Here is a 134,759-nt window from a genome sequence, read left to right on the forward strand (position 1 = left end):
CACTTGTGGCGATTAGCTCGTAGCCCATATTCCTTTAATCTGGCGAGCACCTTCTCCAAGTTAGCGAGGTGATCACCATCATTTTCGACCGTGACCAAGATGTCGTCCAAATAACACTGGGTCCCTGGAATCCCTTGCAGGACCTGATCCATCGCCCTTTGCCAGATAGCCGGAGCCGAGGCTACTCCAAACACCAGCCGGTTGTATTGATAGAGACCTTTATGAGTGTTGATCGTAAGGTAATGTTTCGAAGCTTCTTCTACCTCCATTTGCAAGTACGCCTGGGCTAGATCAATTTTGGTGAAGTGTTTACCACCAGATAGCGAGGCGAAAATATCCTCAATTTGTGGAAGCGGATATTGCACCGTGTGAAGGACTGGGTTCACTGTCACCTTAAAATCCCCACAGATGCGGACCTTCTTTGGTTCCCCAGGTGTATTACTCAACGACCTCTTCATTACAGGAACGATGGGTGTAGCCCACTCGCTCCAGTCCACTTTGGACAGTACTCCTGAACGTTCCAACCCTTCCAGCTCTGCTTCAACCGCTGGTCTGATCGCATAAGGCGCTGGTCTGGCCTTCAGAAACTTTGGGCTTGCATTTTCCTCTATTTTAATTGTTGCTGTTATTCTTTTTAGTGTTCCTAGTCCCTCCTGGAACACTTCTTTTGCATCAGTTAGCATTTTTGACAGTCATCCAGGTGTGACGTCGTCATCCTTTTTGGCCTCAACCTTCTGTGTCTGTATGGAATGCCAATCTAATTGTATCTTCCGGATCCATTCACGTCCTAGCAGTGGTGGTCCTCCATTTGGCAATACATATATATCCATTTTAGGTAGTTCCTGACCTTTATATGTTACTTTCACCCTTATTTTTCCTTTGGGGTAGACTTTTTGCCGCGTATACGTCTTCAAGACAATCTCTGTAGCTTTCAAGGGTATGTGTGAAAATAGCCGCTTGTAGTCTCTTTGATTTATGACTGTTAGAGCTGACCCTGTGTCCAATTCCATTTTCACTTGGACTCCGTCTATCTTGAGTGTAACCCAGATAGTCTGGTGATCCTCCATTTCGGTTACATTATGTAGTTTCAGACAACCCAGCTCCTTGCTTCCGGAGTCTGTGTCACTTTTCTGTTCGTCTGAACCACTGTCCATCACCTGGTGAACCTTTTTGTACTTCTCCTGTGGAGATTTCTTACTGTTGGTTTTCTTCCCAGACCTGCAGACTCTTGCTATGTGTCCTGCTTTTCCACACTGTCTGCACACTTGGTCCTTGAGCCAACAATCTTTCTGGTCATGTGTTGTTCTGCCGCAGCGATAGCACTTCCCTGTTCCATAGGTCATTTCGTTCGTGCCATATTCTTGCGGTCTCCGGTGTACCTCTGCAGCGCCCCTTGCGGCTGCTTCGTGTGATATTGACATACTGAAAGCTTTGTCCAGCATAAGGTCCTTTTCTGATAGAAGCCGTTTCTGGGTTCCTTCACTTTGTAGCCCACACACAAACTTGTCCCTTAACATGTCTGCTAGTCCCGCTCCAAACTGGCAGTATTTCGATAGCTTGCGCAGTTCCGTTAGGTACTCAGCATTGCTTTCGTCTTTGTGTTGGTTCCGTTTATGGAACTTAAATCGTTCTGCTATCAGCAGCGGTGTGGGGTTTAAGTGGTCCTGTAGGATTTCTACTATGCTTTCAAGATTCTTGTTCACCGGCTTCTCTGGGGTTATTAGATTTCGCAGTAACCCATAAGTTTTTGCACCCATGGAATTTAACAGAACCAGTGCTTTATTAGCATCTGGCACTTCATTCGCCCTGCAGTACACCTCAATACATTCCACATATGTCGCCCAATCTTCGACTTCATTGTCGAACGTAGAGATACTGCCACTCTTCGGCATCCTTGGTTGTGCGTTAACTGTCACCAATGGTGCCTCCCGCGCTTCCCCTTCTTCTCTGCTGGCACAAAATGGCATCTCCCGGCTTTCCTTCCTTCCCGCGCTTGCCCGTCTTCTCCGTTGCGGCTTCGCAAAATGGCGTCTCCCGCGCTCTTCCTTCTTCTCCGCGGCTCAATGGCGCCTCCCGCGCTCTCCCTGCTTCTCCGCGGCTCAATGGCGTCTCCCGCGCTCTCCCTGCTTCTCCGCAGCTCAATGGCGTCTCCCCTTGCTTTGCCCCGCGGACCCTGATCAGCCCGTGATCCCTGGCTGTGCTCTGCGCGTTCTTCTCTTGATATTTGTCGACGCCGCTCAGTCTAGAACCCGGCTGTTTCTTACCCTCTCTCTCTCCGGTTTGCAGTATTTTTCCTCGACGCCGCTCGGTGATCAACCCCCGGCTGCGCCCTGCTCTCTTCACCCTCTTTCTTACCCCGTCGACACTGCCCGGCTCTCTCTCTCTGCCGTCGGTCGGCTTCAGCCGCCGCTGCTCGGGAAGGGTCTGCTCTGGACTTGTCGTCGGTCTCTTACTGCTCGTTGTGGCTGGGGAACCAAGCCCGGCTCTCCACAGCCTCCCCAGCGAAGTTGGATCTCTGCCTGACTGCTGGGCGGTTGCTCGCATTCGACGCCCGTGTTCCTGGACTCGACTATTTTTTTTTTTTTGTTGCAGGTAGATTCGAATCGACACTCGTCGCCACTGTTAGATCCGTGGTTCAGTGGATAAATAATCACACGGATGCTGTACATTAACAAATAACAGGTCTTTACTGGAGAAGGGTAATCTCTAGACTGGGGTACAGAGGCATGCGCACAGCTTATATACCGGTGTGGTCACTGCCGGTACTACAGTATACAGGAGCTGTAAAAGTAGTTCTGACTTAAAGGCACATACACTACAGGAATCTCTCTTTATTGCAGTGGCTGCGCGGAGCCGCGGCCTAGCAGCGCGGGAAGCCTGGGCCTCGAGTTCAGCGGATTCCCGGCACGCCCGGAACCTGTCGAGCCTGCTGAAGGCCCTCGGTGTCTCACTCTCCCCCCCCCACCCCCAGTCTCACTCTCTCTTCCCCGCGCAGCCCGAAAGCCCGGGGGAAGAGGGAAGCGAGCAGCTGAGCGGCGGCGTCTCTCTCTCCCGGAACCTGTCGAACCTGCTGAAGGCCCTCGGCGTCTCACTCTCCCCCCCCGCCCAGTCTCTCTGTCTCTCTTCCCCGCGCAGCCCGAAAGCCCGGGGGAAGAGAGCAGGTGAGCGGCGGCGTCTCTCTGTCCCCCCCCACCGCAGCGAAAGGCGTTCGTCTGCCGCCCGGCCAACCGGTTCCAAAGGCCCGCCGCGTTCACGATGAGCAACCCCGAGCTCGCTTTGGAGCGATGGGCACCAGCCTCCCGATGTCATACTGACTCCGTTCTGGTACTGGAGAGGAGAGGAGAGGAGAGGGGAGGGAGGGAGAGAGAGCGGGGAGGGAGGGAGAGGGGGAGGGAGGGAGGGAGAGAGAGAGAGTGAGGTGGGGGAGGGGGTGAAGAGGGAGGAGCAGGGGGTGAAGAGGGAGGAGCAGGGGGTGAAGAGGGAGGAGGGGGAGGGGGAGAAAAAAAAGGGAAAAAAAGCAGAGCAGGCTCGAAGGGCCGAATGGCCTACTGCTGCTCCTATCTTCTATGTCAGAGGGATTCCAAGAAACGCCGTTAACACAGCTTGCATTTATCTAGCGCCTTCAACTTCTAACTTTCCCCCCCTTTCCCCCACCCCCTTTCCCCACCCCTTTCCTCCCCACCCCCATTTTCCCCACCCCCCTTTTCCCCCCACCCTCCCTTTCCCCCCACCCCCCTTTCCCCCCACACCCCTTTACCCCCCACACCCCACCTTTCCCCCCCACACCCCCCCTTTCCCCCCCACACCCCACCTTTCCCCCCAAAACCCTTCCCCCACCCCTTTCTCTCCTTCCCTCTCTCTCTGTCTCTCTCTCCTTCCCTCTCCGTCTCTCAATTCAATTCAATTCAATTCAAATCGCTTTATTGGCATGACAAGTTACATCTTATGTTGCCAAAGCATCGGAAAACATTCATGTTTGTTCACAAAAATACAGATCTATCCATACAGTGTATAAACAGATATATCCCTGAGTGTATAAATATACATTCATATAATTTGTATATACTCTTTTCTTATATTTAGTGGTTGTCCCTCTGTTTATGGCAAGCTGTAACATAGTGTGCCGCTAGTGTTACGCAATTTCTCTCTTCCCCTAGTAGGTATGGGAGTTTTTGGTCGTCATTCAAATTTCTGAATTCCGGGCATATTTTTGTGAATTTTGGGTAGAAATTCTCCCTTATGCCCTGATATTTTCTACAAGCTGTGAGGAAGTGCATCTCTGTCTCCACCACTCCCTGACTGCAGTGAGAGCATATCCTGTCCGCTCTTGGTAGCCGGGTCTGCCTGTGTCTACCTTTTTCGATCGCCAGGCTATGTTCACTAAGTCTGTACATTGTCAAGGTTTTTCTCAGTTTGCTATCCTTTACCATGGTCAGGTAATCAGCTATGTTGTATTGTCTGTTTAGGGCCAAGTAGCAATTGAGTTTGCTTTGGGTTTTTGTTGTTTCTGCCCAATATGACAGATATTTTTCCTTTTGCTTAGCGACGACTGTGTTGGGTCGAATTCTTTGTGTTACGCTGTCACTGTCCTGGGGCTGGTTATTGTTAGTAGTTACTTCACTGAGTCCCAGGACTAGTTGACTGAGGGTATTCTTCTTTATGGTCCTCTCTTGGCATTTCAGGGCTTCGTAATGATAGCATTGGGGGTTGCTCATTTCTAGGTGTTTCCAAAATTTGGTGGCTCTTTTTTGGATAGTGATTATTAATGGATATTGGCCTAGTTCTGCCCTGCATGCATTGTTTACGGTTTTCCTTTGAGTCCGGAGGATGCTTTTACAGAATTCTGCATGTAGGATCTCAATTGGGTGTTTGTCCCATTTTGCAAATTCTTGTTGTGTTAGCGGTCCCCACACCTCACTGCCATAGAGTGCAATTGGTTCAATTACTGATTTGAAAATTTTGAGCCAAATGCTAATTGGGATTTCTATTTGGATTGATTTTTTAATGGCATAGAAAGCCCTTCTTGCTTTCTCTTTCAGTTCATTCACAGCCAGTTTGAAATTTCCCGTAGAACTGATTTTTAAGCCCAAGTATGTGTAGTTAGTGGTTTGTTCAATTTTGGTTGTTCCTAGTGTGAAATTTATTTTGGGTCCCTGATGTCTGGATCTTTGCTGGAACACAAGGACTTTGGTTTTTTTGGGATTTATTGTCAGGGCCCAAGTCTGGCAGTACGACTCCAGCAGATCCAGGTTCTGCTGTAGACCCTCCTTAGTTGGTGACAGCAGAACCAGGTCGTCTGCATAGAGGAGGAATTTAACCTTGGATTCATATAGAGTGAGGCCGGGTGCTGTAGATTGTTCAAGTAGTTTTGCCAATTCATTTATGTAAATATTAAAAAGTGTCGGTGAGATGGGCGAGCCCTGCGTCACCCCCCGCCCCTGTGGGAAGTATTTTGTTTGTTTGTCTCCAATTTTAACTGCACATTTGTTGTTTGTATACATTGATTTAATTGCATCATATGTTTTTCCCCCTACCCCGCTTTCGATAAGTTTCAGGAATAAACCGCCATGCCAGATGGAGTCGAAAGCCTTCTGGAAATCTATAAAGCATGCGTAGATTTTGCTTTTGTTTTGATGAACGTGTTTGTCAATTAGGGTCTGAAGGGTGAAGATATGATCTGATGTTCTATAGTTTGGCAGGAATCCAATTTGGCTTTTACTCAAGACATTGTGCTCCTCAAGGAAGTTTATAAGTCTTTTGTTTATGATGCTACAGAATACCTTCCCCACGTTACTGTTTACACAGATGCCTCGATAGTTATTTGGGTCGATTTTGTCCCCACTTTTGTATATGGGCGTTATGAGTCCTTTGTTCCAGATGTCAGGGAAGTAACCGACACTCAGAACCAAGTTGAAGAGTTTTAGGATAGCCAGTTTCATTTTATCATCTGTGTGTTTAATCATCTCGCTTAGTATGCCGTCTGCCCCGCAAGCTTTTCTGGTCGCAGGTCCTTGAGTTTTTCAAAAAGTTATTTTTCTGTTATTATGGAGTCTAGCGGGTTTTCGTTATCCTTCCCTCTCTCTGTCTCTCTCCTTCCCTCTCTCTGTCTCTCTCCTTCCCTCTCTCTCTCTCCTTCCCTCTCTCTCTCTCTCTCCTTCCCTCTCTCTCTCTCCTTCCCTCTCTCTCTCGCTCTCCTTCCCTCCCTCTCTCTCCCCTTCCCTCTCCCTCTCCTTCACTCTCTCTCTCCTTCCCTCTCTCTCTCCTTCCCTCTCTCTCCTTCCCTCTCTCTCCTTCCCTCTCTCTCCTTCCCTCTCTCTCTCCTTCTCTCCTTCCCTCTCTCTCTCCTTCTCTCTCCTTCCCTCTCTCTCTCTCTGTCTCTCTCTGCTTCCCTCTCTCTCACACACTCCCAGTCTCTCTCTCTCTCTCTCTCTCCCCCAGTCTCTCTCTCTCTCTCTCCCCCAGTCTCTCTCTCTCTCTCACACTCCCAGTCTCTCTCTCTCTCCCCCAGTCTCTCTCTCCCACAGTCTCACTCTCTCCCCCAGTCTCTCTCTCCCCCAGTCTCTCTCTCCCCCAGTCTCTCTCTCTCCCCCAGTCTCTCTCTACCCCAGTCTCTCTCTCTCCCCCAGTCTCTCTCTCTCCCCCAGTCTCTCTCTCTCCCCAGTCTCTCTCCCCCAGTCTCTATCTCTCCCCAGTCTCTCTCTCCCCAAGTCTCTCTCTCTCTCCCCCAGTCTCTCTCTCTCCCCCAGTCTCTCTCTGCCCCCAGTCTCTCTCTGCCCCCCAGTCTCTCTCTGCCCCCCAGTCTCTCTCAGCCCCCAGTCTCTCTCTGCCCCCCAGTCTCTCTCTGCCCCCCAGTCTCTCTGCCCCCAGTCTCTCTCTGCCCCCAGTCTCTCTCTGCCCCCCATCTCTTTCTCTTCTCCCCCCAATCTCACTCTCTTTCTCTTCTCCCCCAGTCTCTCTCTCTCTCTCTCTTCTCCCCCCAGTCGCTCTCTCTTCCCCCCAGTCGCTCTCTCTCTTCCCCCCAGTCGCTCTCTCTCTTCCCCCCAGTCGCTCTCTCTCTTCCCCCCAGTCGCCCTCTGTGATGAAATATTCCATTCATCACTGCCTGTGACTGAGATCGGTTTCTGTGTCATTTCCCTTCCCCCAGACCTCATTGTATTGTGTACTGGAATGTGCTGTATTGTATACTGAAATGTGCTGGAATGTGCTGTGTGTAGGGCTCCGCCCATACCTGGCCCCGTTTGTAAGCTAGCTTCAGTCTGGCCTCAGTCTCCAGAAGGAAGACATCTCTCTCTCTTACGTGTTACTTTCCAAGTTAATAAAAGCCTTGTTTTTGTTCTGCTAACTTCGAGTCTCGGAATTATTGAGGCACATCAATTTTATTAACTTATTTTTCAACACTATGGATCAACTCCTGAAACCCGAACGTTTGGATTTGGATCAACATGCTCCGGACACATCAGCACGCTTCGGACACTGGTTTGAGTGTATGGAATTCTTCCTGGACAATTCCGCAGCCGTCAAAGACGCTACGGACGCTGCGAGGATGAGACTCGGAATTCTGCGGAATTGGGTAAGCCACCGGGTTTACCCCCTCATCCAAGACGCCGAGACATACCTGGCCGCCTGCGACATCTTAAAGGCGCATTCCCAGCAGCCTACGAATGAGGTGTATGCTAGGCACCTGCTCGCTACCCGCGCACAGCGACCTGGGGAATTGGTGGAGGAGTTCCTAAGCACCCTGAAAATGCTTGGCAAAGACTGCAAGTGCCAAGATGTAAAAGCCGCAGTGTACACTGACGAGCTTGTTCGCGATGCCTTCATCACAGGCCTCAGCTCCACTTACATCCGGCAAAGACTGCTGGAAAAAATGGGGTTGGACCTGAAACAGGCTGCGGACACCGCGCGATCCCTGGATGTGGCCCAGAGAAACTCGGACGCCTACTCTTCAGCCCGCGCCATCCACGCCGCCACGTGTGCACCGAGGGCGCCGCCATCTTGGAAGGCATCTTCCCCGCCCGACAGCCCGACACCCGCTCTCCCCCCAGAAGCCCTACGACAGCCGCGACGCGTCAGGGACCCAACTGCTACTTCTGCGGGCAGCCAAAGCACACCAGAAACCTGTGCCCGGCGAAAGGCACCACCTGCTTTAAGTGCGGTAAGAAGGGGCACTTCGGGAAGGTGTGCAGAGGGAACCCCGCCGGAAAACCAACCGCCGGAAAACCCGCCACCGCCGCGTGTGCGCCGTGGGAGCGGCCATCTTGGACGCCATCTTGCCCGACCTCGTGGGGTCCGCCATCTTGTGAGCAGACAGCGTGGACGCCATCTTGTATCGATCAGGGCCCTACAGTGGCATCGATCACAGTGGACCAGACCAGGCCGCACCCGCTATCCAGATCAATGGTGGACATCGAGGTAAACGGGTGCCGGGTTAAATGCTTAATTGACAGTGGAAGCACGGAGAGCTTTATCCACCCAGAACTGGCACAACAACTCTCCCTAAAGGTGGTCCCTACTCAGGGTACCATCTCTATGGCTGATAAAACCCAGACATCGACCATTCTGGGTTACTGCACGGTACAATTGTGCGTTAACGGAACTGTATATGATAATTTTAAAGTATTAATCATGAAGAACCTATGTGCGAGCGTGATCTTGGGCCTGGATTTCCAGTGCAACCACCAAAGCATCACGCTCAAGTACGGTGGGTCCCAGCCGCCCCTCACAGTGTGCGGTCTGGCTACCCTGAAGGTAAAGCTGCCTTCGCTATTCGCGAACCTTACCCCTAACTGCCGGCCAATAGCGACCAAAAGCAGGAGGTACAGCTGGGAGGACAGGCGGTTTATCGCGACCGAGGTAGACAGGCTCCTGAAAGAGCGCATTATTGAACGCAGCAACAGCCCGTGGCGCGCTCAAGTGGTAGTGGTAAGGGGTAGCGAGAAGAAACGGATGGTGATCGACTATAGTCAAACGATCAACAGGTACACCCTACTAGACGCCTACCCGCTACCCCGCATATCGGAAATGGTGAACCAAATCGCCCAATACCGGGTGTTCTCCACCATCGACCTCAAGTCAGCGTACCACCAGCTCCCTATCAGACCAGAGGACCGCCCGTACACCGCCTTCGAGGCGAACGGACGCCTCTACCAATTCCTCAGAGTCCCCTTTGGGGTGACGAATGGGGTCTCGGTCTTCCAGAGGGAGATGGACCGCATGGTCGATGACCACCACTTGCAGGCAACCTTCCCCTACCTCGACAACGTCACCATCTGCGGTCACAACCAGCAGGATCACGACTCGAACCTCGAGAGGTTCCTGAAAACCGCACAAAAACTCAACCTCACCTACAACGAGGACAAGTGCGTTTACAACACCACGCGCCTCTGCATACTAGGCAGCGTGGTGGAGAATGGGGAAATCGGGCCAGACCCCGACCGATTGCGCCCCCTACGGGAGCTGCCCCTGCCCAACACTCCCAAAGCCCTGAAAAGGTGCCTGGGGTTATTTTCTTATTATTCCCAATGGGTCCCCAACTACTCCGACAAAGCCCGCCCCCTCTTGAAAGCATCCTCTTTCCCGCTCTCTGCTGAGGCCCACGCCGCCTTCAAAAGCATTAAGCAGGATATTGACCGGGCCACGCTACAGGCAGTGGACGAGAACACTCCATTTCAAGTGGAAAGTGATGCGTCTGACTTCGCCTTGGCGGCCACCCTCAACCAGGCGGGGTGGCCCGTAGCTTTCTTCTCGAGGACCCTCCAAGGGCCCGAGATCAGACACTCCTCCGTGGAAAAGGAGGCCCAAGCCATCGTGGAGGCAGTGCGCCACTGGCGCCACTACCTAGCCGGCAAACGCTTCACCCTACTTACCGACCAGCGGTCGGTAGCGTTTATGTTCAATAATAAACAGAGGGGGAAGATTAAAAATGATAAGATTCTTAGGTGGCGGATCGAGCTCTCCACCTTCGAGTACGACATCATTTACCGGCCAGGGGCCCTTAACGAATCCCCTGACGCCCTCTCACGAGGGATGTGTGCCAGTGCCACCGGGGATCGGCTACAGACCCTCCACAATGACCTCTGCTACCCAGGGGTCACGCGGTTGTTCCACTTCATAAAGTCCCGTAACTTACCCTACTCGATTGAGGAAGTTCGGTCCCTGACCAGGAACTGCCGCACTTGCGCTGAGTGCAAGCCTCGGTTCTACCGCCCAGATAGAGCCCACTTAATCAAAGCTACACGGCCCTTTGAGCGGCTCAGCTTAGATTTCAAGGGCCCCCTCCCGTCCGTCGACCGCAATGTTTACTTCCTGAACATTGTGGACGAATACTCCCGGTTCCCATTCGCCTTCCCCTGCCCAGACATGAGCAGCGCCACGGTCATTAAATGCCTCAACAGCCTGTTCTGCCTGTTCGGTATGCCGAGCTACATCCATACGGATAGGGGGGCGTCCTTCATGAGTGAAGAGCTACGCCAGTACATGCTGTCCAAGGGGATCGCCACGAGCCGTACCACCAGCTACAACCCCCGGGGTAACGGCCAAGTGGAGCGAGAGAACAGGACAGTATGGAAAGCAGTCACTCTAGCTCTAAGGACCAAGGGCCTCCCTATCTCCCGCTGGCAGGAAGTCCTCTCGGATGTGCTCCATTCGATAAGGTCGCTATTGTGTACGGCCACTAATACCACGCCTCATGAACGAATGTTTGTCTTTCCCCGGAAATCCACCTCAGGCGTATCCATGCCGTCATGGCTCTCCACCCCAGGTCCGGTACTCGTGCGAAGGCATGTGAGGGGCCACAAGACGGACCCTCTCGTGGAGCCAGTACACCTACTCCACGCCAACCCCCAATACGCATATGTCCGGCACGCCGACGGAAGGGAGGACACCGTGTCCATAAAAGACGTCGCCCCAGCCGGCATCGACAACAACCACGGCAATAGCGGCAACGACGATCACAGCAACTCTTACCCACCCACTACTCTTTCATCACCCCCGGAAGAACACCGACCAACGGCACCCCCACCAACTACCCCTCCAACAACCCTGGCGGCACCCCCGGCAGAGACCCAGGAGGCTACCGGGGACACCCAGCCGACACCCGCGGCACCGCAACAGCCACGTCGGTCGCAGAGGACTATCAAACCCCCGAACAGACTAAATCTATAGAAGGGGTGAATGTGATGAAATATTCCATTCATCACTGCCTGTGACTGAGATCGGTTTCAGTGTCATTTCCCTTCCCCCAGACCTCATTGTATTGTGTACTGGAATGTGCTGTATTGTATACTGGAATGTGCTGGAATGTGCTGTGTGTAGGGCTCCGCCCATACCTGGCCCCGTTTGTAAGCTAGCTTCAGTCTGGCCTCAGTCTCCAGAAGGAAGACATCTCTCTCTCTTACGTGTTACTTTCTAAGTTAATAAAAGCCTTGTTTTTGTTCTGCTAACTTCGAGTCTCGGAATTATTGAGGCACATCACCCTCTCTTCCTCCCAGTCGCTCTCTCTATTCCCCCCAGTCGCTCTCTCTATTCCCCCCAGTCGCTCTCGCTCTTCCCCCCCAGCCACTCTCTCTCTTCCCCCCAGTCGCTCTCTCTTCCCCCCAGTCGCTCTCTCTCTTCCCCCCAGTCGCTCTCTCTTCCCCCCAGTTGCTCTCTCTCTTCCCCCCAGTCGCTCTGTTTTCCCCCCGTGACTCTCTCTCTTCCCCCCAGTCGCTTTCTCTCTTCCCCCCAGTCGCTCTCTCTCTTCCCCCCAGTTGCTCTCTCTCTTCCCCCCAGTCGCTCTCTCTCTTCCCCCCAGTCGCTCTCTCTCTTCCCCCCGTCACTCTCTCTCTTCCCCCCGTCACTCTCTCTCTTCCCCCCAGTCGCTCTCTCTCTTCCCCCAGTCGCTCTCTCTCTTCCCCCCAGTCGCTCTCTCTTCCCCCCAGTCGCTCTTTCTCTTCCCCCCAGTCGCTCTTTCTCTTCCCCCCAGTCGCTCTCTCTTCCCCCCAGTCGCTCTCTCTCTTCCCCCCAGTCGCTCTCTCTCTTCCCCCCAGTCACTCTCTCTCATCCCCCCAGTCGCTCTCTCTCTTCCCCCGTCGCTCTCTCTTCCCCGTCGCTCTCTCTTCCCCCCAGTCGCTCTCTCTCTCCCCCCAGTCGCTCTCTCTTCCCCCCAGTCGCTCTCTCTTCCCCCTAGTCGCTCTCTTTCTTCCCCCAGTCGCTCTCTCTCTTCCCCCGTCGCTCTCTCTCTTCCCCCCAGTCGCTCTCTCTCTTCCCCCAGTCGCTCTCTTCCCCCCAGTCGCTCTCTCTCTTCCCCCCAGTCGCTCTCTCTTCCCCCCAGTTGCTCTCTCTCTTCCCCCCAGTCGCTCTCTCTCTCTCTTCCAACAACAACATGCCCTCAAAAAAGCCTCGGCACTGCCGGGCACTCCAGCTAGTATATATATATAAATAGATATTGACCTCAGAAAGTAACATTTATCATTGGAGTGCAGTGAAAGTATGTTTTAAAGATCCATGCTGTAAAGATGCGTGTTATCTGCAACATGATGTGTGCTGCCCGGGGTGTCTGAACTGCCTGGTAAACGAATCACTTCTCACACCATTCCTTTAACCATTGAGCTTAGAGTTGGATCGCAAAATACTGCAGATGCTGGAAATCCAAAATAACAACAGAAAATGCTGGAAAAACTCAGCAGGTCAGGCAACATGTGGAGAGAAATTAGAGTCGACGTTTCGGGTCAAACCCTTTTTCAAAACTGGAAAGGAAATGAAATAAATCGAAAGGCAGGGCTGGGGAGGGAACATAAGTGAATAGACATTAAGAGGTATTCAAAACGAGACGAGATGGTGATAGGACGAGTAAAGAGACAAAAGACAGCTCAGATTAGGTGTGAAATGCACTGGCAGAATGAGAGACAGCTGCACTTTGTTAACTGAGTTTGAACCCAGTCAGTGTCCGCACGGTTCAGGAGCGGCTGCAGTTGTGAACTGTGGGAAAGGATTTGTTTTACAAAAGTCAGATTTTGATTTTAAATAAAAAGCAGTTCAGCAATAAGTTTCCTGTTCGAGGTTTCTGTCTTGTTGGGGAAATATACGTTTTGTTGCTTCTGCAGAATTGAGAAATGAAAGGGGCGCTCGTTTGAAGCGGGTTTAATGCTGGGAGTTTGGGAGATGCAGTCTGAGTTTAGTTTGGGAGTTTGGGAGATGCAGTCTGAGTTTAGTTTGGGAGTTTGGGAGATGCAGTCTGAGTTTAGTTTGGGAGTTTGGAAGATGCAGTCTGAGTTTAGTTTGGGAGTTTGGGAGATGCAGTCTGAGTTTAGTTTGGGAGTTTGGGAGATGCAGTCTTGAGTTTAGTTTGGGAGTTTGGGAGATGCAGTCTGACTTTAGTTTGGGAGTTTGGGAGATGCAGTCTGAGTTTAGTTTGGGAGTTTGGGAGATGCAGTCTGAATTTAGTTTGGGAGTTTGGGAGATGCAGTCTGAGTTTAGTTTGGGAGTTTGGGGGATGCAGTCTGAGTTTAGTTTGGGAGTTTGGGGGATAGAGTCTGAGTTTAGTTCGGGAGTTTGGGAGATGCAGTCTGAGTTTAGTTTGGGAGTTTGGGAGATGCAGTCTGAGTTTAGTTCCGGAGTTTGGGAGATGCAGTCTGAGTTTAGTTTGGGAGTTTGGGAGATGCAGTCTGAGTTTAGTTTGGGAGTTTGGGAGATGCAGTCTGAGTTTAGTTTGGGAGTTTGGGAGATAGAGTCTGAGTTTAATTTGGGAGTTTGGGAGATGCAGTCTGAGTTTAGTTCCGGAGTTTGGGAGATGCAGTCTGAGTTGAGTTTGGGAGTTTGGGAGATGCAGTCTGAGTTTAGTTTGGGAGTTTGGGAGATGCAGTCTGAGTTTAGTTTTTGGGAGTTTGGGAGATGCAGTCTGAGTTTAGTTTTTGGGAGTTTGGGAGATGCACTGAGTTTAATTTTTGGGAGTTTGGGAGATGCAGTCTGAGTTTTGTTTGGGAATTTGGGAGATGCAGTCTGAGTTTTGTTTGGGAATTTGGGAGATGCAGTCTGAGTTTAGTTTTTGGGAGTTTGGGAGATGCACTGAGTTTAATTTTTGGGAGTTTGGGAGATGCAGTCTGAGTTTAGTTTGGGAGTTTGGGAGATGCAGTCTTGAGTTTAGTTTGGGAGTTTGGGAGATGCAGTCTGACTTTAGTTTGGGAGTTTGGGAGATGCAGTCTGAGTTTAGTTTGGGAGTTTGGGAGATGCAGTCTGACTTTAGTTTGGGAGTTTGGGAGATGCAGTCTGAGTTTAGTTTGGGAGTTTGGGGGATGCAGTCTGAGTTTAGTTTGGGAGTTTGGGGGATAGAGTCTGAGTTTAGTTCGGGAGTTTGGGAGATGCAGTCTGAGTTTAGTTTGGGAGTTTGGGAGATGCAGTCTGAGTTTAGTTCCGGAGTTTGGGAGATGCAGTCTGAGTTTAGTTTGGGAGTTTGGGAGATGCAGTCTGAGTTTAGTTTGGGAGTTTGGGAGATGCAGTCTGAGTTTAGTTCCGGAGTTTGGGAGATGCAGTCTGAGTTGAGTTTGGGAGTTTGGGAGATGCAGTCTGAGCTTAGTTTGGGAGTTTGGGAGATGCAGTCTGAGTTTAGTTTTTGGGAGTTTGGGAGATGCAGCCTGAGTTTAGTTTTTGGGAGTTTGGGAGATGCACTGAGTTTAATTTTTGGGAGTTTGGGAGATGCAGTCTGAGTTTAGTTTGGGAGATGCAGTCTTGAGTTTAGTTTGGGAGTTTGGGAGATGCAGTCTGACTTTAGTTTGGGAGTTTGGGAGATGCAGTCTGAGTTTAGTTTGGGAGTTTGGGAGATGCAGTCTGAGTTTAGTTTGGGAGTTTGGGGGATGCAGTCTGAGCTTAGTTTGGGAGTTTGGGAGTTGCAGTCTGAGTTTAGTTTGCGAGTTTGGGAGATGCAGTCTGAGTTTAGTTTGGGAGTTTGGGAGATGCAGTCTGAGTTTAGTTTGGGAGTTTGGGAGATGCAGTCTGAGTTTAGTTTGGGAGTTTGGGAGATGCAGTCTGAGTTTAGTTTGCGAGTTTGGGAGATGCAGTCTGAGTTTAGTTTGGGAGTTTGGGAGATGCAGTCTGAGCTTAGTTTGGGAGTTTGGGAGATGCAGTCTGAGTTTAGTTTGGGAGTTTGGGGGATGCAGTCTGAGTTTACTTTGGGAGATGCAGTCTGAGTTTAGTTTGGGAGTTTGGGAGATGCAGTCTGAGTTTAGTTTGGGAGTTTGGGAGATGCAGTCTGAGTTTAGTTTGGGAGATGCAGTCTGAGTTTAGTTTGGGCATTTGGGAGATGCAGTCTGAGTTTAGTTTTTGGGAGATGCACTGAGTTTAGTTTTTGGGAGTTTGGGAGATGCAGTCTGAGTTTAGTTTGGGAGTTTGGGAGATGCAGTCTGAGTTTAGTTTTTGGGAGTTTGGGAGATGCAGTCTGAGTTGAGTTTGGGAGATGCAGTCTGAGTTTAGTTTGGGAGTTTGGGAGATGCAGTCTGAGTTTAGTTTGGGAGATGCAATCTGAGTTTAGTTTGGGAGTTGGGGAGATGCAGTCTGAGTTTAGTTTGGGAGTTTGGGAGATGCAGTCTGAGTTTAGTTTGCGAGTTTGGGAGATGCAGTCTGAGTTGAGTTTGGGCGATGCAGTCTGAGTTTAGTTTGCGAGTTTGGGAGATGCAGTCTGAGTTTAGTTTGGGAGTTTGGGAGATGCAGTCTGAGTTTAGTTTTTGGGAGTTTGGGAGATGCACTGAGTTTAGTTTTTGGGTGTTTGGGAGATGCAGTCTGAGTTTAGTTTTTGGGAGTTTGGGAGATGCAGTCTGAGTTGAGTTTGGGAGATACAGTCTGAGTTTAGAGTCCTAGGGCTAGATTTTCAGTATAGACAGTTTTGGGGCGCTACCCTTAGTGCCCGCCCGAAGTTAGCGCCCGCCCCAAAGTAGCGCCCCGTTGCCGGAAATTCAGTGGCTTCGCCCTAAGAGGTTGGTGGAGCGCTAAAAGAGGCGTTCCACTACTATCTTTAGGCGCTAAGCCGGCGGTGCAGAGCGCAACACCCGAGCTCGGGTGCAGCACACGGCAGACACTCTGGTGCCAGTGAGCTCTTAAAGGGGAAGGGTGCATGTGTTTTTTTCAAATGCAGAGTCTGGGGGGGAAGAGAGGAGGAGGAGGAGGAGGAGGAGGAGGAGGTGGCGGTGGTGGTGGTGGTGGTGCCGGAAACATAAATACACCGTTCACAACAACACACTGGATCCTTCCACACAACACATGCAGACCGCCTTTTATAGTGCAGGAGGAGTGCCCTTTACTTTGCGCTCCCCAGGGTGTGTTGCGTTCCATTTTACAAACGCTCTGGACGCCAGCCGCACAATGGGGCGGTCCGACTGAAGTTTGTATTCGGGGCGGCCAAAGGGCGTTGCACGAGGATGTGACGTCATTTTCTGCGCGCGCATCCGGGCGGCCGCTAAACTTTGCGCCGGTGCTAACGGGCAACTTAATTTGGGGCGGGGCGCAAACTGCGCTGCGCCCGGGCGCTACACGCAAAGCGCCCGAAAATCACTTCTCTTAAGGCGCTAACTGCTGGCGCAAGCAACTGAAAATCTAGCCCATAGAGTCATAGAGTTATACAGCACGGATAGAGGCCCTTCGGCCCATCGTGTCCGCACCGGTCATCAAGCCCTGTCTAATCTAATCCCATATTCCAGCATTTGGTCCGTAGCCTTGTATGCTATGGCATTTCAAGTGCTCATCCAAATGCTTCTTGAATGTTGTGAGGGTTCCTGCCTCCACAACCCTTTCAGGCAGTGAGTTCCAGACTCCAACCACCCTCTGGGTGAAAAAGTTCTTTCTCAAATCCCCTCTAAACCTCCCGCCCTTTACCTTGAATCTATGCCCCCTAGTTATTGACCCCTCTACTAAGGGAAAAAGCTCCTCAGTATCCATCCTATCTATGCCTCTCATAATTTTGTACACCTCAATCATGTCCCCCCTCAGCCTCCTCTGCTCCAAGGAAAACAAACCCAATCTGCCCAGTCTCTCTTCATAGCTGAAGCGCTCCAGCCCTGGTAACATCCTGGTGAATCTCCTCTGCACCCTCTCCAACGCGATCACATCCTTCCTGTAGTGTGGCGACCAGAACTGCACACAGTATTCCAGCTGTGGCCTAACCAGTGTTTTATACAGCTCCATCATAACCTCCTTGCTCTTATATTTAATGCCTCGGCTAATGAAGGCAAGTATCCCATATGCCTTTTTTACCACCTTATCCACCTGTTCCGCCGCCTTCAGGGATCTGTGTACTTGCACACCCAGATCCCTCTGACCCTCCGTCTTGCCTAGGGTCTTTCCATTCATTGTGTATTCCCTTGCCTTGTTAGTCCCCCCAAAGTGCATCACCTCGCACTTTTCCGGGTTAAATTCCATTTGCCACTGTTCCGCCCATCTGACCAACCCATCTATATCGTCCTGCAGACTGAGGCTACCCTCCTCGCTATTTACCACCCTACCAATTTTTGTATCATCCGCGAACTTACTGATCATACCTTTTACATTCATATCCAAGTCATTAATGTAGACCACAAACAGCAAGGGACCCAGCACCGATCCCTGTGGTACCCCACTGGCCACAGGCTTCCAGTCACAAAAACAACCTTCGACCATCACCCTCTGCCTTCTGCCACTAAGCCAGTTTTGTATCCAATGTGCCAAGGCACCCTGGATTCCATGGGCTCTTACCTTCTTGACCAGTCTCCTGTGCGGGACTTTATCGAAGGCCTTACTGAAATCCATGTATACCACATCCACTGCGTTACCCTCATCCACACACCTAGTCACCCCCTCAAAAAATTCAATCAAATTAGTCAGACATGATCTTCCCTTGACAAAGCCATGTTGACTATCCCTGATTAATCCTTGCCTCTCCAAGTGGAGACAAATTTTGTCCCTCAGAATTTTTTCCAATAATTTTCCTACCACTGATGTTAGGCTCACTGGCCTGTAGTTCCCCGGTTTTTCCCTACTTCCCTTCTTGAATAATGGTACTACATTAGCGGTTCTCCAGTCCTCTGGCACATCCCCTGTGGCCAGAGAGGTCCTGAATATATGTGTTAGAGCCCCCGCAATCTCTTCCTTTGCCTCACACAGCCGCCTGGGATACATTTCATCTGGGCCTGGGGATTTATCCATTTTTAGGCCAGCTAAAACCGCCAATACCTCCTCCCTCTCGATGTTAATATGTTCGAGCATATCACAGTCCCCCCGCCCTATTTCTATGTCTACATCGTCCTTCTCCATAGTGAAAACAGATGCAAAAAATTCATTTAGAACCCCTCCTACATCTTCCGGCTCCACACACAGATTGCCACTTTTGTCCCTAATGGGCCCTATTTTTTCCCAAGTTATCCTCTTACCCTTAATATACTTATAAAACATCTTAGGATTTTCATTTATTTTGCTCGCCAGTGTTATTTCATGGCCCCTCCTTGATCTCCTAATTTCTTTTTTAAGTATCCCCCTGCACTTTTTGTACTCCTCTAGGGCTTCCTCCGTCTTTAGCCTTTTGTATCTGCCAAAAGCCCTCCTTTTTTTCCTAATCCATTCTCGTATATCCCCTGACATCCAAGGTTCCCTGTGGTTTTTGGAACCACCCTTGACCTTTACGGGAACATGTTGCCATTGTATGATCTCAATCTCCCTTCTGAAAGCCTCCCATTGCGCCGATGCGGATTTTCCTACAAGTAGCTGATCCCAGTCCATTTTGGCCAGATCCTGCCTTATCCTATTAAAATCGGCCTTCCCCCAATTTAGAACCTTTATTTCCGGCCCATCCCTGTCCTTTTCCATGACCACCTTAAATCTCACCATATTATGGTCACTGTCACCAAAGTGCTCACCTACTAGCACTTTTTCCACTTGGCCAGCCACATTCCCTAGAATTAGGTCCAGTACCGCCCCCTCTCTTGTAGGACTTTCTACATGCTGGCTCAAAAAGCTCTCCTGGATGCACTTTAAGAATTCTACACCCTCTGAGCCTTTCACACTCTGACTATCCCAGTTAATATTGGGGAAGTTGAAATCCCCCATTATTATTACCCTATTATTTGCACATTTCTCTGAGATTTGCCTACATACCTGTTCCTCTATCTCCCCCTTACTGTTTGGAGGCCTATAGTACACTCCCAGCAAAGTGCTTGCCCCCTTTTTGTTTTTAAGCTCCACCCATATGGCCTCATTAGAGGAACCTGCTAATATATCATCCCTCCTTACTGCAGTAATTGACTCCTTAATTAATATTGCGACACCCCCTCCTCTTATACCTCCCCCTCTGTCTCGCCTGAAGATTCTGTACCCCGGAATATTGAGCTGCCAGTCTTGCCCCTCCCTCAACCATGTCTCCGTGATAGCAACAATATCATACTCCCATGTGTTTATCAACACCTTCAGTTCATCCACCTTATTTGCAAGACTCCTTGCATTAAAATAGATGCCATCCAGCCTTGCCCTTATATATTTGCCCTGTCTACCAAGCTGACTTGTTTTTTTCTCTATAATTGGCAGCACATCACCCCCTATTTCAGCTCCCCTCTGTATCCCATCCCCCTGCCAAGTTAGTTTAAACCCCCCCCCAACAGTGCTAGCAAACCTCCCCGCAAGGATATTTGTCCCGCTCTGGTTCAGGTGCAACCCGTCCGACTTGTACAAGTCCCACCTTTCCCAGAAGCAGGCCCAGTGATCCAGGAAAGTAAAACCCTCCCCCCTACACCAACTCTTTAGCCACGCATTCATCTGCTCTATCCTCCCATTCCTATACTCACTAGCACGTGGCACTGGGAGTAATCCAGAGATTACAACCTTTGAGGTCCTGCTCTTTAATCTGTTACCTAGCTCCCTAAATTCTTGATGCAGGACCTCATCCCCCTTCCTACCTATGTCGTTGGTCCCAATGTGGACCACGACCTCTGCCTGTTCACCCTCCCCCTTAAGAATGCCCTGTAGCCGCACAGTGACATCCATGACCCTGGCCCCAGGGAGGCAACAAACCATCCTGGAGTCACGTTTGTGGCCACAGAAACGCCTATCTGTTCCCCTTACGATAGAATCCCCTACCACTATTGGTTTCCCACTCTTTTTCCTCCCTTTCTGAGCAGCAGAAGCGTCCCTGGTGGCAAGAAGCTGGCTGCTGCTGCCTTCCCCTGGTGAGTCATCCCCCTCAACAGTATCCAACTTGGTATACCTGTTTGAAAGGGGGATGTCCGCAGGGGTTCCCTGCACTTCCTGCCTGCCTCTGTTGCTCCGCCTGATGGTCACCCACTTTCTTTCTGCCTGTGCAGCCCTACCCTGAGGCGTGAACAACTCGCTAAACGTGCTATCCACGACCCTCTCAGCATCGCGCATGCTCCAAAATTCATCCACCCGCAGCTCGAGCGCCGCAATGCGGTCTACAAGTAGCTGCAGCTGGATGCATTTCCCGCACACATGGTCGTCAGTTTGGGAGTTTGGGAGATGTAGTCTGAGTTTAGTTTGGGAGTTTGGGAGATGCAGTCTGAGTTTAGTTTTTGGGAGTTTGAGAGATGTAGTCCGAGTTTTGTTCGGGAATTTGGGAGATGCAGTCTGAGTTTAGTTTGGGAGTTTGGGGGATGCAGTCTGAGTTTAGTTTTTGGGAGTTTGGGAGATGCACTGAATTCAGTTTTTGGGAGTTTGGGAGATGCAGTCTGAGTTTAGTTTGGGAGTTTGGGAGATGCAGTCTGAGTTTTGTTCGGGAATTTGGGAGATGCAGTCTGAGTTTAGTTTGGGAGTTTGGGAGATGCAGTCTGAGTTTAGTTTGGGAGTTTGGGAAATGCAGTTTGAGTTTAGTTTGGGAGATGCAGTCTGAGTTTCGTTTGGGAGTTTGGGGGATGCAGTCTGAGTTTAGTTTGGGAGATGCAGTCTGAGTTTTGTTTGGGAATTTGGGAGATGCAGTCTGAGTTTTGTTTGGGAATTTGGGGGATGCAGTCTGAGTTTAGTTTTTGGGAGTTGGGGAGATGCAGTCTGAGTTTAGTTTGGGAGTTTGGGAGATGGAGTCTGAGTTTAGTTTGGGAGTTTGGGAGATGCAGTCTGAGTTTAGTTTGGGAGTTTGGGAGATGGAGTCTGAGTTTAGTTTTTGGGAGTTTGGGAGATGCAGTCTGAGTTTAGTTTGGGAGATGCAGTGTGAGTTTAGTTTTTGGGAGTTTGGGAGATGCAGTCTGAGTTTAGTTTGGGAGTTTGGGAGATGCAGTCTGAGTTTAGTTTTTGGGATTTTGGGAGATGCAGTCTGAGTTTAGTTTGGGAGTTTGGGAGATGCAGTCTGAGTTTAGTTTGGGAGTTTGGGAGATGCAGTCTGAGTTTAGTTTGGGAATTTGGGAGATGCAGTCTGAGTTTAGTTTGGGAGTTTGGGAGATGCAGTCTGAGTTTAGTTTGGGAGTTTGGGAGATGCAGTCTGAGTTTAGTTTGGGAGTTTGGGAGATGCAGTCTGAGTTTAGTTTGGGAGTTTGGGAGATGCAGTCTGAGTTTAGTTTTTGGGAGTTTGGGAGATGGAGTCTGAGTTTATTTTGGGAGTTTGGGAGATGGAGTCTGAGTTTAGTTTGGGAGTTTGGGAGATGCAGTCTGAGTTTAGCTTGGGAGTTTGGGGGATGCAGTCTGAGTTTAGTTTGGGAGATGCAGTCTGAGTTTAGTTTGGGAGTTTGGGCGATGGAGTCTGAGTTTAGTTTGGGAGATGCAGTCTGAGTTTAGTTTGGGAGTTTGGGAGATGCAGTCTGAGTTTAGTTTGGGAGTTTGGGAGATGCAGTCTGAGTTTAGTTTTTGGGAGTTTGGGAGATGCAGTCTGAGTTTAGTTTGGGAGATGCAGTCTGAGTTTAGTTTGGGAGATGCAGTCTGAGTTTAGTTTGGGAGTTTGGGAGATGCAGTCTGAGTTTAGTTTGGGAGTTTGGGAGCTGCAGTCTGAGTTTAGTTTGGGAGTTTGGGAGATGCAGTCTGAGTTTAGTTTGGGTGTTTGGAAGATGCAGTCTGAGTTTAGTTTGGGAATTTGGGGGATGCAGTCTGAGTTTAGTTTGGGAGTTTGGGGGATGCAGTCTGAGTTTAGTTTGGGTGTTTGGGAGATGCAGTCTGAGTTTAGTTTGGGAATTTGGGAGATGCAGTCTGAGTTTAGTTTGGGAATTTGGGGGATGCAGTCTGAGTTTAGTTTGGGAGTTTGGAAGATGCAGTCTGAGTTTAGTTTGGGAATTTGGGGGATGCAGTCTGAGTTTAGTTTGGGAGTTTGGGAGATGCAGTCTGAGTTTAGTTTGGGTGTTTGGGAGATGCAGTCTGAGTTTAGTTTGGGAATTTGGGGGATGCAGTCTGAGTTTAGTTTGGGAGTTTGGGGGATGCAGTCTGAGTTTAGTTTGGGTGTTTGGGAGATGCAGTCTGAGTTTAGTTTGGGAGTTTGGGAGATGCAGTCTGAGTTTAGTTTGGGAATTTGGGAGATGCAGTCTGAGTTTAGTTTGGGAATTTGGGAGATGGAGTCTGAGTTTAGTTTTTGGGAGTTTGGGAGATGCAGTCTGAGTTTAGTTTGGGTGTTTGGAAGATGCAGTCTGAGTTTAGTTTTTGGGAGTTTGGTGGATGCAGTCTGAGTTTAGTTTGGGAGTTTGGGGGGTGCAGTCTGAGTTTAGTTTGGGAGATGCAGTCTGAGTTTAGTTTGGGAGTTTGGGAGATGCAGTCTGAGTTTAGTTTGGGAGTTTGGGAGATGCAGTCTGAGTTTAGTTTTTGGGAGTTTGGGAGATGCAGTCTGAGTTTAGTTTGGGAGTTTGGGAGATGCAGTCTGAGTTTAGTTTTTGGGAGTTTGGGAGATGCAGTCTGAGTTTAGTTTTTGGGAGTTTGGAAGATGCAGTCTGAGTTTAGTTTGGGAGTTTGGGAGCTGCAGTCTGAGTTTAGTTTGGGAGTTTGGGAGATGCAGTCAGAGTTTAGTTTGGGAGATGCAGTGTGAGTTTAGTTTGGGAATTTGGGAGATGCAGTCTGAGTTTAGTTTTTGGGAGTTGGGGAGATGCAGTCTGAGTTTAGTTTGGGAGTTTGGGAGATGCAGCCTGAGTTTAGTTTTTGGGAGTTTGGGAGATGCAGTCTGAGTTTAGTTTGGGAGTTTGGGGGATGCAGTCTGAGTTTAGTTTTTGGGAGTTTGGGAGATGCAGGCTGAGTTTAGTTTGGGAGTTTGGGAGATGCAGCCTGAGTTTATTTTTTGGGAGTTTGGGAGATGCAGTCTGAGTTTAGTTTGGGAGTTTGGGGGATGCAGTCTGAGTTTAGTTTTTGGGTGTTTGGGAGATGCAGTCTGTGTTTAGTTTGGGAGTTTGGGAGATGCAGTCTGAGTTTAGTTTTTGGGAGTTTGGGAGATGCAGTCTGTGTTTAGTTTGGGAGTTTGGGAGATGCAGTCTCAGTTTAGTTTGGAAGTTTGGGAGATGCAGTCTGAGTTTAGTTTGGGAGTTTGGGAGATGCAGTCTGTGTTTAGTTTGGGAGTTTGGGAGATGCAGTCTCAGTTTAGTTTGGGAGTTTGGGAGATGCAGTCTGAGTTTAGTTTGGGAGTTTGGGGGATGCAGTCTGAGTTTAGTTTTTGGGAGTTTGGGAGATGCAGTCTGAGTTTAGTTTGGGTGTTTGGGAGATGCAGTCTGAGTTCAGTTTTTGGGACTTTGGGAGATGCAGTCTGAGTTTAGTTTGGGAGTTTGGAAGATGCAGTCTGAGTTTAGTTTGGGAGTTTGGGAGATGGAGTCTGAGTTTTGTTTTTGGGAGTTTGGGAGATGCAGTCTGAGTTTAGTTTGGGAGTTTAGGGGATGCAGTCTGAGTTTAGTTTGAGAGTTCGGAAGATGCAGTCTGAGTTTAGTTTGAGAGTTCGGAAGATGCAGTCTGAGTTTAGTTTGGGAGTTTGGGAGATGGAGTCTGAGTTTTGTTTTTGGGCGTTTGGGAGATGCAGTCTGAGTTTAGTTTGGGAGTTTGGGGGATGCAGTCTGAGTTTAGTTTGGGAGTTTGGGAGATGCAGTCTGAGTTTAGTTTGGGAGTTTGGGAGATGCAGTCTGAGTTTAGTTTGGGAGTTTGGGAGATGCAGTCTGAGTTTAGTTTGGGAGTTTCGGAGATGCAGTCTGAGTTTAGTTTGGGAGTTTGGGAGATGCAGTCTGAGTTTAGTTTGGGAATTTGGGAGATGCAGTCTGAGTTTAGTTTGGGAGTTTGGGGGATGCAGTCTGAGTTTAGTTTTTGGGAGTTGGGGAGTTGCAGTCTGAGTTTAGTTTGGGAGTTTGGGAGATGCAGTCTGAGTTTAGTTTGGGAGTTTGGGAGAAGCAGTCTGAGTTTAGTTTGAGAGTTTGGGAGATGGAGTCTGAGTTTAGTTTTTGGGAGTTTGGGAGATGCAGTCTGAGTTTAGTTTGGGAGATGCAGTGTGAGTTTAGTTTTTGGGAGTTTGGGAGATGCAGTCTGAGTTTAGTTTGGGAGTTTGGGAGATGCAGTCTGAGTTTAGTTTGGGAGTTTGGGAGATGCAGTCTGAGTTTAGTTTGGGAGTTTGGGAGATGCAGTCTGAGTTTAGTTTGGGAGTTTGGGAGATGCAGCCTGAGTTTAGTTTGGGAATTTGGAAGATGCAGTCTGAGTTTAGTTTGGGAGTTTGGGAGATGCAGTCTGAGTTTAGTTTGGGAGTTTGGGAGATGCAGTCTGAGTTTAGATTGGGAGTTTGGGAGATGCAGTCTGAGTTTAGTTTGGGAGTTTGGGAGATGCAGTCTGAGTTTAGTTTGGGAGTTTCGGAGATGCAGTCTGAGTTTAGTTTGGGAGTTGGGGAGATGCAGTCTGAGTTTAGTTTGGGAATTTGGGAGATGCAGTCTGAGTTTAGTTTGGGAGTTTGGGGGATGCAGTCTGAGTTTAGTTTTTGGGAGTTTGGGAGATGCAGTCTGAGTTTAGTTTGGGAGTTTGGGAGATGGAGTCTGAGTTTAGTTTTTGGGAGTTTGGGAGATGCAGTCTGAGTTTAGTTTGGGAGATGCAGTGTGAGTTTAGTTTTTGGGAGTTTGGGAGATGCAGTCTGAGTTTAGTTTGGGAGTTTGGGAGATGCAGTCTGAGTTTAGTTTGGGAGTTTGGGAGATGCAGTCTGAGTTTAGTTTGGGAGATGCAGTGTGAGTTTAGTTTGGGAGTTTGGGAGATGCAGTCTGAGTTTAGTTTTTGGGAGTTGGGGAGTTGCAGTCTGAGTTTAGTTTGGGAGATGCAGTCTGAGTTTAGTTTGGGAGTTTGGGAGATGCAGTCTGAGTTTAGTTTGAGAGTTTGGGAGATGGAGTCTGAGTTTAGTTTTTGGGAGTTTGGGAGATGCAGTCTGAGTTTAGTTTGGGAGATGCAGTGTGAGTTTAGTTTTTGGGAGTTTGGGAGATGCAGTCTGAGTTTAGTTTGGGAGTTTGGGAGATGCAGTCTGAGTTTAGTTTGGGAGTTTGGGAGATGCAGTCTGAGTTTAGTTTGGGAGTTTGGGAGATGCAGTCTGAGTTTAGTTTGGGAGTTTGGGAGATGCAGCCTGAGTTTAGTTTGGGAATTTGGGAGATGCAGTCTTGAGTTTAGTTTGGGAGTTTGGGAGATGCAGTCTGAGTTTAGATTGGGAGTTTGGGAGATGCAGTCTGAGTTTAGTTTGGGAGTTTCGGAGATGCAGTCTGAGTTTAGTTTGGGAGTTGGGGAGATGCAGTCTGAGTTTAGTTTGGGAATTTGGGAGATGCAGTCTGAGTTTAGTTTGGGAGTTTGGGGAGATGCAGTCTGAGTTTAGTTTGGGAGTTTGGGAGATGCAGTCTGAGTTTAGTTTGGGAGTTTGGGAGATGCAGTCTGAGTTTAGTTTGGGAGTTTGGGAGATGGAGTCTGAGTTTAGTTTTTGGGAGTTTGGGAGATGCAGTCTGAGTTTAGTTTGGGAGTTGGGGAGATGCAGTCTGAGTTTAGTTTGGGAATTTGGGAGATGCAGTCTGAGTTTAGTTTGGGAGTTTGGGGAGATGCAGTCTGAGTTTAGTTTGGGAGTTTGGGAGATGCAGTCTGAGTTTAGTTTGGGAGTTTGGGAGATGCAGTCTGAGTTTAGTTTGGGAGTTTGGGAGATGGAGTCTGAGTTTAGTTTTTGGGAGTTTGGGAGATGCAGTCTGAGTTTAGTTTTTGGGAGTTTGGGAGATGCAGTCTCAGTTTAGTTTTTGGGAGTTTGGGAGATGCAGTCTGAGTTTAGTTTGGGAGTTTGGGAGATGCAGTCTGAGTTTAGTTTGGGAGTTTGGGAGATGCAGTCTGAGTTTAGTTTGGGAGTTTGGGAGATGCAGTCTGAGTTTAGTTTGGGAGTTTGGGAGATGCAGCCTGAGTTTAGATTGGGAGTTTGGGAGATGCAGTCTGAGTTTAGTTTTTGGGAGTTGGGGAGATGCAGTCTGAGTTTAGTTTGGGAGTTTGGGAGATGCAGTCTGAGTTTAGTTTGGGAGTTTGGGAGATGCAGTCTGAGTTTAGTTTGGGAGTTTGGGAGATGGAGTCTGAGTTTAGTTTTTGTGAGTTTGGGAGATGCAGTCTGAGTTTAGTTTGGGAGATGCAGTGTGAGTTTAGTTTTTGGGAGTTTGGGAGATGCAGTCTCAGTTTAGTTTTTGGGAGTTTGGGAGATGCAGTCTGAGTTTAGTTTGGGAGTTTGGGAGATGCAGTCTGAGTTTAGTTTGGGAGTTTGGGAGATGCAGTCTGAGTTTAGTTTGGGAGTTTGGGAGATGCAGTCTGAGTTTAGTTTGGGAGTTTGGGAGATGCAGCCTGAGTTTAGATTGGGAGTGTGGGAGATGCAGTCTGAGTTTAGTTTAGGAGTTTGGGAGCTGCAGTCTGAGTTTAGTTTGGGAGTTTGGGAGATGCAGTCTGAGTTTAGTTTGGCAGTTTGGGAGATGCAGTCTGAGTTTAGCTTGGGAGTTTGGGGGATGCAGTCTGAGTTTAGTTTGGGAGATGCAGTCTGAGTTTAGTTTGGGAGTTTGGGCGATGGAGTCTGAGTTTAGTTTGGGAGATGCAGTCTGAGTTTAGTTTGGGAGTTTGGGAGATGCAGTCTGAGTTTAGTTTGGGAGTTTGGGAGATGCAGTCTGAGTTTAGTTTTTGGGAGTTTGGGAGATGCAGTCTGAGTTTAGTTTGGGAGATGCAGTCTGAGTTTAGTTTGGGAGTTTGGGAGATGCAGTCTGAGTTTAGTTTGGGAGTTTGGGAGATGGAGTCTGAGTTTAGTTTTTGGGAGTTTGGGAGATGCAGTCTGAGTTTAGTTTGGGAGTTTGGGAGATGCAGTCTGAGTTCAGTTTTTGGGACTTTGGGAGATGCAGTCTGAGTTTAGTTTGGGAGTTTGGAAGATGCAGTCTGAGTTTAGTTTGGGAGTTTGGGAGATGCAGTCTGAGTTTTGTTTTTGGGAGTTTGGGAGATGCAGTCTGAGTTTAGTTTGGGAGTTTAGGGGATGCAGTCTGAGTTTTGTTTTTGGGCGTTTGGGAGATGCAGTCTGAGTTTAGTTTGGGAGTTTGGGGGCTGCAGTCTGAGTTTAGTTTGGGAGTTTGGGAGATGCAGTCTGAGTTTAGTTTGGGAGTTTGGGAGATGCAGTCTGAGTTTAGTTTGGGACTTTGGGAGATGCAGTCTGAGTTTAGTTTGGGAGTTTCGGAGATGCAGTCTGAGTTTAGTTTGGGAGTTTGGGAGATGCAGTCTGAGTTTAGTTTGGGAATTTGGGAGATGCAGTCTGAGTTTAGTTTGGGAGTTTGGGGGATGCAGTCTGAGTTTAGTTTTTGGGAGTTGGGGAGTTGCAGTCTGAGTTTAGTTTGGGAGTTTGGGAGATGCAGTCTGAGTTTAGTTTGGGAGTTTGGGAGATGCAGTCTGAGTTTAGTTTGAGAGTTTGGGAGATGGAGTCTGAGTTTAGTTTTTGGGAGTTTGGGAGATGCAGTCTGAGTTTAGTTTGGGAGATGCAGTGTGAGTTTAGTTTTTGGGAGTTTGGGAGATGCAGTCTGAGTTTAGTTTGGGAGTTTGGGAGATGCAGTCTGAGTTTAGTTTGGGAGTTTGGGAGATGCAGTCTGAGTTTAGTTTGGGAGATGCAGTGTGAGTTTAGTTTGGGAGTTTGGGAGATGCAATCTGAGTTTAGTTTTTGGGAGTTCGGGAGTTGCAGTCTGAGTTTAGTTTGGGAGTTTGGGAGATGCAGTCTGAGTTTAGTTTGGGAGTTTGGGAGATGCAGTCTGAGTTTAGTTTGAGAGTTTGGGAGATGGAGTCTGAGTTTAGTTTTTGGGAGTTTGGGAGATGCAGTCTGAGTTTAGTTTGGGAGATGCAGTGTGAGTTTAGTTTTTGGGAGTTTGGGAGATGCAGTCTGAGTTTAGTTTGGGAGTTTGGGAGATGCAGTCTGAGTTTAGTTTGGGAGTTTGGGAGATGCAGTCTGAGTTTAGTTTGGGAGTTTGGGAGATGCAGTCTGAGTTTAGTTTGGGAGTTTGGGAGATGCAGCCTGAGTTTAGTTTGGGAATTTGGGAGATGCAGTCTGAGTTTAGTTTGGGAGTTTGGGAGATGCAGTCTGAGTTTAGATTGGGAGTTTGGGAGATGCAGTCTGAGTTTAGTTTGGGAGTTTGGGAGATGCAGTCTGAGTTTAGTTTGGGAGTTTCGGAGATGCAGTCTGAGTTTAGTTTGGGAGTTGGGGAGATGCAGTCTGAGTTTAGTTTGGGAATTTGGGAGATGCAGTCTGAGTTTAGTTTGGGAGTTTGGGGAGATGCAGTCTGAGTTTAGTTTGGGAGTTTGGGAGATGCAGTCTGAGTTTAGTTTGGGAGTTTGGGAGATGCAGTCTGAGTTTAGTTTGGGAGTTTGGGAGATGGAGTCTGAGTTTAGTTTTTGGGAGTTTGGGAGATGCAGTCTGAGTTTAGTTTTTGGGAGTTTGGGAGATGCAGTCTGAGTTTAGTTTTTGGGAGTTTGGGAGATGCAGTCTGAGTTTAGTTTGGTAGTTTGGGAGATGCAGTCTGAGTTTAGTTTGGGAGTTTGGGAGATGCAGTCTGAGTTTAGTTTGGGAGATGCAGTCTGAGTTTAGTTTGGGAGTTTGGGAGATGCAGCCTGAGTTTAGATTGGGAGTTTGGGAGATGCAGTCTGAGTTTAGTTTTTGGGAGTTGGGGAGATGCAGTCTGAGTTTAGTTTGGGAGATGCAGTCTGGGTTTAGTTTGGGAGTATGGGAGATGCAGTCTGAGTTTAGTTTGGGAGTTTGGGAGATGGAGTCTGAGTTTAGTTTTTGGGAGTTTGGGAGATGCAGTCTGAGTTTAGTTTGGGAGATGCAGTGTGAGTTTAGTTTTTGGGAGTTTGGGAGATGCAGTCTCAGTTTAGTTTTTGGGAGTTTGGGAGATGCAGTCTGAGTTTAGTTTGGGAGTTTGGGAGATGCAGTCTGAGTTTAGTTTGGGAGTTTGGGAGATGCAGTCTGAGTTTAGTTTGGGAGTTTGGGAGATGCAGTCTGAGTTTAGTTTGGGAGTTTGGGAGATGCAGCCTGAGTTTAGATTGGGAGTTTGGGAGATGCAGTCTGAGTTTAGTTTGGGAGTTTGGGAGCTGCAGTCTGAGTTTAGTTTGGGAGTTTGGGAGATGCAGTCTGAGTTTAGTTTGGGAGTTTGGGAGATGCAGTCTGAGTTTAGCTTGGGAGTTTGGGGGATGCAGTCTGAGTTTAGTTTGGGAGATGCAGTCTGAGTTTAGTTTGGGAGTTTGGGCGATGGAGTCTGAGTTTAGTTTGGGAGATGCAGTCTGTTTAGTTTGGGAGTTTGGGAGATGCAGTCTGAGTTTAGTTTGGGAGTTTGGGAGATGCAGTCTGAGTTTAGTTTTTGGGAGTTTGGGAGATGCAGTCTGAGTTTAGTTTGGGAGATGCAGTCTGAGTTTAGTTTGGGAGTTTGGGAGATGCAGTCTGAGTTTAGTTTGGGAGTTTGGGAGATGCAGTCTGAGTTTAGTTTGGGAGTTTGGGAGCTGCAGTCTGAGTTTAGTTTGGGAGTTTGGGAGATGAAGTCTGAGTTTAGTTTGGGTGTTTGGAAGATGCAGTCTGAGTTTAGTTTGGGAATTTGGGGGATGCAGTCTGAGTTTAGTTTGGGAGTTTGGGGGATGCAGTCTGAGTTTAGTTTGGGTGTTTGGGAGATGCAGTCTGAGTTTAGTTTGGGAATTTGGGAGATGCAGTCTGAGTTTAGTTTGGGAATTTGGGGGATGCAGTCTGAGTTTAGTTTGGGAGATTGGAAGATGCAGTCTGAGTTTAGTTTGGGAATTTGGTGGATGCAGTCTGAGTTTAGTTTGGGAGTTTGGGGGATGCAGTCTGAGTTTAGTTTGGGTGTTTGGGAGATGCAGTCTGAGTTTAGTTTGGGAGTTTGGGAGATGCAGTCTGAGTTTAGTTTGGGAATTTGGGAGATGCAGTCTGAGTTTAGTTTGGGAATTTGGGAGATGAAGTCTGAGTTTCGTTTGGGTGTTTGGAAGATGCAGTCTGAGTTTAGTTTGGGAATTTGGGGGATGCAGTCTGAGTTTAGTTTGGGTGTTTGGGAGATGCAGTCTGAGTTTAGTTTGGGAATTTGGGAGATGCAGTCTGAGTTTAGTTTGGGAGATGCAGTGTGAGTTTAGTTTTTGGGAGTTTGGGAGATGCAGTCTGAGTTTAGTTTGGGAGTTTGGGAGATGCAGTCTGAGTTTAGTTTGGGAGTTTGGGAGATGCAGTCTGAGTTTAGTTTGGGAGTTTGGGAGATGCAGTCTGAGTTTAGTTTGGGAGTTTGGGAGATGCAGCCTGATTTTAGTTTGGGAATTTGGAAGATGCAGTCTGAGTTTAGTTTGGGAGTTTGGGAGATGCAGTCTGAGTTTAGTTTGGGAGTTTGGGAGATGCAGTCTGAGTTTAGATTGGGAGTTTGGGAGATGCAGTCTGAGTTTAGTTTGGGAGTTTGGGAGATGCAGTCTGAGTTTAGTTTGGGAGTTTCGGAGATGCAGTCTGAGTTTAGTTTGGGAGTTGGGGAGATGCAGTCTGAGTTTAGTTTGGGAATTTGGGAGATGCAGTCTGAGTTTAGTTTGGGAGTTTGGGGAGATGCAGTCTGAGTTTAGTTTGGGAGTTTGGGAGATGCAGTCTGAGTTTAGTTTGGGAGTTTGGGAGATGCAGTCTGAGTTTAGTTTGGGAGTTTGGGAGATGGAGTCTGAGTTTAGTTTTTGGGAGTTTGGGAGATGCAGTCTGAGTTTAGTTTTTGGGAGTTTGGGAGATGCAGTCTGAGTTTAGTTTTTGGGAGTTTGGGAGATGCAGTCTGAGTTTAGTTTGGGAGTTTGGGAGATGCAGTCTGAGTTTAGTTTGGGAGTTTGGGAGATGCAGTCTGAGTTTAGTTTGGGAGATGCAGTCTGAGTTTAGTTTGGGAGTTTGGGAGATGCAGCCTGAGTTTAGATTGGGAGTTTGGGAGATGCAGTCTGAGTTTAGTTTTTGGGAGTTGGGGAGATGCAGTCTGAGTTTAGTTTGGGAGATGCAGTCTGGGTTTAGTTTGGGAGTATGGGAGATGCAGTCTGAGTTTAGTTTGGGAGTTTGGGAGATGGAGTCTGAGTTTAGTTTTTGGGAGTTTGGGAGATGCAGTCTGAGTTTAGTTTGGGAGATGCAGTGTGAGTTTAGTTTTTGGGAGTTTGGGAGATGCAGTCTCAGTTTAGTTTTTGGGAGTTTGGGAGATGCAGTCTGAGTTTAGTTTGGGAGTTTGGGAGATGCAGTCTGAGTTTAGTTTGGGAGTTTGGGAGATGCAGTCTGAGTTTAGTTTGGGAGTTTGGGAGATGCAGTCTGAGTTTAGTTTGGGAGTTTGGGAGATGCAGCCTGAGTTTAGATTGGGAGTTTGGGAGATGCAGTCTGAGTTTAGTTTTTGGGAGTTGGGGAGATGCAGTCTGAGTTTAGTTTGGGAGATGCAGTCTGGGTTTAGTTTGGGAGTATGGGAGATGCAGTCTGAGTTTAGTTTGGGAGTTTGGGAGATGGAGTCTGAGTTTAGTTTTTGGGAGTTTGGGAGATGCAGTCTGAGTTTAGTTTGGGAGATGCAGTGTGAGTTTAGTTTTTGGGAGTTTGGGAGATGCAGTCTCAGTTTAGTTTTTGGGAGTTTGGGAGATGCAGTCTGAGTTTAGTTTGGGAGTTTGGGAGATGCAGTCTGAGTTTAGTTTGGGAGTTTGGGAGATGCAGTCTGAGTTTAGTTTGGGAGTTTGGGAGATGCAGTCTGAGTTTAGTTTGGGAGTTTGGGAGATGCAGCCTGAGTTTAGATTGGGAGTTTGGGAGATGCAGTCTGAGTTTAGTTTGGGAGTTTGGGAGCTGCAGTCTGAGTTTAGTTTGGGAGTTTGGGAGATGCAGTCTGAGTTTAGTTTGGGAGTTTGGGAGATGCAGTCTGAGTTTAGCTTGGGAGTTTGGGGGATGCAGTCTGAGTTTAGTTTGGGAGATGCAGTCTGAGTTTAGTTTGGGAGTTTGGGCGATGAAGTCTGAGTTTAGTTTGGGAGATGCAGTCTGTTTAGTTTGGGAGTTTGAGAGATGCAGTCTGAGTTTAGTTTGGGAGTTTGGGAGATGCAGTCTGAGTTTAGTTTTTGGGAGTTTGGGAGATGCAGTCTGAGTTTAGTTTGGGAGATGCAGTCTGAGTTTAGTTTGGGAGTTTGGGAGATGCAGTCTGAGTTTAGTTTGGGAGTTTGGTAGATGCAGTCTGAGTTTAGTTTGGGAGTTTGGGAGCTGCAGTCTGAGTTTAGTTTGGGAGTTTGGGAGATGAAGTCTGAGTTTAGTTTGGGTGTTTGGAAGATGCAGTCTGAGTTTAGTTTGGGAATTTGGGGGATGCAGTCTGAGTTTAGTTTGGGAGTTTGGGGGATGCAGTCTGAGTTTAGTTTGGGTGTTTGGGAGATGCAGTCTGAGTTTAGTTTGGGAATTTGGGAGATGCAGTCTAAGTTTAGTTTGGGAATTTGGGGGATGCAGTCTGAGTTTAGTTTGGGAGTTTGGAAGATGCAGTCTGAGTTTAGTTTGGGAATTTGGTGGATGCAGTCTGAGTTTAGTTTGGGAGTTTGGGGGATGCAGTCTGAGTTTAGTTTGGGTGTTTGGGAGATGCAGTCTGAGTTTAGTTTGGGAGTTTGGGAGATGCAGTCTGAGTTTAGTTTGGGAATTTGGGAGATGCAGTCTGAGTTTAGCTTGGGAATTTGGGAGATGCAGTCTGAGTTTAGTTTGGGAATTTGGGGGATGCAGTCTGAGTTTAGTTTGGGTGTTTGGGAGATGCAGTCTGAGTTTAGTTTGGGAATTTGGGAGATGCAGTCTGAGTTTAGTTTGGGAGATGCAGTGTGAGTTTAGTTTTTGGGAGTTTGGGAGATGCAGTCTGAGTTTAGTTTGGAAGTTTGGGAGATGCAGTCTGAGTTTAGTTTGGGAGTTTGGGAGATGCAGTCTGAGTTTAGTTTGGGAGTTTGGGAGATGCAGTCTGAGTTTAGTTTGGGAGTTTGGGAGATGCAGCCTGATTTTAGTTTGGGAATTTGGAAGATGCAGTCTGAGTTTAGTTTGGGAGTTTGGGAGATGCAGTCTGAGTTTAGTTTGGGAGTTTGGGAGATGCAGTCTGAGTTTAGATTGGGAGTTTGGGAGATGCAGTCTGAGTTTAGTTTGGGAGTTTGGGAGATGCAGTCTGAGTTTAGTTTGGGAGTTTGGGAGATGCAGTCTGAGTTTAGTTTGGAAGTTTCGGAGATGCAGTCTGAGTTTAGATTGGGAGTTGGGGAGATGCAGTCTGAGTTTACTTTGGGAATTTGGGAGATGCAGTCTGAGTTTAGTTTGGGAGTTTGGGGGATGCAGTCTGAGTTTAGTTTTTGGGAGTTGGGGAGATGCAGTCTGAGTTTAGTTTGGGAGTTTGGGAGATGCATTCTGAGTTTAGTTTGGGAGTTTGGGAGATGCAGTCTGAGTTTAGTTTGGGAGTTTGGGAGATGGAGTCTGAGTTTAGTTTTTGGGAGTTTGGGAGATGCAGTCTGAGTTTAGTTTGGGAGATGCAGTGTGAGTTTAGTTTTTGGGAGTTTGGGAGATGCAGTCTGAGTTTAGTTTGGGAGTTTGGGAGATGCAGTCTGAGTTTAGTTTGGGAGTTTGGGAGATGCAGTCTGAGTTTAGTTTTTGGGAGTTGGGGAGTTGCAGTCTGAGTTTAGTTTGGGAGTTTGGGAGATGCAGTCTGAGTTTAGTTTGGGAGTTTGGGAGATGCAGTCTGAGTTTAGTTTGAGAGTTTGGGAGATGGAGTCTGAGTTTAGTTTTTGGGAGTTTGGGAGATGCAGTCTGAGTTTAGTTTGGGAGATGCAGTGTGAGTTTAGATTTTGGGAGTTTGGGAGATGCAGTCTGAGTTTAGTTTGGGAGTTTGGGAGATGCAGTCTGAGTTTAGTTTGGGAGTTTGGGAGATGCAGTCTGAGTTTAGTTTGGGAGTTTGGGAGATGCAGTCTGAGTTTAGTTTGGGAGTTTGGGAGATGCAGCCTGAGTTTAGTTTGGGAATTTGGGACATGCAGTCTGAGTTTAGTTTGGGAGTTTGGGAGATGCAGTCTGAGTTTAGATTGGGAGTTTGGGAGATGCAGTCTGAGTTTAGTTTGGGAGTTTCGGAGATGCAGTCTGAGTTTAGTTTGGGAGTTGGGGAGATGCAGTCTGAGTTTAGTTTGGGAATTTGGGAGATGCAGTCTGAGTTTAGTTTGGGAGTTTGGGGAGATGCAGTCTGAGTTTAGTTTGGGAGTTTGGGAGATGCAGTCTGAGTTTAGTTTGGGAGTTTGGGAGATGCAGTCTGAGTTTAGTTTGGGAGTTTGGGAGATGGAGTCTGAGTTTAGTTTTTGGGAGTTTGGGAGATGCAGTCTGAGTTTAGTTTTTGGGAGTTTGGGAGATGCAGTCTCAGTTTAGTTTTTGGGAGTTTGGGAGATGCAGTCTGAGTTTAGTTTGGGAGTTTGGGAGATGCAGTCTGAGTTTAGTTTGGGAGTTTGGGAGATGCAGTCTGAGTTTAGTTTGGGAGTTTGGGAGATGCAGTCTGAGTTTACTTTGGGAGTTTGGGAGATGCAGCCTGAGTTTAGATTGGGAGTTTGGGAGATGCAGTCTGAGTTTAGTTTTTGGGAGTTGGGGAGATGCAGTCTGAGTTTAGTTTGGGAGTTTGGGAGATGCAGTCTGAGTTTAGTTTGGGAGTTTGGGAGATGCAGTCTGAGTTTAGTTTGGGAGTTTGGGAGATGGAGTCTGAGTTTAGTTTTTGGGAGTTTGGGAGATGCAGTCTGAGTTTAGTTTGGGAGATGCAGTGTGAGTTTAGTTTTTGGGAGTTTGGGAGATGCAGTTTCAGTTTAGTTTTTGGGAGTTTGGGAGATGCAGTCTGAGTTTAGTTTGGGAGTTTGGGAGATGCAGTCTGAGTTTAGTTTGGGAGTTTGGGAGATGCAGTCTGAGTTTAGTTTGGGAGTTTGGGAGATGCAGTCTGAGTTTAGTTTGGGAGTTTGGGAGATGCAGCCTGAGTTTAGATTGGGAGTTTGGGAGATGCAGTCTGAGTTTAGTTTGGGAGTTTGGGAGCTGCAGTCTGAGTTTGGTTTGGGAGTTTGGGAGATGCAGTCTGAGTTTAGTTTGGGAGTTTGGGAGATGCAGTCTGAGTTTAGCTTGGGAGTTTGGGGGATGCAGTCTGAGTTTAGTTTGGGAGATGCAGTCTGAGTTTAGTTTGGGAGTTTGGGCGATGGAGTCTGAGTTTAGTTTGGGAGATGCAGTCTGAGTTTAGTTTGGGAGTTTGGGAGATGCAGTCTGAGTTTAGTTTGGGAGTTTGGGAGATGCAGTCTGAGTTTAGTTTGGGAGTTTGGGAGATGCAGCCTGAGTTTAGTTTGGGAATTTGGGACATGCAGTCTGAGTTTAGTTTGGGAGTTTGGGAGATGCAGTCTGAGTTTAGATTGGGAGTTTGGGAGATGCAGTCGGAGTTTAGTTTGGGAGTTTGGGAGATGCAGTCTGAGTTTAGTTTGGGAGTTTCGGAGATGCAGTCTGAGTTTAGTTTGGGAGTTGGGGAGATGCAGTCTGAGTTTAGTTTGGGAATTTGGGAGATGCAGTCTGAGTTTAGTTTGGGAGTTTGGGGAGATGCAGTCTGAGTTTAGTTTGGGAGTTTGGGAGATGCAGTCTGAGTTTAGTTTGGGAGTTTGGGAGATGCAGTCTGAGTTTAGTTTGGGAGTTTGGGAGATGGAGTCTGAGTTTAGTTTTTGGGAGTTTGGGAGATGCAGTCTGAGTTTAGTTTTTGGGAGTTTGGGAGATGCAGTCTCAGTTTAGTTTTTGGGAGTTTGGGAGATGCAGTCTGAGTTTAGTTTGGGAGTTTGGGAGATGCAGTCTGAGTTTAGTTTGGGAGTTTGGGAGATGCAGTCTGAGTTTAGTTTGGGAGTTTGGGAGATGCAGTCTGAGTTTACTTTGGGAGTTTGGGAGATGCAGCCTGAGTTTAGATTGGGAGTTTGGGAGATGCAGTCTGAGTTTAGTTTTTGGGAGTTGGGGAGATGCAGTCTGAGTTTAGTTTGGGAGTTTGGGAGATGCAGTCTGAGTTTAGTTTGGGAGTTTGGGAGATGCAGTCTGAGTTTAGTTTGGGAGTTTGGGAGATGGAGTCTGAGTTTAGTTTTTGGGAGTTTGGGAGATGCAGTCTGAGTTTAGTTTGGGAGATGCAGTGTGAGTTTAGTTTTTGGGAGTTTGGGAGATGCAGTTTCAGTTTAGTTTTTGGGAGTTTGGGAGATGCAGTCTGAGTTTAGTTTGGGAGTTTGGGAGATGCAGTCTGAGTTTAGTTTGGGAGTTTGGGAGATGCAGTCTGAGTTTAGTTTGGGAGTTTGGGAGATGCAGTCTGAGTTTAGTTTGGGAGTTTGGGAGATGCAGCCTGAGTTTAGATTGGGAGTTTGGGAGATGCAGTCTGAGTTTAGTTTGGGAGTTTGGGAGCTGCAGTCTGAGTTTGGTTTGGGAGTTTGGGAGATGCAGTCTGAGTTTAGTTTGGGAGTTTGGGAGATGCAGTCTGAGTTTAGCTTGGGAGTTTGGGGGATGCAGTCTGAGTTTAGTTTGGGAGATGCAGTCTGAGTTTAGTTTGGGAGTTTGGGCGATGGAGTCTGAGTTTAGTTTGGGAGATGCAGTCTGAGTTTAGTTTGGGAGTTTGGGAGATGCAGTCTGAGTTTAGTTTGGGAGTTTGGGAGATGCAGTCTGAGTTTAGTTTTTGGGAGTTTGGGAGATGCAGTCTGAGTTTAGTTTGGGAGATGCAGTCTGAGTTTAGTTTGGGAGTTTGGGAGATGCAGTCTGAGTTTAGTTTGGGAGTTTGGGAGATGCAGTCTGAGTTTAGTTTGGGAGTTTGGGAGCTGCAGTCTGAGTTTAGTTTGGGAGTTTGGGAGATGAAGTCTGAGTTTAGTTTGGGTGTTTGGAAGATGCAGTCTGAGTTTAGTTTGGGAATTTGGGAGATGCAGTCTGAGTTTAGTTTGGGAGTTTAGGGGATGCAGTCTTTAGGTTGGGAGTTTGGAAGATGCAGTCTGAGTTTAGTTTGGGAGTTTGGAAGATGCAGTCTGAGTTTAGTTTGGGAGTTTGGGAGATGGAGTCTGAGTTTAGTTTGGGAATTTGGGAGATGCAGTCTGAGTTTAGTTTGGGAGATGCAGTCTGAGTTTAGTTTTTGGGAGTTTGGGAGATGCAGTCTGAGTTTAGTTTTTGGGAGTTTGGGAGATGCAGTCTGAGTTTAGTTTTTGGGAGTTTGGGAGATGCAGTCTGAGTTTAGTTTTTGGGAGTTTGGGAGATGCAGTCTGAGTTTAGTTTGGGAGTTTGGGAGATGCAGTCTGAGTTTAGTTTGGGAGATGCAGTCTGTGTTTAGTTTGGGAGTTTGGGAGATGCAGTCTGAGTTTAGTTTCTGGGAGTTTGGGAGATGCAGTCTGAGTTTAGTTTTTGGGAGTTTGGGAGATGCAGTCTGAGTTTAGTTTGGGAGTTTGGGAGATGCAGCCTGAGTTTAGTTTTTGGGAGTTTGGGAGATGCAGTCTGAGTTTAGTTTGGGAGTTTGGGAGATGCAGTCTGAGTTTAGTTTTTGGGAGTTTGTGAGATGCAGTCTGAGTTTAGTTTGGGAGTTTGGGAGATGCAGTCTGAGTTTAGTTTTTGGGAGTTTGTGAGATGCAGTCTGAGTTTAGTTTGGGAGTTTGGAAGATGCAGTCTGAGTTTAGTTTGGGAGTTTGGGAGATGCAGTCCGAGTTTAGTTTTTGGGAGTTTGGGAGATGCAGTCTGAGTTTAGTTTTTGGGAGATGCACTGAGTTTAGTTTTTGGGATTTTGGGAGATGCAGTCTGAGTTCAGTTTTTGGGAGTTTGGGAGATGCAGTCTGAGTTTAGTTCGGGAGTTTGGAAGAGGCAGTCTGAGTTTAGTTTGGGAGATAGAGTCTGAGTTTTGTTTTTGGGAGTTTGGGAGATGCAGTCTGAGTTTAGTTTGGGAGTTTAGGGGATGCAGTCTGAGTTTAGGTTGGGAGTTTGGAAGATGCAGTCTGAGTTTAGTTTGGGAGTTTGGAAGATGCAGTCTGAGTTTAGTTTGGGAGTTTGGGAGATGGAGTCTGAGTTTTGTTTTTGGGCCTTTGGGAGATGCAGTCTGAGTTTCGTTTGGGAGTTTGGGGGATGCAGTCTGAGTTTAGTTTGGGAGTTTGGGAGATGCAGTCTGAGTTTAGTTTGGGAGTTTGGGAGATGCAGTCTGAGTTTAGTTTGGGAGTTTGGGAGATGCAGTCTGAGTTTAGTTTGGGTGATGCAGTCTGAGTTTAGTTTGGGAGTTTCGGAGATGCAGTCTGAGGTTAGTTTGGGAGTTGGGGAGATGCAGTCTGAGTTTAGTTTGGGAGTTTGGGGGATGCAGTCTGAGTTTAGATTTTGGGAGTTGGGGAGATGCAGTCTGAGTTTAGTTTGGGAGTTTGGGAGATGCAGTCTGAGTTTAGTTTGGGAGTTTGGGAGATGGAGTCTGAGTTGAGTTTGGGAGATGCAGTCTGAGTTTAGTTTGGGAGTTTGGGGGATGCAGTCTGAGCTTAGTTTGGGAGATGCAGTCTGAGTTTAGTTTGGGAGTTTGGGAGATGGAGTCTGAGTTTAGTTTGGGAGTTTGGGAGATGCAGTCTGAGTTTAGTTTTTGGGAGTTTGGGAGATGCAGTCTGAGTTTAGTTTGGGAGTTTGGGAGATGCAGTCTGAGTTTAGTTTGGGAGTTTGGGAGATGCAGTCTGAGTTTAGTTTGGGAGTTTGGGAGAAGCAGTCTGAGTTTAGTTTTTGGGAGTTTGGGAGATGCAGTCTGAGTTTAGTTTGGGAGTTTGGGAGATGCAGTCTGAGTTTAGTTTGGGAGTTTGGGAGATGCAGTCTGAGTTTAGTTTGGGAGATGCAGTCTGAGTTTAGTTTGGGAGTTTGGGAGATGCAGCCTGAGTTTAGATTGGGAGTTTGGGAGATGCAGTCTGAGTTTAGTTTTTGGGAGTTGGGGAGATGCAGTCTGAGTTTAGTTTGGGAGATGCAGTCTGGGTTTAGTTTGGGAGTATGGGAGATGCAGTCTGAGTTTAGTTTGGGAGTTTGGGAGATGGAGTCTGAGTTTAGTTTTTGGGAGTTTGGGAGATGCAGTCTGAGTTTAGTTTGGGAGATGCAGTGTGAGTTTAGTTTTTGGGAGTTTGGGAGATGCAGTCTCAGTTTAGTTTTTGGGAGTTTGGGAGATGCAGTCTGAGTTTAGTTTGGGAGTTTGGGAGATGCAGTCTGAGTTTAGTTTGGGAGTTTGGGAGATGCAGTCTGAGTTTAGTTTGGGAGTTTGGGAGATGCAGTCTGAGTTTAGTTTGGGAGTTTGGGAGATGCAGCCTGAGTTTAGATTGGGAGTTTGGGAGATGCAGTCTGAGTTTAGTTTGGGAGTTTGGGAGCTGCAGTCTGAGTTTAGTTTGGGAGTTTGGGAGATGCAGTCTGAGTTTAGTTTGGGAGTTTGGGAGATGCAGTCTGAGTTTAGCTTGGGAGTTTGGGGGATGCAGTCTGAGTTTAGTTTGGGAGATGCAGTCTGAGTTTAGTTTGGGAGTTTGGGCGATGGAGTCTGAGTTTAGTTTGGGAGATGCAGTCTGTTTAGTTTGGGAGTTTGGGAGATGCAGTCTGAGTTTAGTTTGGGAGTTTGGGAGATGCAGTCTGAGTTTAGTTTTTGGGAGTTTGGGAGATGCAGTCTGAGTTTAGTTTGGGAGATGCAGTCTGAGTTTAGTTTGGGAGTTTGGGAGATGCAGTCTGAGTTTAGTTTGGGAGTTTGGGAGATGCAGTCTGAGTTTAGTTTGGGAGTTTGGGAGCTGCAGTCTGAGTTTAGTTTGGGAGTTTGGGAGATGAAGTCTGAGTTTAGTTTGGGTGTTTGGAAGATGCAGTCTGAGTTTAGTTTGGGAATTTGGGGGATGCAGTCTGAGTTTAGTTTGGGAGTTTGGGGGATGCAGTCTGAGTTTAGTTTGGGTGTTTGGGAGATGCAGTCTGAGTTTAGTTTGGGAATTTGGGAGATGCAGTCTGAGTTTAGTTTGGGAATTTGGGGGATGCAGTCTGAGTTTAGTTTGGGAGATTGGAAGATGCAGTCTGAGTTTAGTTTGGGAATTTGGTGGATGCAGTCTGAGTTTAGTTTGGGAGTTTGGGGGATGCAGTCTGAGTTTAGTTTGGGTGTTTGGGAGATGCAGTCTGAGTTTAGTTTGGGAGTTTGGGAGATGCAGTCTGAGTTTAGTTTGGGAATTTGGGAGATGCAGTCTGAGTTTAGTTTGGGAATTTGGGAGATGAAGTCTGAGTTTCGTTTGGGTGTTTGGAAGATGCAGTCTGAGTTTAGTTTGGGAATTTGGGGGATGCAGTCTGAGTTTAGTTTGGGTGTTTGGGAGATGCAGTCTGAGTTTAGTTTGGGAATTTGGGAGATGCAGTCTGAGTTTAGTTTGGGAGATGCAGTGTGAGTTTAGTTTTTGGGAGTTTGGGAGATGCAGTCTGAGTTTAGTTTGGGAGTTTGGGAGATGCAGTCTGAGTTTAGTTTGGGAGTTTGGGAGATGCAGTCTGAGTTTAGTTTGGGAGTTTGGGAGATGCAGTCTGAGTTTAGTTTGGGAGTTTGGGAGATGCAGCCTGATTTTAGTTTGGGAATTTGGAAGATGCAGTCTGAGTTTAGTTTGGGAGTTTGGGAGATGCAGTCTGAGTTTAGTTTGGGAGTTTGGGAGATGCAGTCTGAGTTTAGATTGGGAGTTTGGGAGATGCAGTCTGAGTTTAGTTTGGGAGTTTGGGAGATGCAGTCTGAGTTTAGTTTGGGAGTTTCGGAGATGCAGTCTGAGTTTAGTTTGGGAGTTGGGGAGATGCAGTCTGAGTTTAGTTTGGGAATTTGGGAGATGCAGTCTGAGTTTAGTTTGGGAGTTTGGGGAGATGCAGTCTGAGTTTAGTTTGGGAGTTTGGGAGATGCAGTCTGAGTTTAGTTTGGGAGTTTGGGAGATGCAGTCTGAGTTTAGTTTGGGAGTTTGGGAGATGGAGTCTGAGTTTAGTTTTTGGGAGTTTGGGAGATGCAGTCTGAGTTTAGTTTTTGGGAGTTTGGGAGATGCAGTCTGAGTTTAGTTTTTGGGAGTTTGGGAGATGCAGTCTGAGTTTAGTTTGGGAGTTTGGGAGATGCAGTCTGAGTTTAGTTTGGGAGTTTGGGAGATGCAGTCTGAGTTTAGTTTGGGAGATGCAGTCTGAGTTTAGTTTGGGAGTTTGGGAGATGCAGCCTGAGTTTAGATTGGGAGTTTGGGAGATGCAGTCTGAGTTTAGTTTTTGGGAGTTGGGGAGATGCAGTCTGAGTTTAGTTTGGGAGATGCAGTCTGGGTTTAGTTTGGGAGTATGGGAGATGCAGTCTGAGTTTAGTTTGGGAGTTTGGGAGATGGAGTCTGAGTTTAGTTTTTGGGAGTTTGGGAGATGCAGTCTGAGTTTAGTTTGGGAGATGCAGTGTGAGTTTAGTTTTTGGGAGTTTGGGAGATGCAGTCTCAGTTTAGTTTTTGGGAGTTTGGGAGATGCAGTCTGAGTTTAGTTTGGGAGTTTGGGAGATGCAGTCTGAGTTTAGTTTGGGAGTTTGGGAGATGCAGTCTGAGTTTAGTTTGGGAGTTTGGGAGATGCAGTCTGAGTTTAGTTTGGGAGTTTGGGAGATGCAGCCTGAGTTTAGATTGGGAGTTTGGGAGATGCAGTATGAGTTTAGTTTTTGGGAGTTGGGGAGATGCAGTCTGAGTTTAGTTTGGGAGATGCAGTCTGGGTTTAGTTTGGGAGTATGGGAGATGCAGTCTGAGTTTAGTTTGGGAGTTTGGGAGATGGAGTCTGAGTTTAGTTTTTGGGAGTTTGGGAGATGCAGTCTGAGTTTAGTTTGGGAGATGCAGTGTGAGTTTAGTTTTTGGGAGTTTGGGAGATGCAGTCTCAGTTTAGTTTTTGGGAGTTTGGGAGATGCAGTCTGAGTTTAGTTTGGGAGTTTGGGAGATGCAGTCTGAGTTTAGTTTGGGAGTTTGGGAGATGCAGTCTGAGTTTAGTTTGGGAGTTTGGGAGATGCAGTCTGAGTTTAGTTTGGGAGTTTGGGAGATGCAGCCTGAGTTTAGATTGGGAGTTTGGGAGATGCAGTCTGAGTTTAGTTTGGGAGTTTGGGAGCTGCAGTCTGAGTTTAGTTTGGGAGTTTGGGAGATGCAGTCTGAGTTTAGTTTGGGAGTTTGGGAGATGCAGTCTGAGTTTAGCTTGGGAGTTTGGGGGATGCAGTCTGAGTTTAGTTTGGGAGATGCAGTCTGAGTTTAGTTTGGGAGTTTGGGCGATGGAGTCTGAGTTTAGTTTGGGAGATGCAGTCTGTTTAGTTTGGGAGTTTGAGAGATGCAGTCTGAGTTTAGTTTGGGAGTTTGGGAGATGCAGTCTGAGTTTAGTTTTTGGGAGTTTGGGAGATGCAGTCTGAGTTTAGTTTGGGAGATGCAGTCTGAGTTTAGTTTGGGAGTTTGGGAGATGCAGTCTGAGTTTAGTTTGGGAGTTTGGTAGATGCAGTCTGAGTTTAGTTTGGGAGTTTGGGAGCTGCAGTCTGAGTTTAGTTTGGGAGTTTGGGAGATGAAGTCTGAGTTTAGTTTGGGTGTTTGGAAGATGCAGTCTGAGTTTAGTTTGGGAATTTGGGGGATGCAGTCTGAGTTTAGTTTGGGAGTTTGGGGGATGCAGTCTGAGTTTAGTTTGGGTGTTTGGGAGATGCAGTCTGAGTTTAGTTTGGGAATTTGGGAGATGCAGTCTAAGTTTAGTTTGGGAATTTGGGGGATGCAGTCTGAGTTTAGTTTGGGAGTTTGGAAGATGCAGTCTGAGTTTAGTTTGGGAATTTGGTGGATGCAGTCTGAGTTTAGTTTGGGAGTTTGGGGGATGCAGTCTGAGTTTAGTTTGGGTGTTTGGGAGATGCAGTCTGAGTTTAGTTTGGGAGTTTGGGAGATGCAGTCTGAGTTTAGTTTGGGAATTTGGGAGATGCAGTCTGAGTTTAGTTTGGGAATTTGGGAGATGCAGTCTGAGTTTAGTTTGGGAATTTGGGGGATGCAGTCTGAGTTTAGTTTGGGTGTTTGGGAGATGCAGTCTGAGTTTAGTTTGGGAATTTGGGAGATGCAGTCTGAGTTTAGTTTGGGAGATGCAGTGTGAGTTTAGTTTTTGGGAGTTTGGGAGATGCAGTCTGAGTTTAGTTTGGAAGTTTGGGAGATGCAGTCTGAGTTTAGTTTGGGAGTTTGGGAGATGCAGTCTGAGTTTAGTTTGGGAGTTTGGGAGATGCAGTCTGAGTTTAGTTTGGGAGTTTGGGAGATGCAGCCTGATTTTAGTTTGGGAATTTGGAAGATGCAGTCTGAGTTTAGTTTGGGAGTTTGGGAGATGCAGTCTGAGTTTAGTTTGGGAGTTTGGGAGATGCAGTCTGAGTTTAGATTGGGAGTTTGGGAGATGCAGTCTGAGTTTAGTTTGGGAGTTTGGGAGATGCAGTCTGAGTTTAGTTTGGGAGTTTGGGAGATGCAGTCTGAGTTTAGTTTGGAAGTTTCGGAGATGCAGTCTGAGTTTAGATTGGGAGTTGGGGAGATGCAGTCTGAGTTTACTTTGGGAATTTGGGAGATGCAGTCTGAGTTTAGTTTGGGAGTTTGGGGGATGCAGTCTGAGTTTAGTTTTTGGGAGTTGGGGAGATGCAGTCTGAGTTTAGTTTGGGAGTTTGGGAGATGCATTCTGAGTTTAGTTTGGGAGTTTGGGAGATGCAGTCTGAGTTTAGTTTGGGAGTTTGGGAGATGGAGTCTGAGTTTAGTTTTTGGGAGTTTGGGAGATGCAGTCTGAGTTTAGTTTGGGAGATGCAGTGTGAGTTTAGTTTTTGGGAGTTTGGGAGATGCAGTCTGAGTTTAGTTTGGGAGTTTGGGAGATGCAGTCTGAGTTTAGTTTGGGAGTTTGGGAGATGCAGTCTGAGTTTAGTTTTTGGGAGTTGGGGAGTTGCAGTCTGAGTTTAGTTTGGGAGTTTGGGAGATGCAGTCTGAGTTTAGTTTGGGAGTTTGGGAGATGCAGTCTGAGTTTAGTTTGAGAGTTTGGGAGATGGAGTCTGAGTTTAGTTTTTGGGAGTTTGGGAGATGCAGTCTGAGTTTAGTTTGGGAGATGCAGTGTGAGTTTAGATTTTGGGAGTTTGGGAGATGCAGTCTGAGTTTAGTTTGGGAGTTTGGGAGATGCAGTCTGAGTTTAGTTTGGGAGTTTGGGAGATGCAGTCTGAGTTTAGTTTGGGAGTTTGGGAGATGCAGTCTGAGTTTAGTTTGGGAGTTTGGGAGATGCAGCCTGAGTTTAGTTTGGGAATTTGGGACATGCAGTCTGAGTTTAGTTTGGGAGTTTGGGAGATGCAGTCTGAGTTTAGATTGGGAGTTTGGGAGATGCAGTCTGAGTTTAGTTTGGGAGTTTCGGAGATGCAGTCTGAGTTTAGTTTGGGAGTTGGGGAGATGCAGTCTGAGTTTAGTTTGGGAATTTGGGAGATGCAGTCTGAGTTTAGTTTGGGAGTTTGGGGAGATGCAGTCTGAGTTTAGTTTGGGAGTTTGGGAGATGCAGTCTGAGTTTAGTTTGGGAGTTTGGGAGATGCAGTCTGAGTTTAGTTTGGGAGTTTGGGAGATGGAGTCTGAGTTTAGTTTTTGGGAGTTTGGGAGATGCAGTCTGAGTTTAGTTTTTGGGAGTTTGGGAGATGCAGTCTCAGTTTAGTTTTTGGGAGTTTGGGAGATGCAGTCTGAGTTTAGTTTGGGAGTTTGGGAGATGCAGTCTGAGTTTAGTTTGGGAGTTTGGGAGATGCAGTCTGAGTTTAGTTTGGGAGTTTGGGAGATGCAGTCTGAGTTTACTTTGGGAGTTTGGGAGATGCAGCCTGAGTTTAGATTGGGAGTTTGGGAGATGCAGTCTGAGTTTAGTTTTTGGGAGTTGGGGAGATGCAGTCTGAGTTTAGTTTGGGAGTTTGGGAGATGCAGTCTGAGTTTAGTTTGGGAGTTTGGGAGATGCAGTCTGAGTTTAGTTTGGGAGTTTGGGAGATGGAGTCTGAGTTTAGTTTTTGGGAGTTTGGGAGATGCAGTCTGAGTTTAGTTTGGGAGATGCAGTGTGAGTTTAGTTTTTGGGAGTTTGGGAGATGCAGTTTCAGTTTAGTTTTTGGGAGTTTGGGAGATGCAGTCTGAGTTTAGTTTGGGAGTTTGGGAGATGCAGTCTGAGTTTAGTTTGGGAGTTTGGGAGATGCAGTCTGAGTTTAGTTTGGGAGTTTGGGAGATGCAGTCTGAGTTTAGTTTGGGAGTTTGGGAGATGCAGCCTGAGTTTAGATTGGGAGTTTGGGAGATGCAGTCTGAGTTTAGTTTGGGAGTTTGGGAGCTGCAGTCTGAGTTTGGTTTGGGAGTTTGGGAGATGCAGTCTGAGTTTAGTTTGGGAGTTTGGGAGATGCAGTCTGAGTTTAGCTTGGGAGTTTGGGGGATGCAGTCTGAGTTTAGTTTGGGAGATGCAGTCTGAGTTTAGTTTGGGAGTTTGGGCGATGGAGTCTGAGTTTAGTTTGGGAGATGCAGTCTGAGTTTAGTTTGGGAGTTTGGGAGATGCAGTCTGAGTTTAGTTTGGGAGTTTGGGAGATGCAGTCTGAGTTTAGTTTGGGAGTTTGGGAGATGCAGCCTGAGTTTAGTTTGGGAATTTGGGACATGCAGTCTGAGTTTAGTTTGGGAGTTTGGGAGATGCAGTCTGAGTTTAGATTGGGAGTTTGGGAGATGCAGTCGGAGTTTAGTTTGGGAGTTTGGGAGATGCAGTCTGAGTTTAGTTTGGGAGTTTCGGAGATGCAGTCTGAGTTTAGTTTGGGAGTTGGGGAGATGCAGTCTGAGTTTAGTTTGGGAATTTGGGAGATGCAGTCTGAGTTTAGTTTGGGAGTTTGGGGAGATGCAGTCTGAGTTTAGTTTGGGAGTTTGGGAGATGCAGTCTGAGTTTAGTTTGGGAGTTTGGGAGATGCAGTCTGAGTTTAGTTTGGGAGTTTGGGAGATGGAGTCTGAGTTTAGTTTTTGGGAGTTTGGGAGATGCAGTCTGAGTTTAGTTTTTGGGAGTTTGGGAGATGCAGTCTCAGTTTAGTTTTTGGGAGTTTGGGAGATGCAGTCTGAGTTTAGTTTGGGAGTTTGGGAGATGCAGTCTGAGTTTAGTTTGGGAGTTTGGGAGATGCAGTCTGAGTTTAGTTTGGGAGTTTGGGAGATGCAGTCTGAGTTTACTTTGGGAGTTTGGGAGATGCAGCCTGAGTTTAGATTGGGAGTTTGGGAGATGCAGTCTGAGTTTAGTTTTTGGGAGTTGGGGAGATGCAGTCTGAGTTTAGTTTGGGAGTTTGGGAGATGCAGTCTGAGTTTAGTTTGGGAGTTTGGGAGATGCAGTCTGAGTTTAGTTTGGGAGTTTGGGAGATGGAGTCTGAGTTTAGTTTTTGGGAGTTTGGGAGATGCAGTCTGAGTTTAGTTTGGGAGATGCAGTGTGAGTTTAGTTTTTGGGAGTTTGGGAGATGCAGTTTCAGTTTAGTTTTTGGGAGTTTGGGAGATGCAGTCTGAGTTTAGTTTGGGAGTTTGGGAGATGCAGTCTGAGTTTAGTTTGGGAGTTTGGGAGATGCAGTCTGAGTTTAGTTTGGGAGTTTGGGAGATGCAGTCTGAGTTTAGTTTGGGAGTTTGGGAGATGCAGCCTGAGTTTAGATTGGGAGTTTGGGAGATGCAGTCTGAGTTTAGTTTGGGAGTTTGGGAGCTGCAGTCTGAGTTTGGTTTGGGAGTTTGGGAGATGCAGTCTGAGTTTAGTTTGGGAGTTTGGGAGATGCAGTCTGAGTTTAGCTTGGGAGTTTGGGGGATGCAGTCTGAGTTTAGTTTGGGAGATGCAGTCTGAGTTTAGTTTGGGAGTTTGGGCGATGGAGTCTGAGTTTAGTTTGGGAGATGCAGTCTGAGTTTAGTTTGGGAGTTTGGGAGATGCAGTCTGAGTTTAGTTTGGGAGTTTGGGAGATGCAGTCTGAGTTTAGTTTTTGGGAGTTTGGGAGATGCAGTCTGAGTTTAGTTTGGGAGATGCAGTCTGAGTTTAGTTTGGGAGTTTGGGAGATGCAGTCTGAGTTTAGTTTGGGAGATGCAGTCTGAGTTTAGTTTGGGAGTTTGGGAGCTGCAGTCTGAGTTTAGTTTGGGAGTTTGGGAGATGAAGTCTGAGTTTAGTTTGGGTGTTTGGAAGATGCAGTCTGAGTTTAGTTTGGGAATTTGGGAGATGCAGTCTGAGTTTAGTTTGGGAGTTTAGGGGATGCAGTCTTTAGGTTGGGAGTTTGGAAGATGCAGTCTGAGTTTAGTTTGGGAGTTTGGAAGATGCAGTCTGAGTTTAGTTTGGGAGTTTGGGAGATGGAGTCTGAGTTTAGTTTGGGAATTTGGGAGATGCAGTCTGAGTTTAGTTTGGGAGATGCAGTCTGAGTTTAGTTTTTGGGAGTTTGGGAGATGCAGTCTGAGTTTAGTTTTTGGGAGTTTGGGAGATGCAGTCTGAGTTTAGTTTTTGGGAGTTTGGGAGATGCAGTCTGAGTTTAGTTTTTGGGAGTTTGGGAGATGCAGTCTGAGTTTAGTTTGGGAGTTTGGGAGATGCAGTCTGAGTTTAGTTTGGGAGATGCAGTCTGTGTTTAGTTTGGGAGTTTGGGAGATGCAGTCTGAGTTTAGTTTCTGGGAGTTTGGGAGATGCAGTCTGAGTTTAGTTTTTGGGAGTTTGGGAGATGCAGTCTGAGTTTAGTTTGGGAGTTTGGGAGATGCAGCCTGAGTTTAGTTTGGGAGATGCAGTGTGAGTTTAGTTTGGGAATTTGGGAGATGCAGTCTGAGTTTAGTTTTTGGGAGTTTGGGAGATGCAGTCTGCGTTTAGTTTGGGAGTTTGGGAGATGCAGTCTGAGTTTAGTTTTTGGGAGTTTGTGAGATGCAGTCTGAGTTTAGTTTGGGAGTTTGGAAGATGCAGTCTGAGTTTAGTTTTGGAGTTTGGGAGATGCAGTCTGAGTTTAGTTTTTGGGAGTTTGGGAGATGCAGTCTGAGTTTAGTTTTTGGGAGATGCACTGAGTTTAGTTTTTGGGATTTTGGGAGATGCAGTCTGAGTTCAGTTTTTGGGAGTTTGGGAGATGCAGTCTGAGTTTAGTTCGGGAGTTTGGAAGAGGCAGTCTGAGTTTAGTTTGGGAGATAGAGTCTGAGTTTTGTTTTTGGGAGTTTGGGAGATGCAGTCTGAGTTTAGTTTGGGAGTTTAGGGGATGCAGTCTGAGTTTAGGTTGGGAGTTTGGAAGATGCAGTCTGAGTTTAGTTTGGGAGTTTGGAAGATGCAGTCTGAGTTTAGTTTGGGAGTTTGGGAGATGGAGTCTGAGTTTTGTTTTTGGGCCTTTGGGAGATGCAGTCTGAGTTTCGTTTGGGAGTTTGGGGGATGCAGTCTGAGTTTAGTTTGGGAGTTTGGGAGATGCAGTCTGAGTTTAGTTTGGGAGTTTGGGAGATGCAGTCTGAGTTTAGTTTGGGAGTTTGGGAGATGCAGTCTGAGTTTAGTTTGGGTGATGCAGTCTGAGTTTAGTTTGGGAGTTTCGGAGATGCAGTCTGAGGTTAGTTTGGGAGTTGGGGAGATGCAGTCTGAGTTAAGTTTGGGAGTTTGGGGGATGCAGTCTGAGTTTAGATTTTGGGAGTTGGGGAGATGCAGTCTGAGTTTAGTTTGGGAGTTTGGGAGATGCAGTCTGAGTTTAGTTTGGGAGTTTGGGAGATGGAGTCTGAGTTGAGTTTGGGAGATGCAGTCTGAGTTTAGTTTGGGAGTTTGGGGGATGCAGTCTGAGCTTAGTTTGGGAGATGCAGTCTGAGTTTAGTTTGGGAGTTTGGGAGATGGAGTCTGAGTTTAGTTTGGGAGTTTGGGAGATGCAGTCTGAGTTTAGTTTTTGGGAGTTTGGGAGATGCAGTCCGAGTTTAGTTTGGGAGTTTGGGAGATGCAGTCTGAGTTTAGTTTGGGAGTTTGGGAGATGCAGTCTGAGTTTAGTTTGGGAGTTTGGGAGAAGCAGTCTGAGTTTAGTTTTTGGGAGTTTGGGAGATGCAGTCTGAGTTTAGTTTGGGAGCTGCAGTCTGAGTTTAGTTTGGGAGATGCAGTCTGAGTTTAGTTTGGGAGTTTGGAAGATGCAGTCTGAGTTTAGTTTGGGAATTTGGGAGATGCAGTCTGAGTTTAGTTTTTGGGAGTTGGGGAGATGCAGTCTGAGTTTAGTTTGGGAGTTTGGGAGATGCAGGCTGAGTATAGTTTGGGAGTTTGGGAGATGCAGCCTGAGTTTAGTTTGGGAGTTTGGGAGATGCAGTCTGAGTTTAGTTTGGGAGTTTGGGGGATGCAGTCTGAGTTTAGTTTGGGAGATGCAGTCTGAGTTTAGTTTGGGAGTTTGGGAGATGCAGTCTGAGTTCAGTTTGGGAGTTTGGGAGATGCAGTCTGAGTTTAGTTTGGGAGTTTGGGAGATGCAGTCTGAGTTTTGTTTTTGGGAGATGCAGTCTGAGTTTAGTTTTTGGGAGTTTGGGAGATGCAGTCTGAGTTTAGTTTGGGAGTTTGGGAGATGCAGTCTGAGTTTAGTTTTTGGGAGTTTGGAAGATGCAGTCTGAGTTTAGTTTGGGAGTTTGGGAGATGGAGTCTGAGTTTTGTTTTTGGGCCTTTGGGAGATGCAGTCTGAGTTTAGTTTGGGAGTTTGGGGGATGCAGTCTGAGTTTAGTTTGGGAGTTTGGGAGATGCAGTCTGAGTTTAGTTTGGGAGATGCAGTCTGAGTTTAGTTTGGGAGTTTGGGAGATGCAGTCTGAGGTTAGTTTGGGAGATGCAGTCTGAGTTTAGTTTGGGAGTTTCGGAGATGCAGTCTGAGTTTAGTTTGGGAGTAGGGGAGATGCAGTCTGAGTTTAGTTTGGGAGTTTGGGGGATGCAGTCTGAGTTTAGTTTTTGGGAGTTGGGGAGATGCAATCTGAGTTTAGTTTGGGAGTTTGGGAGATGCAGTCTGAGTTTAGTTTGGGAGTTTGGGAGATGCAGTCTGAGTTTAGTTTGGGAGTTTGGGAGATGCAGTCTGAGTTTAGTTTGGGAGATGGAGTCTGAGTTTAGTTTTTGGGAGTTTGGGAGATGCAGTCTGAGTTTAGTTTGGGAGATGCAGTCTGAGTTTAGTTTGGGAGATGCAGTCTGAGTTTAGTTTTTGGGAGTTTGGGAGATGCAGTCTGAGTTTAGTTTGGGAGTTTGGGAGATGCAGTCTGAGTTTAGTTTTTGGGAGTTTGGGAGATGCAGTCTGAGTTTAGTTTGGGAGTTTGGGAGATGCAGTCTGAGTTTAGTTTGGGAGTTTGGGAGATGCAATCTGAGTTTAGTTTTTGGGAGTTTGGGAGATGCAGTCTGAGTTTAGTTTGGGAATTTGGGAGATGCAGTCTGAGTTTAGTTTGGGAGTTTGTGAGATGCAGTCTGAGTTTAGTTTGGGAATTTGGGAGATGCAGTCTGAGTTTGGTTTGGGAGATGCAGTCTGAGTTTAGTTTTTGGGAGTTTGGGAGATGCAGTCTGAGTTTAGTTTTTGGGAGTTTGGGAGATGCAGTCTGAGTTTAGTTTTTGGGAGTTTGGGAGATGCAGTCTGAGTTTAGTTTGGGAGATGCAGTCTGAGTTTAGTTTGGGAGATGCAGTCTGTGTTTAGTTTGGGAGTTTGGGAGATGCAGTCTGAGTTTAGTTTCTGGGAGTTTGGGAGATGCAGTCTGAGTTTAGTTTCTGGGAGTTTGGGAGATGCAGTCTGAGTTTAGTTTTTGGGAGTTTGGGAGATGCAGTCTGAGTTTAGTTTGGGAGTTTGGGAGCTGCAGTCTGAGTTTAGTTTGGGAGTTTGGGAGATGCAGTCTGAGTTTAGTTTGGGAGATGCAGTGTGAGTTTAGTTTGGGAATTTGGGAGATGCAGTCTGAGTTTAGTTTTTGGGAGTTGGGGAGATGCAGTCTGAGTTTAGTTTGGGAGTTTGGGAGATGCAGCCTGAGTTTAGTTTTTGGGAGTTTGGGAGATGCAGTCTGAGTTTAGTTTGGGAGTTTGGGGGATGCAGTCTGAGTTTAGTTTTTGGGAGTTTGTGAGATGCAGTCAGAGTTTAGTTTGGGAGTTTGGAAGATGCAGTCTGAGTTTAGTTTGGGAGTTTGGGAGATGCAGTCTGAGTTTAGTTTTTGGGAGTTTGGGAGATGCACTGAGTTTAGTTTTTGGGATTTTGGGAGATGCAGTCTGAGTTCAGTTTTTGGGAGTTTGGGAGATGCAGTCTGAGTTTAGTTTGGGAGTTTGGAAGATGCAGTCTGAGTTTAGTTTGGGAGATGGAGTCTGAGTTTTGTTTTTGGGAGTTTGGGAGATGCAGTCTGAGTTTAGTTTGGGAGTTTAGGGGATGCAGTCTGAGTTTAGGTTGGGAGTTTGGAAGATGCAGTCTGAGTTTAGTTTGGGAGTTTGGAAGATGCAGTCTGAGTTTTGTTTTTGGGCCTTTGGGAGATGCAGTCTGAGTTTAGTTTGGGAGTATGGGAGATGCAGTCTGAATTTGGTTTGGGAGTTTGGGAGCTGCAGTCTGAGTTTAGTTTGGGAGTTGGGGAGATGCAGTCTGAGTTTAGTTTGGGAATTTGGGAGATGCAGTCTGAGTTTAGTTTGGGAGTTTGGGGGATGCAGTCTGAGTTTAGATTTTGGGAGTTGGGGAGATGCAGTCTGAGTTTAGTTTGGGAGTTTGGGAGATGGAGTCTGAGTTTAGTTTGGGAGTTTGGGAGATGCAGTCTGAGTTTAGTTTGGGAGTTTGGGAGATGGAGTCTGAGTTTAGTTATTGGGAGTTTGGGAGATGCAGTCTGAGTTTAGTTTGGGAGTTTGGGAGATGGAGTCTGAGTTTAGTTTTTGGGAGTTTGGGAGATGCAGTCTGAGTTTAGTTTTGGAGTTTGGGAGCTGCAGTCTGAGTTTAGTTTGGGAGTTTGGGAGATGCAGTCTGAGTTTAGTTTGCGAGTTTGGAAGATGCAGTCTGAGTTTAGTTTGGGAATTTGGGAGATGCAGTCTGAGTTTAGTTTTTGGGAGTTGGGGAGATGCAGTCTGAGTTTAGTTTGGGAGTTTGGGAGATGCAGCCTGAGTTTAGTTTGGGAGTTTGGGAGATGCAGTCTGAGTTTAGTTTGGGAGTTTGGGGGATGCAGTCTGAGTTTAGTTTGGGAGATGCAGTCTGAGTTTAGTTTGGGAGTTTGGGAGATGCAGTCTGAGTTTAGTTTGGGAGTTTGGGAGATGCAGTCTGAGTTTAGTTTTTGGGAGTTTGGGAGATGCAGTCTGAGTTTAGTTTGGGAGTTTGGGAGATGCAGTCTGAGTTTAGTTTGGGAGATGCAGTGTGAGTTTAGTTTGGGAGTTGGGGAGATGCAGTCTGAGTTTAGTTTGGGAGTTTGGGAGATGCAGTCTGAGTTTAGTTTGGGTGTTTGGGAGATGCAGTCTAAGTTTAGTTTGGGAGTTTGGGAGATGCAGTCTGAGTTTAGTTTTTGGGAGTTTGGGAGATGCAGTCTGAGTTTAGTTTGGGAGTTTGGGAGATGCAGTCTGAGTTTAGTTTTTGGGAGTTTGGGAGATGCAGTCTGAGTTTAGTTTGGGAGTTTGGAAGATGCAGTCTGAGTTTAGTTTGGGAGATGGAGTCTGAGTTTTGTTTTTGGGCCTTTGGGAGATGCAGTCTTAGTTTAGTTTGGGAGTTTGGGGGATGCAGTCTGAGTTTAGTTTGGGAGTTTGGGAGATGCAGTCTGAGTTTAGTTTGGGAGATGCAGTCTGAGTTTAGTTTGGGAGTTTCGGAGATGAAGTCTGAGTTTAGTTTGGGAGATGCAGCATGAGTTTAGTTTGGGAGTTTCGGAGATGCAGTCTGAGTTTAGTTTTTGGGAGTTGGGGAGATGCAGTCTGAGTTTAGTTTGGGAGTTTGGGGGATGCAGTCTGAGTTTAGTTTTTGGGAGTTGGGGAGATGCAGTCTGAGTTTAGTTTGGGAGTTTGGGAGATGCAGTCTGAGTTTAGTTTGGGAGTTTGGGAGATGCAGTCTGAGTTTAGTTTGGGAGTTTGGGAGATGCAGTCTGAGTTTAGTTTGGGAGATGGAGTCTGAGTTTAGTTTTTGGGAGTTTGGGGGATGCAGTCTGAGTTTAGTTTGGGAGATGCAGTCTGAGTTTAGTTTTTGGGAGTTTGGGAGATGCAGTCTGAGTTTAGTTTGGGAGTTTGGGAGATGCAGTCTGAGTTTAGTTTTTGGGAGTTTGGGAGATGCAGTCTGAGTTTAGTTTGGGAGTTTGGAAGATGCAGTCTGAGTTTAGTTTGGGAGATGGAGTCTGAGTTTTGTTTTTGGGCCTTTGGGAGATGCAGTCTTAGTTTAGTTTGGGAGTTTGGGGGATGCAGTCTGAGTTTAGTTTGGGAGTTTGTGAGATGCAGTCTGAGTTTAGTTTGGGAGATGCAGTCTGAGTTTAGTTTGGGAGTTTCGGAGATGAAGTCTGAGTTTAGTTTGGGAGATGCAGCATGAGTTTAGTTTGGGAGTTTCGGAGATGCAGTCTGAGTTTAGTTTTTGGGAGTTGGGGAGATGCAGTCTGAGTTTAGTTTGGGAGTTTGGGGGATGCAGTCTGAGTTTAGTTTTTGGGAGTTGGGGAGATGCAGTCTGAGTTTAGTTTGGGAGTTTGGGAGATGCAGTCTGAGTTTAGTTTGGGAGTTTGGGAGATGCAGTCTGAGTTTAGTTTGGGAGTTTGGGAGATGCAGTCTGAGTTTAGTTTGGGAGATGGAGTCTGAGTTTAGTTTTTGGGAGTTTGGGGGATGCAGTCTGAGTTTAGTTTGGGAGATGCAGTCTGAGTTTAGTTTTTGGGAGTTTGGGAGATGCAGTCTGAGTTTAGTTTGGGAGTTTGGGAGATGCAGTCTGAGTTTAGTTTGGGAGATGCAGTGTGAGTTTAGTTTGGGAGTTTGGGAGATGCAGTCTGAGTTTAGTTTTTGGGAGTTGGGGAGTTGCAGTCTGAGTTTAGTTTGGGAGTTTGGGAGATGCAGTCTGAATTTAGTTTGGGAGTTTGGGAGATGCAGTCTGAGTTTAGTTTGAGAGTTTGGGAGATGGAGTCTGAGTTTAGTTTTTGGGAGTTTGGGAGATGCAGTCTGAGTTTAGTTTGGGAGATGCAGTGTGAGTTTAGTTTTTGGGAGTTTGGGAGATGCAGTCTGAGTTTAGTTTGGGAGTTTGGGAGATGCAGTCTGAGTTTAGTTTGGGAGTTTGGGAGATGCAGTCTGAGTTTAGTTTGGGAGTTTGGGAGATGCAGTCTGAGTTTAGTTTGGGAGTTTGGGAGATGCAGCCTGAGTTTAGTTTGGGAATTTGGGACATGCAGTCTGAGTTTAGTTTGGGAGTTTGGGAGATGCAGTCTGAGTTTAGATTGGGAGTTTGGGAGATGCAGTCGGAGTTTAGTTTGGGAGTTTGGGAGATGCAGTCTGAGTTTAGTTTGGGAGTTTCGGAGATGCAGTCTGAGTTTAGTTTGGGAGTTGGGGAGATGCAGTCTGAGTTTAGTTTGGGAATTTGGGAGATGCAGTCTGAGTTTAGTTTGGGAGTTTGGGGAGATGCAGTCTGAGTTTAGTTTGGGAGTTTGGGAGATGCAGTCTGAGTTTAGTTTGGGAGTTTGGGAGATGCAGTCTGAGTTTAGTTTGGGAGTTTGGGAGATGGAGTCTGAGTTTAGTTTTTGGGAGTTTGGGAGATGCAGTCTGAGTTTAGTTTTTGGGAGTTTGGGAGATGCAGTCTCAGTTTAGTTTTTGGGAGTTTGGGAGATGCAGTCTGAGTTTAGTTTGGGAGTTTGGGAGATGCAGTCTGAGTTTAGTTTGGGAGTTTGGGAGATGCAGTCTGAGTTTAGTTTGGGAGTTTGGGAGATGCAGTCTGAGTTTACTTTGGGAGTTTGGGAGATGCAGCCTGAGTTTAGATTGGGAGTTTGGGAGATGCAGTCTGAGTTTAGTTTTTGGGAGTTGGGGAGATGCAGTCTGAGTTTAGTTTGGGAGTTTGGGAGATGCACTCTGAGTTTAGTTTGGGAGTTTGGGAGATGCAGTCTGAGTTTAGTTTGGGAGTTTGGGAGATGGAGTCTGAGTTTAGTTTTTGGGAGTTTGGGAGATGCAGTCTGAGTTTAGTTTGGGAGATGCAGTGTGAGTTTAGTTTTTGGGAGTTTGGGAGATGCAGTTTCAGTTTAGTTTTTGGGAGTTTGGGAGATGCAGTCTGAGTTTAGTTTGGGAGTTTGGGAGATGCAGTCTGAGTTTAGTTTGGGAGTTTGGGAGATGCAGTCTGAGTTTAGTTTGGGAGTTTGGGAGATGCAGTCTGAGTTTAGTTTGGGAGTTTGGGAGATGCAGCCTGAGTTTAGATTGGGAGTTTGGGAGATGCAGTCTGAGTTTAGTTTGGGAGTTTGGGAGCTGCAGTCTGAGTTTGGTTTGGGAGTTTGGGAGATGCAGTCTGAGTTTAGTTTGGGAGTTTGGGAGATGCAGTCTGAGTTTAGCTTGGGAGTTTGGGGGATGCAGTCTGAGTTTAGTTTGGGAGATGCAGTCTGAGTTTAGTTTGGGAGTTTGGGCGATGGAGTCTGAGTTTAGTTTGGGAGATGCAGTCTGAGTTTAGTTTGGGAGTTTGGGAGATGCAGTCTGAGTTTAGTTTGGGAGTTTGGGAGATGCAGTCTGAGTTTAGTTTTTGGGAGTTTGGGAGATGCAGTCTGAGTTTAGTTTGGGAGATGCAGTCTGAGTTTAGTTTGGGAGTTTGGGAGATGCAGTCTGAGTTTAGTTTGGGAGTTTGGGAGATGCAGTCTGAGTTTAGTTTGGGAGTTTGGGAGCTGCAGTCTGAGTTTAGTTTGGCAGTTTGGGAGATGAAGTCTGAGTTTAGTTTGGGAGTTTAGGGGATGCAGTCTTTAGGTTGGGAGTTTGGAAGATGCAGTCTGAGTTTAGTTTGGGAGTTTGGAAGATGCAGTCTGAGTTTAGTTTGGGAGTTTGGGAGATGGAGTCTGAGTTTAGTTTGGGAATTTGGGAGATGCAGTCTGAGTTTAGTTTGGGAGATGCAGTCTGAGTTTAGTTTTTGGGAGTTTGGGAGATGCAGTCTGAGTTTAGTTTTTGGGAGTTTGCGAGATGCAGTCTGAGTTTAGTTTTTGGGAGTTTGGGAGATGCAGTCTGAGTTTAGTTTTTGGGAGTTTGGGAGATGCAGTCTGAGTTTAGTTTGGGAGTTTGGGAGATGCAGTCTGAGTTTAGTTTGGGAGATGCAGTCTGTGTTTAGTTTGGGAGTTTGGGAGATGCAGTCTGAGTTTAGTTTCTGGGAGTTTGGGAGATGCAGTCTGAGTTTAGTTTTTGGGAGTTTGGGAGATGCAGTCTGAGTTTAGTTTGGGAGTTTGGGAGATGCAGCCTGAGTTTAGTTTGGGAGATGCAGTGTGAGTTTAGTTTGGGAATTTGGGAGATGCAGTCTGAGTTTAGTTTTTGGGAGTTTGGGAGATGCAGTCTGAGTTTAGTTTGGGAGTTTGGGAGATGCAGTCTGAGTTTAGTTTTTGGGAGTTTGTGAGATGCAGTCTGAGTTTAGTTTGGGAGTTTGGAAGATGCAGTCTGAGTTTAGTTTTGGAGTTTGGGAGATGCAGTCTGAGTTTAGTTTTTGGGAGTTTGGGAGATGCAGTCTGAGTTTAGTTTTTGGGAGATGCACTGAGTTTAGTTTTTGGGATTTTGGGAGATGCAGTCTGAGTTCAGTTTTTGGGAGTTTGGGAGATGCAGTCTGAGTTTAGTTCGGGAGTTTGGAAGAGGCAGTCTGAGTTTAGTTTGGGAGATGGAGTCTGAGTTTTGTTTTTGGGAGTTTGGGAGATGCAGTCTGAGTTTAGTTTGGGAGTTTAGGGGATGCAGTCTGAGTTTAGGTTGGGAGTTTGGAAGATGCAGTCTGAGTTTAGTTTGGGAGTTTGGAAGATGCAGTCTGAGTTTAGTTTGGGAGTTTGGGAGATGGAGTCTGAGTTTTGTTTTTGGGCCTTTGGGAGATGCAGTCTGAGTTTAGTTTGGGAGTTTGGGGGATGCAGTCTGAGTTTAGTTTGGGAGTTTGGGAGATGCAGTCTGAGTTTAGTTTGGGAGTTTGGGAGATGCAGTCTGAGTTTAGTTTGGGAGTTTGGGAGATGCAGTCTGAGTTTAGTTTGGGTGATGCAGTCTGAGTTTAGTTTGGGAGTTTCGGAGATGCAGTCTGAGGTTAGTTTGGGAGTTTGGGAGATGCAGTCTGAGTTTAGTTTGGGAGTTTGGGGGATGCAGTCTGAGTTTAGATTTTGGGAGTTGGGGAGATGCAGTCTGAGTTTAGTTTGGGAGTTTGGGAGATGCAGTCTGAGTTTAGTTTGGGAGTTTGGGAGATGGAGTCTGAGTTTAGTTTGGGAGTTTGGGAGATGCAGTCTGAGTTTAGTTTGGGAGTTTGGGGGATGCAGTCTGAGCTTAGTTTGGGAGATGCAGTCTGAGTTTAGTTTGGGAGTTTGGGAGATGGAGTCTGAGTTTAGTTTGGGAGTTTGGGAGATGCAGTCTGAGTTTAGTTTTTGGGAGTTTGGGAGATGCAGTCTGAGTTTAGTTTGGGAGTTTGGGAGATGCAGTCTGAGTTTAGTTTGGGAGTTTGGGAGATGCAGTCTGAGTTTAGTTTGGGAGTTTGGGAGAAGCAGTCTGAGTTTAGTTTTTGGGAGTTTGGGAGATGCAGTCTGAGTTTAGTTTGGGAGCTGCAGTCTGAGTTTAGTTTGGGAGATGCAGTCTGAGTTTAGTTTGGGAGTTTGGAAGATGCAGTCTGAGTTTAGTTTGGGAATTTGGGAGATGCAGTCTGAGTTTAGTTTTTGGGAGTTGGGGAGATGCAGTCTGAGTTTAGTTTGGGAGTTTGGGGGATGCAGTCTGAGTTTAGTTTGGGAGATGCAGTCTGAGTTTAGTTTGGGAGTTTGGGAGATGCAGTCTGAGTTTAGTTTGGGAGTTTGGGAGATGCAGTCTGGGTTTAGTTTTTGGGAGTTTGGGAGATGCAGTCTGAGTTTAGTTTGGGAGTTTGGGAGATGCAGTCTGAGTTTTGTTTTTGGGAGATGCAGTCTGAGTTTAGTTTTTGGGAGTTTGGGAGATACAGTCTGAGTTTAGTTTGGGAGTTTGGGAGATGCAGTCTGAGTTTAGTTTTTGGGAGTTTGGGAGATGCAGTCTGAGTTTAGTTTGGGAGTTTGGAAGATGCAGTCTGAGTTTAGTTTGGGAGTTTGGGAGATGGAGTCTGAGTTTTGTTTTTGGGCCTTTGGGAGATGCAGTCTGAGTTTAGTTTGGGAGTTTGGGGGATGCAGTCTGAGTTTAGTTTGGGAGTTTGGGAGATGCAGTCTGAGTTTAGTTTGGGAGATGCAGTCTGAGTTTAGTTTGGGAGTTTGGGAGATGCAGTCTGAGGTTAGTTTGGGAGATGCAGTCTGAGTTTAGTTTGGGAGTTTCGGAGATGCAGTCTGAGTTTAGTTTGGGAGTAGGGGTGATGCAGTCTGAGTTTAGTTTGGGAGTTTGGGGGATGCAGTCTGAGTTTAGTTTTTGGGAGTTGGGGAGATGCAATCTGAGTTTAGTTTGGGAGTTTGGGAGATGCAGTCTGAGTTTAGTTTGGGAGTTTGGGAGATGCAGTCTGAGTTTAGTTTGGGAGTTTGGGAGATGCAGTCTGAGTTTAGTTTGGGAGATGGAGTCTGAGTTTAGTTTTTGGGAGTTTGGGAGATGCAGTCTGAGTTTAGTTTGGGAGATGCAGTCTGAGTTTAGTTTGGGAGATGCAGTCTGAGTTTAGTTTTTGGGAGTTTGGGAGATGCAGTCTGAGTTTAGTTTGGGAGTTTGGGAGATGCAGTCTGAGTTTTGTTTTTGGGAGATGCAGTCTGAGTTTAGTTTTTGGGAGTTTGGGAGATACAGTCTGAGTTTAGTTTGGGAGTTTGGGAGATGCAGTCTGAGTTTAGTTTTTGGGAGTTTGGGAGATGCAGTCTGAGTTTAGTTTGGGAGTTTGGAAGATGCAGTCTGAGTTTAGTTTGGGAGTTTGGGAGATGGAGTCTGAGTTTTGTTTTTGGGCCTTTGGGAGATGCAGTCTGAGTTTAGTTTGGGAGTTTGGGGGATGCAGTCTGAGTTTAGTTTGGGAGTTTGGGAGATGCAGTCTGAGTTTAGTTTGGGAGATGCAGTCTGAGTTTAGTTTGGGAGTTTGGGAGATGCAGTCTGAGGTTAGTTTGGGAGATGCAGTCTGAGTTTAGTTTGGGAGTTTCGGAGATGCAGTCTGAGTTTAGTTTGGGAGTAGGGGAGATGCAGTCTGAGTTTAGTTTGGGAGTTTGGGGGATGCAGTCTGAGTTTAGTTTTTGGGAGTTGGGGAGATGCAATCTGAGTTTAGTTTGGGAGTTTGGGAGATGCAGTCTGAGTTTAGTTTGGGAGTTTGGGAGATGCAGTCTGAGTTTAGTTTGGGAGTTTGGGAGATGCAGTCTGAGTTTAGTTTGGGAGATGGAGTCTGAGTTTAGTTTTTGGGAGTTTGGGAGATGCAGTCTGAGTTTAGTTTGGGAGTTTGGGAGATGCAGTCTGAGTTTAGTTTTTGGGAGTTTGGGAGATGCAGTCTGAGTTTAGTTTGGGAGTTTGGGAGATGCAGTCTGAGTTTAGTTTGGGAGTTTGGGAGATGCAGTCTGAGTTTAGTTTTTGGGAGTTTGGGAGATGCAGTCTGAGTTTAGTTTGGGAATTTGGGAGATGCAGTCTGAGTTTAGTTTGGGAGTTTGTGAGATGCAGTCTGAGTTTAGTTTGGGAATTTGGGAGATGCAGTCTGAGATTGGTTTGGGAGATGCAGTCTGAGTTTAGTTTTTGGGAGTTTGGGAGATGCAGTCTGAGTTTAGTTTTTGGGAGTTTGGGAGATGCAGTCTGAGTTTAGTTTTTGGGAGTTTGGGAGATGCAGTCTGAGTTTAGTTTGGGAGATGCAGTCTGAGTTTAGTTTGGGAGATGCAGTCTGTGTTTAGTTTGGGAGTTTGGGAGATGCAGTCTGAGTTTAGTTTCTGGGAGTTTGGGAGATGCAGTCTGAGTTTAGTTTCTGGGAGTTTGGGAGATGCAGTCTGAGTTTAGTTTTTGGGAGTTTGGGAGATGCAGTCTGAGTTTAGTTTGGGAGTTTGGGAGCTGCAGTCTGAGTTTAGTTTGGGAGTTTGGGAGATGCAGTCTGAGTTTAGTTTGGGAGATGCAGTGTGAGTTTAGTTTGGGAATTTGGGAGATGCAGTCTGAGTTTAGTTTTTGGGAGATGGGGAGATGCAGTCTGAGTTTAGTTTGGGAGTTTGGGAGATGCAGCCTGAGTTTAGTTTTTGGGAGTTTGGGAGCAGTCTGAGTTTAGTTTGGGAGTTTGGGGGATGCAGTCTGAGTTTAGTTTTTGGGAGTTTGTGAGATGCAGTCTGAGTTTAGTTTGGGAGTTTGGAAGATGCAGTCTGAGTTTAGTTTGGGAGTTTGGGAGATGCAGTCTGAGTTTAGTTTGGGAGTTTGGGAGATGCAGTCTGAGTTTAGTTTTTGGGAGTTTGGGAGATGCAGTCTGAGTTTAGTTTGGGAGTTTGGAAGATGCAGTCTGAGTTTAGTTTGGGAGTTTGGGAGATGGAGTCTGAGTTTTGTTTTTGGGCCTTTGGGAGATGCAGTCTGAGTTTAGTTTGGGAGTTTGGGGGATGCAGTCTGAGTTTAGTTTGGGAGTTTGGGAGATGCAGTCTGAGTTTAGTTTGGGAGATGCAGTCTGAGTTTAGTTTGGGAGTTTGGGAGATGCAGTCTGAGGTTAGTTTGGGAGATGCAGTCTGAGTTTAGTTTGGGAGTTTCGGAGATGCAGTCTGAGTTTAGTTTGGGAGTAGGGGAGATGCAGTCTGAGTTTAGTTTGGGAGTTTGGGGGATGCAGTCTGAGTTTAGTTTTTGGGAGTTGGGGAGATGCAATCTGAGTTTAGTTTGGGAGTTTGGGAGATGCAGTCTGAGTTTAGTTTGGGAGTTTGGGAGGTGCAGTCTGAGTTTAGTTTGGGAGTTTGGGAGATGCAGTCTGAGTTTAGTTTGGGAGATGGAGTCTGAGTTTAGTTTTTGGGAGTTTGGGAGATGCAGTCTGAGTTTAGTTTGGGAGATGCAGTCTGAGTTTAGTTTGGGAGATGCAGTCTGAGTTTAGTTTTTGGGAGTTTGGGAGATGCAGTCTGAGTTTAGTTTGGGAGTTTGGGAGATGCAGTCTGAGTTTAGTTTTTGGGAGTTTGGGAGATGCAGTCTGAGTTTAGTTTGGGAGTTTGGGAGATGCAGTCTGAGTTTAGTTTGGGAGTTTGGGAGATGCAGTCTGAGTTTAGTTTTTGGGAGTTTGGGAGATGCAGTCTGAGTTTAGTTTGGGAATTTGGGAGATGCAGTCTGAGTTTAGTTTGGGAGTTTGTGAGATGCAGTCTGAGTTTAGTTTGGGAATTTGGGAGATGCAGTCTGAGTTTGGTTTGGGAGATGCAGTCTGAGTTTAGTTTTTGGGAGTTTGGGAGATGCAGTCTGAGTTTAGTTTTTGGGAGTTTGGGAGATGCAGTCTGAGTTTAGTTTTTGGGAGTTTGGGAGATGCAGTCTGAGTTTAGTTTGGGAGATGCAGTCTGAGTTTAGTTTGGGAGATGCAGTCTGTGTTTAGTTTGGGAGTTTGGGAGATGCAGTCTGAGTTTAGTTTCTGGGAGTTTGGGAGATGCAGTCTGAGTTTAGTTTCTGGGAGTTTGGGAGATGCAGTCTGAGTTTAGTTTTTGGGAGTTTGGGAGATGCAGTCTGAGTTTAGTTTGGGAGTTTGGGAGCTGCAGTCTGAGTTTAGTTTGGGAGTTTGGGAGATGCAGTCTGAGTTTAGTTTGGGAGATGCAGTGTGAGTTTAGTTTGGGAATTTGGGAGATGCAGTCTGTGTTTAGTTTTTGGGAGATGGGGAGATGCAGTCTGAGTTTAGTTTGGGAGTTTGGGAGATGCAGCCTGAGTTTAGTTTTTGGGAGTTTGGGAGCAGTCTGAGTTTAGTTTGGGAGTTTGTGAGATGCAGTCTGAGTTTAGTTTGGGAGTTTGGAAGATGCAGTCTGAGTTTAGTTTGGGAGTTTGGGAGATGCAGTCTGAGTTTAGTTTTTGGGAGTTTGGGAGATGCAGTCTGAGTTTAGTTTTTGGGAGTTTGGGAGATGCACTGAGTTTAGTTTTTGGGATTTTGGGAGATGCAGTCTGAGTTCAGTTTTTGGGAGTTTGGGAGATGCAGTCTGAGTTTAGTTTGGGAGTTTGGAAGATGCAGTCTGAGTTTAGTTTGGGAGATGGAGTCTGAGTTTTGTTTTTGGGAGTTTGGGAGATGCAGTCTGAGTTTAGTTTGGGAGTTTAGGGGATGCAGTCTGAGTTTAGGTTGGGAGTTTGGAAGATGCAGTCTGAGTTTAGTTTGGGAGTTTGGAAGATGCAGTCTGAGTTTTGTTTTTGGGCCTTTGGGAGATGCAGTCTGAGTTTAGTTTGGGAGTTTGGGAGATGCAGTCTGAGTTTGGTTTGGGAGTTTGGGAGCTGCAGTCTGAGTTTAGTTTGGGAGTTGGGGAGATGCAGTCTGAGTTTAGTTTGGGAATTTGGGAGATGCAGTCTGAGTTTAGTTTGGGAGTTTGGGGGATGCAGTCTGAGTTTAGATTTTGGGAGTTGGGGAGATGCAGTCTGAGTTTAGTTTGGGAGTTTGGGAAATGCAGTCTGAGTTTAGTTTGGGAGTTTGGGAGATGGAGTCTGAGTTTAGTTATTGGGAGTTTGGGAGATGCAGTCTGAGTTTAGTTTGGGAGTTTGGGAGATGCAGTCTGAGTTTAGTTTTTGGGAGTTTGGGAGATGCAGTCTGAGTTTAGTTTTGGAGTTTGGGAGCTGCAGTCTGAGTTTAGTTTGGGAGTTTGGGAGATGCAGTCTGAGTTTAGTTTGCGAGTTTGGAAGATGCAGTCTGAGTTTAGTTTGGGAATTTGGGAGATGCAGTCTGAGTTTAGTTTTTGGGAGTTGGGGAGATGCAGTCTGAGTTTAGTTTGGGAGTTTGGGAGATGCAGGCTGAGTATAGTTTGGGAGTTTGGGAGATGCAGCCTGAGTTTAGTTTGGGAGTTTGGGAGATGCAGTCTGAGTTTAGTTTGGGAGTTTGGGGGATGCAGTCTGAGTTTAGTTTGGGAGATGCAGTCTGAGTTTAGTTTGGGAGTTTGGGAGATGCAGTCTGAGTTTAGTTTGGGAGTTTGGGAGATGCAGTCTGAGTTTAGTTTTTGGGAGTTTGGGAGATGCAGTCTGAGTTTAGTTTGGGAGTTTGGGAGATGCAGTCTGAGTTTAGTTTTTGGGAGATGCAGTCTGAGTTTAGTTTTTGGGAGTTTGGGAGATGCAGTCTGAGTTTAGTTTGGGAGATGCAGTGTGAGTTTAGTTTGGGAGTTGGGGAGATGCAGTCTGAGTTTAGTTTGGGAGTTTGGGAGATGCAGTCTGAGTTTAGTTTGGGTGTTTGGGAGATGCAGTCTAAGTTTAGTTTGGGAGTTTGGGAGATGCAGTCTGAGTTTAGTTTTTGGGAGTTTGGGAGATGCAGTCTGAGTTTAGTTTGGGAGTTTGGGAGATGCAGTCTGAGTTTAGTTTTTGGGAGTTTGGGAGATGCAGTCTGAGTTTAGTTTGGGAGTTTGGAAGATGCAGTCTGAGTTTAGTTTGGGAGATGGAGTCTGAGTTTTGTTTTTGGGCCTTTGGGAGATGCAGTCTTAGTTTAGTTTGGGAGTTTGAGGGATGCAGTCTGAGTTTAGTTTGGGAGTTTGGGAGATGCAGTCTGAGTTTAGTTTGGGAGATGCAGTCTGAGTTTAGTTTGGGAGTTTCGGAGATGAAGTCTGAGTTTAGTTTGGGAGATGCAGCATGAGTTTAGTTTGGGAGTTTCGGAGATGCAGTCTGAGTTTAGTTTTTGGGAGTTGGGGAGATGCAGTCTGAGTTTAGTTTGGGAGTTTGGGGGATGCAGTCTGAGTTTAGTTTTTGGGAGTTGGGGAGATGCAGTCTGAGTTTAGTTTGGGAGTTTGGGAGATGCAGTCTGAGTTTAGTTTGGGAGTTTGGGAGATGCAGTCTGAGTTTAGTTTGGGAGTTTGGGAGATGCAGTCTGAGTTTAGTTTGGGAGATGGAGTCTGAGTTTAGTTTTTGGGAGTTTGGGGGATGCAGTCTGAGTTTAGTTTGGGAGATGCAGTCTGAGTTTAGTTTTTGGGAGTTTGGGAGATGCAGTCTGAGTTTAGTTTGGGAGTTTGGGAGATGCAGTCTGAGTTTAGTTTTTGGGAGTTTGGGAGATGCAGTCTGAGTTTAGTTTGGGAGTTTGGGAGATGCAGTCTGAGTTTAGTTTGGGAGTTTGGGAGATGCAGTCTGAGTTTAGTTTTTGGGAGTTTGGGAGATGCAGTCTGAGTTTAGTTTGGGAGTTTGGGAGATGCAGTCTGAGTTTAGTTTGGGAATTTGGGAGATGCAGTCTGAGTTTAGTTTGGGAGTTTGGGAGATGCAGTCTGAGTTTAGTTTGGGAATTTGGGAGGTGCAGTCTTAGTTTAGTTTTTGGGAGTTTGGGAGATGCCGTCTGAGTTTAGTTTTTGGGAGTTTGGGAGATGCAGTCTGAGTTTAGTTTGGGAGATGGAGTCTGAGTTTTGTTTTTGGGAGTTTGGGAGATGCAGTCTGAGTTTAGTTTGGGAGTTTGGGAGATGCAGTCTGAGTTTAGTTTGGGAGTTTGGGAGATGCAGTCTGAGTTTAATTTGGGAGATGCAGTCTGAGTTTAGTTTGGGAGTTTCGGAGATGCAGTCTGAGTTTAGTTTGGGAGTTGGGGTGATGCAGTCTGAGTTTAGTTTGGGAATTTGGGAGATGCAGTCTGAGTTTAGTTTGGGAGTTTGGGGGATGCAGTCTGAGTTTAGATTTTGGGAGTTGGGGAGATGCAGTCTGAGTTTAGTTTGGGAGATGGAGTCTGAGTTTTGTTTTTGGGCCTTTGGGAGATGCAGTCTGAGTTTAGTTTGGGAGTTTGGGGGATGCAGTCTGAGTTTAGTTTGGGAGTTTGGGAGATGCAGTCTGAGTTTAGTTTGGGAGTTTGGGAGATGCAGTCTGAGTTTAGTTTGGGAGTTTGGGAGATGCAGTCTGAGTTTAGTTTGGGAGATGCAGTCTGAGTTTAGTTTGGGAGTTTCGGAGATGCAGTCTGAGTTTAGTTTGGGAGTTGGGGAGATGCAGTCTGAGTTTAGTTTGGGAGTTTGGGGGATGCAGTCTGAGTTTAGATTTTGGGAGTTGGGGAGATGCGGTCTGAGTTTAGTTTGGGAGTTTGGGAGATGCAGTCTGAGTTTAGTTTTTGGGAGTTTGGGAGATGCAGTCTGAGTTTAGTTTTTGGGAGTTTGGGAGATGCACTGAGTTTAGTTTTTGGGATTTTGGGAGATGCAGTCTGAGTTCAGTTTTTGGGAGTTTGGGAGATGCAGTCTGAGTTTAGTTTGGGAGTTTGGAAGATGCAGTCTGAGTTTAGTTTGGGAGATGGAGTCTGAGTTTTGTTTTTGGGAGTTTGGGAGATGCAGTCTGAGTTTAGTTTGGGAGTTTAGGGGATGCAGTCTGAGTTTAGGTTGGGAGTTTGGAAGATGCAGTCTGAGTTTAGTTTGGGAGTTTGGAAGATGCAGTCTGAGTTTAGTTTGGGAGTTTGGGAGATGGAGTCTGAGTTTTGTTTTTGGGCCTTTGGGAGATGCAGTCTGAGTTTAGTTTGGGAGTTTGGGAGATGCAGTCTGAGTTTGGTTTGGGAGTTTGGGAGCTGCAGTCTGAATTTAGTTTGAGAGTTGGGGAGATGCAGTCTGAGTTTAGTTTGGGAATTTGGGAGATGCAGTCTGAGTTTAGTTTGGGAGTTTGGGGGATGCAGTCTGAGTTTTGATTTTGGGAGTTGGGGAGATGCGGTCTGAGTTTAGTTTGGGAGTTTGGGAGATGCAGTCTGAGTTTAGTTTGGGAGTTTGGGAGATGCAGTCTGAGTTTAGTTTGGGAGATGCAGTCTGAGTTTAGTTTGGGAGATGGAGTCTGAGTTTACTTTGGGAGTTTGGGAGATGCAGTCTGAGTTTAGTTTGGGAGTTTGGGAGATGGAGTCTGAGTTTAGTTATTGGGAGCTTGGGAGATGCAGTCTGAGTTTAGTTTGGGAGTTTGGGAGGTGCAGTCTGAGTTTAGTTTTTGGGAGTTTGGGCGATGCAGTCTGAGTTTAGTTTGGGAGTTTGGGAGCTGCAGTCTGAGTTTAGTTTGGGAGTTTGGGAGATGCAGTCTGAGTTTAGTTTGGGAGTTTGGAAGATGCAGTCTGAGTTTAGTTTGGGAATTTGGGAGATGCAGTCTGAGTTTAGTTTTTGGGAGTTGGGGAGATGCAGTCTGAGTTTAGTTTGGGAGATGCAGGCTGAGTATAGTTTGGGAGTTTGGGAGATGCAGCCTGAGTTTAGTTTGGGAGTTTGGGAGATGCAGTCTGAGTTTAGTTTGGGAGTTTGGGGGATGCAGTCTGAGTTTAGTTTGGGAGATGCAGTCTGAGTTTAGTTTGGGAGTTTGGGAGATGCAGTCTGAGTTTAGTTTGGGAGATGCAGTCTGAGTTTAGTTTTTGGGAGTTTGGGAGATGCAGTCTGAGTTTAGTTTGGGATTTGGGAGATGCAATCTGAGTTTAGTTTTTGGGAGATGCAGTCTGAGTTTAGTTTTTGGGAGTTTGGGAGATGCAGTCTGAGTTTAGTTTGGGAGTTTGGGAGATGCAGTCTGAGTTTAGTTTGGGAGAAGCAGTGTGAGTTTAGTTTGGGAATTTGGGAGGTGCAGTCTGAGTTTAGTTTTTGGGAGTTGGGGAGATGCAGTCTGAGTTTAGTTTGGGAGTTTGGGAGATGCAGTCTGAGTTTAGTTTGGGTGTTTGGGAGATGCAGTCTAAGTTTAGTTTGGGAGTTTGGGAGATGCAGTCTGAGTTTAGTTTTTGGGAGTTTGGGAGATGCAGTCTGAGTTTAGTTTGGGAGTTTGGGAGATGCAGTCTGAGTTTAGTTTGGGAGATGCAGTCTGAGTTTAGTTTGGGAGTTTCGGAGATGAAGTCTGAGTTTAGTTTGGGAGATGCAGCATGAGTTTAGTTTGGGAGTTTCGGAGATGCAGTCTGAGTTTAGTTTTTGGGAGTTGGGGAGATGCAGTCTGAGTTTAGTTTGGGAGTTTGGGGGATGCAGTCTGAGTTTAGTTTTTGGGAGTTGGGGAGATGCAGTCTGAGTTTAGTTTGGGAGTTTGGGAGATGCAGTCTGAGTTTAGTTTGGGAGTTTGGGAGATGCAGTCTGAGTTTAGTTTGGGAGTTTGGGAGATGCAGTCTGAGTTTAGTTTGGGAGATGGAGTCTGAGTTTAGTTTTTGGGAGTTTGGGGGATGCAGTCTGAGTTTAGTTTGGGAGATGCAGTCTGAGTTTAGTTTGGGAGTTTGGGAGATGCAGTCTGAGTTTAGTTTTTGGGAGTTTGGGAGATGCAGTCTGAGTTTAATTTGGGAGTTTGGGAGATGCAGTCTGAGTTTAGTTTGGGAGTTTGGGAGATGCAGTCTGAGTTTAGTTTTTGGGAGTTTGGGAGATGCAGTCTGAGTTTAGTTTGGGAGTTTGGGAGATGCAGTCTGAGTTTAGTTTGGGAATTTGGGAGATGCAGTCTGAGTTTAGTTTGGGAGTTTGGGAGATGCAGTCTGAGTTTAGTTTGGGAGTTTGGAAGATGCAGTGTGAGTTTAGTTTGGGAGTTTGGGAGATGGAGTCTGAGTTTTGTTTTTGGGCCTTTGGGAGATGCAGTCTGAGTTTAGTTTGGGAGTTTGGGGGATGCAGTCTGAGTTTAGTTTGGGAGTTTGGGAGATGCAGTCTGAGTTTAGTTTGGGAGTTTGGGAGATGCAGTCTGAGTTTAGTTTGGGAGTTTGGGAGATGCAGTCTGAGTTTAGTTTGGGAGATGCAGTCTGAGTTTAGTTTGGGAGTTTCGGAGATGCAGTCTGAGTTTAGTTTGGGAGTTGGGGAGATGCAGTCTGAGTTTAGTTTGGGAGTTTGGGGGATGCAGTCTGAGTTTAGATTTTGGGAGTTGGGGAGATGCAGTCTGAGTTTAGTTTGGGAGTTTGGGAGATGCAGTCTGAGTTTAGTTTGGGAGTTTGGGAGATGGAGTCTGAGTTTAGTTTGGGAGTTTGGGAGATGCAGTCTGAGTTTAGTTTGGGAGTTTGGGGGATGCAGTCTGAGTTTAGTTTGGGAGATGCAGTCTGAGTTTAGTTTGGGAGTTTGGGAGATGGAGTCGGAGTTTAGTTTGGGAGATGGAGTCTGAGTTCAGTTTTTGGGAGTTTGGGAGATGCAGTCTGAGTTTAGTTTGGGAGTTTGGAAGATGCAGTCTGAGTTTAGTTTGGGAGATGGAGTCTGAGTTTTGTTTTTGGGAGTTTGGGAGATGCAGTCTGAGTTTAGTTTGGGAGTTTAGGGGATGCAGTCTGAGTTTAGGTTGGGAGTTTGGAAGATGCAGTCTGAGTTTAGTTTGGGAGTTTGGAAGATGCAGTCTGAGTTTTGTTTTTGGGCCTTTGGGAGATGCAGTCTGAGTTTAGTTTGGGAGTTTGGGAGATGCAGTCTGAGTTTGGTTTGGGAGTTTGGGAGCTGCAGTCTGAGTTTAGTTTGGGAGTTGGGGAGATGCAGTCTGAGTTTAGTTTGGGAATTTGGGAGATGCAGTCTGAGTTTAGTTTGGGAGTTTGGGGGATGCAGTCTGAGTTTAGATTTTGGGAGTTGGGGAGATGCAGTCTGAGTTTAGTTTGGGAGTTTGGGAGATGCAGTCTGAGTTTAGTTTGGGAGTTTGGGAGATGGAGTCTGAGTTTAGTTTGGGAGTTTGGGAGATGCAGTCTGAGTTCAGTTTGGGAGTTTGGGGGATGCAGTCTGAGTTTAGTTTGGGAGATGCAGTCTGAGTTTAGTTTGGGAGTTTGGGAGATGGAGTCTGAGTTTAGTTTGGGAGTTTGGGAGATGCAGTCTGAGTTTAGTTTGGGAGTTTGGGAGATGGAGTCTGAGTTTAGTTATTGGGAGTTTGGGAGATGCAGTCTGAGTTTAGTTTGGGAGTTTGGGAGATGCAGTCTGAGTTTAGTTTTTGGGAGTTTGGGAGATGCAGTCTGAGTTTAGTTTTGGAGTTTGGGAGCTGCAGTCTGAGTTTAGTTTGGGAGTTTGGGAGATGCAGTCTGAGTTTAGTTTGCGAGTTTGGAAGATGCAGTCTGAGTTTAGTTTGGGAATTTGGGAGATGCAGTCTGAGTTTAGTTTTTGGGAGTTGGGGAGATGCAGTCTGAGTTTAGTTTGGGAGTTTGGGAGATGCAGGCTGAGTATAGTTTGGGAGTTTGGGAGATGCAGCCTGAGTTTAGTTTGGGAGTTTGGGAGATGCAGTCTGAGTTTAGTTTGGGAGTTTGGGGGATGCAGTCTGAGTTTAGTTTGGGAGATGCAGTCTGAGTTTAGTTTGGGAGTTTGGGAGATGCAGTCTGAGTTTAGTTTGGGAGTTTGGGAGATGCAGTCTGAGTTTAGTTTTTGGGAATTTGGGAGATGCAGTCTGAGTTTAGTTTGGGAGTTTGGGAGATGCAGTCTGAGTTTAGTTTTTGGGAGATGCAGTCTGAGTTTAGTTTTTGGGAGTTTGGGAGATGCAGTCTGAGTTTAGTTTGGGAGATGCAGTGTGAGTTTAGTTTGGGAGTTGGGGAGATGCAGTCTGAGTTTAGTTTGGGAGTTTGGGAGATGCAGTCTGAGTTTAGTTTGGGTGTTTGGGAGATGCAGTCTAAGTTTAGTTTGGGAGTTTGGGAGATGCAGTCTGAGTTTAGTTTTTGGGAGTTTGGGAGATGCAGTCTGAGTTTAGTTTGGGAGTTTGGGAGATGCAGTCTGAGTTTAGTTTTTGGGAGTTTGGGAGATGCAGTCTGAGTTTAGTTTGGGAGTTTGGAAGATGCAGTCTGAGTTTAGTTTGGGAGATGGAGTCTGAGTTTTGTTTTTGGGCCTTTGGGAGATGCAGTCTTAGTTTAGTTTGGGAGTTTGGGGGATGCAGTCTGAGTTTAGTTTGGGAGTTTGGGAGATGCAGTCTGAGTTTAGTTTGGGAGATGCAGTCTGAGTTTAGTTTGGGAGTTTCGGAGATGAAGTCTGAGTTTAGTTTGGGAGATGCAGCATGAGTTTAGTTTGGGAGTTTCGGAGATGCAGTCTGAGTTTAGTTTTTGGGAGTTGGGGAGATGCAGTCTGAGTTTAGTTTGGGAGTTTGGGGGATGCAGTCTGAGTTTAGTTTTTGGGAGTTGGGGAGATGCAGTCTGAGTTTAGTTTGGGAGTTTGGGAGATGCAGTCTGAGTTTAGTTTGGGAGTTTGGGAGATGCAGTCTGAGTTTAGTTTGGGAGTTTGGGAGATGCAGTCTGAGTTTAGTTTGGGAGATGGAGTCTGAGTTTAGTTTTTGGGAGTTTGGGGGATGCAGTCTGAGTTTAGTTTGGGAGATGCAGTCTGAGTTTAGTTTTTGGGAGTTTGGGAGATGCAGTCTGAGTTTAGTTTGGGAGTTTGGGAGATGCAGTCTGAGTTTAGTTTTTGGGAGTTTGGGAGATGCAGTCTGAGTTTAGTTTGGGAGTTTGGGAGATGCAGTCTGAGTTTAGTTTGGGAGTTTGGGAGATGCAGTCTGAGTTTAGTTTTTGGGAGTTTGGGAGATGCAGTCTGAGTTTAGTTTGGGAGTTTGGGAGATGCAGTCTGAGTTTAGTTTGGGAATTTGGGAGATGCAGTCTGAGTTTAGTTTGGGAGTTTGGGAGATGCAGTCTGAGTTTAGTTTGGGAATTTGGGAGGTGCAGTCTTAGTTTAGTTTTTGGGAGTTTGGGAGATGCCGTCTGAGTTTAGTTTTTGGGAGTTTGGGAGATGCACTGAGTTAAGTTTTTGGGATTTTGGGAGATGCAGTCTGGGTTCAGTTTTTGGGAGTTTGGGAGATGCAGTCTGAGTTTAGTTTGGGAGTTTGGAAGATGCAGTCTGAGTTTAGTTTGGGAGATGGAGTCTGAGTTTTGTTTTTGGGAGTTTGGGAGATGCAGTCTGAGTTTAGTTTGGGAGTTTGGGAGATGCAGTCTGAGTTTAGGTTGGGAGTTTGGGAGATGCAGTCTGAGTTTAATTTGGGAGATGCAGTCTGAGTTTAGTTTGGGAGTTTCGGAGATGCAGTCTGAGTTTAGTTTGGGAGTTGGGGTGATGCAGTCTGAGTTTAGTTTGGGAATTTGGGAGATGCAGTCTGAGTTTAGTTTGGGAGTTTGGGGGATGCAGTCTGAGTTTAGATTTTGGGAGTTGGGGAGATGCAGTCTGAGTTTAGTTTGGGAGATGGAGTCTGAGTTTTGTTTTTGGGCCTTTGGGAGATGCAGTCTGAGTTTAGTTTGGGAGTTTGGGGGATGCAGTCTGAGTTTAGTTTGGGAGTTTGGGAGATGCAGTCTGAGTTTAGTTTGGGAGTTTGGGAGATGCAGTCTGAGTTTAGTTTGGGAGTTTGGGAGATGCAGTCTGAGTTTAGTTTGGGAGATGCAGTCTGAGTTTAGTTTGGGAGTTTCGGAGATGCAGTCTGAGTTTAGTTTGGGAGTTGGGGAGATGCAGTCTGAGTTTAGTTTGGGAGTTTGGGGGATGCAGTCTGAGTTTAGATTTTGGGAGTTGGGGAGATGCGGTCTGAGTTTAGTTTGGGAGTTTGGGAGATGCAGTCTGAGTTTAGTTTTTGGGAGTTTGGGAGATGCAGTCTGAGTTTAGTTTTTGGGAGTTTGGGAGATGCACTGAGTTTAGTTTTTGGGATTTTGGGAGATGCAGTCTGAGTTCAGTTTTTGGGAGTTTGGGAGATGCAGTCTGAGTTTAGTTTGGGAGTTTGGAAGATGCAGTCTGAGTTTAGTTTGGGAGATGGAGTCTGAGTTTTGTTTTTGGGAGTTTGGGAGATGCAGTCTGAGTTTAGTTTGGGAGTTTAGGGGATGCAGTCTGAGTTTAGGTTGGGAGTTTGGAAGATGCAGTCTGAGTTTAGTTTGGGAGTTTGGAAGATGCAGTCTGAGTTTAGTTTGGGAGTTTGGGAGATGGAGTCTGAGTTTTGTTTTTGGGCCTTTGGGAGATGCAGTCTGAGTTTAGTTTGGGAGTTTGGGAGATGCAGTCTGAGTTTGGTTTGGGAGTTTGGGAGCTGCAGTCTGAATTTAGTTTGGGAGTTGGGGAGATGCAGTCTGAGTTTAGTTTGGGAATTTGGGAGATGCAGTCTGAGTTTAGTTTGGGAGTTTGGGGGATGCAGTCTGAGTTTAGATTTTGGGAGTTGGGGAGATGCGGTCTGAGTTTAGTTTGGGAGTTTGGGAGATGCAGTCTGAGTTTAGTTTGGGAGTTTGGGAGATGCAGTCTGAGTTTAGTTTGGGAGATGCAGTCTGAGTTTAGTTTGGGAGTTTGGGAGATGGAGTCTGAGTTTACTTTGGGAGTTTGGGAGATGCAGTCTGAGTTTAGTTTGGGAGTTTGGGAGATGGAGTCTGAGTTTAGTTATTGGGAGCTTGGGAGATGCAGTCTGAGTTTAGTTTGGGAGTTTGGGAGGTGCAGTCTGAGTTTAGTTTTTGGGAGTTTGGGCGATGCAGTCTGAGTTTATTTTGGGAGTTTGGGAGCTGCAGTCTGAGTTTAGTTTGGGAGTTTGGGAGATGCAGTCTGAGTTTAGTTTGGGAGTTTGGAAGATGCAGTCTGAGTTTAGTTTGGGAATTTGGGAGATGCAGTCTGAGTTTAGTTTTTGGGAGTTGGGGAGATGCAGTCTGAGTTTAGTTTGGGAGATGCAGGCTGAGTATAGTTTGGGAGTTTGGGAGATGCAGCCTGAGTTTAGTTTGGGAGTTTGGGAGATGCAGTCTGAGTTTAGTTTGGGAGTTTGGGGGATGCAGTCTGAGTTTAGTTTGGGAGATGCAGTCTGAGTTTAGTTTGGGAGTTTGGGAGATGCAGTCTGAGTTTAGTTTGGGAGATGCAGTCTGAGTTTAGTTTTTGGGAGTTTGGGAGATGCAGTCTGAGTTTAGTTTGGGAGTTTGGGAGATGCAATCTGAGTTTAGTTTTTGGGAGATGCAGTCTGAGTTTAGTTTTTGGGAGTTTGGGAGATGCAGTCTGAGTTTAGTTTGGGAGTTTGGGAGATGCAGTCTGAGTTTAGTTTGGGAGAAGCAGTGTGAGTTTAGTTTGGGAATTTGGGAGGTGCAGTCTGAGTTTAGTTTTTGGGAGTTGGGGAGATGCAGTCTGAGTTTAGTTTGGGAGTTTGGGAGATGCAGTCTGAGTTTAGTTTGGGTGTTTGGGAGATGCAGTCTAAGTTTAGTTTGGGAGTTTGGGAGATGCAGTCTGAGTTTAGTTTTTGGGAGTTTGGGAGATGCAGTCTGAGTTTAGTTTGGGAGTTTGGGAGATGCAGTCTGAGTTTAGTTTGGGAGATGCAGTCTGAGTTTAGTTTGGGAGTTTCGGAGATGAAGTCTGAGTTTAGTTTGGGAGATGCAGCATGAGTTTAGTTTGGGAGTTTCGGAGATGCAGTCTGAGTTTAGTTTTTGGGAGTTGGGGAGATGCAGTCTGAGTTTAGTTTGGGAGTTTGGGGGATGCAGTCTGAGTTTAGTTTTTGGGAGTTGGGGAGATGCAGTCTGAGTTTAGTTTGGGAGTTTGGGAGATGCAGTCTGAGTTTAGTTTGGGAGTTTGGGAGATGCAGTCTGAGTTTAGTTTGGGAGTTTGGGAGATGCAGTCTGAGTTTAGTTTGGGAGATGGAGTCTGAGTTTAGTTTTTGGGAGTTTGGGGGATGCAGTCTGAGTTTAGTTTGGGAGATGCAGTCTGAGTTTAGTTTGGGAGTTTGGGAGATGCAGTCTGAGTTTAGTTTTTGGGAGTTTGGGAGATGCAGTCTGAGTTTAGTTTGGGAGTTTGGGAGATGCAGTCTGAGTTTAGTTTGGGAGTTTGGGAGATGCAGTCTGAGTTTAGTTTTTGGGAGTTTGGGAGATGCAGTCTGAGTTTAGTTTGGGAGTTTGGGAGATGCAGTCTGAGTTTAGTTTGGGAATTTGGGAGATGCAGTCTGAGTTTAGTTTGGGAGTTTGGGAGATGCAGTCTGAGTTTAGTTTGGGAGTTTGGAAGATGCAGTCTGAGTTTAGTTTGGGAGTTTGGGAGATGGAGTCTGAGTTTTGTTTTTGGGCCTTTGGGAGATGCAGTCTGAGTTTAGTTTGGGAGTTTGGGGGATGCAGTCTGAGTTTAGTTTGGGAGTTTGGGAGATGCAGTCTGAGTTTAGTTTGGGAGTTTGGGAGATGCAGTCTGAGTTTAGTTTGGGAGTTTGGGAGATGCAGTCTGAGTTTAGTTTGGGAGATGCAGTCTGAGTTTAGTTTGGGAGTTTCGGAGATGCAGTCTGAGTTTAGTTTGGGAGTTGGGGAGATGCAGTCTGAGTTTAGTTTTGGAGTTTGGGGGATGCAGTCTGAGTTTAGATTTTGGGAGTTGGGGAGATGCAGTCTGAGTTTAGTTTGGGAGTTTGGGAGATGCAGTCTGAGTTTAGTTTGGGAGTTTGGGAGATGGAGTCTGAGTTTAGTTTGGGAGTTTGGGAGATGCAGTCTGAGTTTAGTTTGGGAGTTTGGGGGATGCAGTCTGAGTTTAGTTTGGGAGATGCAGTCTGAGTTTAGTTTGGGAGTTTGGGAGATGGAGTCTGAGTTTAGTTTGGGAGTTTGGGAGATGCAGTCTGAGTTTAGTTTGGGAGTTTGGGAGATGCAGTCTGAGTTTAGTTTTTGGGAGTTTGGGAGATGCAGTCTGAGTTTAGTTTGGGAGTTTGGGAGATGCAGTCTGAGTTTAGTTTTTGGGAGTTTGGGAGATGCAGTCTGAGTTTAGTTTTTGGGAGTTTGGGAGATGCACTGAGTTAAGTTTTTGGGATTTTGGGAGATGCAGTCTGAGTTCAGTTTTTGGGAGTTTGGGAGATGCAGTCTGAGTTTAGTTTGGGAGTTTGGAAGATGCAGTCTGAGTTTAGTTTGGGAGATGGAGTCTGAGTTTTGTTTTTGGGAGTTTGGGAGATGCAGTCTGAGTTTAGTTTGGGAGTTTGGGAGATGCAGTCTGAGTTTAGTTTGGGAGTTTGGGAGATGCAGTCTGAGTTTAATTTGGGAGATGCAGTCTGAGTTTAGTTTGGGAGTTTCGGAGATGCAGTCTGAGTTTAGTTTGGGAGTTGGGGAGATGCAGTCTGAGTTTAGTTTGGGAATTTGGGAGATGCAGTCTGAGTTTAGATTTTGGGAGTTGGGGAGATGCAGTCTGAGTTTAGTTTGGGAGTTTGGGGGATGCAGTCTGAGTTTAGTTTTTGGGAGTTTGGGAGATGCAGTCTGAGTTTAGTTTGGGAGTTTGGAAGATGCAGTCTGAGTTTAGTTTGGGAGTTTGGGAGATGGAGTCTGAGTTTTGTTTTTGGGCCTTTGGGAGATGCAGTCTGAGTTTAGTTTGGGAGTTTGGGGGATGCAGTCTGAGTTTAGTTTGGGAGTTTGGGAGATGCAGTCTGAGTTTAGTTTGGGAGTTTCAGAGATGCAGTCTGAGTTTAGTTTGGGAGTTTGGGAGATGCAGTCTGAGTTTAGTTTGGGAGTTTGGGGGATGCAGTCTGAGTTTAGATTTTGGGAGTTGGGGAGATGCAGTCTGAGTTTAGTTTGGGAGTTTGGGAGATGCAGTCTGAGTTTAGTTTGGGAGTTTGGGAGATGGAGTCTGAGTTTAGTTTGGGAGTTTGGGAGATGCAGTCTGAGTTTAGTTTGGGAGTTTGGGGGATGCAGTCTGAGTTTAGTTTGGGAGATGCAGTCTGAGTTTAGTTTGGGAGTTTGGGAGATGGAGTCTGAGTTTAGTTTGGGAGTTTGGGAGATGCAGTCTGAGTTTAGTTTGGGAGTTTGGGAGATGCAGTCTGAGTTTAGTTTTTGGGAGTTTGGGAGATGCAGTCTGAGTTTAGTTTGGGAGTTTGGGAGATGCAGTCTTAGTTTAGTTTGGGAGTTTGGGAGATGCAGTCTGACTTTACTTTGGGAGTTTGGGAGAAGCAGTCTGAGTTTAGTTTTTGGGAGTTTGGGAGATGCAGTCTGAGTTTAATTTGGGAGTTTGGGAGCTGCAGTCTGAGTTTAGTTTGGGAATTTGGGAGATGCAGTCTGAGTTTAGTTTTTGGGAGTTGGGGAGATGTAGTCTGAGTTTAGTTTGGGAGTTTGGGAGATGCAGGCTGAGTATAGTTTGGGAGTTTGGGAGATGCAGCCTGAGTTTAGTTTGGGAGTTTGGGAGATGCAGTCTGAGTTTAGTTTGGGAGTTTGGGGGATGCAGTCTGAGTTTAGTTTGGGAGATGCAGTCTGAGTTTAGTTTGGGAGTTTGGGAGATGCAGTCTGAATTTAGTTTGGGAGTTTGGGAGATGCAGTCTGAATTTAGTTTGGGAGTTTGGGAGATGCAGTCTGAGTTTAGTTTTTGGGAGTTTGGCAGATGCAGTCTGAGTTTAGTTTGGGAGTTTGGGAGATGCAGTCTGAGTTTTGTTTTTGGGAGATGCAGTCTGAGTTTAGTTTTTGGGAGTTTGGGAGATGCAGTCTGAGTTTAGTTTGGGAGTTTGGGAGATGCAGTCTGAGTTTAGTTTTTGGGAGTTTGGGAGATGCAGTCTGAGTTTAGTTTGGGAGTTTGGAAGATGCAGTCTGAGTTTAGTTTGGGAGTTTGGGAGATGGAGTCTGAGTTTTGTTTTTGGGCCTTTGGGAGATGCAGTCTGAGTTTAGTTTGGGAGTTTGGGGGATGCAGTCTGAGTTTAGTTTGGGAGTTTGGGAGATGCAGTCTGAGTTTAGTTTGGGAGATGCAGTCTGAGTTTAGTTTGGGAGTTTGGGAGATGCAGTCTGAGTTTAGTTTGGGAGATGCAGTCTGAGTTTAGTTTGGGAGTTTCGGAGATGCAGTCTGAGTTTAGTTTGGGAGTTGGGGAGATGCAGTCTGAGTTTAGTTTGGGAGTTTGGGGGATGCAGTCTGAGTTTAGTTTTTGGGAGTTGGGGAGATGCAGTCTGAGTTTAGTTTGGGAGTTTGGGAGATGCAGTCTGAGTTTAGTTTGGGAGTTTGGGAGATGCAGTCTGAGTTTAGTTTGGGAGTTTGGGAGATGCAGTCTGAGTTTAGTTTGGGAGATGGAGTCTGAGTTTAGTTTTTGGGAGTTTGGGAGATGCAGTCTGAGTTTAGTTTGGGAGATGCAGTCTGAGTTTAGTTTGGGAGATGCAGTCTGAGTTTAGTTTTTGGGAGTTTGGGAGATGCAGTCTGAGTTTAGTTTGGGAGATGCAGTCTGAGTTTAGTTTTTGGGAGTTTGGGAGATGCAGTCTGAGTTTAGTTTGGGAGTTTGGGAGATGCAGTCTGAGTTTAGGTTGGGAGTTTGGGAGATGCAGTCTGAGTTTAGTTTTTGGGAGTTTGGGAGATGCAGTCTGAGTTTAGTTTGGGAATTTGGGAGATGCAGTCTGAGTTTAGTTTGGGAGTTTGGGAGATGCAGTCTGAGTTTAGTTTGGGAATTTGGGAGATGCAGTCTGAGTTTGGTTTGGGAGATGCAGTCTGAGTTTAGTTTTTGGGAGTTTGGGAGATGCAGTCTGAGTTTAGTTTTTGGGAGTTTGGGAGATGCAGTCTGAGTTTAGTTTTTGGGAGTTTGGGAGATGCAGTCTGAGTTTAGTTTTTGGGAGTTTGGGAGATGCAGTCTGAGTTTAGTTTGGGAGTTTGGGAGATGCAGTCTGAGTTTAGTTTGGGAGATGCAGTCTGTGTTTAGTTTGGGAGTTTGGGAGATGCAGTCTGAGTTTAGTTTCTGGGAGTTTGGGAGATGCAGTCTGAGTTTAGTTTCTGGGAGTTTGGGAGATGCAGTCTGAGTTTAGTTTTTGGGAGTTTGGGAGATGCAGTCTGAGTTTAGTTTGGGAGTTTGGGAGCTGCAGTCTGAGTTTAGTTTGGGAGTTTGGGAGATGCAGTCTGAGTTTAGTTTGGGAGATGCAGTGTGAGTTTAGTTTGGGAATTTGGGAGATGCAGTCTGAGTTTAGATTTTGGGAGTTGGGGAGATGCAGTCTGAGTTTAGTTTGGGAGTTTGGGAGATGCAGTCTGAGTTTAATTTGGGAGATGCAGTCTGAGTTTAGTTTGGGAGTTTCGGAGATGCAGTCTGAGTTTAGTTTGGGAGTTGGGGAGATGCAGTCTGAGTTTAGTTTGGGAATTTGGGAGATGCAGTCTGAGTTTAGTTTGGGAGTTTGGGGGATGCAGTCTGAGTTTAGATTTTGGGAGTTGGGGAGATGCAGTCTGAGTTTAGTTTGGGAGTTTGGGGGATGCAGTCTGAGTTTAGTTTTTGGGAGTTTGGGAGATGCAGTCTGAGTTTAGTTTTGGAGTTTGGGAGCTGCAGTCTGAGTTTAGTTTGGGAGTTTGGGAGATGCAGTCTGAGTTTAGTTTGGGAGTTTGGAAGATGCAGTCTGAGTTTAGTTTGGGAATTTGGGAGATGCAGTCTGAGTTTAGTTTTTGGGAGTTGGGGAGATGCAGTCTGAGTTTAGTTTGGGAGTTTGGGAGATGCAGGCTGAGTATAGTTTGGGAGTTTGGGAGATGCAGCCTGAGTTTAGTTTGGGAGTTTGGGAGATGCAGTCTGAGTTTAGTTTGGGAGTTTGGGGGATGCAGTCTGAGTTTAGTTTGGGAGATGCAGTCTGAGTTTAGTTTGGGAGTTTGGGAGATGCAGTCTGAGTTTAGTTTGGGAGTTTGGGAGATGCAGTCTGAGTTTAGTTTTTGGGAGTTTGGGAGATGCAGTCTGAGTTTAGTTTTTGGGAGATGCAGTCTGAGTTTAGTTTTTGGGAGTTTGGGAGATGCAGTCTGAGTTTAGTTTGGGAGTTTGGGAGATGCAGTCTGAGTTTAGTTTGGGAGATGCAGTGTGAGTTTAGTTTGGGAGTTGGGGAGATGCAGTCTGAGTTTAGTTTGGGAGTTTGGGAGATGCAGTCTGAGTTTAGTTTGGGTGTTTGGGAGATGCAGTCTGAGTTTAGTTTGGGAGTTTGGGAGATGCAGTCTGAGTTTAGTTTTTGGGAGATGCAGTCTGAGTTTAGTTTTTGGGAGTTTGGGAGATGCAGTCTGAGTTTAGTTTGGGAGTTTGGGAGATGCAGTCTGAGTTTAGTTTGGGAGATGCAGTGTGAGTTTAGTTTGGGAGTTGGGGAGATGCAGTCTGAGTTTAGTTTGGGAGTTTGGGAGATGCAGTCTGAGTTTAGTTTGGGTGTTTGGGAGATGCAGTCTAAGTTTAGTTTGGGAGTTTGGGAGATGCAGTCTGAGTTTAGTTTTTGGGAGTTTGGGAGATGCAGTCTGAGTTTAGTTTGGGAGTTTGGGAGATGCAGTCTGAGTTTAGTTTTTGGGAGTTTGGGAGATGCAGTCTGAGTTTAGTTTGGGAGTTTGGGAGATGCAGTCTGAGTTTAGTTTTTGGGAGTTTGGGAGATGCAGTCTGAGTTTAGTTTTTGGGAGTTTGGGAGATGCACTGAGTTAAGTTTTTGGGATTTTGGGAGATGCAGTCTGAGTTCAGTTTTTGGGAGTTTGGGAGATGCAGTCTGAGTTTAGTTTGGGAGTTTGGAAGATGCAGTCTGAGTTTAGTTTGGGAGATGGAGTCTGAGTTTTGTTTTTGGGAGTTTGGGAGATGCAGTCTGAGTTTAGTTTGGGAGTTTGGGAGATGCAGTCTGAGTTTAGTTTGGGAGTTTGGGAGATGCAGTCTGAGTTTAATTTGGGAGATGCAGTCTGAGTTTAGTTTGGGAGTTTCGGAGATGCAGTCTGAGTTTAGTTTGGGAGTTGGGGAGATGCAGTCTGAGTTTAGTTTGGGAATTTGGGAGATGCAGTCTGAGTTTAGTTTGGGAGTTTGGGGGATGCAGTCTGAGTTTAGATTTTGGGAGTTGGGGAGATGCAGTCTGAGTTTAGTTTGGGAGTTTGGGGGATGCAGTCTGAGTTTAGTTTTTGGGAGTTTGGGAGATGCAGTCTGAGTTTAGTTTGGGAGTTTGGAAGATGCAGTCTGAGTTTAGTTTGGGAGTTTGGGAGATGGAGTCTGAGTTTTGTTTTTGGGCCTTTGGGAGATGCAGTCTGAGTTTAGTTTGGGAGTTTGGGGGATGCAGTCTGAGTTTAGTTTGGGAGTTTGGGAGATGCAGTCTGAGTTTAGTTTGGGAGTTTCAGAGATGCAGTCTGAGTTTAGTTTGGGAGTTTGGGAGATGCAGTCTGAGTTTAGTTTGGGAGTTTGGGGGATGCAGTCTGAGTTTAGATTTTGGGAGTTGGGGAGATGCAGTCTGAGTTTAGTTTGGGAGTTTGGGAGATGCAGTCTGAGTTTAGTTTGGGAGTTTGGGAGATGGAGTCTGAGTTTAGTTTGGGAGTTTGGGAGATGCAGTCTGAGTTTAGTTTGGGAGTTTGGGGGATGCAGTCTGAGTTTAGTTTGGGAGATGCAGTCTGAGTTTAGTTTGGGAGTTTGGGAGATGGAGTCTGAGTTTAGTTTGGGAGTTTGGGAGATGCAGTCTGAGTTTAGTTTGGGAGTTTGGGAGATGCAGTCTGAGTTTAGTTTTTGGGAGTTTGGGAGATGCAGTCTGAGTTTAGTTTGGGAGTTTGGGAGATGCAGTCTTAGTTTAGTTTGGGAGTTTGGGAGATGCAGTCTGACTTTACTTTGGGAGTTTGGGAGAAGCAGTCTGAGTTTAGTTTTTGGGAGTTTGGGAGATGCAGTCTGAGTTTAATTTGGGAGTTTGGGAGCTGCAGTCTGAGTTTAGTTTGGGAATTTGGGAGATGCAGTCTGAGTTTAGTTTTTGGGAGTTGGGGAGATGTAGTCTGAGTTTAGTTTGGGAGTTTGGGAGATGCAGGCTGAGTATAGTTTGGGAGTTTGGGAGATGCAGCCTGAGTTTAGTTTGGGAGTTTGGGAGATGCAGTCTGAGTTTAGTTTGGGAGTTTGGGGGATGCAGTCTGAGTTTAGTTTGGGAGATGCAGTCTGAGTTTAGTTTGGGAGTTTGGGAGATGCAGTCTGAATTTAGTTTGGGAGTTTGGGAGATGCAGTCTGAATTTAGTTTGGGAGTTTGGGAGATGCAGTCTGAGTTTAGTTTTTGGGAGTTTGGGAGATGCAGTCTGAGTTTAGTTTGGGAGTTTGGGAGATGCAGTCTGAGTTTTGTTTTTGGGAGATGCAGTCTGAGTTTAGTTTTTGGGAGTTTGGGAGATGCAGTCTGAGTTTAGTTTGGGAGTTTGGGAGATGCAGTCTGAGTTTAGTTTTTGGGAGTTTGGGAGATGCAGTCTGAGTTTAGTTTGGGAGTTTGGAAGATGCAGTCTGAGTTTAGTTTGGGAGTTTGGGAGATGGAGTCTGAGTTTTGTTTTTGGGCCTTTGGGAGATGCAGTCTGAGTTTAGTTTGGGAGTTTGGGGGATGCAGTCTGAGTTTAGTTTGGGAGTTTGGGAGATGCAGTCTGAGTTTAGTTTGGGAGATGCAGTCTGAGTTTAGTTTGGGAGTTTGGGAGATGCAGTCTGAGTTTAGTTTGGGAGATGCAGTCTGAGTTTAGTTTGGGAGTTTCGGAGATGCAGTCTGAGTTTAGTTTGGGAGTTGGGGAGATGCAGTCTGAGTTTAGTTTGGGAGTTTGGGGGATGCAGTCTGAGTTTAGTTTTTGGGAGTTGGGGAGATGCAGTCTGAGTTTAGTTTGGGAGTTTGGGAGATGCAGTCTGAGTTTAGTTTGGGAGTTTGGGAGATGCAGTCTGAGTTTAGTTTGGGAGTTTGGGAGATGCAGTCTGAGTTTAGTTTGGGAGATGGAGTCTGAGTTTAGTTTTTGGGAGTTTGGGAGATGCAGTCTGAGTTTAGTTTGGGAGATGCAGTCTGAGTTTAGTTTGGGAGATGCAGTCTGAGTTTAGTTTTTGGGAGTTTGGGAGATGCAGTCTGAGTTTAGTTTGGGAGATGCAGTCTGAGTTTAGTTTTTGGGAGTTTGGGAGATGCAGTCTGAGTTTAGTTTGGGAGTTTGGGAGATGCAGTCTGAGTTTAGGTTGGGAGTTTGGGAGATGCAGTCTGAGTTTAGTTTTTGGGAGTTTGGGAGATGCAGTCTGAGTTTAGTTTGGGAATTTGGGAGATGCAGTCTGAGTTTAGTTTGGGAGTTTGGGAGATGCAGTCTGAGTTTAGTTTGGGAATTTGGGAGATGCAGTCTGAGTTTGGTTTGGGAGATGCAATCTGAGTTTAGTTTGGGAGTTTGGAAGATGCAGTCTGAGTTTAGTTTGGGAATTTGGGAGATGCAGTCTGAGTTTAGTTTTTGGGAGTTGGGGAGATGCAGTCTGAGTTTAGTTTGGGAGTTTGGGAGATGCAGGCTGAGTATAGTTTGGGAGTTTGGGAGATGCAGCCTGAGTTTAGTTTGGGAGTTTGGGAGATGCAGTCTGAGTTTAGTTTGGGAGTTTGGGGGATGCAGTCTGAGTTTAGATTTTGGGAGTTGGGGAGATGCAGTCTGAGTTTAGTTTGGGAGTTTGGGGGATGCAGTCTGAGTTTAGTTTTTGGGAGTTTGGGAGATGCAGTCTGAGTTTAGTTTTGGAGTTTGGGAGCTGCAGTCTGAGTTTAGTTTGGGAGTTTGGGAGATGCAGTCTGAGTTTAGTTTGGGAGTTTGGAAGATGCAGTCTGAGTTTAGTTTGGGAATTTGGGAGATGCAGTCTGAGTTTAGTTTTTGGGAGTTGGGGAGATGCAGTCTGAGTTTAGTTTGGGAGTTTGGGAGATGCAGGCTGAGTATAGTTTGGGAGTTTGGGAGATGCAGCCTGAGTTTAGTTTGGGAGTTTGGGAGATGCAGTCTGAGTTTAGTTTGGGAGTTTGGGGGATGCAGTCTGAGTTTAGTTTGGGAGATGCAGTCTGAGTTTAGTTTGGGAGTTTGGGAGATGCAGTCTGAGTTTAGTTTGGGAGTTTGGGAGATGCAGTCTGAGTTTAGTTTTTGGGAGTTTGGGAGATGCAGTCTGAGTTTAGTTTGGGAGTTTGGGAGATGCAGTCTGAGTTTAGTTTTTGGGAGATGCAGTCTGAGTTTAGTTTTTGGGAGTTTGGGAGATGCAGTCTGAGTTTAGTTTGGGAGTTTGGGAGATGCAGTCTGAGTTTAGTTTGGGAGATGCAGTGTGAGTTTAGTTTGGGAGTTGGGGAGATGCAGTCTGAGTTTAGTTTGGGAGTTTGGGAGATGCAGTCTGAGTTTAGTTTGGGTGTTTGGGAGATGCAGTCTAAGTTTAGTTTGGGAGTTTGGGAGATGCAGTCTGAGTTTAGTTTTTGGGAGTTTGGGAGATGCAGTCTGAGTTTAGTTTGGGAGTTTGGGAGATGCAGTCTGAGTTTAGTTTTTGGGAGTTTGGGAGATGCAGTCTGAGTTTAGTTTGGGAGTTTGGGAGATGCAGTCTGAGTTTAGTTTTTGGGAGTTTGGGAGATGCAGTCTGAGTTTAGTTTTTGGGAGTTTGGGAGATGCACTGAGTTAAGTTTTTCGGATTTTGGGAGATGCAGTCTGAGTTCAGTTTTTGGGAGTTTGGGAGATGCAGTCTGAGTTTAGTTTGGGAGTTTGGAAGATGCAGTCTGAGTTTAGTTTGGGAGATGGAGTCTGAGTTTTGTTTTTGGGAGTTTGGGAGATGCAGTCTGAGTTTAGTTTGGGAGTTTGGGAGATGCAGTCTGAGTTTAGTTTGGGAGTTTGGGAGATGCAGTCTGAGTTTAATTTGGGAGATGCAGTCTGAGTTTAGTTTGGGAGTTTCGGAGATGCAGTCTGAGTTTAGTTTGGGAGTTGGGGAGATGCAGTCTGAGTTTAGCTTGGGAATTTGGGAGATGCAGTCTGAGTTTAGTTTGGGAGTTTGGGGGATGCAGTCTGAGTTTAGATTTTGGGAGTTGGGGAGATGCAGTCTGAGTTTAGTTTGGGAGTTTGGGGGATGCAGTCTGAGTTTAGTTTTTGGGAGTTTGGGAGATGCAGTCTGAGTTTAGTTTGGGAGTTTGGAAGATGCAGTCTGAGTTTAGTTTGGGAGTTTGGGAGATGGAGTCTGAGTTTTGTTTTTGGGCCTTTGGGAGATGCAGTCTGAGTTTAGTTTGGGAGTTTGGGGGATGCAGTCTGAGTTTAGTTTGGGAGTTTGGGAGATGCAGTCTGAGTTTAGTTTGGGAGTTTCAGAGATGCAGTCTGAGTTTAGTTTGGGAGTTTGGGAGATGCAGTCTGAGTTTAGTTTGGGAGTTTGGGGGATGCAGTCTGAGTTTAGATTTTGGGAGTTGGGGAGATGCAGTCTGAGTTTAGTTTGGGAGTTTGGGAGATGCAGTCTGAGTTTAGTTTGGGAGTTTGGGAGATGGAGTCTGAGTTTAGTTTGGGAGTTTGGGAGATGCAGTCTGAGTTTAGTTTGGGAGTTTGGGGGATGCAGTCTGAGTTTAGTTTGGGAGATGCAGTCTGAGTTTAGTTTGGGAGTTTGGGAGATGGAGTCTGAGTTTAGTTTGGGAGTTTGGGAGATGCAGTCTGAGTTTAGTTTGGGAGTTTGGGAGATGCAGTCTGAGTTTAGTTTTTGGGAGTTTGGGAGATGCAGTCTGAGTTTAGTTTGGGAGTTTGGGAGATGCAGTCTTAGTTTAGTTTGGGAGTTTGGGAGATGCAGTCTGACATTACTTTGGGAGTTTGGGAGAAGCAGTCTGAGTTTAGTTCTTGGGAGTTTGGGAGATGCAGTCTGAGTTTAATTTGGGAGTTTGGGAGCTGCAGTCTGAGTTTAGTTTGGGAATTTGGGAGATGCAGTCTGAGTTTAGTTTTTGGGAGTTGGGGAGATGTAGTCTGAGTTTAGTTTGGGAGTTTGGGAGATGCAGGCTGAGTATAGTTTGGGAGTTTGGGAGATGCAGCCTGAGTTTAGTTTGGGAGTTTGGGAGATGCAGTCTGAGTTTAGTTTGGGAGTTTGGGAGATGCAGTCTGAGTTTAGTTTGGGAGATGCAGTGTGAGTTTAGTTTGGGAGTTGGGGAGATGCAGTCTGAGTTTAGTTTGGGAGTTTGGGAGATGCAGTCTGAGTTTAGTTTGGGTGTTTGGGAGATGCAGTCTAAGTTTAGTTTGGGAGTTTGGGAGATGCAGTCTGAGTTTAGTTTTTGGGAGTTTGGGAGATGCAGTCTGAGTTTAGTTTGGGAGTTTGGGAGATGCAGTCTGAGTTTAGTTTTTGGGAGTTTGGGAGATGCAGTCTGAGTTTAGTTTGGGAGTTTGGGAGATGCAGTCTGAGTTTAGTTTTTGGGAGTTTGGGAGATGCAGTCTGAGTTTAGTTTTTGGGAGTTTGGGAGATGCACTGAGTTAAGTTTTTCGGATTTTGGGAGATGCAGTCTGAGTTCAGTTTTTGGGAGTTTGGGAGATGCAGTCTGAGTTTAGTTTGGGAGTTTGGAAGATGCAGTCTGAGTTTAGTTTGGGAGATGGAGTCTGAGTTTTGTTTTTGGGAGTTTGGGAGATGCAGTCTGAGTTTAGTTTGGGAGTTTGGGAGATGCAGTCTGAGTTTAGTTTGGGAGTTTGGGAGATGCAGTCTGAGTTTAATTTGGGAGATGCAGTCTGAGTTTAGTTTGGGAGTTTCGGAGATGCAGTCTGAGTTTAGTTTGGGAGTTGGGGAGATGCAGTCTGAGTTTAGTTTGGGAATTTGGGAGATGCAGTCTGAGTTTAGTTTGGGAGTTTGGGGGATGCAGTCTGAGTTTAGATTTTGGGAGTTGGGGAGATGCAGTCTGAGTTTAGTTTGGGAGTTTGGGGGATGCAGTCTGAGTTTAGTTTTTGGGAGTTTGGGAGATGCAGTCTGAGTTTAGTTTGGGAGTTTGGAAGATGCAGTCTGAGTTTAGTTTGGGAGTTTGGGAGATGGAGTCTGAGTTTTGTTTTTGGGCCTTTGGGAGATGCAGTCTGAGTTTAGTTTGGGAGTTTGGGGGATGCAGTCTGAGTTTAGTTTGGGAGTTTGGGAGATGCAGTCTGAGTTTAGTTTGGGAGTTTCAGAGATGCAGTCTGAGTTTAGTTTGGGAGTTTGGGAGATGCAGTCTGAGTTTAGTTTGGGAGTTTGGGGGATGCAGTCTGAGTTTAGATTTTGGGAGTTGGGGAGATGCAGTCTGAGTTTAGTTTGGGAGTTTGGGAGATGCAGTCTGAGTTTAGTTTGGGAGTTTGGGAGATGGAGTCTGAGTTTAGTTTGGGAGTTTGGGAGATGCAGTCTGAGTTTAGTTTGGGAGTTTGGGGGATGCAGTCTGAGTTTAGTTTGGGAGATGCAGTCTGAGTTTAGTTTGGGAGTTTGGGAGATGGAGTCTGAGTTTAGTTTGGGAGTTTGGGAGATGCAGTCTGAGTTTAGTTTGGGAGTTTGGGAGATGCAGTCTGAGTTTAGTTTTTGGGAGTTTGGGAGATGCAGTCTGAGTTTAGTTTGGGAGTTTGGGAGATGCAGTCTTAGTTTAGTTTGGGAGTTTGGGAGATGCAGTCTGACTTTACTTTGGGAGTTTGGGAGAAGCAGTCTGAGTTTAGTTCTTGGGAGTTTGGGAGATGCAGTCTGAGTTTAATTTGGGAGTTTGGGAGCTGCAGTCTGAGTTTAGTTTGGGAATTTGGGAGATGCAGTCTGAGTTTAGTTTTTGGGAGTTGGGGAGATGTAGTCTGAGTTTAGTTTGGGAGTTTGGGAGATGCAGGCTGAGTATAGTTTGGGAGTTTGGGAGATGCAGCCTGAGTTTAGTTTGGGAGTTTGGGAGATGCAGTCTGAGTTTAGTTTGGGAGTTTGGGGGATGCAGTCTGAGTTTAGTTTGGGAGATGCAGTCTGAGTTTAGTTTGGGAGTTTGGGAGATGCAGTCTGAATTTAGTTTGGGAGTTTGGGAGATGCAGTCTGAATTTAGTTTGGGAGTTTGGGAGATGCAGTCTGAGTTTAGTTTTTGGGAGTTTGGGAGATGCAGTCTGAGTTTAGTTTGGGAGTTTGGGAGATGCAGTCTGAGTTTTGTTTTTGGGAGATGCAGTCTGAGTTTAGTTTTTGGGAGTTTGGGAGATGCAGTCTGAGTTTAGTTTGGGAGTTTGGGAGATGCAGTCTGAGTTTAGTTTTTGGGAGTTTGGGAGATGCAGTCTGAGTTTAGTTTGGGAGTTTGGAAGATGCAGTCTGAGTTTAGTTTGGGAGTTTGGGAGATGGAGTCTGAGTTTTGTTTTTGGGCCTTTGGGAGATGCAGTCTGAGTTTAGTTTGGGAGTTTGGGGGATGCAGTCTGAGTTTAGTTTGGGAGTTTGGGAGATGCAGTCTGAGTTTAGTTTGGGAGATGCAGTCTGAGTTTAGTTTGGGAGTTTGGGAGATGCAGTCTGAGTTTAGTTTGGGAGATGCAGTCTGAGTTTAGTTTGGGAGTTTCGGAGATGCAGTCTGAGTTTAGTTTGGGAGTTGGGGAGATGCAGTCTGAGTTTAGTTTGGGAGTTTGGGGGATGCAGTCTGAGTTTAGTTTTTGGGAGTTGGGGAGATGCAGTCTGAGTTTAGTTTGGGAGTTTGGGAGATGCAGTCTGAGTTTAGTTTGGGAGTTTGGGAGATGCAGTCTGAGTTTAGTTTGGGAGTTTGGGAGATGCAGTCTGAGTTTAGTTTGGGAGATGGAGTCTGAGTTTAGTTTTTGGGAGTTTGGGAGATGCAGTCTGAGTTTAGTTTGGGAGATGCAGTCTGAGTTTAGTTTGGGAGATGCAGTCTGAGTTTAGTTTTTGGGAGTTTGGGAGATGCAGTCTGAGTTTAGTTTGGGAGATGCAGTCTGAGTTTAGTTTTTGGGAGTTTGGGAGATGCAGTCTGAGTTTAGTTTGGGAGTTTGGGAGATGCAGTCTGAGTTTAGGTTGGGAGTTTGGGAGATGCAGTCTGAGTTTAGTTTTTGGGAGTTTGGGAGATGCAGTCTGAGTTTAGTTTGGGAATTTGGGAGATGCAGTCTGAGTTTAGTTTGGGAGTTTGGGAGATGCAGTCTGAGTTTAGTTTGGGAATTTGGGAGATGCAGTCTGAGTTTGGTTTGGGAGATGCAGTCTGAGTTTAGTTTTTGGGAGTTTGGGAGATGCAGTCTGAGTTTAGTTTTTGGGAGTTTGGGAGATGCAGTCTGAGTTTAGTTTTTGGGAGTTTGGGAGATGCAGTCTGAGTTTAGTTTTTGGGAGTTTGGGAGATGCAGTCTGAGTTTAGTTTGGGAGTTTGGGAGATGCAGTCTGAGTTTAGTTTGGGAGATGCAGTCTGTGTTTAGTTTGGGAGTTTCGGAGATGCAGTCTGAGTTTAGTTTCTGGGAGTTTGGGAGATGCAGTCTGAGTTTAGTTTCTGGGAGTTTGGGAGATGCAGTCTGAGTTTAGTTTTTGGGAGTTTGGGAGATGCAGTCTGAGTTTAGTTTGGGAGTTTGGGAGCTGCAGTCTGAGTTTAGTTTGGGAGTTTGGGAGATGCAGTCTGAGTTTAGTTTGGGAGATGCAGTGTGAGTTTAGTTTGGGAATTTGGGAGATGCAGTCTGAGTTTAGATTTTGGGAGTTGGGGAGATGCAGTCTGAGTTTAGTTTGGGAGTTTGGGAGATGCAGTCTGAGTTTAATTTGGGAGATGCAGTCTGAGTTTAGTTTGGGAGTTTCGGAGATGCAGTCTGAGTTTAGTTTGGGAGTTGGGGAGATGCAGTCTGAGTTTAGTTTGGGAATTTGGGAGATGCAGTCTGAGTTTAGTTTGGGAGTTTGGGGGATGCAGTCTGAGTTTAGATTGTGGGAGTTGGGGAGATGCAGTCTGAGTTTAGTTTGGGAGTTTGGGGGATGCAGTCTGAGTTTAGTTTTTGGGAGTTTGGGAGATGCAGTCTGAGTTTAGTTTTGGAGTTTGGGAGCTGCAGTCTGAGTTTAGTTTGGGAGTTTGGGAGATGCAGTCTGAGTTTAGTTTGGGAGTTTGGAAGATGCAGTCTGAGTTTAGTTTGGGAATTTGGGAGATGCAGTCTGAGTTTAGTTTTTGGGAGTTGGGGAGATGCAGTCTGAGTTTAGTTTGGGAGTTTGGGAGATGCAGGCTGAGTATAGTTTGGGAGTTTGGGAGATGCAGCCTGAGTTTAGTTTGGGAGTTTGGGAGATGCAGTCTGAGTTTAGTTTGGGAGTTTGGGGGATGCAGTCTGAGTTTAGTTTGGGAGATGCAGTCTGAGTTTAGTTTGGGAGTTTGGGAGCTGCAGTCTGAGTTTAGTTTGGGAGTTTGGGAGATGCAGTCTGAGTTTAGTTTTTGGGAGTTTGGGAGATGCAGTCTGAGTTTAGTTTGGGAGTTTGGGAGATGCAGTCTGAGTTTAGTTTTTGGGAGATGCAGTCTGAGTTTAGTTTTTGGGAGTTTGGGAGATGCAGTCTGAGTTTAGTTTGGGAGTTTGGGAGATGCAGTCTGAGTTTAGTTTGGGAGATGCAGTGTGAGTTTAGTTTGGGAGTTGGGGAGATGCAGTCTGAGTTTAGTTTGGGAGTTTGGGAGATGCGGTCTGAGTTTAGTTTGGGTGTTTGGGAGATGCAGTCTAAGTTTAGTTTGGGAGTTTGGGAGATGCAGTCTGAGTTTAGTTTTTGGGAGTTTGGGAGATGCAGTCTGAGTTTAGTTTGGGAGTTTGGGAGATGCAGTCTGAGTTTAGTTTTTGGGAGTTTGGGAGATGCAGTCTGAGTTTAGTTTGGGAGTTTGGAAGATGCAGTCTGAGTTTAGTTTGGGAGATGGAGTCTGAGTTTTGTTTTTGGGCCTTTGGGAGATGCAGTCTTAGTTAAGTTTGGGAGTTTGGGGGATGCAGTCTGAGTTTAGTTTGGGAGTTTGGGAGATGCAATCTGAGTTTAGTTTGGGAGATGCAGTCTGAGTTTAGTTTGGGAGTTTCGGAGATGAAGTCTGAGTTTAGTTTGGGAGATGCAGCATGAGTTTAGTTTGGGAGTTTCGGAGATGCAGTCTGAGTTTAGTTTTTGGGAGTTGGGGAGATGCAGTCTGAGTTTAGTTTGGGAGTTTGGGGGATGCAGTCTGAGTTTAGTTTTTGGGAGTTGGGGAGATGCAGTCTGAGTTTAGTTTGGGAGTTTGGGAGATGCAGTCTGAGTTTAGTTTGCGAGTTTGGGAGATGCAGTCTGAGTTTAGTTTGGGAGTTTGGGAGATGCAGTCTGAGTTTAGTTTGGGAGATGGAGTCTGAGTTTAGTTTTTGGGAGTTTGGGGGATGCAGTCTGAGTTTAGTTTGGGAGATGCAGTCTGAGTTTAGTTTTTGGGAGTTTGGGAGATGCAGTCTGAGTTTAGTTTGGGAGTTTGGGAGATGCAGTCTGAGTTTAGTTTTTGGGAGTTTGGGAGATGCAGTCTGAGTTTAGTTTGGGAGTTTGGGAGATGCAGTCTGAGTTTAGTTTGGGAGTTTGGGAGATGCAGTCTGAGTTTAGTTTTTGGGAGTTTGGGAGATGCAGTCTGAGTTTAGTTTGGGAGTTTGGGAGATGCAGTCTGAGTTTAGTTTGGGAATTTGGGAGATGCAGTCTGAGTTTAGTTTGGGAGTTTGGGAGATGCAGTCTGAGTTTAGTTTGGGAATTTGGGAGGTGCAGTCTTAGTTTAGTTTTTGGGAGTTTGGGAGATGCCATCTGAGTTTAGTTTTTGGGAGTTTGGGAGATGCACTGAGTTAAGTTTTTGGGATTTTGGGAGATGCAGTCTGGGTTCAGTTTTTGGGAGTTTGGGAGATGCAGTCTGAGTTTAGTTTGGGAGTTTGGAAGATGCAGTGTGAGTTTAGTTTGGGAGATGGAGTCTGAGTTTTGTTTTTGGGAGTTTGGGAGATGCAGTCTGAGTTTAGTTTGGGAGTTTGGGAGATGCAGTCTGAGTTTAGTTTGGGAGTTTGGGAGATGCAGTCTGAGTTTAATTTGGGAGATGCAGTCTGAGTTTAGTTTGGGAGTTTCGGAGATGCAGTCTGAGTTTAGTTTGGGAGTTGGGGAGATGCAGTCTGAGTTTAGTTTGGGAATTTGGGAGATGCAGTCTGAGTTTAGTTTGGGAGTTTGGGGGATGCAGTCTGAGTTTAGACTTTGGGAGTTGGGGAGATGCAGTCTGAGTTTAGTTTGGGAGATGGAGTCTGAGTTTTGTTTTTGGGCCTTTGGGAGATGCAGTCTGAGTTTAGTTTGGGAGTTTGGGGGATGCAGTCTGAGTTTAGTTTGGGAGTTTGGGAGATGCAGTCTGAGTTTAGTTTGGGAGTTTGGGAGATGCAGTCTGAGTTTAGTTTGGGAGTTTGGGAGATGCAGTCTGAGTTTAGTTTGGGAGATGCAGTCTGAGTTTAGTTTGGGAGTTTCGGAGATGCAGTCTGAGTTTAGTTTGGGAGTTGGGGAGATGAAGTCTGAGTTTAGTTTGGGAGTTTGGGGGATGCAGTCTGAGTTTAGATTTTGGGAGTTGGGGAGATGCGGTCTGAGTTTAGTTTGGGAGTTTGGGAGATGCAGTCTGAGTTTAGTTTTTGGGAGTTTGGGAGATGCAGTCTGAGTTTAGTTTTTGGGAGTTTGGGAGATGCACTGAGTTTAGTTTTTGGGATTTTGGGAGATGCAGTCTGAGTTCAGTTTTTGGGAGTTTGGGAGATGCAGTCTGAGTTTAGTTTGGGAGTTTGGAAGATGCAGTCTGAGTTTAGTTTGGGAGATGGAGTCTGAGTTTTGTTTTTGGGAGTTTGGGAGATGCAGTCTGAGTTTAGTTTGGGAGTTTAGGGGATGCAGTCTGAGTTTAGGTTGGGAGTTTGGAAGATGCAGTCTGAGTTTAGTTTGGGAGTTTGGAAGATGCAGTCTGAGTTTAGTTTGGGAGTTTGGGAGATGGAGTCTGAGTTTTGTTTTTGGGCCTTTGGGAGATGCAGTCTGAGTTTAGTTTGGGAGTTTGGGAGATGCAGTCTGAGTTTGGTTTGTGAGTTTGGGAGCTGCAGTCTGAATTTAGTTTGGGAGTTGGGGAGATGCAGTCTGAGTTTAGTTTGGGAATTTGGGAGATGCAGTCTGAGTTTAGTTTGGGAGTTTGGGGGATGCAGTCTGAGTTTAGATTTTGGGAGTTGGGGAGATGCAGTCTGAGTTTAGTTTGGGAGTTTGGGAGATGCAGTCTGAGTTTAGTTTGGGAGTTTGGGAGATGGAGTCTGAGTTTAGTTTGGGAGTTTGGGAGATGCAGTCTGAGTTCAGTTTGGGAGTTTGGGGGATGCAGTCTGAGTTTAGTTTGGGAGATGCAGTCTGAGTTTAGTTTGGGAGTTTGGGAGATGGAGTCTGAGTTTACTTTGGGAGTTTGGGAGATGCAGTCTGAGTTTAGTTTGGGAGTTTGGGAGATGGAGTCTGAGTTTAGTTATTGGGAGCTTGGGAGATGCAGTCTGAGTTTAGTTTGGGAGTTTGGGAGGTGCAGTCTGAGTTTAGTTTTTGGGAGTTTGGGCGATGCAGTCTGAGTTTAGTTTGGGAGTTTGGGAGCTGCAGTCTGAGTTTAGTTTGGGAGTTTGGGAGATGCAGTCTGAGTTTAGTTTGGGAGTTTGGAAGATGCAGTCTGAGTTTAGTTTGGGAATTTGGGAGATGCAGTCTGAGTTTAGTTTTTGGGAGTTGGGGAGATGCAGTCTGAGTTTAGTTTGGGAGATGCAGGCTGAGTATAGTTTGGGAGTTTGGGAGATGCAGCCTGAGTTTAGTTTGGGAGTTTGGGAGATGCAGTCTGAGTTTAGTTTGGGAGTTTGGGGGATGCAGTCTGAGTTTAGTTTGGGAGATGCAGTCTGAGTTTAGTTTGGGAGTTTGGGAGATGCAGTCTGAGTTTAGTTTGGGAGATGCAGTCTGAGTTTAGTTTTTGGGAGTTTGGGAGATGCAGTCTGAGTTTAGTTTGGGAGTTTTGGAGATGCAATCTGAGTTTAGTTTTTGGGAGATGCAGTCTGAGTTTAGTTTTTGGGAGTTTGGGAGATGCAGTCTGAGTTTAGTTTGGGAGTTTGGGAGATGCAGTCTGAGTTTAGTTTGGGAGAAGCAGTGTGAGTTTAGTTTGGGAATTTGGGAGGTGCAGTCTGAGTTTAGTTTTTGGGAGTTGGGGAGATGCAGTCTGAGTTTAGTTTGGGAGTTTGGGAGATGCAGTCTGAGTTTAGTTTGGGTGTTTGGGAGATGCAGTCTGAGTTTAGTTTGGGAGTTTGGGAGATGCAGTCTGAGTTTAGTTTGGGTGTTTGGGAGATGCAGTCTGAGTTTAGTTTGGGAGATGCAGTCTGAGTTTAGTTTTTGGGAGTTTGGGAGATGCAGTCTGAGTTTAGTTTGGGAGTTTGGGAGATGCAGTCTGAGTTTAGTTTTTGGGAGTTTGGGAGATGCAGTCTGAGTTTAGTTTGGGAGTTTGGGAGATGCAGTCTGAGTTTAGTTTGGGAGTTTGGGAGATGCAGTCTGAGTTTAGTTTTTGGGAGTTTGGGAGATGCAGTCTGAGTTTAGTTTGGGAGTTTGGGAGATGCAGTCTGAGTTTAGTTTGGGAATTTGGGAGATGCAGTCTGAGTTTAGTTTGGGAGTTTGGGAGATGCAGTCTGAGTTTAGTTTGGGAATTTGGGAGGTGCAGTCTTAGTTTAGTTTTTGGGAGTTTGGGAGATGCCATCTGAGTTTAGTTTTTGGGAGTTTGGGAGATGCACTGAGTTAAGTTTTTGGGATTTTGGGAGATGCAGTCTGGGTTCAGTTTTTGGGAGTTTGGGAGATGCAGTCTGAGTTTAGTTTGGGAGTTTGGAAGATGCAGTGTGAGTTTAGTTTGGGAGATGGAGTCTGAGTTTTGTTTTTGGGAGTTTGGGAGATGCAGTCTGAGTTTAGTTTGGGAGTTTGGGAGATGCAGTCTGAGTTTAGTTTGGGAGTTTGGGAGATGCAGTCTGAGTTTAATTTGGGAGATGCAGTCTGAGTTTAGTTTGGGAGTTTCGGAGATGCAGTCTGAGTTTAGTTTGGGAGTTGGGGAGATGCAGTCTGAGTTTAGTTTGGGAATTTGGGAGATGCAGTCTGAGTTTAGTTTGGGAGTTTGGGGGATGCAGTCTGAGTTTAGTTTGGGAGTTTGGGAGATGCAGTCTGAGTTTAGTTTGGGAGTTTGGGAGATGCAGTCTGAGTTTAGTTTGGGAGTTTGGGAGATGCAGTCTGAGTTTAGTTTGGGAGATGCAGTCTGAGTTTAGTTTGGGAGTTTCGGAGATGCAGTCTGAGTTTAGTTTGGGAGTTGGGGAGATGCAGTCTGAGTTTAGTTTGGGAGTTTGGGGGATGCAGTCTGAGTTTAGATTTTGGGAGTTGGGGAGATGCGGTCTGAGTTTAGTTTGGGAGTTTGGGAGATGCAGTCTGAGTTTAGTTTTTGGGAGTTTGGGAGATGCAGTCTGAGTTTAGTTTTTGGGAGTTTGGGAGATGCACTGAGTTTAGTTTTTGGGATTTTGGGAGATGCAGTCTGAGTTCAGTTTTTGGGAGTTTGGGAGATGCAGTCTGAGTTTAGTTTGGGAGTTTGGAAGATGCAGTCTGAGTTTAGTTTGGGAGATGGAGTCTGAGTTTTGTTTTTGGGAGTTTGGGAGATGCAGTCTGAGTTTAGTTTGGGAGTTTAGGGGATGCAGTCTGAGTTTAGGTTGGGAGTTTGGAAGATGCAGTCTGAGTTTAGTTTGGGAGTTTGGAAGATGCAGTCTGAGTTTAGTTTGGGAGTTTGGGAGATGGAGTCTGAGTTTTGTTTTTGGGCCTTTGGGAGATGCAGTCTGAGTTTAGTTTGGGAGTTTGGGAGATGCAGTCTGAGTTTGGTTTGTGAGTTTGGGAGCTGCAGTCTGAATTTAGTTTGGGAGTTGGGGAGATGCAGTCTGAGTTTAGTTTGGGAATTTGGGAGATGCAGTCTGAGTTTAGTTTGGGAGTTTGGGGGATGCAGTCTGAGTTTAGATTTTGGGAGTTGGGGAGATGCAGTCTGAGTTTAGTTTGGGAGTTTGGGAGATGCAGTCTGAGTTTAGTTTGGGAGTTTGGGAGATGGAGTCTGAGTTTAGTTTGGGAGTTTGGGAGATGCAGTCTGAGTTCAGTTTGGGAGTTTGGGGGATGCAGTCTGAGTTTAGTTTGGGAGATGCAGTCTGAGTTTAGTTTGGGAGTTTGGGAGATGGAGTCTGAGTTTACTTTGGGAGTTTGGGAGATGCAGTCTGAGTTTAGTTTGGGAGTTTGGGAGATGGAGTCTGAGTTTAGTTATTGGGAGCTTGGGAGATGCAGTCTGAGTTTAGTTTGGGAGTTTGGGAGGTGCAGTCTGAGTTTAGTTTTTGGGAGTTTGGGCGATGCAGTCTGAGTTTAGTTTGGGAGTTTGGGAGCTGCAGTCTGAGTTTAGCTTGGGAGTTTGGGAGATGCAGTCTGAGTTTAGTTTGGGAGTTTGGAAGATGCAGTCTGAGTTTAGTTTGGGAATTTGGGAGATGCAGTCTGAGTTTAGTTTTTGGGAGTTGGGGAGATGCAGTCTGAGTTTAGTTTGGGAGATGCAGGCTGAGTATAGTTTGGGAGTTTGGGAGATGCAGCCTGAGTTTAGTTTGGGAGTTTGGGAGATGCAGTCTGAGTTTAGTTTGGGAGTTTGGGGGATGCAGTCTGAGTTTAGTTTGGGAGATGCAGTCTGAGTTTAGTTTGGGAGTTTGGGAGATGCAGTCTGAGTTTAGTTTGGGAGATGCAGTCTGAGTTTAGTTTTTGGGAGTTTGGGAGATGCAGTCTGAGTTTAGTTTGGGAGTTTTGGAGATGCAATCTGAGTTTAGTTTTTGGGAGATGCAGTCTGAGTTTAGTTTTTGGGAGTTTGGGAGATGCAGTCTGAGTTTAGTTTGGGAGTTTGGGAGATGCAGTCTGAGTTTAGTTTGGGAGAAGCAGTGTGAGTTTAGTTTGGGAATTTGGGAGGTGCAGTCTGAGTTTAGTTTTTGGGAGTTGGGGAGATGCAGTCTGAGTTTAGTTTGGGAGTTTGGGAGATGCAGTCTGAGTTTAGTTTGGGTGTTTGGGAGATGCAGTCTGAGTTTAGTTTGGGAGTTTGGGAGATGCAGTCTGAGTTTAGTTTGGGTGTTTGGGAGATGCAGTCTGAGTTTAGTTTGGGAGTTTGGGAGATGCAGTCTGAGTTTAGTTTGGGAGTTTGGGAGATGCAGTCTGAGTTTAGTTTGGGTGTTTGGGAGATGCAGTCTAAGTTTAGTTTGGGAGTTTGGGAGATGCAGTCTGAGTTTAGTTTTTGGGAGTTTGGGAGATGCAGTCTGAGTTTAGTTTGGGAGTTTGGGAGATGCAGTCTGAGTTTAGTTTGGGAGATGCAGTCTGAGTTTAGTTTGGGAGTTTCGGAGATGAAGTCTGAGTTTAGTTTTTGGGAGTTGGGGAGATGCAGTCTGAGTTTAGTTTGGGAGTTTGGGGGATGCAGTCTGAGTTTAGTTTTTGGGAGTTGGGGAGATGCAGTCTGAGTTTAGTTTGGGAGTTTGGGAGATGCAGTCTGAGTTTAGTTTGGGAGTTTGGGAGATGCAGTCTGAGTTTAGTTTGGGAGTTTGGGAGATGCAGTCTGAGTTTAGTTTGGGAGATGGAGTCTGAGTTTAGTTTTTGGGAGTTTGGGGGATGCAGTCTGAGTTTAGTTTGGGAGATGCAGTCTGAGTTTAGTTTGGGAGTTTGGGAGATGCAGTCTGAGTTTAGTTTTTGGGAGTTTGGGAGATGCAGTCTGAGTTTAGTTTGGGAGTTTGGGAGATGCAGTCTGAGTTTAGTTTGGGAGTTTGGGAGATGCAGTCTGAGTTTAGTTTTTGGGAGTTTGGGAGATGCAGTCTGAGTTTAGTTTGGGAGTTTGGGAGATGCAGTCTGAGTTTAGTTTGGGAATTTGGGAGATGCAGTCTGAGTTTAGTTTGGGAGTTTGGGAGATGCAGTCTGAGTTTAGTTTGGGAGTTTGGAAGATGCAGTCTGAGTTTAGTTTGGGAGTTTGGGAGATGGAGTCTGAGTTTTGTTTTTGGGCCTTTGGGAGATGCAGTCTGAGTTTAGTTTGGGGGTTTGGGGGATGCAGTCTGAGTTTAGTTTGGGAGTTTGGGAGATGCAGTCTGAGTTTAGTTTGGGAGTTTGGGAGATGCAGTCTGAGTTTAGTTTGGGAGTTTGGGAGATGCAGTCTGAGTTTAGTTTGGGAGATGCAGTCTGAGTTTAGTTTGGGAGTTTCGGAGATGCAGTCTGAGTTTAGTTTGGGAGTTGGGGAGATGCAGTCTGAGTTTAGTTTGGGAGTTTGGGGGATGCAGTCTGAGTTTAGATTTTGGGAGTTGGGGAGATGCAGTCTGAGTTTAGTTTGGGAGTTTGGGAGATGCAGTCTGAGTTTAGTTTGGGAGTTTGGGAGATGGAGTCTGAGTTTAGTTTGGGAGTTTGGGAGATGCAGTCTGAGTTTAGTTTGGGAGTTTGGGGGATGCAGTCTGAGTTTAGTTTGGGAGATGCAGTCTGAGTTTAGTTTGGGAGTTTGGGAGATGGAGTCTGAGTTTAGTTTGGGAGTTTGGGAGATGCAGTCTGAGTTTAGTTTGGGAGTTTGGGAGATGCAGTCTGAGTTTAGTTTTTGGGAGTTTGGGAGATGCAGTCTGAGTTTAGTTTGGGAGTTTGGGAGATGCAGTCTGAGTTTAGTTTGGGAGTTTGGGAGATGGAGTCTGAGTTTTGTTTTTGGGCCTTTGGGAGATGCAGTCTGAGTTTAGTTTGGGAGTTTGGGGGATGCAGTCTGAGTTTAGTTTGGGAGTTTGGGAGATGCAGTCTGAGTTTAGTTTGGGAGTTTGGGAGATGAAGTCTGAGTTTAGTTTGGGAGTTTGGGAGATGCAGTCTGAGTTTAGTTTGGGAGATGCAGTCTGAGTTTAGTTTGGGAGTTTCAGAGATGCAGTCTGAGTTTAGTTTGGGAGTTTGGGAGATGCAGTCTGAGTTTAGTTTGGGAGTTTGGGGGATGCAGTCTGAGTTTAGATTTTGGGAGTTGGGGAGATGCAGTCTGAGTTTAGTTTGGGAGTTTGGGAGATGCAGTCTGAGTTTAGTTTGGGAGTTTGGGAGATGGAGTCTGAGTTTAGTTTGGGAGTTTGGGAGATGCAGTCTGAGTTTAGTTTGGGAGTTTGGGGGATGCCGTCTGAGTTTAGTTTGGGAGATGCAGTCTGAGTTTAGTTTGGGAGTTTGGGAGATGGAGTCTGAGTTTAGTTTGGGAGTTTGGGAGATGCAGTCTGAGTTTAGTTTGGGAGTTTGGGAGATGCAGTCTGAGTTTAGTTTGGGAGTTTGGGAGATGCAGTCTGAGTTTAATTTGGGAGATGCAGTCTGAGTTTAGTTTGGGAGTTTCGGAGATGCAGTCTGAGTTTAGTTTGGGAGTTGGGGAGATGCAGTCTGAGTTTAGTTTGGGAATTTGGGAGATGCAGTCTGAGTTTAGATACATAGATACATAGAGATAGGAACAGGAGTAGGCCATTCGGCCCTTCGAGCCTGCTTCGCCATTCAATGAGATCATGGCTGATCTTCGTCTGAGATCATAGCTGATCTTACCAGTTCAGTACCCCGTCCCCGCCTTTTCTCCGTAACCCTTAATCCCCTTAGCCTTCAGAAATATATCCAATTCTCTCTTGAAAATATTTATTGAATTAGCCTTCACAGCCCTCTGTGGCAGGGAATTCCACAGGCTCACCACTCTTTGAGTGAAGAAATTCTTCCTCATCTCTGTTTTAAATGATTTGCCCGCTATTTTTAGACTATGGCCCCTGGTTCTGTGCTCCCCGGCCATTGGAAACATTCTCTCTGAATTCAGCCTGTCCAGGCCTGCCATAATTTTATATGTTTCGATGAGATCCCCTCTCAATCTTCTAAACTCCAGTGAGTACAAGCCCAAACTATTTAATCTCTCTTCGTAGGTCATTCCCGCCATTCCAGGTATCAGCCTGGTGAATCGCCGTTGCACTCTTTCCATGGCAAGAACATCCTTCCGCAGATGGGGCGACCAAAACTGTACACAATACTCCAGATGCGGTCTCACCAGCACCTTGTACAGCTGTAGTAAGGTATCCCTATTCCTATACTCGAACCCCCTTGATATGAAGGCCAACATACCATTTGCCTTCTTAATCGCCTGTTGCACCTGCATGCTCTCCTTCAGTGACTGGTGCACAAGAACACCCAGGTCCCTCTGCACTTCCCCAGCTCCCAATCTATTGCCATTTAGATAATAATCTACCCTCCTGTTTTTACCCCCAAAGTGGATAACCTCGCATTTATCCACATTATAGTGCATCTGCCACGTATCCGCCCATTCCCCCAACCTGTCCAAATCACACTGTAGCCTCCTGACATCCTCATCAGAGCCCACCCCTCCTCCTAGTTTAGTGTCGTCAGCGAATTTGGAAATATTGCATCCAATTCCCTGATCCAGATCATTTATATATATTGTGAACAGCTGGGGTCCCAGGACAGATCCTTGCGGCACCCCGCTGGTCACTGCCTGCCACTCCGAAAACGAGCCGTTTATTCCAACTCTCTGTTTTCTATCCGCCAGCCAGTTCTCTATCCACGTTAATACTTTGCCCCCAATCCCATGAGCCTTAATTTTGCATGATAATCTTTTGTGTGGAACCTTATCGAAGGCTTTCTGGAAGTCAAGGTACACCACATCCACTGGCTCTCCCCCATCTATTCTACCAGTTACCTCCTCAAAAAATTCCAGCAGATTAGTCAAACACGATTTACCCTTTGTAAATCCATGTTGACTCTGTCCGATCCTTTCCCCATTTGTCAAGTGCTCCGCTATTTTATCCTTAATAATGGACTCTAGCATTTTGCCCACAACCGATGTAAGGCTTACTGGTCTATAATTCCCTGCTTTCTCTCTACCCCCCTTTTTAAATATTGGGGTAACATTAGCTAGCCTCCAATCCACGGGTACTGTTCCCGAGTCAATGGAGTTCCGGAAGATGATCCTTAGAGCATCTGCTATCTCCAGGGCCACCTCCTTAAGTACCCTAGGATGTAGTTTATCAGGCCCTGGGGATTTGTCGGCCTTCAGTCCCCTCAACTTACCCAACACCATATCCCTAGAGATACTAATTTCTGTCAGCTCCTCCCTCTCATTAGTCCCTATGTTTGCCGATATTCCTGGGAGGTTATTTGTGTCCTCCTTTGTGAATACAGAACCAAAGTATGAGTTTAATTGGTCTGCCATTTCCTTATTCTCCATTATATATTCTCCCGAATCGGACTGCAAGGGACCGACTTGGGATTTTACCAGTCTTTTCCTCCTGATATACCGATAAAAGCTTTTGCAGTCTGTCTTTATGTTTGCTGCAAGTTTACTTTCGTATTCTATTTTCCCCTTCCTGATTAATCCCTTTGTCCTCTTTTGCTGTATCCTGTACTGCCCCCAATCTTCCGGTCTGGTGCTTTTTTTTGCCAGTTGATATGCCCTTTTTTTTGATTTTATGCTGTCCCTAATTTCCCTCGTTATCCACGGTTGAGTCACCTTTTTAGGTTTATTTTTATGCCAAACCGGTATAAACATGTTCTGGAATTCTTCCATTCTATCTTTGAATGCTTGCCATTGTCTATCCACTGTCAATCCCCCCAGAAACACCACCCAATCAATCTTACCCAATTCCCGTCTCATACCCTCGTAATTCCCTTTATTTAAGTTCTGGACCTTAGTCTCAGATTCAATTTCCTCACTCTCCATCTCGACTGAGAGCTCGATCATATTATGATCGCTCTGACCCAAGGGGCCTCGTACAAGAAGATTGCTGATAAGTCCCTTCTCATTGCACAATACCCAGTCTAAAATGGCCTGATATCGAGTCGGCTCCTCGACATATTGGTCCAGATAACCGTCCCGAAAACATTCCAGGAATTCCTCCTCCTCAGAATTTTTACTAATTTGGGTAGTCCAATCAATATGTAAATTAAAGTCACCCATGATGACAGCTGTGCTCTTATCGCACGCTTCTCTAATTTCCCTTTTTATGCCTTCCCTCACCTCCATATTACTATTTGGAGGCCTATATATCACACCCACTAACGTTTTCCTCCCCTTGCTATTTCTCATTTCTACCCATACAGATTCCGTTTCATCCGAGTTAATATCCTTCCTTTCCATTGCATTAATCCCCTCCTTTACCAGCAATGCTACCCCACCTCCCCTACCTTTTTGCCGATCCTTCCTAAATATTGTTAGAAGATGCAGTCTGAGTTTAGTTTGGGAGTTTGGGGGATGCAGTCTGAGTTTAGATTTTGGGAGTTGGGGAGATGCAGTCTGAGTTTAGTTTGGGAGATGGAGTCTGAGTTTTGTTTTTGGGCCTTTGGGAGATGCAGTCTGAGTTTAGTTTGGGAGTTTGGGGGATGCAGTCTGAGTTTAGTTTGGGAGTTTGGGAGATGCAGTCTGAGTTTAGTTTGGGAGTTTGGGAGATGCAGTCTGAGTTTAGTTTGGGAGTTTGGGAGATGCAGTCTGTGTTTAGTTTGGGAGATGCAGTCTGAGTTTAGTTTGGGAGTTTCGGAGATGCAGTCTGAGTTTAGTTTGGGAGTTGGGGAGATGCAGTCTGAGTTTAGTTTGGGAGTTTGGGGGATGCAGTCTGAGTTTAGATTTTGGGAGTTGGGGAGATGCGGTCTGAGTTTAGTTTGGGAGATGCAGTCTGAGTTTAGTTTTTGGGAGTTTGGGAGATGCAGTCTGAGTTTAGTTTTTGGGAGTTTGGGAGATGCACTGAGTTTAGTTTTTGGGATTTTGGGAGATGCAGTCTGAGTTCAGTTTTTGGGAGTTTGGGAGATGCAGTCTGAGTTTAGTTTGGGAGTTTGGAAGATGCAGTCTGAGTTTAGTTTGGGAGATGGAGTCTGAGTTTTGTTTTTGGGAGTTTGGGAGATGCAGTCTGAGTTTAGTTTGGGAGTTTAGGGGATGCAGTCTGAGTTTAGGTTGGGAGTTTGGAAGATGCAGTCTGAGTTTAGTTTGGGAGTTTGGAAGATGCAGTCTGAGTTTAGTTTGGGAGTTTGGGAGATGGAGTCTGAGTTTTGTTTTTGGGCCTTTGGGAGATGCAGTCTGAGTTTAGTTTGGGAGTTTGGGAGATGCAGTCTGAGTTTGGTTTGGGAGTTTGGGAGATGCAGTCTGAGTTTAGTTTGGGAGTTTGGGAGATGCAGTCTGAGTTTAGTTTTTGGGAGTTTGGGAGATGCAGTCTGAGTTTAGTTTGGGAGTTTGGGAGATGCAGTCTGAGTTTAGTTTGGGAATTTGGGAGATGCAGTCTGAGTTTAGTTTGGGAGTTTGGGAGATGCAGTCTGAGTTTAGTTTGGGAGTTTAGAAGATGCAGTCTGAGTTTAGTTTGGGAGTTTGGGAGATGGAGTCTGAGTTTTGTTTTTGGGCCTTTGGGAGATGCAGTCTGAGTTTAGTTTGGGAGTTTGGGAGATGCAGTCTGAGTTTAGTTTGGGAGTTTGGGAGATGCAGTCTGAGTTTAGTTTGGGAGTTTGGGAGATGCAGTCTGAGTTTAGTTTGGGAGATGCAGTCTGAGTTTAGTTTGGGAGTTTCGGAGATGCAGTCTGAGTTTAGTTTGGGAGTTGGGGAGATGCAGTCTGAGTTTAGTTTGGGAGTTTGGGGGATGCAGTCTGAGTTTAGATTTTGGGAGTTGGGGAGATGCAGTCTGAGTTTAGTTTGGGAGTTTGGGAGATGCAGTCTGAGTTTAGTTTGGGAGTTTGGGAGATGGAGTCTGAGTTTAGTTTGGGAGTTTGGGAGATGCAGTCTGAGTTTAGTTTGGGAGTTTGGGGGATGCAGTCTGAGTTTAGTTTGGGAGATGCAGTCTGAGTTTAGTTTGGGAGTTTGGGAGATGGAGTCTGAGTTTAGTTTGGGAGTTTGGGAGATGCAGTCTGAGTTTAGTTTGGGAGTTTGGGAGATGCAGTCTGAGTTTAGTTTTTGGGAGTTTGGGAGATGCAGTCTGAGTTTAGTTTTTGGGAGTTTGGGAGATGCACTGAGTTAAGTTTTTGGGATTTTGGGAGATGCAGTCTGAGTTCAGTTTTTGGGAGTTTGGGAGATGCAGTCTGAGTTTAGTTTGGGAGTTTGGAAGATGCAGTCTGAGTTTAGTTTGGGAGATGGAGTCTGAGTTTTGTTTTTGGGAGTTTGGGAGATGCAGTCTGAGTTTAGTTTGGGAGTTTGGGAGATGCAGTCTGAGTTTAGTTTGGGAGTTTGGGAGATGCAGTCTGAGTTTAATTTGGGAGATGCAGTCTGAGTTTAGTTTGGGAGTTTCGGAGATGCAGTCTGAGTTTAGTTTGGGAGTTGGGGAGATGCAGTCTGAGTTTAGTTTGGGAATTTGGGAGATGCAGTCTGAGTTTAGTTTGGGAGTTTGGGGGATGCAGTCTGAGTTTAGGTTTTGGGAGTTGGGGAGATGCAGTCTGAGTTTAGTTTGGGAGTTTGGGGGATGCAGTCTGAGTTTAGTTTTTGGGAGTTTGGGAGATGCAGTCTGAGTTTAGTTTGGGAGTTTGGAAGATGCAGTCTGAGTTTAGTTTGGGAGTTTGGGAGATGGAGTCTGAGTTTTGTTTTTGGGCCTTTGGGAGATGCAGTCTGAGTTTAGTTTGGGAGTTTGGGGGATGCAGTCTGAGTTTAGTTTGGGAGTTTGGGAGATGCAGTCTGAGTTTAGTTTGGGAGTTTGGGAGATGCAGTCTGAGTTTAGTTTGGGCGTTTGGGAGATGCAGTCTGAGTTTAGTTTGGGAGATGCAGTCTGAGTTTAGTTTGGGAGTTTCAGAGATGCAGTCTGAGTTTAGTTTGGGAGTTTGGGAGATGCAGTCTGAGTTTAGTTTGGGAGTTTGGGGGATGCAGTCTGAGTTTAGATTTTGGGAGTTGGGGAGATGCAGTCTGAGTTTAGTTTGGGAGTTTGGGAGATGCAGTCTGAGTTTAGTTTGGGAGTTTGGGAGATGGAGTCTGAGTTTAGTTTGGGAGTTTGGGAGATGCAGTCTGAGTTTAGTTTGGCAGTTTGTGGGATGCAGTCTGAGTTTAGTTTGGGAGATGCAGTCTGAGTTTAGTTTGGGAGTTTGGGAGATGGAGTCTGAGTTTAGTTTGGGAGTTTGGGAGATGCAGTCTGAGTTTAGTTTGGGAGTTTGGGAGATGCAGTCTGAGTTTAGTTTGGGAGTTTGGGAGATGCAGTCTGAGTTTAATTTGGGAGATGCAGTCTGAGTTTAGTTTGGGAGTTTCGGAGATGCAGTCTGAGTTTAGTTTGGGAGTTGGGGAGATGCAGTCTGAGTTTAGTTTGGGAATTTGGGAGATGCAGTCTGAGTTTAGTTTGGGAGTTTGGGGGATGCAGTCTGAGTTTAGATTTTGGGAGTTGGGGAGATGCAGTCTGAGTTTAGTTTGGGAGATGGAGTCTGAGTTTTGTTTTTGGGCCTTTGGGAGATGCAGTCTGAGTTTAGTTTGGGAGTTTGGGGGATGCAGTCTGAGTTTAGTTTGGGAGTTTGGGAGATGCAGTCTGAGTTTAGTTTGGGAGTTTGGGAGATGCAGTCTGAGTTTAGTTTGGGAGTTTGGGAGATGCAGTCTGAGTTTAGTTTGGGAGATGCAGTCTGAGTTTAGTTTGGGAGTTTCGGAGATGCAGTCTGAGTTTAGTTTGGGAGTTTGGGAGATGCAGTCTGAGTTTAGTTTGGGAGTTTGGGGGATGCAGTCTGAGTTTAGATTTTGGGAGTTGGGGAGGTGCGGTCTGAGTTTAGTTTGGGAGTTTGGGAGATGCAGTCTGAGTTTAGTTTTTGGGAGTTTGGGAGATGCAGTCTGAGTTTAGTTTTTGGGAGTTTGGGAGATGCACTGAGTTTAGTTTTTGGGATTTTGGGAGATGCAGTCTGAGTTCAGTTTTTGGGAGTTTGGGAGATGCAGTCTGAGTTTAGTTTGGGAGTTTGGAAGATGCAGTCTGAGTTTAGTTTGGGAGATGGAGTCTGAGTTTTGTTTTTGGGAGTTTGGGAGATGCAGTCTGAGTTTAGTTTGGGAGTTTAGGGGATGCAGTCTGAGTTTAGGTTGGGAGTTTGGAAGATGCAGTCTGAGTTTAGTTTGGGAGTTTGGAAGATGCAGTCTGAGTTTAGTTTGGGAGTTTGGGAGATGGAGTCTGAGTTTTGTTTTTGGGCCTTTGGGAGATGCAGTCTGAGTTTAGTTTGGGAGTTTGGGAGATGCAGTCTGAGTTTGGTTTGGGAGTTTGGGAGCTGCAGTCTGAATTTAGTTTGGGAGTTGGGGAGATGCAGTCTGAGTTTAGTTTGGGAATTTGGGAGATGCAGTCTGAGTTTAGTTTGGGAGTTTGGGGGATGCAGTCTGAGTTTAGATTTTGGGAGTTGGGGAGATGCAGTCTGAGTTTAGTTTGGGAGTTTGGGAGATGCAGTCTGAGTTTAGTTTGGGAGTTTGGGAGATGGAGTCTGAGTTTAGTTTGGGAGTTTGGGAGATGCAGTCTGAGTTTAGTTTGGGAGTTTGGGGGATGCAGTCTGAGTTTAGTTTGGGAGATGCAGTCTGAGTTTAGTTTGGGAGTTTGGGAGATGGAGTCTGAGTGTACTTTGGGAGTTTGGGAGATGCAGTCTGAGTTTAGTTTGGGAGTTTGGGAGCTGCAGTCTGAGTTTAGTTTGGGAGTTTGGGAGATGCAGTCTGAGTTTAGTTTGGGAGTTTGGAAGATGCAGTCTGAGTTTAGTTTGGGAATTTGGGAGATGCAGTCTGAGTTTAGTTTTTGGGAGTTGGGGAGATGCAGTCTGAGTTTAGTTTGGGAGATGCAGGCTGAGTATAGTTTGGGAGTTTGGGAGATGCAGCCTGAGTTTAGTTTGGGAGTTTGGGAGATGCAGTCTGAGTTTAGTTTGGGAGTTTGGGGGATGCAGTCTGAGTTTAGTTTGGGAGATGCAGTCTGAGTTTAGTTTGGGAGTTTGGGAGATGCAGTCTGAGTTTAGTTTGGGAGATGCAGTCTGAGTTTAGTTTTTGGGAGTTTGGGAGATGCAGTCTGAGTTTAGTTTGGGAGTTTGGGAGATGCAATCTGAGTTTAGTTTTTGGGAGATGCAGTCTGAGTTTAGTTTTTGGGAGTTTGGGAGATGCAGTCTGAGTTTAGTTTGGGAGTTTGGGAGATGCAGTCTGAGTTTAGTTTGGGAGAAGCAGTGTGAGTTTAGTTTGGGAATTTGGGAGGTGCAGTCTGAGTTTAGTTTTTGGGAGTTGGGGAGATGCAGTCTGAGTTTAGTTTGGGAGTTTGGGAGATGCAGTCTGAGTTTAGTTTGGGTGTTTGGGAGATGCAGCCTGAGTTTAGTTTTTGGGAGTTTGGGAGATGCAGTCTGAGTTTAGTTTGGGAGTTTGGGAGATGCAGTCTGAGTTTAGTTTGGGTGTTTGGGAGATGCAGCCTGAGTTTAGTTTTTGGGAGTTTGGGAGATGCAGTCTGAGTTTAGTTTGGGAGTTTGGGAGATGCAGTCTAAGTTTAGTTTGGGAGTTTGGGAGATGCAGTCTGAGTTTAGTTTTTGGGAGTTTGGGAGATGCAGTCTGAGTTTAGTTTGGGAGTTTGGGAGATGCAGTCTGAGTTTAGTTTGGGAGATGCAGTCTGAGTTTAGTTTGGGAGTTTCGGAGATGAAGTCTGAGTTTAGTTTGGGAGATGCAGCATGAGTTTAGTTTGGGAGTTTCGGAGATGCAGTCTGAGTTTAGTTTTTGGGAGTTGGGGAGATGCAGTCTGAGTTTAGTTTGGGAGTTTGGGGGATGCAGTCTGAGTTTAGTTTTTGGGAGTTGGGGAGATGCAGTCTGAGTTTAGTTTGGGAGTTTGGGAGATGCAGTCTGAGTTTAGTTTGGGAGTTTGGGAGATGCAGTCTGAGTTTAGTTTGGGAGTTTGGGAGATGCAGTCTGAGTTTAGTTTGGGAGATGGAGTCTGAGTTTAGTTTTTGGGAGTTTGGGGGATGCAGTCTGAGTTTAGTTTGGGAGATGCAGTCTGAGTTTAGTTTGGGAGTTTGGGAGATTCAGTCTGAGTTTAGTTTTTGGGAGTTTGGGAGATGCAGTCTGAGTTTAGTTTGGGAGTTTGGGAGATGCAGTCTGAGTTTAGTTTGGGAGTTTGGGAGATGCAGTCTGAGTTTAGTTTTTGGGAGTTTGGGAGATGCAGTCTGAGTTTAGTTTGGGAGTTTGGGAGATGCAGTCTGAGTTTAGTTTGGGAATTTGGGAGATGCAGTCTGAGTTTAGTTTGGGAGTTTGGGAGATGCAGTCTGAGTTTAGTTTGGGAGTTTGGAAGATGCAGTCTGAGTTTAGTTTGGGAGTTTGGGAGATGGAGTCTGAGTTTTGTTTTTGGGCCTTTGGGAGATGCAGTCTGAGTTTAGTTTGGGAGTTTGGGGGATGCAGTCTGAGTTTAGTTTGGGAGTTTGGGAGATGCAGTCTGAGTTTAGTTTGGGAGTTTGGGAGATGCAGTCTGAGTTTAGTTTGGGAGTTTGGGAGATGCAGTCTGAGTTTAGTTTGGGAGATGCAGTCTGAGTTTAGTTTGGGAGTTTCGGAGATGCAGTCTGAGTTTAGTTTGGGAGTTGGGGAGATGCAGTCTGAGTTTAGTTTGGGAGTTTGGGGGATGCAGTCTGAGTTTAGATTTTGGGAGTTGGGGAGATGCAGTCTGAGTTTAGTTTGGGAGTTTGGGAGATGCAGTCTGAGTTTAGTTTGGGAGTTTGGGAGATGGAGTCTGAGTTTAGTTTGGGAGTTTGGGAGATGCAGTCTGAGTTTAGTTTGGGAGTTTGGGGGATGCAGTCTGAGTTTAGTTTGGGAGATGCAGTCTGAGTTTAGTTTGGGAGTTTGGGAGATGGAGTCTGAGTTTAGTTTGGGAGTTTGGGAGATGCAGTCTGAGTTTAGTTTGGGAGTTTGGGAGATGCAGTCTGAGTTTAGTTTGGGAGTTTGGGGGATGCAGTCTGAGTTTAGTTTGGGAGATGCAGTCTGAGTTTAGTTTGGGAGTTTGGGAGATGGAGTCTGAGTTTAGTTTGGGAGTTTGGGAGATGCAGTCTGAGTTTAGTTTGGGAGTTTGGGAGATGCAGTCTGAGTTTAGTTTGGGAGTTTGGGAGATGCAGTCTGAGTTTAGTTTGGGAGTTTGGGAGATGCAGTCTGAGTTTAGTTTGGGAGTTTGGGAGATGCAGTCTGAGTTTAGTTTTTGGGAGTTTGGGAGATGCAGTCTGAGTTTAGTTTGGGAGTTTGGGAGATGCAGTCTGAGTTTAGTTTTTGGGAGTTTGGGAGATGCAGTCTGAGTTTAGTTTTTGGGAGTTTGGGAGATGCACTGAGTTAAGTTTTTGGGATTTTGGGAGATGCAGTCTGAGTTCAGTTTTTGGGAGTTTGGGAGATGCAGTCTGAGTTTAGTTTGGGAGTTTGGAAGATGCAGTCTGAGTTTAGTTTGCGAGATGGAGTCTGAGTTTTGTTTTTGGGAGTTTGGGAGATGCAGTCTGAGTTTAGTTTGGGAGTTTGGGAGATGCAGTCTGAGTTTAGTTTGGGAGTTTGGGAGATGCAGTCTGAGTTTAATTTGGGAGATGCAGTCTGAGTTTAGTTTGGGAGTTTCGGAGATGCAGTCTGAGTTTAGTTTGGGAGTTGGGGAGATGCAGTCTGAGTTTAGTTTGGGAATTTGGGAGATGCAGTCTGAGTTTAGTTTGGGAGTTTGGGGGATGCAGTCTGAGTTTAGATTTTGGGAGTTGGGGAGATGCAGTCTGAGTTTAGTTTGGGAGTTTGGGGGATGCAGTCTGAGTTTAGTTTTTGGGAGTTTGGGAGATGCAGTCTGAGTTTAGTTTGGGAGTTTGGAAGATGCAGTCTGAGTTTAGTTTGGGAGTTTGGGAGATGGAGTCTGAGTTTTGTTTTTGGGCCTTTGGGAGATGCAGTCTGAGTTTAGTTTGGGAGTTTGGGGGATGCAGTCTGAGTTTAGTTTGGGAGTTTGGGAGATGCAGTCTGAGTTTAGTTTGGGAGTTTGGGAGATGCAGTCTGAGTTTAGTTTGGGAGTTTGGGAGATGCAGTCTGAGTTTAGTTTGGGAGATGCAGTCTGAGTTTAGTTTGGGAGTTTCAGAGATGCAGTCTGAGTTTAGTTTGGGAGTTTGGGAGATGCAGTCTGAGTTTAGTTTGGGAGTTTGGGGGATGCAGTCTGAGTTTAGATTTTGGGAGTTGGGGAGATGCAGTCTGAGTTTAGTTTGGGAGTTTGGGAGATGCAGTCTGAGTTTAGTTTGGGAGTTTGGGAGATGGAGTCTGAGTTTAGTTTGGGAGTTTGGGAGATGCAGTCTGAGTTTAGTTTGGGAGTTTGGGGGATGCAGTCTGAGTTTAGTTTGGGAGATGCAGTCTGAGTTTAGTTTGGGAGTTTGGGAGATGGAGTCTGAGTTTAGTTTGGGAGTTTGGGAGATGCAGTCTGAGTTTAGTTTGGGAGTTTGGGAGATGCAGTCTGAGTTTAGTTTTTGGGAGTTTGGGAGATGCAGTCTGAGTTTAGTTTGGGAGTTTGGGAGATGCAGACTTAGTTTAGTTTGGGAGTTTGGGAGATGCAGTCTGAGTTTACTTTGGGAGTTTGGGAGAAGCAGTCTGAGTTTAGTTTTTGGGAGTTTGGGAGATGCAGTCTGAGTTTAGTTTGGGAGTTTGGGAGCTGCAGTCTGAGTTTAGTTTGGGAATTTGGGAGATGCAGTCTGAGTTTAGTTTTTGGGAGTTGGGGAGATGTAGTCTGAGTTTAGTTTGGGAGTTTGGGAGATGCAGGCTGAGTATAGTTTGGGAGTTTGGGAGATGCAGCCTGAGTTTAGTTTGGGAGTTTGGGAGATGCAGTCTGAGTTTAGTTTGGGAGTTTGGGGGATGCAGTCTGAGTTTAGTTTGGGAGATGCAGTCTGAGTTTAGTTTGGGAGTTTGGGAGATGCAGTCTGAATTTAGTTTGGGAGTTTGGGAGATGCAGTCTGAGTTTAGTTTTTGGGAGTTTGGGAGATGCAGTCTGAGTTTAGTTTGGGAGTTTGGGAGATGCAGTCTGAGTTTTGTTTTTGGGAGATGCAGTCTGAGTTTAGTTTTTGGGAGTTTGGGAGAAGCAGTCTGAGTTTAGTTTGGGAGTTTGGGAGATGCAGTCTGAGTTTAGTTTTTGGGAGTTTGGGAGATGCAGTCTGAGTTTAGTTTGGGAGTTTGGAAGATGCAGTCTGAGTTTAGTTTGGGAGTTTGGGAGATGGAGTCTGAGTTTTGTTTTTGGGCCTTTGGGAGATGCAGTCTGAGTTTAGTTTGGGAGTTTGGGGGATGCAGTCTGAGTTTAGTTTGGGAGTTTGGGAGATGCAGTCTGAGTTTAGTTTGGGAGATGCAGTCTGAGTTTAGTTTGGGAGTTTGGGAGATGCAGTCTGAGTTTAGTTTGGGAGATGCAGTCTGAGTTTAGTTTGGGAGTTTCGGAGATGCAGTCTGAGTTTAGTTTGGGAGTTGGGGAGATGCAGTCTGAGTTTAGTTTGGGAGTTTGGGGGATGCAGTCTGAGTTTAGTTTTTGGGAGTTGGGGAGATGCAGTCTGAGTTTAGTTTGGGAGTTTGGGAGATGCAGTCTGAGTTTAGTTTGGGACTTTGTGAGATGCAGTCTGAGTTTAGTTTGGGAGTTTGGGAGATGCAGTCTGAGTTTAGTTTGGGAGATGGAGTCTGAGTTTAGTTTTTGGGAGTTTGGGAGATGCAGTCTGAGTTTAGTTTGGGAGATGCAGTCTGAGTTTAGTTTGGGAGATGCAGTCTGAGTTTAGTTTTTGGGAGTTTGGGAGATGCAGTCTGAGTTTAGTTTGGGAGATGCAGTCTGAGTTTAGTTTTTGGGAGTTTGGGAGATGCAGTCTGAGTTTAGTTTGGGAGTTTGGGAGATGCAGTCTGAGTTTAGGTTGGGAGTTTGGGAGATGCAGTCTGAGTTTAGTTTTTGGGAGTTTGGGAGATGCAGTCTGAGTTTAGTTTGGGAATTTGGGAGATGCAGTCTGAGTTTAGTTTGGGAGTTTGGGAGATGCAGTCTGAGTTTAGTTTGGGAATTTGGGAGATGCAGTCTGAGTTTGGTTTGGGAGATGCAGTCTGAGGTTAGTTTTTGGGAGTTTGGGAGATGCAGTCTGAGTTTAGTTTTTGGGAGTTTGGGAGATGCAGTCTGAGTTTAGTTCTTGGGAGTTTGGGAGATGCAGTCTGAGTTTAGTTTTTGGGAGTTTGGGAGATGCAGTCTGAGTTTAGTTTGGGAGTTTGGGAGATGCAGTCTGAGTTTAGTTTGGGAGATGCAGTCTGTGTTTAGTTTGGGAGTTTGGGAGATGCAGTCTGAGTTTAGTTTCTGGGAGTTTGGGAGATGCAGTCTGAGTTTCGTTTCTGGGAGTTTGGGAGATGCAGTCTGAGTTTAGTTTTTGGGAGTTTGGGAGATGCAGTCTGAGTTTAGTTTGGGAGTTTGGGAGCTGCAGTCTGAGTTTAGTTTGGGAGTTTGGGAGATGCAGTCTGAGTTTAGTTTGGGAGATGCAGTGTGAGTTTAGTTTGGGAATTTGGGAGATGCAGTCTGAGTTTAGTTTTTGGGAGTTGGGGAGATGCAGTCTGAGTTTAGTTTGGGAGTTTGGGAGATGCAGCCTGAGTTTAGTTTTTGGGAGTTTGGGAGATGCAGTCTGAGTTTAGTTTGGGAGTTTGGGGGATGCAGTCTGAGTTTAGTTTGGGAGTTTGGGAGATGCAGTCTGAGTTTAGTTTTTGGGAGTTTGTGAGATGCAGTCTGAGTTTAGTTTGGGAGTTTGGAAGATGCAGTCTGAGTTTAGTTTGGGAGTTTGGGAGATGCAGTCTGAGTTTAGTTTTTGGGAGTTTGGGAGATGCAGTCTGAGTTTAGTTTTTGGGAGTTTGGGAGATGCACTGAGTTTAGTTTTTGGGATTTTGGGAGATGCAGTCTGAGTTCAGTTTTTGGGAGTTTGGGAGATGCAGTCTGAGTTTAGTTTGGGAGTTTGGAAGATGCAGTCTGAGTTTAGTTTGGGAGATGGAGTCTGAGTTTTGTTTTTGGGAGTTTGGGAGATGCAGTCTGAGTTTAGTTTGGGAGTTTAGGGGTTGCAGTCTGAGTTTAGGCTGGGAGTTTGGAAGATGCAGTCTGAGTTTAGTTTGGGAGTTTGGAAGATGCAGTCTGAGTTTAGTTTGGGAGTTTGGGAGATGGAGTCTGAGTTTTGTTTTTGGGCCTTTGGGAGATGCAGTCTGAGTTTAGTTTGGGAGTTTGGGAGATGGAGTCTGAGTTTAGTTTGGGAGATGCAGTCTGAGTTTAGTTTGGGAGTTTCGGAGGTGCAGTCTGAGTTTAGTTTGGGAATTTGGGAGATGCAGTCTGAGTTTAGTTTGGGAGTTTGGGTGATGCAGTCTGAGTTTAGATTTTGGGAGTTGGGGAGATGCAGTCTGAGTTTAGTTTGGGAGTTTGGGAGATGCAGTCTGAGTTTAGTTTGGGAGTTTGGGAGATGGAGTCTGAGTTTAGTTTGGGAGATGCAGTCTGAGTTTAGTTTGGGAGTTTGGGGGATGCAGTCTGAGTTTAGTTTGGGAGATGCAGTCTGAGTTTAGTTTGGGAGTTTGGGAGATGGAGTCTGAGTTTAGTTTGGGAGTTTGGGAGATGCAGTCTGAGTTTAGTTTGGGAGTTTGGGAGATGGAGTCTGAGTTTAGTTATTGGGAGTTTGGGAGATGCAGTCTGAGTTTAGTTTGGGAGTTTGGGAGATGCAGTCTGAGTTTAGTTTTTGGGAGTTTGGGAGATGCAGTCTGAGTTTAGTTTGGGAGTTTGGGAGATGCAGTCTGAGTTTAGTTTGGGAATTTGGGAGATGCAGTCTGAGTTTAGTTTGGGAGTTTGGGAGCTGCAGTCTGAGTTTAGTTTGGGAGTTTGGGAGATGCAGTCTGAGTTTAGTTTGGGAGTTTGGAAGATGCAGTCTGAGTTTAGTTTGGGAATTTGGGAGATGCAGTCTGAGTTTAGTTTTTGGGAGTTGGGGAGATGAAGTCTGAGTTTAGTTTGGGATTTTGGGAGATGCAGGCTGAGTATAGTTTGGGAGTTTGGGAGATGCAGCCTGAGTTTAGTTTGGGAGTTTGGGAGATGCAGTCTGAGTTTAGTTTGGGAGTTTGGGGGATGCAGTCTGAATTTAGTTTGGGAGATGCAGTCTGAGTTTAGTTTTTGGGAGTTTGGGAGATGCAGTCTGAGTTTAGTTTGGGAGTTTGGGAGATGCAGTCTGAGTTTAGTTTTGGAATTTGGGAGGTGCAGTCTGAGTTTAGTTTTTGGGAGTTGGGGAGATGCAGTCTGAGTTTAGTTTGGGAGTTTGGGAGATGCAGTCTGAGTTTAGTTTGGGTGTTTGGGAGATGCAGTCTAAGTTTAGTTTGGGAGTTTGGGAGATGCAGTCTGAGTTTAGTTTTTGGGAGTTTGGGAGATGCAGTCTGAGTTTAGTTTGGGAGTTTGGGAGATGCAGTCTGAGTTTAGTTTTTGGGAGTTTGGGAGATGCAGTCTGAGTTTAGTTTGGGAGTTTGGAAGATGCAGTCTGAGTTTAGTTTGGGAGATGGAGTCTGAGTTTTGTTTTTGGGCCTTTGGGAGATGCAGTCTTAGTTTAGTTTGGGAGTTTGGGGGATGCAGTCTGAGTTTAGTTTGGGAGTTTGGGAGATGCAGTCTGAGTTTAGTTTGGGAGATGCAGTCTGAGTTTAGTTTGGGAGTTTCGGAGATGAAGTCTGAGTTTAGTTTGGGAGATGCAGTATGAGTTTAGTTTGGGAGTTTCGGAGATGCAGTCTGAGTTTAGTTTTTGGGAGTTTCGGAGATGCAGTCTGAGTTTAGTTTGGGAGTTTGCGAGATGCAGTCTGAGTTTAGTTTGGGAGTTTGGGAGATGCAGTCTGAGTTGAGTTTGGGAGATGCAGTCTGAGTTTAGTTTGGGAGATGGAGTCTGAGTTTAGTTTTTGGGAGTTTGGGAGATGCAGTCTGAGTTTAGTTTGGGAGATGCAGTCTGAGTTTAGTTTTTGGGAGTTTGGGAGATGCAGTCTGAGTTTAGTTTGGGAGTTTGGGAGATGCAGTCTGAGTTTAGTTTTTGGGAGTTTGGGAGATGCAGTCTGAGTTTAGTTTGGGAGTTTGGGAGATGCAGTCTGAGTTTAGTTTGGGAGTTTGGGAGATGCAGTCTGAGTTTAGTTTATGGGAGTTTGGGAGATGCAGTCTGAGTTTAGTTTGGGAGTTTGGGAGATGCAGTCTGAGTTTAGTTTGGGAGTTTGGGAGATGCAGTCTGAGTTTAGTTTGGGAATTTGGGAGATGCAGTCTTAGTTTAGTTTTTGGGAGTTTGGGAGATGCAGTCTGAGTTTAGTTTTTGGGAGTTTGGGAGATGCAGTCTGAGTTTAGTTTTTGGGAGTTTGGGAGATGCACTGAGTTTAGTTTTTGGGATTTTGGGAGATGCAGTCTGAGTTCAGTTTTTGGGCGTTTGGGAGATGCAGTCTGAGTTTAGTTTGGGAGTTTGGAAGATGCAGTCTGAGTTTAGTTTGGGAGATGGAGTCTGAGTTTTGTTTTTGGGAGTTTGGGAGATGCAGTCTGAGTTTAGTTTGGGAGATGCAGTCTGAGTTTAGTTTGGGAGTTTGGGAGATGCAGTCTGAGTTTAGTTTGGGAGTTTGGGAGATGCAGTCTGAGTTTAGTTTGGGAGATGCAGTCTGAGTTTAGTTTGGGAGTTTCGGAGATGCAGTCTGAGTTTAGTTTGGGAGTTGGGGAGATGCAGTCTGAGTTTAGTTTGGGAATTTGGGAGATGCAGTCTGAGTTTAGTTTGGGAGTTTGGGGGATGCAGTCTGAGTTTAGATTTTGGGAGTTGGGGAGATGCAGTCTGAGTTTAGTTTGGGAGTTTGGGAGATGCAGTCTGAGTTTAGTTTGGGAGTTTGGGAGATGCAGTCTGAGTTTAGTTTGGGATTTTGGGAGATGGAGTCTGAGTTTAGTTTGGGAGTTTGGGAGATGCAGTCTGAGTTTAGTTTGGGAGTTTGGGGGATGCAGTCTGAGTTTAGTTTGGGAGATGCAGTCTGAGTTTAGTTTGGGAATTTGGGAGATGCAGTCTTAGTTTAGTTTTTGGGAGTTTGGGAGATGCAGTCTGAGTTTAGTTTTTGGGAGTTTGGGAGATGCAGTCTGAGTTTAGTTTTTGGGAGTTTGGGAGATGCACTGAGTTTAGTTTTTGGGATTTTGGGAGATGCAGTCTGAGTTCAGTTTTTGGGCGTTTGGGAGATGCAGTCTGAGTTTAGTTTGGGAGTTTGGAAGATGCAGTCTGAGTTTAGTTTGGGAGATGGAGTCTGAGTTTTGTTTTTGGGAGTTTGTGAGATGCAGTCTGAGTTTAGTTTGGGAGTTTGGGAGATGCAGTCTGAGTTTAGTTTGGGAGATGCAGTCTGAGTTTAGTTTGGGAGTTTCGGAGATGCAGTCTGAGTTTAGTTTGGGAGTTGGGGAGATGCAGTCTGAGTTTAGTTTGGGAATTTGGGAGATGCAGTCTGAGTTTAGTTTCGGAGTTTGGGGGATGCAGTCTGAGTTTAGATTTTGGGAGTTGGGGAGATGCAGTCTGAGTTTAGTTTGGGAGTTTGGGAGATGCAGTCTGAGTTTAGTTTGGGAGTTTGGGAGATGCAGTCTGAGTTTAGTTTGGGAGATGGAGTCTGAGTTTAGTTTGGGAGTTTGGGAGATGCAGTCTGAGTTTAGTTTGGGAGTTTGGGGGATGCAGTCTGAGTTTAGTTTGGGAGATGCAGTCTGAGTTTAGTTTGGGAGATGGAGTCTGAGTTTAGTTTGGGAGTTTGGGAGATGCAGTCTGAGTTTAGTTTGGGAGTTTGGGAGATGCAGTCTGAGTTTAGTTTGGGAGATGCAGTCTGAGTTTAGTTTTTGGGAGTTTGGGAGATGCAGTCTGAGTTTAGTTTGGGAGTTTGGGAGATGCAGTCTGAGTTTAGTTTTTGGGAGTTTGGGAGATGCAGTCTGAGTTTAGTTTGGGAGTTTGGGAGATGCAGTCTGAGTTTAGTTTGGGAGTTTGGGAGATGCAGTCTGAGTTTAGTTTATGGGAGTTTGGGAGATGCAGTCTGAGTTTAGTTTGGGAGTTTGGGAGATGCAGTCTGAGTTTAGTTTGGGAGTTTGGGAGATGCAGTCTGAGTTTAGTTTGGGAATTTGGGAGATGCAGTCTTAGTTTAGTTTTTGGGAGTTTGGGAGATGCAGTCTGAGTTTAGTCTTTGGGAGTTTGGGAGATGCAGTCTGAGTTTAGTTTTTGGGAGTTTGGGAGATGCACTGAGTTTAGTTTTTGGGATTTTGGGAGATGCAGTCTGAGTTCAGTTTTTGGGCGTTTGGGAGATGCAGTCTGAGTTTAGTTTGGGAGTTTCGAAGATGCAGTCTGAGTTTAGTTTGGGAGATGGAGTCTGAGTTTTGTTTTTGGGAGTTTGGGAGATGCAGTCTGAGTTTAGTTTGGGAGTTTGGGAGATGCAGTCTGAGTTTAGTTTGGGAGTTTGGGAGATGCAGTCTGAGTTTAGTTTGGGAGATGCAGTCTGAGTTTAGTTTGGGAGTTTCGGAGATGCAGTCTGAGTTTAGTTTGGGAGTTGGGGAGATGCAGTCTGAGTTTAGTTTGGGAATTTGGGAGATGCAGTCTGAGTTTAGTTTGGGAGTTTGGGGGATGCAGTCTGAGTTTAGATTTTGGGAGTTGGGGAGATGCAGTCTGAGTTTAGTTTGGGAGTTTGGGAGATGCAGTCTGAGTTTAGTTTGGGAGTTTGGGAGATGCAGTCTGAGTTTAGTTTGGGAGTTTGGGAGATGGAGTCTGAGTTTAGTTTGGGAGTTTGGGAGATGCAGTCTGAGTTTAGTTTGGGAGTTTGGGGGATGCAGTCTGAGTTTAGTTTGGGAGATGCAGTCTGAGTTTAGTTTGGGAATTTGGGAGATGCAGTCTTAGTTTAGTTTTTGGGAGTTTGGGAGATGCAGTCTGAGTTTAGTTTTTGGGAGTTTGGGAGATGCAGTCTGAGTTTAGTTTTTGGGAGTTTGGGAGATGCACTGAGTTTAGTTTTTGGGATTTTGGGAGATGCAGTCTGAGTTCAGTTTTTGGGCGTTTGGGAGATGCAGTCTGAGTTTAGTTTGGGAGTTTGGAAGATGCAGTCTGAGTTTAGTTTGGGAGATGGAGTCTGAGTTTTGTTTTTGGGAGTTTGTGAGATGCAGTCTGAGTTTAGTTTGGGAGTTTGGAAGATGCAGTCTGAGTTTAGTTTGGGAGTTTGGGAGATGCAGTCTGAGTTTAGTTTGGGAGATGCAGTCTGAGTTTAGTTTGGGAGTTTCGGAGATGCAGTCTGAGTTTAGTTTGGGAGTTGGGGAGATGCAGTCTGAGTTTAGTTTGGGAATTTGGGAGATGCAGTCTGAGTTTAGTTTCGGAGTTTGGGGGATGCAGTCTGAGTTTAGATTTTGGGAGTTGGGGAGATGCAGTCTGAGTTTAGTTTGGGAGTTTGGGAGATGCAGTCTGAGTTTAGTTTGGGAGTTTGGGAGATGCAGTCTGAGTTTAGTTTGGGAGATGGAGTCTGAGTTTAGTTTGGGAGTTTGGGAGATGCAGTCTGAGTTTAGTTTGGGAGTTTGGGGGATGCAGTCTGAGTTTAGTTTGGGAGATGCAGTCTGAGTTTAGTTTGGGAGATGGAGTCTGAGTTTAGTTTGGGAGTTTGGGAGATGCAGTCTGAGTTTAGTTTGGGAGTTTGGGAGATGCAGTCTGAGTTTAGTTTGGGAGATGCAGTCTGAGTTTAGTTTTTGGGAGTTTGGGAGATGCAGTCTGAGTTTAGTTTGGGAGTTTGGGAGATGCAGTCTGAGTTTAGTTTTTGGGAGTTTGGGAGATGCAGTCTGAGTTTAGTTTGGGAGTTTGGGAGATGCAGTCTGAGTTTAGTTTGGGAGTTTGGGAGATGCAGTCTGAGTTTAGTTTATGGGAGTTTGGGAGATGCAGTCTGAGTTTAGTTTGGGAGTTTGGGAGATGCAGTCTGAGTTTAGTTTGGGAGTTTGGGAGATGCAGTCTGAGTTTAGTTTGGGAATTTGGGAGATGCAGTCTTAGTTTAGTTTTTGGGAGTTTGGGAGATGCAGTCTGAGTTTAGTTTTTGGGAGTTTGGGAGATGCAGTCTGAGTTTAGTTTTTGGGAGTTTGGGAGATGCACTGAGTTTAGTTTTTGGGATTTTGGGAGATGCAGTCTGAGTTCAGTTTTTGGGCGTTTGGGAGATGCAGTCTGAGTTTAGTTTGGGAGTTTGGAAGATGCAGTCTGAGTTTAGTTTGGGAGATGGAGTCTGAGTTTTGTTTTTGGGAGTTTGGGAGATGCAGTCTGAGTTTAGTTTGGGAGTTTGGGAGATGCAGTCTGAGTTTAGTTTGGGAGTTTGGGAGATGCAGTCTGAGTTTAGTTTGGGAGATGCAGTCTGAGTTTAGTTTGGGAGTTTCGGAGATGCAGTCTGAGTTTAGTTTGGGAGTTGAGGAGATGCAGTCTGAGTTTAGTTTGGGAATTTGGGAGATGCAGTCTGAGTTTAGTTTGGGAGTTTGGGGGATGCAGTCTGAGTTTAGATTTTGGGAGTTGGGGAGATGCAGTCTGAGTTTAGTTTGGGAGTTTGGGAGATGCAGTCTGAGTTTAGTTTGGGAGTTTGGGAGATGCAGTCTGAGTTTAGTTTGGGAGTTTGGGAGATGGAGTCTGAGTTTAGTTTGGGAGTTTGGGAGATGCAGTCTGAGTTTAGTTTGGGAGTTTCGGGGATGCAGTCTGAGTTTAGTTTGGGAGATGCAGTCTGAGTTTAGTTTGGGAATTTGGGAGATGCAGTCTTAGTTTAGTTTTTGGGAGTTTGGGAGATGCAGTCTGAGTTTAGTTTTTGGGAGTTTGGGAGATGCACTGAGTTTAGTTTTTGGGATTTTGGGAGATGCAGTCTGAGTTCAGTTTTTGGGCGTTTGGGAGATGCAGTCTGAGTTTAGTTTGGGAGTTTGGAAGATGCAGTCTGAGTTTAGTTTGGGAGATGGAGTCTGAGTTTTGTTTTTGGGAGTTTGTGAGATGCAGTCTGAGTTTAGTTTGGGAGTTTGGAAGATGCAGTCTGAGTTTAGTTTGGGAGTTTGGGAGATGCAGTCTGAGTTTAGTTTGGGAGATGCAGTCTGAGTTTAGTTTGGGAGTTTCGGAGATGCAGTCTGAGTTTAGTTTGGGAGTTGGGGAGATGCAGTCTGAGTTTAGTTTGGGAATTTGGGAGATGCAGTCTGAGTTTAGTTTCGGAGTTTGGGGGATGCAGTCTGAGTTTAGTTTGGGAGATGCAGTCTGAGTTTAGTTTGGGAGATGGAGTCTGAGTTTAGTTTGGGAGTTTGGGAGATGCAGTCTGAGTTTAGTTTGGGAGTTTGGGAGATGCAGTCTGAGTTTAGTTTGGGAGATGCAGTCTGAGTTTAGTTTTTGGGAGTTTGGGAGATGCAGTCTGAGTTTAGTTTGGGAGTTTGGGAGATGCAGTCTGAGTTTAGTTTTTGGGAGTTTGGGAGATGCAGTCTGAGTTTAGTTTGGGAGTTTGGGAGATGCAGTCTGAGTTTAGTTTGGGAGTTTGGGAGATGCAGTCTGAGTTTAGTTTATGGGAGTTTGGGAGATGCAGTCTGAGTTTAGTTTGGGAGTTTGGGAGATGCAGTCTGAGTTTAGTTTGGGAGTTTGGGAGATGCAGTCTGAGTTTAGTTTGGGAATTTGGGAGATGCAGTCTTAGTTTAGTTTTTGGGAGTTTGGGAGATGCAGTCTGAGTTTAGTCTTTGGGAGTTTGGGAGATGCAGTCTGAGTTTAGTTTTTGGGAGTTTGGGAGATGCACTGAGTTTAGTTTTTGGGATTTTGGGAGATGCAGTCTGAGTTCAGTTTTTGGGCGTTTGGGAGATGCAGTCTGAGTTTAGTTTGGGAGTTTCGAAGATGCAGTCTGAGTTTAGTTTGGGAGATGGAGTCTGAGTTTTGTTTTTGGGAGTTTGGGAGATGCAGTCTGAGTTTAGTTTGGGAGTTTGGGAGATGCAGTCTGAGTTTAGTTTGGGAGTTTGGGAGATGCAGTCTGAGTTTAGTTTGGGAGATGCAGTCTGAGTTTAGTTTGGGAGTTTCGGAGATGCAGTCTGAGTTTAGTTTGGGAGTTGGGGAGATGCAGTCTGAGTTTAGTTTGGGAATTTGGGAGATGCAGTCTGAGTTTAGTTTGGGAGTTTGGGGGATGCAGTCTGAGTTTAGATTTTGGGAGTTGGGGAGATGCAGTCTCAGTTTAGTTTGGGAGTTTGGGAGATGCAGTCTGAGTTTAGTTTGGGAGTTTGGGAGATGCAGTCTGAGTTTAGTTTGGGAGTTTGGGAGATGGAGTCTGAGTTTAGTTTGGGAGTTTGGGAGATGCAGTCTGAGTTTAGTTTGGGAGTTTGGGGGATGCAGTCTGAGTTTAGTTTGGGAGATGCAGTCTGAGTTTAGTTTGGGAATTTGGGAGATGCAGTCTTAGTTTAGTTTTTGGGAGTTTGGGAGATGCAGTCTGAGTTTAGTTTTTGGGAGTTTGGGAGATGCAGTCTGAGTTTAGTTTTTGGGAGTTTGGGAGATGCACTGAGTTTAGTTTTTGGGATTTTGGGAGATGCAGTCTGAGTTCAGTTTTTGGGCGTTTGGGAGATGCAGTCTGAGTTTAGTTTGGGAGTTTGGAAGATGCAGTCTGAGTTTAGTTTGGGAGATGGAGTCTGAGTTTTGTTTTTGGGAGTTTGTGAGATGCAGTCTGAGTTTAGTTTGGGAGTTTGGAAGATGCAGTCTGAGTTTAGTTTGGGAGTTTGGGAGATGCAGTCTGAGTTTAGTTTGGGAGATGCAGTCTGAGTTTAGTTTGGGAGTTTCGGAGATGCAGTCTGAGTTTAGTTTGGGAGTTGGGGAGATGCAGTCTGAGTTTAGTTTGGGAATTTGGGAGATGCAGTCTGAGTTTAGTTTCGGAGTTTGGGGGATGCAGTCTGAGTTTAGATTTTGGGAGTTGGGGAGATGCAGTCTGAGTTTAGTTTGGGAGTTTGGGAGATGCAGTCTGAGTTTAGTTTGGGAGTTTGGGAGATGCAGTCTGAGTTTAGTTTGGGAGATGGAGTCTGAGTTTAGTTTGGGAGTTTGGGAGATGCAGTCTGAGTTTAGTTTGGGAGTTTGGGGGATGCAGTCTGAGTTTAGTTTGGGAGATGCAGTCTGAGTTTAGTTTGGGAGATGGAGTCTGAGTTTAGTTTGGGAGTTTGGGAGATGCAGTCTGAGTTTAGTTTGGGAGTTTGGGAGATGCAGTCTGAGTTTAGTTTGGGAGATGCAGTCTGAGTTTAGTTTTTGGGAGTTTGGGAGATGCAGTCTGAGTTTAGTTTGGGAGTTTGGGAGATGCAGTCTGAGTTTAGTTTTTGGGAGTTTGGGAGATGCAGTCTGAGTTTAGTTTGGGAGTTTGGGAGATGCAGTCTGAGTTTAGTTTGGGAGTTTGGGAGATGCAGTCTGAGTTTAGTTTATGGGAGTTTGGGAGATGCAGTCTGAGTTTAGTTTGGGAGTTTGGGAGATGCAGTCTGAGTTTAGTTTGGGAGTTTGGGAGATGCAGTCTGAGTTTAGTTTGGGAATTTGGGAGATGCAGTCTTAGTTTAGTTTTTGGGAGTTTGGGAGATGCAGTCTGAGTTTAGTTTTTGGGAGTTTGGGAGATGCAGTCTGAGTTTAGTTTTTGGGAGTTTGGGAGATGCACTGAGTTTAGTTTTTGGGATTTTGGGAGATGCAGTCTGAGTTCAGTTTTTGGGCGTTTGGGAGATGCAGTCTGAGTTTAGTTTGGGAGTTTGGAAGATGCAGTCTGAGTTTAGTTTGGGAGATGGAGTCTGAGTTTTGTTTTTGGGAGTTTGGGAGATGCAGTCTGAGTTTAGTTTGGGAGTTTGGGAGATGCAGTCTGAGTTTAGTTTGGGAGTTTGGGAGATGCAGTCTGAGTTTAGTTTGGGAGATGCAGTCTGAGTTTAGTTTGGGAGTTTCGGAGATGCAGTCTGAGTTTAGTTTGGGAGTTGGGGAGATGCAGTCTGAGTTTAGTTTGGGAATTTGGGAGATGCAGTCTGAGTTTAGTTTGGGAGTTTGGGGGATGCAGTCTGAGTTTAGATTTTGGGAGTTGGGGAGATGCAGTCTGAGTTTAGTTTGGGAGTTTGGGAGATGCAGTCTGAGTTTAGTTTGGGAGTTTGGGAGATGCAGTCTGAGTTTAGTTTGGGAGTTTGGGAGATGGAGTCTGAGTTTAGTTTGGGAGTTTGGGAGATGCAGTCTGAGTTTAGTTTGGGAGTTTCGGGGATGCAGTCTGAGTTTAGTTTGGGAGATGCAGTCTGAGTTTAGTTTGGGAATTTGGGAGATGCAGTCTTAGTTTAGTTTTTGGGAGTTTGGGAGATGCAGTCTGAGTTTAGTTTTTGGGAGTTTGGGAGATGCACTGAGTTTAGTTTTTGGGATTTTGGGAGATGCAGTCTGAGTTCAGTTTTTGGGCGTTTGGGAGATGCAGTCTGAGTTTAGTTTGGGAGTTTGGAAGATGCAGTCTGAGTTTAGTTTGGGAGATGGAGTCTGAGTTTTGTTTTTGGGAGTTTGTGAGATGCAGTCTGAGTTTAGTTTGGGAGTTTGGAAGATGCAGTCTGAGTTTAGTTTGGGAGTTTGGGAGATGCAGTCTGAGTTTAGTTTGGGAGATGCAGTCTGAGTTTAGTTTGGGAGTTTCGGAGATGCAGTCTGAGTTTAGTTTGGGAGTTGGGGAGATGCAGTCTGAGTTTAGTTTGGGAATTTGGGAGATGCAGTCTGAGTTTAGTTTCGGAGTTTGGGGGATGCAGTCTGAGTTTAGATTTTGGGAGTTGGGGAGATGCAGTCTGAGTTTAGTTTGGGAGTTTGGGAGATGCAGTCTGAGTTTAGTTTGGGAGTTTGGGAGATGCAGTCTGAGTTTAGTTTGGGAGATGGAGTCTGAGTTTAGTTTGGGAGTTTGGGAGATGCAGTCTGAGTTTAGTTTGGGAGTTTGGGGGATGCAGTCTGAGTTTAGTTTGGGAGATGCAGTCTGAGTTTAGTTTGGGAGATGGAGTCTGAGTTTAGTTTGGGAGTTTGGGAGATGCAGTCTGAGTTTAGTTTGGGAGTTTGGGAGATGCAGTCTGAGTTTAGTTTTTGGGAGTTTGGGAGATGCAGTCTGAGTTTAGTTTGGGAGTTTGGGAGATGCAGTCTGAGTTTAGTTTGGGAGTTTGGGAGATGCAGTCTGAGTTTAGTTTGGGATTTTGGGAGAAGCAGTCTGAGTTTAGTTTTTGGGAGTTTGGGAGATGCAGTCTGAGTTTAGTTTTTGGGAGTTTGGGAGATGCAGTCTGAGTTTAGTTTGGGAGTTTGGTAGATGCAGTCTGAGTTTAGTTTGGGAGTTTGGGAGCTGCAGTCTGAGTTTAGTTTGGGAGTTTGGGAGATGCAGTCTGAGTTTAGTTTGGGAGTTTGGAAGATGCAGTCTGAGTTTAGTTTGGGAATTTGGGAGATGCAGTCTGAGTTTAGTTTTTGGGAGTTGGGGAGATGCAGTCTGAGTTTAGTTTGGGAGTTTGGGAGATGCAGGCTGAGTATAGTTTGGGAGTTTGGGAGATGCAGCCTGAGTTTAGTTTGGGAGTTTGGGAGATGCAGTCTGAGTTTAGTTTGGGAGATGCAGTCTGAGTTTAGTTTGGGAGATGCAGTCTGAGTTTAGTTTGGGAGTTTGGGAGATGCAGTCTGAGTTTAGTTTGGGAGTTTGGGAGATGCAGTCTGAGTTTAGTTTTTGGGAGTTTGGGAGATGCAGTCTGAGTTTAGTTTGGGAGTTTGGGAGATGCAGTCTGAGTTTTGTTTTTGGGAGATGCAGTCTGAGTTTAGTTTTTGGGAGTTTGGGAGATGCAGTCTGAGTTTAGTTTGGGAGTTTAGGAGATGCAGTCTGAGTTTAGTTTTTGGGAGTTTGGGAGATGCAGTCTGAGTTTAGTTTGGGAGTTTGGAAGATGCAGTCTGAGTTTAGTTTGGGAGTTTGGGAGATGGAGTCTGAGTTTTGTTTTTGGGCCTTTGGGAGATGCAGTCTGAGTTTAGTTTGGGAGTTTGGGGGATGCAGTCTGAGTTTAGTTTGGGAGTTTGGGAGATGCAGTCTGAGTTTAGTTTGGGAGATGCAGTCTGAGTTTAGTTTGGGAGTTTGGGAGATGCAGTCTGAGTTTAGTTTGGGAGATGCAGTCTGAGTTTAGTTTGGGAGTTTCGGAGATGCAGTCTGAGTTTAGTTTGGGAGTTGGGGAGATGCAGTGTGAGTTTAGTTTGGGAGTGTGGGGGATGCAGTCTGAGTTTAGTTTTTGGGAGTTGGGGAGATGCAGTCTGAGTTTAGTTTGGGAGTTTGGGAGATGCAGTCTGAGTTTAGTTTGGGAGTTTGGGAGATGCAGTCTGAGTTTAGTTTGGGAGTTTGGGAGATGCAGTCTGAGTTTAGTTTGGGAGATGGAGTCTGAGTTTAGTTTTTGGGAGTTTGGGAGATGCAGTCTGAGTTTAGTTTGGGAGATGCAGTCTGAGTTTAGTTTTTGGGAGTTTGGGAGATGCAGTCTGAGTTTAGTTTGGGAGTTTGGGAGATGCAGTCTGAGTTTAGTTTTTGGGAGTTTGGGAGATGCAGTCTGAGTTTAGTTTGGGAGTTTGGGAGATGCAGTCTGAGTTTAGTTTGGGAGTTTGGGAGATGCAGTCTGAGTTTAGTTTTTGGGAGTTTGGGAGATGCAGTCTGAGTTTAGTTTGGGAATTTGGGAGATGCAGTCTGAGTTTAGTTTGGGAGTTTGGGAGATGCAGTCTGAGTTTAGTTTGGGAATTTGGGAGATGCAGTCTGAGTTTGGTTTGGGAGATGCAGTCTGAGTTTAGTTTTTGGGAGTTTGGGAGATGCAGTCTGAGTTTAGTTTGGGAGTTTGGGAGATGCAGTCTGAGTTTAGTTTGGGAGATGCAGTCTGAGTTTAGTTTGGGAGTTTAGGAGATGCAGTCTGAGTTTAGTTTGGGAGTTGGGGAGATGCATTCTGAGTTTAGTTTGGGAATTTGGGAGATGCAGTCTGAGTTTAGTTTGGGAGTTTGGGGGATGCAGTCTGAGTTTAGATTTTGGGAGTTGGGGAGATGCAGTCTGAGTTTAGTTTGGGAGTTTGGGAGATGCAGTCTGAGTTTAGTTTGGGAGATGCAGTCTGAGTTTAGTTTGGGAGTTTCGGAGATGCAGTCTGAGTTTAGTTTGGGAGTTGGGGAGATGCAGTCTGAGTTTAGTTTGGGAATTTGGGAGATGCAGTCTGAGTTTAGTTTCGGAGTTTGGGGGATGCAGTCTGAGTTTAGATTTTGGGAGTTGGGGAGATGCAGTCTGAGTTTAGTTTGGGAGTTTGGGAGATGCAGTCTGAGTTTAGTTTGGGAGTTTGGGAGATGCAGTCTGAGTTTAGTTTGGGAGATGGAGTCTGAGTTTAGTTTGGGAGTTTGGGAGATGCAGTCTGAGTTTAGTTTGGGAGTTTGGGGGATGCAGTCTGAGTTTAGTTTGGGAGATGCAGTCTGAGATTAGTTTGGGAGATGGAGTCTGAGTTTAGTTTGGGAGTTTGGGAGATGCAGTCTGAGTTTAGTTTGGGAGTTTGGGAGATGCAGTCTGAGTTTAGTTTTTGGGAGTTTGGGAGATGCAGTCTGAGTTTAGTTTGGGAGTTTGGGAGATGCAGTCTGAGTTTAGTTTGGGAGTTTGGGAGATGCAGTCTGAGTTTAGTTTGGGAGTTTGGGAGAAGCAGTCTGAGTTTAGTTTTTGGGAGTTTGGGAGATGCAGTCTGAGTTTAGTTTTTGGGAGTTTGGGAGATGCAGTCTGAGATTAGTTTGGGAGTTTGGTAGATGCAGTCTGAGTTTAGTTTGGGAGTTTGGGAGCTGCAGTCTGAGTTTAGTTTGGGAGTTTGGGAGATGCAGTCTGAGTTTAGTTTGGGAGTTTGGAAGATGCAGTCTGAGTTTAGTTTGGGAATTTGGGAGATGCAGTCTGAGTTTAGTTTTTGGGAGTTGGGGAGATGCAGTCTGAGTTTAGTTTGGGAGTTTGGGAGATGCAGGCTGAGTATAGTTTGGGAGTTTGGGAGATGCAGCCTGAGTTTAGTTTGGGAGTTTGGGAGATGCAGTCTGAGTTTAGTTTGGGAGATGCAGTCTGAGTTTAGTTTGGGAGATGCAGTCTGAGTTTAGTTTGGGAGTTTGGGAGATGCAGTCTGAGTTTAGTTTGGGAGTTTGGGAGATGCAGTCTGAGTTTAGTTTTTGGGAGTTTGGGAGATGCAGTCTGAGTTTAGTTTGGGAGTTTGGGAGATGCAGTCTGAGTTTTGTTTTTGGGAGATGCAGTCTGAGTTTAGTTTTTGGGAGTTTGGGAGATGCAGTCTGAGTTTAGTTTGGGAGTTTAGGAGATGCAGTCTGAGTTTAGTTTTTGGGAGTTTGGGAGATGCAGTCTGAGTTTAGTTTGGGAGTTTGGAAGATGCAGTCTGAGTTTAGTTTGGGAGTTTGGGAGATGGAGTCTGAGTTTTGTTTTTGGGCCTTTGGGAGATGCAGTCTGAGTTTAGTTTGGGAGTTTGGGGGATGCAGTCTGAGTTTAGTTTGGGAGTTTGGGAGATGCAGTCTGAGTTTAGTTTGGGAGATGCAGTCTGAGTTTAGTTTGGGAGTTTGGGAGATGCAGTCTGAGTTTAGTTTTTGGGAATTTGGGAGATGCAGTCTGAGTTTAGTTTTGGAGATGCAGTCTGAGTTTAGTTTGGGAGATGCAGTCTGTGTTTAGTTTGGGAGTTTGGGAGATGCAGTCTGAGTTTAGTTTCTGGGAGTTTGGGAGATGCAGTCGGAGTTTAGTTTCTGGGAGTTTGGGAGATGCAGTCTGAGTTTAGTTTCTGGGAGTTTGGGAGATGCAGTCTGAGTTTAGTTTGGGAGTTTGGAAGATGCAGTCTGAGTTTAGTTTGGGAGTTTGGGAGATGGAGTCTGAGTTTTGTTTTTGGGCCTTTGGGAGATGCAGTCTGAGTTTAGTTTGGGAGTTTGGGGGATGCAGTCTGAGTTTAGTTTGGGAGTTTGGGAGATGCAGTCTGAGTTTAGTTTGGGAGATGCAGTCTGAGTTTAGTTTGGGAGTTTGGGAGATGCAGTCTGAGTTTAGTTTGGGAGATGCAGTCTGAGTTTAGTTTGGGAGTTTCGGAGATGCAGTCTGAGTTTAGTTTGGGAGTTGGGGAGATGCAGTGTGAGTTTAGTTTGGGAGTGTGGGGGATGCAGTCTGAGTTTAGTTTTTGGGAGTTGGGGAGATGCAGTCTGAGTTTAGTTTGGGAGTTTGGGAGATGCAGTCTGAGTTTAGTTTGGGAGTTTGGGAGATGCAGTCTGAGTTTAGTTTGGGAGTTTGGGAGATGCAGTCTGAGTTTAGTTTGGGAGATGGAGTCTGAGTTTAGTTTTTGGGAGTTTGGGAGATGCAGTCTGAGTTTAGTTTGGGAGATGCAGTCTGAGTTTAGTTTTTGGGAATTTGGGAGATGCAGTCTGAGTTTAGTTTGGGAGTTTGGGAGATGCAGTCTGAGTTTAGTTTTTGGGAGTTTGGGAGATGCAGTCTGAGTTTAGTTTGGGAGTTTGGGAGATGCAGTCTGAGTTTAGTTTGGGAGTTTGGGAGATGCAGTCTGAGTTTAGTTTTTGGGAGTTTGGGAGATGCAGTCTGAGTTTAGTTTGGGAATTTGGGAGATGCAGTCTGAGTTTAGTTTGGGAGTTTGGGAGATGCCGTCTGAGTTTAGTTTGGGAATTTGGGAGATGCAGTCTGAGTTTGGTTTGGGAGATGCAGTCTGAGTTTAGTTTTTGGGAGTTTGGGAGATGCAGTCTGAGTTTAGTTTGGGAGTTTGGGAGATGCAGTCTGAGTTTAGTTTGGGAGATGCAGTCTGAGTTTAGTTTGGGAGTTTAGGAGATGCAGTCTGAGTTTAGTTTGGGAGTTGGGGAGATGCATTCTGAGTTTAGTTTGGGAATTTGGGAGATGCAGTCTGAGTTTAGTTTGGGAGTTTGGGGGATGCAGTCTGAGTTTAGATTTTGGGAGTTGGGGAGATGCAGTCTGAGTTTAGTTTGGGAGTTTGGGAGATGCAGTCTGAGTTTAGTTTGGGAGATGCAGTCTGAGTTTAGTTTGGGAGTTTCGGAGATGCAGTCTGAGTTTAGTTTGGGAGTTGGGGAGATGCAGTCTGAGTTTAGTTTGGGAATTTGGGAGATGCAGTCTGAGTTTAGTTTCGGAGTTTGGGGGATGCAGTCTGAGTTTAGATTTTGGGAGTTGGGGAGATGCAGTCTGAGTTTAGTTTGGGAGTTTGGGAGATGCAGTCTGAGTTTAGTTTGGGAGTTTGGGAGATGCAGTCTGAGTTTAGTTTGGGAGATGGAGTCTGAGTTTAGTTTGGGAGTTTGGGAGATGCAGTCTGAGTTTAGTTTGGGAGTTTGGGGGATGCAGTCTGAGTTTAGTTTGGGAGATGCAGTCTGAGATTAGTTTGGGAGATGGAGTCTGAGTTTAGTTTGGGAGTTTGGGAGATGCAGTCTGAGTTTAGTTTGGGAGTTTGGGAGATGCAGTCTGAGTTTAGTTTTTGGGAGTTTGGGAGATGCAGTCTGAGTTTAGTTTGGGAGTTTGGGAGATGCAGTCTGAGTTTAGTTTGGGAGTTTGGGAGATGCAGTCTGAGTTTAGTTTGGGAGTTTGGGAGAAGCAGTCTGAGTTTAGTTTTTGGGAGTTTGGGAGATGCAGTCTGAGTTTAGTTTTTGGGAGTTTGGGAGATGCAGTCTGAGTTTAGTTTGGGAGTTTGGTAGATGCAGTCTGAGTTTAGTTTGGGAGTTTGGGAGCTGCAGTCTGAGTTTAGTTTGGGAGTTTGGGAGATGCAGTCTGAGTTTAGTTTGGGAGTTTGGAAGATGCAGTCTGAGTTTAGTTTGGGAATTTGGGAGATGCAGTCTGAGTTTAGTTTTTGGGAGTTGGGGAGATGCAGTCTGAGTTTAGTTTGGGAGTTTGGGAGATGCAGGCTGAGTATAGTTTGGGAGTTTGGGAGATGCAGCCTGAGTTTAGTTTGGGAGTTTGGGAGATGCAGTCTGAGTTTAGTTTGGGAGATGCAGTCTGAGTTTAGTTTGGGAGATGCAGTCTGAGTTTAGTTTGGGAGTTTGGGAGATGCAGTCTGAGTTTAGTTTGGGAGTTTGGGAGATGCAGTCTGAGTTTAGTTTTTGGGAGTTTGGGAGATGCAGTCTGAGTTTAGTTTGGGAGTTTGGGAGATGCAGTCTGAGTTTTGTTTTTGGGAGATGCAGTCTGAGTTTAGTTTTTGGGAGTTTGGGAGATGCAGTCTGAGTTTAGTTTGGGAGTTTAGGAGATGCAGTCTGAGTTTAGTTTTTGGGAGTTTGGGAGATGCAGTCTGAGTTTAGTTTGGGAGTTTGGAAGATGCAGTCTGAGTTTAGTTTGGGAGTTTGGGAGATGGAGTCTGAGTTTTGTTTTTGGGCCTTTGGGAGATGCAGTCTGAGTTTAGTTTGGGAGTTTGGGGGATGCAGTCTGAGTTTAGTTTGGGAGTTTGGGAGATGCAGTCTGAGTTTAGTTTGGGAGATGCAGTCTGAGTTTAGTTTGGGAGTTTGGGAGATGCAGTCTGAGTTTAGTTTTTGGGAATTTGGGAGATGCAGTCTGAGTTTAGTTTTGGAGATGCAGTCTGAGTTTAGTTTGGGAGATGCAGTCTGTGTTTAGTTTGGGAGTTTGGGAGATGCAGTCTGAGTTTAGTTTCTGGGAGTTTGGGAGATGCAGTCGGAGTTTAGTTTCTGGGAGTTTGGGAGATGCAGTCTGAGTTTAGTTTCTGGGAGTTTGGGAGATGCAGTCTGAGTTTAGTTTGGGAGTTTGGAAGATGCAGTCTGAGTTTAGTTTGGGAGTTTGGGAGATGGAGTCTGAGTTTTGTTTTTGGGCCTTTGGGAGATGCAGTCTGAGTTTAGTTTGGGAGTTTGGGGGATGCAGTCTGAGTTTAGTTTGGGAGTTTGGGAGATGCAGTCTGAGTTTAGTTTGGGAGATGCAGTCTGAGTTTAGTTTGGGAGTTTGGGAGATGCAGTCTGAGTTTAGTTTGGGAGATGCAGTCTGAGTTTAGTTTGGGAGTTTCGGAGATGCAGTCTGAGTTTAGTTTGGGAGTTGGGGAGATGCAGTGTGAGTTTAGTTTGGGAGTGTGGGGGATGCAGTCTGAGTTTAGTTTTTGGGAGTTGGGGAGATGCAGTCTGAGTTTAGTTTGGGAGTTTGGGAGATGCAGTCTGAGTTTAGTTTGGGAGTTTGGGAGATGCAGTCTGAGTTTAGTTTGGGAGTTTGGGAGATGCAGTCTGAGTTTAGTTTGGGAGATGGAGTCTGAGTTTAGTTTTTGGGAGTTTGGGAGATGCAGTCTGAGTTTAGTTTGGGAGATGCAGTCTGAGTTTAGTTTTTGGGAATTTGGGAGATGCAGTCTGAGTTTAGTTTGGGAGTTTGGGAGATGCAGTCTGAGTTTAGTTTTTGGGAGTTTGGGAGATGCAGTCTGAGTTTAGTTTGGGAGTTTGGGAGATGCAGTCTGAGTTTAGTTTGGGAGTTTGGGAGATGCAGTCTGAGTTTAGTTTTTGGGAGTTTGGGAGATGCAGTCTGAGTTTAGTTTGGGAATTTGGGAGATGCAGTCTGAGTTTAGTTTGGGAGTTTGGGAGATGCCGTCTGAGTTTAGTTTGGGAATTTGGGAGATGCAGTCTGAGTTTGGTTTGGGAGATGCAGTCTGAGTTTAGTTTTTGGGAGTTTGGGAGATGCAGTCTGAGTTTAGTTTGGGAGTTTGGGAGATGCAGTCTGAGTTTAGTTTGGGAGATGCAGTCTGAGTTTAGTTTGGGAGTTTAGGAGATGCAGTCTGAGTTTAGTTTGGGAGTTGGGGAGATGCATTCTGAGTTTAGTTTGGGAATTTGGGAGATGCAGTCTGAGTTTAGTTTGGGAGTTTGGGGGATGCAGTCTGAGTTTAGATTTTGGGAGTTGGGGAGATGCAGTCTGAGTTTAGTTTGGGAGTTTGGGAGATGCAGTCTGAGTTTAGTTTGGGAGATGCAGTCTGAGTTTAGTTTGGGAGTTTCGGAGATGCAGTCTGAGTTTAGTTTGGGAGTTGGGGAGATGCAGTCTGAGTTTAGTTTGGGAATTTGGGAGATGCAGTCTGAGTTTAGTTTCGGAGTTTGGGGGATGCAGTCTGAGTTTAGATTTTGGGAGTTGGGGAGATGCAGTCTGAGTTTAGTTTGGGAGTTTGGGAGATGCAGTCTGAGTTTAGTTTGGGAGTTTGGGAGATGCAGTCTGAGTTTAGTTTGGGAGATGGAGTCTGAGTTTAGTTTGGGAGTTTGGGAGATGCAGTCTGAGTTTAGTTTGGGAGTTTGGGGGATGCAGTCTGAGTTTAGTTTGGGAGATGCAGTCTGAGATTAGTTTGGGAGATGGAGTCTGAGTTTAGTTTGGGAGTTTGGGAGATGCAGTCTGAGTTTAGTTTGGGAGTTTGGGAGATGCAGTCTGAGTTTAGTTTTTGGGAGTTTGGGAGATGCAGTCTGAGTTTAGTTTGGGAGTTTGGGAGATGCAGTCTGAGTTTAGTTTGGGAGTTTGGGAGATGCAGTCTGAGTTTAGTTTGGGAGTTTGGGAGAAGCAGTCTGAGTTTAGTTTTTGGGAGTTTGGGAGATGCAGTCTGAGTTTAGTTTTTGGGAGTTTGGGAGATGCAGTCTGAGTTTAGTTTGGGAGTTTGGTAGATGCAGTCTGAGTTTAGTTTGGGAGTTTGGGAGCTGCAGTCTGAGTTTAGTTTGGGAGTTTGGGAGATGCAGTCTGAGTTTAGTTTGGGAGTTTGGAAGATGCAGTCTGAGTTTAGTTTGGGAATTTGGGAGATGCAGTCTGAGTTTAGTTTTTGGGAGTTGGGGAGATGCAGTCTGAGTTTAGTTTGGGAGTTTGGGAGATGCAGGCTGAGTATAGTTTGGGAGTTTGGGAGATGCAGCCTGAGTTTAGTTTGGGAGTTTGGGAGATGCAGTCTGAGTTTAGTTTGGGAGATGCAGTCTGAGTTTAGTTTGGGAGATGCAGTCTGAGTTTAGTTTGGGAGTTTGGGAGATGCAGTCTGAGTTTAGTTTGGGAGTTTGGGAGATGCAGTCTGAGTTTAGTTTTTGGGAGTTTGGGAGATGCAGTCTGAGTTTAGTTTGGGAGTTTGGGAGATGCAGTCTGAGTTTTGTTTTTGGGAGATGCAGTCTGAGTTTAGTTTTTGGGAGTTTGGGAGATGCAGTCTGAGTTTAGTTTGGGAGTTTAGGAGATGCAGTCTGAGTTTAGTTTTTGGGAGTTTGGGAGATGCAGTCTGAGTTTAGTTTGGGAGTTTGGAAGATGCAGTCTGAGTTTAGTTTGGGAGTTTGGGAGATGGAGTCTGAGTTTTGTTTTTGGGCCTTTGGGAGATGCAGTCTGAGTTTAGTTTGGGAGTTTGGGGGATGCAGTCTGAGTTTAGTTTGGGAGTTTGGGAGATGCAGTCTGAGTTTAGTTTGGGAGATGCAGTCTGAGTTTAGTTTGGGAGTTTGGGAGATGCAGTCTGAGTTTAGTTTTTGGGAATTTGGGAGATGCAGTCTGAGTTTAGTTTTGGAGATGCAGTCTGAGTTTAGTTTGGGAGATGCAGTCTGTGTTTAGTTTGGGAGTTTGGGAGATGCAGTCTGAGTTTAGTTTCTGGGAGTTTGGGAGATGCAGTCGGAGTTTAGTTTCTGGGAGTTTGGGAGATGCAGTCTGAGTTTAGTTTCTGGGAGTTTGGGAGATGCAGTCTGAGTTTAGTTTGGGAGATGCAGTCTGTGTTTAGTTTGGGAGTTTGGGAGATGCAGTCTGAGTTTAGTTTCTGGGAGTTTGGGAGATGCAGTCGGAGTTTAGTTTCTGGGAGTTTGGGAGATGCAGTCTGAGTTTAGTTTTTGGGAGTTTGGGAGATGCAGTCTGAGTTTAGTTTGGGAGATGCAGTCTGAGTTTAGTTTGGGAGATGCAGTCTGTGTTTAGTTTGGGAGTTTGGGAGATGCAGTCTGAGTTTAGTTTCTGGGAGTTTGGGAGATGCAGTCTGAGTTTAGTTTGGGAGATGCAGTCTGTGTTTAGTTTGGGAGTTTGGGAGATGCAGTCTGAGTTTAGTTTCTGGGAGTTTGGGAGATGCAGTCGGAGTTTAGTTTCTGGGAGTTTGGGAGATGCAGTCTGAGTTTAGTTTTTGGGAGTTTGGGAGATGCAGTCTGAGTTTAGTTTGGGAGATGCAGTCTGGGTTTAGTTTGGGAGATGCAGTCTGTGTTTAGTTTGGGAGTTTGGGAGATGCAGTCTGAGTTTAGTTTCTGGGAGTTTGGGAGATGCAGTCGGTGTTTAGTTTCTGGGAGTTTGGGAGATGCAGTCTGAGTTTAGTTTCTGGGAGTTTGGGAGATGCAGTCTGAGTTTAGTTTGGGAGATGCAGTCTGTGTTTAGTTTGGGAGTTTGGGAGATGCAGTCTGAGTTTAGATTCTGGGAGTTTGGAAGATGCAGTCGGAGTTTAGTTTCTGGGAGTTTGGGAGATGCAGTCTGAGTTTAGTTTTTGGGAGTTTGGGAGATGCAGTCTGAGTTTAGTTTGGGAGATGCAGTCTGAGTTTAGTTTGGGAGATGCAGTCTGTGTTTAGTTTGGGAGTTTGGGAGATGCAGTCTGAGTTTAGTTTCTGGGAGTTTGGGAGATGCAGTCTGAGTTTAGTTTGGGAGATGCAGTCTGTGTTTAGTTTGGGAGTTTGGGAGATGCAGTCTGAGTTTAGTTTCTGGGAGTTTGGGAGATGCAGTCGGAGTTTAGTTTCTGGGAGTTTGGGAGATGCAGTCTGAGTTTAGTTTTTGGGAGTTTGGGAGATGCAGTCTGAGTTTAGTTTGGGAGATGCAGTCTGTGTTTAGTTTGGGAGTTTGGGAGATGCAGTCTGAGTTTAGTTTGGGAGATGCAGTCTGAGTTTAGTTTGGGAGATGCAGTCTGTGTTTAGTTTGGGAGTTTGGGAGATGCAGTCTGAGTTTAGTTTCTGGGAGTTTGGGAGATGCAGTCTGAGTTTAGTTTGGGAGATGCAGTCTGTGTTTAGTTTGGGAGTTTGGGAGATGCAGTCTGAGTTTAGTTTCTGGGAGTTTGGGAGATGCAGTCGGAGTTTAGTTTCTGGGAGTTTGGGAGATGCAGTCTGAGTTTAGTTTTTGGGAGTTTGGGAGATGCAGTCTGTGTTTAGTTTGGGAGATGCAGTCTGAGTTTAGTTTGGGAGTTTGGGAGATGCAGTCTGAGTTTAGTTTGGGAGATGCAGTCTGAGTTTAGTTTGGGAGTTTCGGAGATGCAGTCTGAGTTTAGTTTGGGAGTTGGGGAGATGCAGTCTGAGTTTAGTTTGGGAGTTTGGGGGATGCAGTCTGAGTTTAGTTTTTGGGAGTTGGGGAGATGCAGTCTGAGTTTAGTTTGGGAGTTTGGGAGATGCAGTCTGAGTTTAGTTTGGGAGTTTGGGAGATGCAGTCTGAGTTTAGTTTGGGAGTTTGGGAGATGCAGTCTGAGTTTAGTTTGGGAGATGGAGTCTGAGTTTAGTTTTTGGGAGTTTGGGAGATGCAGTCTGAGTTTAGTTTGGGAGATGCAGTCTGAGTTTCGTTTGGGAGATGCAGTCTGAGTTTAGTTTTTGGGAGTTTGGGAGATGCAGTCTGAGTTTAGTTTGGGAGTTTGGGAGATGCAGTCTGAGTTTAGTTTTTGGGAGTTTGGGAGATGCAGTCTGAGTTTAGTTTGGGAGTTTGGGAGATGCAGTCTGAGTTTAGTTTGGGAGTTTGGGAGATGCAGTCTGAGTTTAGTTTTTGGGAGTTTGGGAGATGCAGTCTGAGTTTAGTTTGGGAGTTTCGGAGATGCAGTCTGAGTTTAGTTTGGGAATTTGGGAGATGCAGTCTGAGTTTAGTTTGGGAGTTTGGGAGATGCAGTCTGAGTTTAGTTTGGGAATTTGGGAGATGCAGTCTGAGTTTAGTTTGGGAGATGCTGTCTGAGTTTAGTTTTTGGGAGTTTGGGAGATGCAGTCTGAGTTTAGTTTTTGGGAGTTTGGGAGATGCAGTCTGAGTTTAGTTTCTGGGAGTTTGGGAGATGCAGTCGGAGTTTAGTTTCTGGGAGTTTGGGAGATGCAGTCTGAGTTTAGTTTTTGGGAGTTTGGGAGATGCAGTCTGTGTTTAGTTTGGGAGATGCAGTCTGAGTTTAGTTTGGGAGTTTGGGAGATGCAGTCTGAGTTTAGTTTGGGAGATGCAGTCTGAGTTTAGTTTGGGAGTTTCGGAGATGCAGTCTGAGTTTAGTTTGGGAGTTGGGGAGATGCAGTCTGAGTTTAGTTTGGGAGTTTGGGGGATGCAGTCTGAGTT

This window comes from Somniosus microcephalus, chromosome 1 (assembly GCF_052327205.1).
Source record: "Somniosus microcephalus isolate GS21.2 chromosome 1, FLI_Smic_1.0, whole genome shotgun sequence".
In the NCBI taxonomy this organism is placed as follows: domain Eukaryota; kingdom Metazoa; phylum Chordata; class Chondrichthyes; order Squaliformes; family Somniosidae; genus Somniosus; species Somniosus microcephalus.